The 133,545-nt window shown below is 36.3% G+C and overlaps 7 protein-coding genes across 22 annotated transcripts; 5 read left to right on the top strand and 2 right to left on the bottom strand.

Moving 5' to 3' along the window:
• Window positions 1–12,772: 12,772 nt before the first annotated feature.
• LOC125662762 (high mobility group protein 20A-like) lies at window positions 12,773–31,971 on the bottom strand. Of its 7 annotated transcripts, none has more exons than XR_008798104.1 (12): window positions 31,829–31,971; window positions 30,988–31,111; window positions 30,721–30,779; window positions 30,119–30,165; window positions 29,178–29,381; window positions 28,807–28,921; window positions 28,349–28,377; window positions 26,586–26,667; window positions 25,202–25,417; window positions 21,954–22,092; window positions 14,229–14,372; window positions 12,773–12,906 (listed from the first exon to the last, which is right to left on the bottom strand). XR_008798104.1 is itself a non-coding variant. In XM_048895110.2 (11 exons), exons 2-11 carry the CDS (start codon window positions 31,095–31,097, stop codon window positions 12,894–12,896), a joined length of 1,014 nt encoding a protein of 337 aa, XP_048751067.1. In that variant the 5' UTR covers window positions 31,098–31,111; window positions 31,829–31,971; the 3' UTR covers window positions 12,773–12,893. The 7 variants fall into 7 exon arrangements, 4 of the variants coding, with proteins under 4 accessions (XP_048751067.1, XP_048751068.1, XP_056003352.1 ...); XR_008798105.1 differs by having other exon boundaries at window positions 31,561–31,838; XR_008798106.1 differs by having other exon boundaries at window positions 31,476–31,833.
• Window positions 31,972–32,328: 357 nt separating this feature from the next.
• Window positions 32,329–56,664, top strand: LOC125662747 (uncharacterized). Of its 7 annotated transcripts, none has more exons than XM_048895078.2 (6): window positions 32,329–32,481; window positions 45,112–47,708; window positions 48,648–48,874; window positions 49,091–49,172; window positions 49,785–50,752; window positions 51,583–56,664. In XM_048895078.2, the coding sequence occupies exons 2-6, from the start codon at window positions 45,128–45,130 to the stop codon at window positions 52,435–52,437; spliced, it is 4,713 nt and encodes a 1,570-aa protein (XP_048751035.2). In that variant the 5' UTR covers window positions 32,329–32,481; window positions 45,112–45,127; the 3' UTR covers window positions 52,438–56,664. The 7 variants fall into 7 exon arrangements, with proteins under 7 accessions (XP_048751035.2, XP_048751040.2, XP_048751041.2 ...); XM_048895083.2 differs by lacking the exon at window positions 32,329–32,481 and adding an exon at window positions 35,998–37,139; XM_048895084.2 differs by lacking the exon at window positions 32,329–32,481 and adding an exon at window positions 35,998–37,257.
• Window positions 56,665–58,001: 1,337 nt separating this feature from the next.
• LOC125662766 (uncharacterized) lies at window positions 58,002–86,802 on the top strand. 2 transcript variants are annotated; one of them, XM_056147373.1, is made up of 3 exons: window positions 58,002–58,151; window positions 85,699–86,096; window positions 86,330–86,802. In XM_056147373.1, the coding sequence occupies exons 2-3, from the start codon at window positions 85,748–85,750 to the stop codon at window positions 86,755–86,757; spliced, it is 777 nt and encodes a 258-aa protein (XP_056003348.1). In that variant the 5' UTR covers window positions 58,002–58,151; window positions 85,699–85,747; the 3' UTR covers window positions 86,758–86,802. The 2 variants fall into 2 exon arrangements, with proteins under 2 accessions (XP_056003348.1, XP_048751076.1); XM_048895119.2 differs by lacking the exon at window positions 58,002–58,151 and having other exon boundaries at window positions 85,544–86,096.
• Window positions 58,082–59,797, top strand: LOC125662753 (uncharacterized). Its single transcript, XM_048895094.2, has 2 exons — window positions 58,082–59,018; window positions 59,236–59,797. Exons 1-2 carry the CDS (start codon window positions 58,082–58,084, stop codon window positions 59,661–59,663), a joined length of 1,365 nt encoding a protein of 454 aa, XP_048751051.2. The 3' UTR covers window positions 59,664–59,797.
• LOC130046563 (uncharacterized) lies at window positions 71,288–72,362 on the top strand. The gene is made up of 2 exons (XM_056147375.1): window positions 71,288–71,787; window positions 71,895–72,362. The coding sequence occupies exons 1-2, from the start codon at window positions 71,370–71,372 to the stop codon at window positions 72,320–72,322; spliced, it is 846 nt and encodes a 281-aa protein (XP_056003350.1). The 5' UTR covers window positions 71,288–71,369; the 3' UTR covers window positions 72,323–72,362.
• Window positions 81,596–91,588, top strand: LOC125662767 (complement C1q tumor necrosis factor-related protein 4-like). Of its 2 annotated transcripts, none has more exons than XM_056147374.1 (2): window positions 81,596–81,994; window positions 90,920–91,588. In XM_056147374.1, exons 1-2 carry the CDS (start codon window positions 81,661–81,663, stop codon window positions 91,342–91,344), a joined length of 759 nt encoding a protein of 252 aa, XP_056003349.1. In that variant the 5' UTR covers window positions 81,596–81,660; the 3' UTR covers window positions 91,345–91,588. The 2 variants fall into 2 exon arrangements, with proteins under 2 accessions (XP_056003349.1, XP_048751077.1); XM_048895120.1 differs by lacking the exon at window positions 81,596–81,994 and adding an exon at window positions 90,342–90,827.
• Window positions 91,589–100,186: 8,598 nt separating this feature from the next.
• Window positions 100,187–124,767, bottom strand: LOC125662761 (growth hormone secretagogue receptor type 1-like). 2 transcript variants are annotated; one of them, XM_048895108.2, is made up of 3 exons: window positions 123,447–124,767; window positions 101,868–101,935; window positions 100,187–101,762 (listed from the first exon to the last, which is right to left on the bottom strand). In XM_048895108.2, the coding sequence occupies exons 2-3, from the start codon at window positions 101,902–101,904 to the stop codon at window positions 100,759–100,761; spliced, it is 1,041 nt and encodes a 346-aa protein (XP_048751065.2). In that variant the 5' UTR covers window positions 101,905–101,935; window positions 123,447–124,767; the 3' UTR covers window positions 100,187–100,758. The 2 variants fall into 2 exon arrangements, with proteins under 2 accessions (XP_048751065.2, XP_048751066.2); XM_048895109.2 differs by having other exon boundaries at window positions 123,451–124,767.
• Between the last annotated feature and the right edge of the window lie 8,778 nt (window positions 124,768–133,545).

Here is a 133,545-nt window from a genome sequence, read left to right as displayed (position 1 = left end):
TTAAGATAGGAAAATAAAGAAGAAAATATTAATGACATTTCCTATTTTGTAAAAACAAACTTAATTTACCAATATGAGACTTATAAAACATTGAATTTCAACTTCAATTATAAATGGTTTTATGATATTTATATGACTTTGTGATGATAATAATAAAAAATAGTCAGACTATCTGAAGGAGTCTGTCCTTCAGTGAAGCTGCCTGAAGGGGAAAATATAGTATTATAAATATCGAATTTATGTATATGAATGTATAGCTATATGTATGCATATGTATGTGTCTTATATATTAATTTTCTTAAAAGTAATATAGTGTATGATTTAAATATATATATGTGTGTATATATATATATATGTATACGTATATATATATATATATATATATATATATGTATATATATATATATATATATATGTGTGTGTGTGTATGTATATATGTGTGTGTATATGTATGTATGTGTTTGTGTATATATACGTATGTAATTAAAAAAGAAATACATCCAATCCAATGGGCTCTTGGCACCATAGGTGAGGAATAAGTGGGAATATCCTAGGATATTTTATCCCAAACAAAATCGTATGCTTCCAAATAAAAAATATATATAGTAAAAAAAAAAGTTGTATTTAAAATAGTCTAACTCTTGCGCAAAAAAAAAGATAGAAAGGAAAGCGGGACGATAGACCAAACATATCTACGAAGAGACCGTTGGTGACGGAAATATCCCTGTCTTTAGTAGTTTCCGCGAGGTATATTAATTTATAAAACAACATGAGATATTAGTACCATATTGCCCGGGAATCAAAAGATTTTTGCAAGATCGGTAAGTATATTCAATATAGGCTAAACAAGCACAAGGCCAGGGCACGTGGTACTATCATTCCGCAGCTCAGGAATGACCAAAACTAGTCTAATTCGGAACCATTTACAGAAATTACCAAAAATGACAAAAATTACCGAGAGAGGAGCTGAAATGACCTCAGTAATACATTTGACATCTACTATCATCTAGTTACATTAAAAAAATTGGTCCCTCCATTGACGACTTCAATAATTTTTAATTTCGGTCATATCTTTGGTGTTTTCTGTGAACTGTTGTAATTTTGGACATTATATGTAAGGTGAAGATAACGAACAGTGATCAATCCTACTTTCATTCCACAATGAAGGCCAATGGACCTAGGTTTTTAATTTGATACACGTATAAACTTAACACTGCGCAAGTTACATCCCATGTCCGCCATCTCCCGGTTAAAAATCGTATTTCCCTATGTTGGCCTTTGTAATTTTCTTATCTATAGCTTTGACATCTGTTATTTTCTCATCAAGTGCAATCAACTACAATAATGTCACACATTGGGGCAGCCCATTAACTTGTATGAAAACTTCATAAATTAGCTAAAATTCAAAGTAACAACGTCTTGCATTTGGTAAGGTAAAGAAGGAAAAGGGAATTGAACTCTGGATCCCTGCATTACTAGTAAGGTGTTGAGTCACTGAGCTATTCAGGCAGATATCCTCGGTCTGTATAGTCCTAAATACAACATTACTCCCTCCTTTAATTTGTCTTCGCTCTCAAAGACACACAACCCAGATTCTTTTTGCCCCTGGCATGACAACCTATAGTGCAGGGGTGGTGAATGGCACGAAATGCAGTATAGGGGAGGAGAAAATATTTGGCTGGACCGGGAATCGAACCTAGGATCCCTGCATTACTAGTCAGGTGCTCTAACCATTGAGCTACCCAGGCCGATATCCATGGTCCGTGTAGCCCTAACTACTAAATTCCTCCCTCCTTTAATTTGTCTTTGCCGCCGAAGACACACAACCCAGATTCATTTCGCCCCTGGCAGGACAAGAGTGGTCACGGCACCAACTGGTATAGGAGAGGAGAAAATCTTGCACAGAGGTCCCCAGGTTCAATTCTCGATCCAGCCACAAATTTTCTCCGTGTATGTCTATCTGAGACTGAGTTGGAAAATTACAGGGTATCTTCATAGTGACAAACTAATGAAAATATTGATCAAATTTGACTGTTTGGTCAAGGGCTGTTAATATAAATTTTGAAACATTAGTCATTGTAATGATTAGGTTCATGTTATACTAAGCTTGTGTTTCAAAACAAGGCTGTCTTTGTTGGTGATGATACTGATGTATATATTTAGAAACAAATAATGCTTTGATTTTGATTACTGGTGTGGTCTTTAAGATAATTAATACATGGCAAGGTTGATAGTGAGACTAATAAATTCTTTCAGCAGAATTCAGCTAGACACAAAAAAAAGACAATCACTACAGCCTTCCAAGAAGATGGACTACCTCACAATAGTTTCCTTAAGGACTGTCGTGAAATATCCAGAGTTTAAGGTATGCATTTTGTACACCATGAAAATCAGCTTATAGTTTAGTTGTTATCTAAATTAGAGGGAATTTTCAATAGGGACTGGGTCTTTTCATTTACTGGACCCTTATGTAACAATGACACTGTTGATCTTCCACCCCTCTTAGATCCACTATAACTTTAAGGAAAATAATTGGATCATCCTGTCCCACCAATATACAAGCATTGCACAAAGTTTCAAGACTATCTGATAAGCCATATAGGAGAAGTGTTCACAAGATTTTGTGACAGACAGAAAGACGGACAAAGTACAAAAACGATATGTCTCCCCCTGGAAGAGGGGAGACATAATTAGATTTTTTTTAGACAGAAAGGAATGAGATCTCTGACACAGATGTTGCTATGAATATATATCATGTTTTGCCGAGTGAAAACATTTTCTTCTTTTTTATATACGTGTTTGCCCAACTATCTATTTTGTATTGCTTGTAGGAGTTATGAGATTGATCACTGTTCGTTATATTCACCTTGCATCTAAGCACAAGGTAATACTTTTCACATTTTTCCAATTTAAACATTTTAGGTGTCAATTTTCCCAATTCTACGGACTCTGGACCCAGTTTGAAAATGGTAGGAAAACCCCTGCGACGACTCAAATATGAAATCATTTTCAATTAGTATTGCATTGCTTGTAGGAGTTATCAGATTGATCACTGTTTGTTATCTTCACCTTGCATTAGAAGTTAAAAATTTTAGTGATGAAGAATTAATTACTGGAATTTATGAGGACTATTGAGACAAGTTAAAATGGTGTCATATTTGTCTTCAGATTCAAGAAACGGACTCTATCTGGAAACATAGGAAGACACTGTCTGCTCAATATCTTGCGAACTCTTTGCTTGACAGACATCAAACTTGGTACACTGGTACATCTCAGGAGTAGATTTGAGGTCACATGGTCAATAGTCAAAGGGTTAAACTGGAAATAGTAATATATCATCTCTTATATTTTAAAAATTATTTGCTTGATTGACACCAAACCTGGTACACTGGTACAGCATAAGGAGTAGATGACCCCTATTGATTTTAGGTCACTTGGTCAATCCATTGTTTGCTCAATATTTCGAATTGGTGATACTACTATCAATCAAATTATGCATGTGTATAACCCTTTTCAATTTTGCACCATGTGGGCTTTTGTTTTACAAACATCTCTTGTTTTATAGTTTGTGAAAGCTTGTTAGGGTCATAACTTTAGATTTTCTTATTATGGTACTTGCCCGTCAGAGACTGGACATATTATGGTATGGTGTTGTCTGTCCGGACCTTGTAAGATGGGATACAGACTGAACCGTAAGCTCCAGAATCTTACAACTTGGTATATTTGATCACCATAAAAGGAAGATGCTTATTGTTTTTTAAGGTCAAGGTTGTAGGTTCACTTATTAGGAAAACCTTGTTTGAGAAAATTACAGATTTTTGAACTGAGTATTTTGAGGAAATATTACAAAGAGAGTACATGATTTGTTGAATTTAGTATAGAGGAAACATTACATAGGAAGTACACGATTTGTCAAATTTCTCCTAGTATTCAACTGAGGACCTTATTCTGCAGAGTATAACTGTATTTATATGGGTATGGAGAATGTGTATGTGGCTATGATTTTGATTTTTGTTTAAATTTTTTTTATATACAAAATTACAGGTTTAGCCGAGTCAGTTTTTGAGGAAATATACATGTATTGAATAAATGACGGTTTGACCTTTTAAGTCCTCTCACAGTTTTGAAGCTAGGGTTTTTGTAAATAACTTTTGATTCTCAAATTTTGTTAAAATTTTCTTTGATGTTTTAGAATATTTACAGATTGTTGATCATGGTCAGTTTTGGGGAAATATTTTCCGCAGAGCTCTAGTTGTCTATCTACCGGCCTCCTGTCACTTCTAAGTTTAGGAGCTTTATTCATACCATGGAAAGAAAGTATGTGACAGCCTGATGATGGCTGATACTATTTAAAGCCTTTTTTCTAGAAATCATGGCATGAGAAAAACACCCTATGTAACCTTTTCTGCTTATATTCATTTATTTTTATTGGAAAACTTATTATTTGTTATCAGCTACTCTAAAACAATATTGAATTGTGCTATAATAAATTTGTAAACTTTACAAGTCTTTTCATTTCAAACAAGGTGTTGAACATCATCTGAGATTCACAACCAAACAGGTACAACATGGAAACAGTGTGCTCCATGATTTCTGTAGTGTAACAAGTCCAGCTGATCCCAAGTACACTGTACTATTGACAACGATTGTTTTTGATAAGGACAATAGACGTTCTACTTTGGGAGAAGCTATAATTATTTTAGTCCTAGCATACACTGCTTCCTGTTAGAGTTAGGGTGCTATATAACTTGGTACCTCTTTGAGATAAAATGCTTTATCATAAAATCATAAAGCATCTTCCCTAACAGATACCAGATTGTAAAGCACCCTCCCTCTAACAGGTACCAACTTATAGACATTCTCCCTCTAACAGGTACCAGATTATAAAGTATCCTCCATTTATAATCTGGTACTTGTTAGAGGGAGAATGCCTTATAAGTTGGTACCTGGTACAGGGAGAGTGCTTTATAATCTGGTACCTGTTAGAGGTAGTGTACTTTATAATCTGGTACCTGTTAGAGGGATGTTGCCTTACAAGTTGGTACCTGTTAGAGGGAGAGTGCTCTATTAGTTGGTACCTGTTAGAGGGAGAGTGCTTTATAATCTGGTACCTGTTAGAGCGAGAGTGCTTTATAATCTGGTACCTGTTAGAGGGAGAGTGCCTTACAAGTTGGTACCTGTTAGAGGGAGAGTGCCTTATAAGTTGGTACCTGTTAGAGGGATGTTGCCTTACAAGTTGGTACCTGTTAGAGGGAGAGTGCCTTATAAGTTGGTACCTGTTAGAGGGAGAGTGCTTTATAATCTGGTACCTGTTAGAGCGAGAGTGCTTTATAATCTGGTACCTGTTAGAGGGAGAGTGCTTTATAATCTGGTACCTGTTAGAGGGAGAGTGCTTTATAATCTGGTACCTGTTAGAGGGAGAGTGCCTTATAAGTTGGTACCTGTTAGAGGGAGAGTGCCTTATAAGTTGGTACCTGTTAGAGGGAGAGTGCTTTATAATATGGTACCTGTTAGAGGGAGAGTGCTTTATAATCTGGTGTCTGTTAGAGGGAGAGTGCTTTATAAGTTGGTACCTGTTAGAGGGAGAGTGCCTTATAAGTTGGTACCTGTTAGAGGGAGAGTGCTTTATAATCTGGTACCTGTTAGAGGGAGAGTGCCTTATAATCTGGTACCTGTTAGAGGGAGAGTGCCTTATAAGTTGATACCTGTTAGAGGGAGAGTGCTTTATAATATGGTACCTGTTAGAGGGAGGTTGCCTTATAAATTGGTACCTGTTAGAGGGAGAGTGCTTTATAAGTTGGTACCTGTCAGAGGGAGAGTGCTTTATAATCTGGTACCTGTTAGAGGGAGAGTGCCTTATAAGTTGGTACCTGTTAGAGGGAGAGTGCTTTATAATCTGGTACCTGTTAGAGGGAGAGGTCTTTATAATCTGGTACCTGTTAGAGGGAGGGTGCTTTAAGTTGGTACCTTTAGTATGTTACAACAGAGACCATAGCATATCTTTCGCATCTGACAAATTAAACGTTATAAACTACTATCATCAGTTAAATGGAAATTAGAAAGTTCAATACATTGATAAAATTGAAGTTCCGTACAGTTTTAGTTTCAATTAAAATAACTAGTACGAATAAATAACACTACTGCTATTATCGACAATGAAGTACAGAAGACATCAGGAATTAATTGAAAAGTGGAGCATATGATATGTATCGGTATACTGTCTGAGAGTGCACAAGATTTAAAAACAAAATCGATTGCTTTTAAATAGTCAATATTGACATTTATGGTCAGAAACTGGTGATTATACAATGTTTGTTACTCCCATCTCTTACTTCTGGGAAAGTTGGAAAAAAGTCATTATATTTTGCTGCTATTTTCTTGTGTATAAAGATCTACGTGACGCAGATTCTTGTGCATAGAAAATCGTCTTATTTAATGAGGACTTTTCTTAAACCTCGGGTTGTCTTTTACAAAAAATATCATTTTACATTTATTCATTTCATTTACGAAATGACACTACGCCGTTCTTAATGACATTATGATGTTCTAATAAATATTTCACAATTTCCTACGAATATGAAATAATCACCATTGCATTACTGAAATCAAGGTCGCCGCCCTGAATTTGTACCGCCCATATGATATGTACAGTGCACGTCCTCTTCGTTGTGACGTTAAATGGCTAGACAATCAAGACAACTGTATTTGTCCAAATTCCGTGGTCTTTGTTCGGAGAACAGGGATATCAGTTTTCAAACATAACAAATATGTAAAAGTCTTGATATCCTCTATGGAAAATAACATTTCAAGTTGATTTAAAATGTACACATTCTTAATTGTAATTAAGCGTATTTCATATCAATGTGCTGTCACAACATACCGTGAAATTATGAATACTACGACGTTCTAATGGTGTATCAAGATTTTAAAATATTCCACCCGAAATTTGTACATCAATGATTTAGAAATATCAGTCGAATACTTTGGGGAGGGTGTGATGCTAATACATCCATTATAATACACAGTACCTAATTAATATGCATTAAAAAAATTCTATGTTTATGCATAGAATTACCATTTTCCTCAATTCACCGCAACAGTGTATCATTCTTGTTAACAATGTAGATTATTAATATTTGTCGGGGTTCTTTTTTTCGTGGTGTGTGATACTTGCTTATGTAATATATGTCTCTTGATAAAGACGCGGGTTGTGTCGAAAATCTGAGTTTTAAATAATCAACAGTGTTGTGCTTATCATTTTTAGAGCTGATTGATTTATATGATTGAAAGTATTCATGTTTCCTACGTAATTGATAATAAATATATATGTGTTTGCCAACCACAATGGAGCTCCAACAGGACCTATTTTACCTAATATTGGTCTATCAAGAAATAAGTATAAAAGAATTGACACACGACGATTATTCATACGAATGAATGTGAATTATAAATTGGCACGAGGGATAACTCGTACCTACCTAAGATGAGATAACTCGTGGTCGTCACCCTGTAAGCGGTACCAGATAGCCTCGATCCTCAAAGACGGCTGTCAGTCGTAGCTACTCAGCTATTTCCGTAACCGCAAATGAACCTCGTATGTGGATCGACACCATCAGAGTATGTTGCCATGTTTACACAAATGTAACTATGACGCCACAGTCGTATGTTACAATATGAAATGAATCAAAGATATCATACATATCTAAAGTATTCTACCACTATCAATTTCCACTTATATAATAAGCATATTATATATTATATGTTTATGTATTAGAGTGAATAAGACGTTAATGATACCAAAACTGAACATGTGGTTTATCGTCATTATCGCCAATTAAATCATTGTTTAAATCCCGGGGTAGTGTTACTTTTCCATTTTCTATTAAGGTACATCCGTGATCTATTTATAACAGTCATGTAATGACGTCATCCGGAAGCGCATGTTTGTCATGTTGTTATAATACAAAATGTTCTTAAGTATACAGCCAAAATAGTTTTCAAGAGTTAGTAGCTCCCTCTCTGTGTGTAGGGCAGATTTTAAAAATCATGCAGTTTACTACCTGCGTGTTTTTTCTTCGGTAGAAGCAGGAACAAGCACGGCTGTCGGGTATGATCTGTTGTATTGGGAATAATCTCAAAACTCAAGTGATAGAAAAAGCGAATGGGATGATATAGAACATCTATTATTGCGTGATTTGATATTTGCTCTCTCCAACTCGTTGAAATGGTTATTTATTCGTTCGGCAAGCCGCGAATAAATGAGCATCTCTTTGGATAGAGGAAATATCAAATCACGGAATATTGATATGCAACATTTCGCGCAAGTTAGGTCCCTTGTCCTCCCTCTTGCGGATAAAATATCGTATTGCCCTTCGTTGACCTTTGAAATTCTCTGATCTGTGGCTTTGGCGTTTGTTTATCATTGCAATAGCAGTCAACTACAAAAATAACCCAGGGTGGAACAACCCATTACCTGTATGAATTATATTTCAAAGTAGTAACCTTTCATTTGGTAGTAAAGAAGGAAAACTTGACTTTTCACTGATTAACCTTTGACTGACCCCACAAAGGGACGTAACTCGCGGCGAAGTTTCAATACATGTAGTCGGGATTATTTGTCACTGAATTGTCCTCCATTGGGAATCTTCAAAACAAATATGTTCAAATCATAGAGTATGGGCATGGAAGAGTTCACTTCCCTTAACATCATTACCTAGATAATAAACAAAATATTAGAGTTCTGTAAAACTTTTCTGAAACGAAAAATATACCTGCAGTTCACAGTTTCTTTATCACAATAATGAAAATTAAAGGGTACCAATATACAAGGATTCCATTCAACTATACAACTCAAATTCATTCACCTTACTCCGTAAAATTAGAAAGAGAGTTGGTGGAGAAACTCGAGAAAAATAGGGAAAACACATCCTTCAACTCGCGTTTCAGCGATGTTCTAAATGACTCGGATTGGAGATTATCACCTCCCTACCACCACCAGCGCATGCGTAGAGCTACGTATATAATGTCACCGCCCACTATGAGGTGTAACGTTAGTTTCGTAGATTATGATGTCACAACTAGTAGAGCGACGACAACGTTATCTTGTGAAATCTCCTTACATAACATATTTCAATAAAGTGGTCGGTGCCCTGTCCATCCTTCTAAAGGCCGTTTCCATCTAGTTTCCGGAATCACTTTTACATTACTTATAAAAGAACACACCCTGTATTGAAGAACAATATGCCTACAATTCACGTTGTTTTGAAAACATCAGATCTAACAATCTGTGCAAAATATTTCCTGGAAATTCCTGCATTTCTTCAAATAAATAAAAGGCTGTGAAATATCGAAAAACTTGTTTTTTGTGTTGACATTCTGTTCATGAATTACCATTATTTGTTTGATTCTTGTTCCTTTAAAGATTCATTTGAGTCTACTCGCATACCAGGTTTCAGACTTTAGCTCTTTCTCTCTCTCACGCGGGCACACATTTCCGATGTTTTCGCCTTTGGTATCTTTACAAATTGCAATGATAGCCATTTCCTAATGAATGTGTCACGGGGTCTTACAACAAGAAGAACAGTTGTGATCAATGTGTATGGATCTTGATACATACATGTATAGTATGTTTATCTAAACGGCTAAGAATCCGACAGAAATTAAAGTAAAATGCAAATATAAGAAATAATTCCATTTTTTAGAATATATGAGAGTATTCTGGCGTGTCGAATAAAGGGTCTTAGCCGAAACTGTGACAAGAGGTAGACAGACAAAGCAAGAGTTGTGTGTAAAATACTTCCCAAAATTTGACCAAATTCAACAACATGTAAATATCTAAATCATCAAAGAAAATTAAAATTGTCGAGATTCTGAATCAAAATCCTTGCACGATGCACATCTTCAAGTTAGTTACAAAGACCCTAGTTTCTAAAGTGCGAGTGGAATTAAAAAGACAAACCATGCCCTTCATCTAATATATTTCCTCAAAAACAGACGAAGTTCAACAACCTGTAATTGTCTCAGAAATGGAAGAAAATCAAAATCCTTGCCATATGCACATGTTCCATATGCAAGGTGAAGATAACGAACAGCGATCAATCTCATAACTCCTATAAGCAATACCGAGGGACACCAACCGATCTGTAGGAGCCTGTGCCCCTTATAGACTCCACAAAGTGACACCTTTTAATACTGGGCGACGTGTCAGTCAGTATTGTTTCGTTATTGTGTACATGTATAATATTATTCATGAAGGAACATATATCGAGCGACAAGTATCCTCGGGGACAGACTGTCCACCAGCAGAGATACAAACTCGATGGTTAAATGCAAGGTGAAGATAACGAACAGCGATCAATATGTAAAACTTATACGGTACCAATTTTGATGCACCAGATGCGCATTTCGATAAATAATGTCTCTTCAGTGATACACAACCGAAATGTTGGAAATCTGAAATAACGATAAACTTGCTAGAGCTATTTTAGGGAAAAAACAGAGTGACAAAAAGTGGAGTCAAATCCTTGCTATATGCACATCTTCCATTTCCACACAAATAGATGCACTCTGTAGAGTCTCACTTGAAAACTGTGGAAGGTACAATAAAAGACAAATCACCTACTCTCTATGCAGTATTTCCTAAAAACTAAGTTCAACAGCCTGTAATTTTCTTAAACAAGAGGACCACAGGCCTTATTGGTCACCTGAGTACTAGTGGAAAAGTATCACTACTCCAAAGGGCTATGAAATTCAAATCTAGAAAAAATTTCCTGTTCTGAACATCTAAGCTAAATTCTAATGTTCCGCAACAGTGTAAAACAAGATATGTTCTTAAAACTTCGCTGCCCTCAAAAGTGCATACACTGATGAAAGGTTTTAAATAATAGCTGTATTAACATTAAAATATCAAAAGATATGACTAATTTGGACTCATCCTATAGTCACAACCCTGGGTTTTGAAATTCACTATTTTTTGTACATCCTTTTCTGCTATCTCTAAATATGCATTTAGATTTTATACAGTATCAGCAAACTTACACATACATACTATATACTAAGTTTGGCCCACCCTGGGGTCAGAACCCTTACTCTGGAGAAAATAAAATTTACAATTTTAGTAAAAGACTACCTGCTCCATTCATTTAGCACTATATACCAAGTATGTCCCCCTTGTTCAAAATATGATTCAAACCAAATATGAAAAGAATTGGAATGATAGTTATCAAGAAGAAGTTAAAAATGTCTATTGTTCACACCATTTTGGCCCCACCCTGATACCAAAACCCCTACTCCAGGGATCATCAAATTTACAATTTTGGTAAAGGACTACGTGCTCTTTTTAAATATCTATTTAGTGTCAATACAGTATCAACCACACTAAAGGAGATGGTACATGTATTTAAGTGTTTTACACATGAACACTATATACCAAGTTTGGCCCCGCCCTGGGGTCAGAACCCCTACCCCGGGGATCATGAAATTTACAATTTCGGTAGAGGCCTTCCTGCTCTCCATCACCATGCATTAGTTTTTCTTACATGCGCGGTTCTTAAGAAGAAGATTTTTGAAAATTGGTCAATTTTGGGCAGTTTTTGCCCTGCCCCTAAGGCCCCAGGGGTGCAAGAATCCTGAAATTTACAATTTATGTTCCCCTTGTCCAAATATGTTTTATCTTAAATTTGAATGTAATTGGAATTATAGTTATCAAGAAGTTAAAAATGTCTATTGTTTACACATTTAATAACTGACCATTTTGGCCCCACCCTGATAACAAAACTCCTGCCCCTGGGATCATCAAATTTACATTTTTGGTAAAGGACTACCTGTTCTTTTTCAATATATTATCAATAGCACTAAAAAAGATGTTATTTAAGTGTTTTACACATAAACACTATATACCAAGTTTGGCCCGCCTCACTGGGGTCAGAACCCCTAACCTGGGGATCATGAAATTTATAATTTTGTTAGAGGCCTTCCTGCTCTAATCACTATCTATTTAGTTTTTTCTTACACATGTGCGGTTCTTGAGAAAGACTTTTAAAAATTGGTCAATTTTGGGCAGTTTTTGCCCTGCCCCTAAAGCCCCAGGGATGCTGGATTCCTGAAATTTACAATTTATGTCCCCCTTGTCCCAATGATGCTTCATACCAAACTTGAAAAGAATTAGACAGGTAGTTATCAAGAAGAAGTTAAAATTGTTCAATTGTTAACGCACGATGGATGACAACCAATTGGAATAGGTGAGGTCACCTCAATTTACTCAGGTGTCAATAGCATCTCTTAACAGAAAAAAGCTCACTATCAATCTTAGACTTTCTTTTCACAATACATGTTCCTGTTTTGTGAGATGTGTCAGTTTCGTTGTCCAGCTGTTGATATTTCGAATTACCAGTTTATAAGGATTTTATAATCATATTTTGTCAGACATTCCACCCACACAAATACGTAACTTTAATTTCTAAATGTCAAAAATAAACCAATGTTGAAACATGACCTCATCCATTCTTTCATTTTATCATAGATTTCCAGTCTATACATGGCAATCAATGTAATTCTTGTAAATTACAATGAAAAGGTGGAGATGATGAACAGTGAGCAATCTCATAACTCCTATAAGGAATACAAAATTCAGGGTAAGGCAAACACGGACTCCTGGACACACCAGAGGTGGGATCATGTTCCTAGAAGGAGCAAGCATCCCCTGTTGACCAGTCACACCCACTATGAGCCCCATGTCTCATGTAGCACATAAAATTTAATAATCACGAAAATGTCCATCTTTCTCTGATTATTTAATAATTAACATGTAAATTACAACACATAAAAAGTATCCTTCTCAATAATCCTCTCCAGTTACCATAGATACCAGAATGGTTCCTATCTGGGCCGCTGCATCACAGCTTATCTCTACAACAAAGTAACAGAGAACTATCATGGAAAACAGTGAAAGCAAATACACAATGGTGGAATGTTGATGAGCGGTGGAATGTTGATGGGCGGTGTAATGTTGATGGGCGGTGGAATGTTGATGGGCGGTGGAATGTTGATGGGCGGTGGAATGTTGACGGGCAGTGTAATGTTGATGGGCGGTGGCGGTGTAATGTTGATGGGCGGTGGAATGTTGATGGGCGGTGGAATGTTGATGGGCGGTGTAATGTTGATGGGCAGTGTAATGTTGATGGGCGGTGGAATGTTGATGGGCGGTGTAATGTTGATGGGCGGTGGAATGTTGATGGGCGGTGTAATGTTGATGAGCGGTGTGTGAAACTCGCTGTAAAACTAGCTAGAGTAGGACAGTTGGGGCTCCCTGTTCGTAAAAATAACTAGAAAACTGACACGGTCAGCAAGGGCCCCGCTGAGGGTTATTGGAGGAAAGTGACATTTGATATAGCAATGTTTGGGGCTGGTATATATGTTAGAATTAATAATATATAAAGATACATTGGAATGCATGAAGCATATTTATGAGAGACTTATGCAATTTAAATTACTTCTGTTTGACACACACTCATCCACTCAAACACAACAGAGTGCAACAAAATTCCATTGTAATAGGGGATTCAAAATGGATAACTGGTACAAAATATGGTACATGCTATTCGAAAAGGATTATGAATTTGACATATTGATGTCTTGGAAAAGGAAATTCTGACATCAGGGCTCTAAGCGTTTTCAAACACATTGTCATTTGATAAAAGTGTTCTACATTTGTAACAAGAGCAACGCCAACGTGGCATAATACGCCCGTAGATTTTGCTCAAGGAAAACATATTTTAGTGGGATTCATATTTTAGTGAAGTTAGCACTGTCCTCTGTTAGCTAATTCATTATCATGGTGATCAAATATACCAAGTTATAATATCCAGGAGCTTACGGTTCGGTTTGTATCCTGCCCACAAGGTTTTCCTTATAAGTGACACTATGACCTTGATCTTTGACCTCTGACCTTGAAAAACAATAGGCACCTTCCTCTCATCATGATGATCAAATATACCAAGTTATAATATCCTGGAGCTTACGGTTCAGTTTGTATCCTGGCCACAAGGTTTTCCTAAAAAGTGATACTATGACCTTGACCTTTGACCTTGAAAAACACTACGCATCTTCCTCTCATCATGGTGATCAAATATACCAAGTTATAATATACTGGAGCTTATGGTTTGGTTTGTATCCTGCTCACAAGGTTTTCCTAATAAGTGATACTACGACCTTGACCTTTGACCTCTCACCTTGAAAAACAATAGGCATCTTCCTCTCATCATGGTAATCAAATGTACCAAGTTGTAAAGCCCTAGGGCTTATGGTTCAGTCTGTATCCTGCCCACAAGGTCCGGACAGATAGATGGACGACGCCATACCATAATACGTCCCGTCTTCGATGGGCGTATAAAAATAGAGATTAATATGTCTTTACATACATAGGTGAGAAAGTTTCCATTATTCCTAGCCGAGATATACCATGTATGCGCAAATATCAAAATACTCATGTAGAAAATGTGGACCTTACCGTCAACAAGCGCAGTGAAACACGCCATTTCGAGATTTTCGCCGACGATAGCTCAACAACAGTAATGAATAAGGTACACTCATTTTGTATCTATTTTGTGACTTTCTTTATTAAGAGGAACAGGTCTCTAATGTGTAATGTGCAATTACTACATAATTCAATAACTTGAAGCATGAAGCAGTTTCACTTTGCAACCGGATATAAGAAATTTTATTTCGTATTCCGATCCCGATCGAAAGTTGTTGACTGGGAATGACGTGTTTCAATATACATGTAACATCAAGCATTTTTTATATCACATTAGAAAAAAAACCAAATATATACACATACACAATGTTGTAGAGTTATTTCTTGTAAATTTCTATATATCAATACAATGCATATCATAATTCAAATTGAATTATCTCCCTTAGACAGTGGTAAATAAATACGGTCATAATAAGAAAGCTGATGACATTCAAACAGACAGACAAAGTGACATGACTCCAAAATTCATAGGTGTCTTCCTCTTATTGTAAAGTATTTCTGTACAAAATTTGAAAACTGTTTGAGTATCATGTCACAAAGAAAGTGTTCATAATAACAAAGATAATGACACACATACAGACAGACAAAGTGACATGACCCCAAAATCTATAGGTGTAAATTGTAAAGTATTTCTGTACAAAATTTGAAAACTGTACAATGAAAACTGTTTGAGTTACTGTGTCACAAAGAAAGTGCTCATAATAACAAAGATCATGCCATACAGACAGACAGACAGACAAAGTGAAATGACCCCAAAATATATAGGCTTTTTCCTCTTATTGTACATTATTTCTGTACAAAATTTGAAAACTGTACGATAAAAACTGTTTGAGTTATCGTGTCACAAAGAAAGTGTTGACGGACAGACGGACAATGTGATTACTATAGGGCTTCCCGCATTTCATGCGGGGCCCTAGTTAGCCCTGCCAAAGACCTACTAGCCCTGAACAAATAACAGCCTTTTTTTTCAAATTCTTGAAATTGCAGGCGCTAGAGCACTAACATTCTAACAATATCTTTCACTGTCTATAGCCAGGTACTCCTTTTACGCTTGGGTGGAGTTAGGAAATTCCTGTAAAGTGCCTTTCCCAAGGACACAACGTCAGGCTAACCTCTAGACCACTGACGCCACTATCATTGTGTTTAACTGTTAGAACTAGGATTATGCACAATATTATAAAAATGGTTTTATTTTTCTCTTTTGGATTAGATAGGGAGTGTATTGGGGGGTTCTGCGTATATACATGCTCAATAGTTGAATTTATCGATTTATCTAAAATTATCATTATATTGAAATGCGTTTTATGTTCCAAGGCAGTGCTGTTTCCACAGTTTTACAAAATTGAAAGGTTTAAGGTTTGGGCATTTCTATCATCAGGGTTCGAAATTAACTCATGTCCGTAAGTCCGAGACTAGTAAAAAACGTGTCGGACTAGTGAACTCTTTATAGTACTAGTCCGTACGGACTAGTGAAAATCCAGAAATCAATCTTGAATTGGTAAAGATTTTTAGCAAGATTTGTCTGAGTCTCTTAGATGTTTGAACTTATGGTTGATTACCTGCTTGGTCAAGTGTTTGCATGACTATGACAGCCTGATCTTCCTAACAATATGGAGTGTGTTCGAGACCGCCGTTCTTCGAACGTGCACATATTGTCAAATTCCTTTAGATTCCGAACGCCGAGTACACATCACGAGAACGTGTTCTAGGTGCAAGAATTGCAAGTAGTGTGGTTTGAGCATGCACGTTTGTGCGCACATTTTCTCGACATTCGTGACTCTAACACAGTAGTTCATAACACTATAGCTCATGACTTGGTCAATCGAGTGAATTTGTTTTACTTTATTGATAAAATTTCGTACTCTTGTGACTTTAAGATCTGAGCACCAAAACAACAGGGACGTCGATCTTGAACGCACTTATGGACATTTATAAAAGGATTAACTCGGAGGTTAATATTGTATGCTTCTGAAGATCTTGAATGCGAAATAAAATATGGTGGTCTCTTTTTCTTCTATAGGTGTCAGAAATTGAATTATTTGCAACTGTGATGTGTTTGATTTGATTAAATACTATTGAATAAAATGAAGATCATTTTATTATATACTGGACGGACTAGTGAAATGCTTTGCTGACTAGTGAACATCAACAGTTACTAGTCCGTACGGACTAGTGCTTGAAAAAGTTAATTTCGAACCCTGATCATAAATAAGTAACTTGAAAAGGTTGAGAGTAGAAAAAAGGAAAGTACAGGCAGTCGACTGCTGAGAGCATACAGTTCAGAACAAGTCGTGCATCAAAGGTTAAGCCAGTCACAGTGAAGGCAGCAGAAATAAAATGTATATATAACATAAAAATATTTCAATCACATTCATGTATACATGTTTTAATGATTTTTAATATAAAACCATGGGAGAGAACTAAAATGGGCTAGCTATTTCAGCTACCTAATTTCATTCATGTTATGAGAGTTTGGAAGATGGATATTGTGTAAATTGAACCTGATCAAAGCATGAACATTACGAAATATGTACATACATGAAGCTGTACTTGCTCAAACGGTAGCACCGTCAACATATTAATATTGTAATATAAACTCTATTCTTCAGAATTACTTTTTTTAAAACTTGAGAGTAAAATATTGTAGTTTGCTTGACAAATAATCTGTAATTAATCTCGTAGTACCATTTCCACCTATAGATTTTGTCTGAATCACAATAATACTTGGTATTATCTGAACTTTCTTTTATCCACAGATTTTCTTGAATAATTTAAATATTGCACTCCATGAAATACTGTAGATTCCTTATTTTACGTGGGTACTTAACATGGCGAAATGACCCGTATACGACAAATCGCGAGAACATGAATTCACGTGTCTTCTGTTAATCAAGAGTACTTACATGCATTTTAGCACCAGAAAATTAAATGCGAATAATTTTATTTCGTGAGTGATGCCTCTTGCGAAATTACAGGATCATAATAAATTTCTCACATATATTTAGGAATCTACAGCAGTCCCAAGTGACATTTGATCTTAACAGGCCCAATCTCTCACCAGAGGGCGTATTACGCTGCGCTACAACACCTCTGTCAACATCTGAATGTCAAGATTCTTGGCAAAACTTATTTCTACCTATTGCATTATAAAGTATGATTTTACAAGTTTTAGTGTTAAGCTTAAAATCTTACAGTATGTTCACAAAAACAACGAATTCCATGATTATTCTAGTATTATTGGATGAATGAATATTTATATATTTATATATAAATAGCAACAACCACGCTCGCTAGGTGGCGCGTCATGTTCTATTTTTATTTCTACAGGAAAAGTGGGACGAGGTTCCACCCTATTTTTTATGGGCTAGTATGGATAAACCTAGAGCCTACGAATGATGCGAAGTTGATCGTTTGGATCTAAAATACTTATATTTAGCGTATCTCACGTGATTAGGCATATTCCAGAAAATCCCTTTGAGATTGAAGCAATTAAGCAGAGCGAGTATATGTAAACATTTACTTAACGGTGAAATACGCAACAAAGAGTGACATATTAGTACATTTTATGCATGAATAAATTATACTGAGGTCAAACATGGACGATAATTGCCCATGTTCATATAGTATTTAATTGATTTAGATATCCAAGGAAAGATAACTCCCATTATTAACGTACTCACAACGTACCGGTGGTATACAATAATACAATGTTTATACATTTCTGAATGATGAGTGAATCTTTATTTTCATCAGAATCTTTTCCATCATACTCGCAGACCAGGTCCCCATACCCCTACCAGTGTTAATCTGTGACTGATAGCAGTGCGGTATTTAATTTGATATAGTCTAGAGGAAATTCGAAATATGGTAGTGACATTTCTTCCTCACTGAATTAGCTGGATTTTTAACGTTTAAAGAAAAGTGGGGTATGGACTGGGGGGTCAAAAATGCTATTTGCCAAATTTTCAACAATATTAATTACAAGGCAAGGCAAAAGGGGTCATAAGCTACAGATGATGCAATTTTCACTTGCAAGTTGCACTGCCACAAGTTACACTTAATTAGTGACTTACTTACAGATAAATAAAGTAACTTACAAATATTTAATTTATTTATTTATCTATCATTTCATTTCACTTTTTTTAATATCATGGTTTGTACTTGTAGAGTCATCGCAATAAAGGGACATTAATTATTAGTGTTACAAAAAAATCTGATCATGCAGTTTTTAAATTTCTGAATTTTGAAAAAAAAAAAAAAAGATTCTGATACCACTCAGTCCACCGACTGGCCAGATAGTTCTGCTTCTGTCAGTTCTGATGCAACTAGCTCAGCCCCCAGACTGGCCAGAGAGTCCACTGTTTCGGTAAATTTTGATAATGATGCAACTCAGCACTCCCCCCCCCCCCCCCCCCCCCCCCCCCCCCCCCCCCCCCCCCGACAGCTGTACCAGAAGTTCTCGGAAAAGACTTGCTGATGTTTAATAAATCAGTTTTCCTATTAATTTTACTTTTGCTCCTGATCATCAGTTCATTAGGCTATAGCCCAATCTGATTAAATTTAAGATCGTTGATCCGCTCCGTTTTCCTCTTCCTTTCCTGTATCTGTGAAGTCCAGAGGTGAGATATATTCTTTCCAAAACAACTAGGAATGTTCATGGAACAATTTAGTATTAATTGGTTTCCTTTTCTGTTGTATGCCTTATTTCAAGAAATAACTTTCAGGTCACTTTTTAATGTGAAATGGAACATTTTCAATTTTTGACAACCTGACGGTAGGGGTGTTTAAGGCCCTATACCTCATTTTCTGTAAGGAAGTGGCGTAAAAGGAATCCAGAATTGGATTCAGCATACTCAAAATTGGTAATTACACCTGCTTTTTATTGTTTTGGGTAATGGTGTTTCAAGAAATAAAGTTGGGTCACTTTTTGATGCGAAATGAAATATTTTCCGTTTTTGGCAACCTGACGGTAGGGGTGTTTGAGACACTATATCTCATTTTCTATAAGAAATTGGAGTAAAAGGAATCCAGATTTGAAATCAGCATACTCAAAATTGGTAATTACACCTGATTTTTATTGATTTGGGTAATTTTTAAAAAATGGGTGGTGGTTGCTAATATAAAACCTTTAAATTCGCTCAGGTGTCTTATATTTACCAGCTTCTGTGTTTATAAAATTCAGACAAGTGTTTGATTTGCTTAGATATGATCATTACAGTTTGGTATGCTAAGTTAGTTTTAGTACGGTTTGATATGATTTTTAGACCTTGACAGAGATATTAGTGGAGCATAGCAGGAACGATAACTCTGGGTAGAGATTGTAACAGGCCCTCACTGGTCATGCTGACAGTGATAATTTTTTTTTTTTATATACTCTTCCGAGACTGAGGTATGAACTTCCTGTATGTAACCCCACCCTGAACTTTGAACCTTCTATATAAAACCCTACCCTGAGGTCTAAACCTTCTATATATAACTCTATCATGAGGTCTAAGCCTCCTATATATAACTTTATCTTGAGCTCTGCCCTGAGGTTTGAATTATATATAACTCTATCCTGAGCTCTGCCCTGAGGTTTGAACTATATATATAACTATCCTGAGGTCTGAACTATATATAACTATCATGAGCTCTGCACAAATCCCCATCCTGAGATCTGAACCAATTATCATACATGTATACTAGATACGTAGATAAACTGCGAGAAAATGGTTCTATCGAAGCTACGCACTGTTACATATAGGCCTACGGCATATGCTTTCCGTTCTGCTCTCGAATTCAATACACACTCGCACCAACTGACCTTCACCTTGTAACAACATATAGGCAGAACTTTGCTTGCAGTGTCTACCAACTGGTAGTTTTAAAAAAGAGAAATTTAAAGATAAAAGATAATTGAACTTTCAATTATAAATAATAAAATATAATATTTCCCGACTTTGAATTGAATTATAATGCTTTCATTTTTTTTAAGGAACGCGTACGTGTTTACAACAACAGCACGCCGCGCTCCCACTTCCTAAGTAACAACGTGTTGATAACAAAAAATAATGATTAGGCCTAATAAAATTGATTTAATAAAATAATTTAAAAGTATTGTGATTTTCAAATTAAGTTTGATCATTATTATTTTTTTTTTTTCGAAATGCACCCGTGGCAGTAGGCCTAGTTGTCAATGATACATAATCGTATCATAATTTAGGCCTATCTAACTTCTCCAAAAATAAATTTAATAATAATTGCACTGTTTATTTCAGAAAAGCAACAACGCTAATTACAGTTGTTTACAGAAATGGCATTACCAAATTGTGTTTAGACAGTGATCCCATGTAAACATTATTTACTCGAAAATTTATGCAGATTTCATACTCGCTTTTCTCGCTACATTTGGGTCGCTATTTGTATGCACTGGTGGCTAAAAGATATAAGACTCGGGAAATTTGTCAACATCGAAATAAATGTTATCCATGGTAAATAAATTAGGCCCCTAAAACCCGAGTTTTTAAAAATATCTAACACTACTTTTACAACAAGTTGATCGACGAAGGTCGCATATGACGTCACTGTACCACGTGACTACCTATCTAATTAACTAGGCTTTTTGAAATCGGGGCTTAGATTTAAGTTCGTATTGTGGCTAATTATCGCAATACTTCAGCGAACGAACTATTACAATTAATTTCTATAAGCATAAGGAAGACAAAATGCATATAATTCTGTATACTTTGAAAACACGAGATGTGTCCTTTAAATCACATAATAATATGAAATATCAAATCATCGAGTTTAAGGAGATTCTAAACACTAAACAGTTGAAATACATATCTAACTCCCTGTAGATCACAAGATCTAAAGCACTCAGTGACACAGTCTATATATCTGTGGCTCCTTACCACTACCATAACAATTTCCTTTACTCACCACAGGGTCCTACAAACATAGACAAATACAAGTATAACAATAAAAACTGACATAAGGCAGTGCACACATATTTTTCAGACTAAAGTACAGGTAATTTCAATTATATATCTATCTATTTTCAAGTCTCTGTAATGATTCCAGTATGAATTCTCTGCACCTGAGTTTAATGCATTTTAATCTAATGGCCTTCTGGTGGCAGTGCAACTGCAATTGTGTCTGCCAGAAAATTAAAAGATGCAGAATCTTGATTCTTATGTAATTCAAGGGTATATCTAAAAACCTACTTGACTAAACATTCTATATTTAGAAGTAAAAAAAAACAACAACAAAACCCCCAAAATTTTGTAAGAAACAAAGGGCAAAATCAAAATGGTCTGGACTTCTGCATGACACCCACCCCCGTTCTTGAAAAAAGTGACTTGTCCATCTATATTTAGCTGCCTATGATGTCCCTCACCATGGCAATAAAACCCTCATGTTCTTGAGAAAAGTGACTTACCCATCTATGTTTAGCCGTCCTATGATGTCCCTCACCATGGCAATGAGTCCCTCGTGTTCCTGAGGAGAATCTAAGATCAGGTTGTGTAGTTTAGTCATGTAATTATCTATTGTATCCAATGTTGGCACTTCATTCGTTCCTACAATGTAATAAGAAACTTGACACGCAGACATCATATAAAATAGAATCACACATAATGAAAATCCCTACAGACAGCCAGACGGACAGAAATACGACGGCAAATGGAGGCACACAGTAAGAAACTGTGGAAGTTTTTCCTACAACATTCAATTCCTGCATACAATGTTGAATTTAAGAAATGTGTTTTCAAGACAATGCCTACAGAGAGCATGAAAAGCACTGGAAAGATCCATAATAAGAATAAGTAGTAGCAAGGTACTAAGGAAACATTATCACAACTGAAATCCTTTAGGAAGCCTTCCCTCCATCTTACTCCACAGGACAGACACACCGGTCATCTTTGGTCTCGCCTGGTAAAGGGTCTCTGATTTTACCTGGTAATGGGATGGAGTTGGACATCTTTTTTTTTTACCTGGTAACGGGATGGAGTTGATCATCTTTGATTTTACCTGGTAACCGGATGAAGTTGGGCCAAAATTAATAAAGTGCACCGCCACGGCACATGATACGCCCGTCACATATTGTTAACAGTATAGATTGTACCCATTAAATTTTTTTTTTTTATATCACCTTAATTAAAATGTCACAGTGACCTTAAAGTAGGATGCGACACCTTCTACCTAAGATGCATTAGTTGACCAATTTTGGTGATTCTAGGTCTAATAGTTTTCAAGTTATGAGCCAGACAAGTTGTTGCCATATATGGCCATATCTTCTTAATGACAAGTCACAGTGACCTGGTTTTAATGTGCGACACACCTTCTACCCAAGATGTATCTACAGACAAAGTTTGATGATTCTAGGCCTTGTAGTATTTAAGTTACGGGTCGGACACGAAAAAGTTAACAGACGGACGGACAGACGGATATCTTCTTAATGAAAAGTCACAGTGACCTGGTTTTAATGTGCGACACACCTTCTACCCAAGATGTATCTACAGACAAAGTTTGATGATTCTAGGCCTTGAAGTATTTAAGTTACGGGTCGGACACGAAAAAGCTAACAGATGGACGGACAGACAGATATCTTCTTAATGAAAAGTCACAGTGACCTGGTTTTAATGTGCGACACACCTTCTACCAAAGATGTATCTACAGACAAAGTTTGATGATTCTAGGCCTTGTAGTATTTAAGTTACGGGTTGGACACGAAAAAGCTAACAGACGGATGGACATGAACGCCATACCATAATACGTCCCGTCTTAAGACGGGCGTATAAAAAGGAGTTTGTTTGCCATCGCACGACCGACCCATTTTTAATCCCCCGACTGGAAAGTTTTTAATGACATAATTTCGGCCATGTTTTTTTTGCACTCGATTTTCCGACTTCTGGTTTTTTTTCAAGTTCCTATCCGCGTTTGGTTCATCTTCACAAGTCACCTGTGACTGATTCGTTACCTCGCACCATGCTCGCATCAGTCACCATTCAAAACACGGGTCTGGGACAGGGGATGACGCAATAAGCTAAAATCAAATCATCCAATGAGATTCCTCATTTAAGATGCAAGTTTGGAAAGAGCAAAGACAGAAAGTAAACAATGGTTTACGTGGGGTACTTTTCTTAACATCAAGAACATTGCGTGTTGTTTTTATTTTGTAACGAGGTAACTAATCAATAGCCCTTGACTTGTGAAGATGCGTTTGGTTTTGTTTTTAGTTTTGTTCTTTGCGACATTTTGTAAATCGCTGCAATTTAAAACCCTCAAATGATCGATTTGGCACATGGTATACTGGTAGAATTTTATCTATCCGATGAGGCATCATTCAATAATTATGGAAACAAACAACAACTGTGTCCGATGAAAATGTAAATGGGTACCCCGAATATTCGAAAATGCCCGCAATTTACCGAAATGCCCCCAGGAATTAGTTTTCTTAAAAACCACCTAAAAGTATCGAAATTCCCCTCTAATTATATACATTAATGCATATTAAGTTTATATATGTTAATCTTTTATGATAAAACATTTTTAAATTTGTGATTGTAAATTTAGGAAATTCGATTGTGTTCAATTCTCGCATTCACGATGTTTCAAAGAAAGATAACTCTAGCAAAATTTATACATGTATATCACCAATGATTTTTTCCCCTATACAATATCTGTTTGAATTGCAAAATATATATGAATGTTGATTTAGTTCAACTTAAGCAATGTATATATATAATGATTAGGAAATAATAGTTGAACACATTTTTCTTTTAAATGAAAGAAAAATAACATGAGTTACCTTCCTTAGATTAACACAAATTCTGATAAGAAGACTCTTTTTTGATTAAAAAATTTATGTTATTTTTTCTTCAGAGATGGTATTGTACACATTGAATCAATCCCTAATCTTTCAATTTAACTTTAAAAACTTAATTCGAAGGCGAATTTCGTTAGTTCTAATGGGCATTTCGGTATTTCTAGAGGCATTTCGGTAATTCGAGGTACCGCAGAGCACGGATTTAATGTATCAGAAATCGTTTGACCAACATCATTGAACATGAAATTGTGTTGAGTTTATACGAATAATGTTTTAGTTCAACAACAATTCTACCAAGTTTCTGTTGCATAATACATGCATGTTACATTGGCCATTGAGAGTAAAATCATGGCAACCAAGACTCTAGACAAATTTGAAGAAACAATGGACATATTCAAGACCTGGAAAACAAACACCCACAAAACAAGTAACATATCAGAATAACAAAATGATATATGAGCCATACACAAACTACTCCTGTCTATGAAGTTAAAACTACACTTTTTAGGTTTCTGACAGTTCTGCAAGTAATTCACTGTAATAGGGTTAATTCATCAAAAGAACACAAAATATAAAAACAGAATTTTGATATTCAATATATTTTCAGCCAAAAAAAAAAAATCCCTGCCGACCGACCCAATATTTTTATGACCCTCAGGCTATGGCAAACCAACATTTTTTTAAATGTGGCCTTGGTCATCTTTGATTTTACCTGGTAACCGGATGGAGTTGGTCATCTTTGATTTTACCTGTTCACGGGATGGAGTTCGTCATCTTTGATTTTACCTGGTAACGGGATGGGGTTGATCATCTTTGATTTTACTTGGTAACAGGATGGGGTTGGTCATCTTTGATTTTACCTGGTAACCGGATGGAGTGGAAGCTGTCGGTCAGCGTTGTGCGGAGGTTGTCTAGGTGACCTTGTAGCGCGATGTTGGTGCTCCGCTGCTGCACGGCTTCAATATCCAGCTTCTCAATGGCGTGCTTCATGCTCTCAATGTGTTTACTGAGAATCGCGTTCTGTTCCTCCAGCTCAGTAGTCTGTTTTCTTAGCTGTCTGAGTTCACCCTCCCTGCCTGGGGAAGAAAAATTAGTCTGTTACCTCCGTCAAACCGCCACAGGACTTTCATAGTAAGCGTGTAACATACATGGTTATTATAGTAAGCGTGTAACATACATGGTTATCATTGTAAGCGTGTATCATTCATGGTTATCTTAGTAAGCGTGTAACATACATGGTTATCTTAGTAAGCGTGTAACATTCATGGTTATCTTAGTAAGCGTGTAACATGCATGGTTATTATAGTAAGCGTGTAACATTCATTCATGGTTATCATTGTAAGCGTGTAACATGCATGATTATCTTAGTAAGCGTGTAACATTCATTCATGGTTATCTTAGTAAGCGTGTAACATACATGGTTATCTTAGTAAGCGTGTAACATGCATGGTTATTATAGTAAGCGTGTAACATACATGGTTATTATAGTAAGCGTGTAACATGCATGGTTATTATAGTAAGCGTGTAACATGCATGGTTATTATAGTAAGCGTGTAACATTCATGGTTATCTTAGTAAGCGTGTAACATGCATGGTTATCTTAGTAAGCGTGTAACATTCATTCATGGTTATCTTAGTAAGCGTGTAACATACATGGTTATTATAGTAAGCGTGTAACATACATGGTTATTATAGTAAGCGTGTAACATACATGGTTATTATAGTAAGCGTGTAACATGCATGGTTATTATAGTAAGCGTGTAACATGCATGGTTATCTTAGTAAGCGTGTAACATTAATTCATGGTTATCTTAGTAAGCGTGTAACATACATGGTTATTATAGTAAGCGTGTAACATACATGGTTATTATAGTAAGCGTGTAACATACATGGTTATTATAGTAAGCGTGTAACATACATGGTTATTATAGTAAGCGTGTAACATATTATAGTAAGCGTGTAACATTCATGGTTATTATAGTAAGCGTGTAACATTCATGATTATCTTAGTAAGCGTGTAACATACATGGTTATTATAGTAAGCGTGTAACATGCATGGTTATTATAGTAAGCGTGTAACATACATGGTTATTATAGTAAGCGTGTAACATTCATGGTTATTATAGTAAGCGTGTAACATGCATGGTTATCTTAGTAAGCGTGTAACATACATGGTTATCTTAGTAAGCGTGTAACATACATGGTTATCTTAGTAAGCGTGTCACATACATGGCTGTCACCTACCTTTGTTGTGATCCAGGAACTCTTCGGTGAAGATTGGAATGTCGAATGCTCCCTTTTCATCCTCATCTCTCTCTCCCATCAACTGTGTCAAACAAAACCTGAGAGTTACTGCTGGGGTTATCCTAACATGTACAGACACCCAGAAACAAAACCTGAGAGTTACTGCTGGGGGTGGGGGGTGGGGTGGTGGGGGTGGTGTGTGATATCCTAACATGTACAGACACCCAGAAACAAAACCTGACAGTTACTGCTGAGGGGTGGGGTTGGGGGGGGGGGGGGGGGTGGTGGTATCCTAAAATGGACAGACATCCCAGAAACAAAACTTCAATGGCTAATTAAAGACTCTGCTTGGCTGATCATTGAATTTTTGTGGTCTTTTTCAACCCACGGGAATTGATATACAACAAATACTGATGAAAGCAGTCAAGTATTTGCTGAATTAAGCAGTGCTGCCATATAGTGCTCTTTTATTTTATGTAGTTAAAATGTGGCCTCTGTTAAGGGCAAGATCAAAAGTTCAATGTTTGACAAAAAACTAAATTCACATAGTTTTCATGAAGACCCCACCCCCCGTTAAAACTGAATATGATAAATATTGAAATTAATCGGTTAACAAGTAAAAATACATGATTAGAAATAACACTCTGTATACCTTTTCTATTGTTTATTTATTCACAAATGAAAGTGTACATTAAAACTATTAGATGTTCATTCAAATGTAATATTATTATGTGGTTTTTGACAGTCGCTTGTCTTTTTTCTTTTTCCACTGAAGTGTAATCAATGTCGGATGACAGAAATTTACGGGAGATTTTATCGCTCCTTCCCCCAAACAATTTGAATTTAGATTTTTATCCAACATTGATCTTTCGATCTCACAATAACATACACTGATATACAAATTGAACATCAAGCAAACAATTACTACAAACAAATTCATTCAAACATTAAAGGTAAAGAACACATAAGCTTTTCTGATGGAAAACAACATGGGTGCTTATACTTCCTAAGTCAGAAACAGATCTTAAGATATCTACGGCAAACTTTTTTCACACACAAAATAATACAATTAAGTTTAGACAATTGAACTGAAACTAGTTCAGACAAGTTTTAACTGGATATGGAATAATCTCCGTGGTAATTACAAGACACGATTCTAAGCTCTAATGTTGACTCCTTCATCTAAATTCAGACCAGGTGAAATGTCACTATACTGAAAAAATGCTGTTAGCAGCATCTATCTTCTGTAATAACTTGTGTTCTTCGGTCCAACAGACAATTGCAGAAAAGCTGTTTATTCCATCAACAAATGTTGCAAATTAAAAACAATCTACTAAAGTTATTCCTGTAAAACCATATTATCCATTTCTAGTACCAGAGGTAATACCCTTTAACCCTAGAGAAAGAAAAAAAAGCTTTATATCAGACACCGGTGTCCAAATTCTTCTCACATTATAGCTAAGAAACCAAGCATCTGTCTTTAATTAGGGACCATGCATTTTGACCCTAAGGACAATTCAAGCTAAGCTTTTCATCAGACAAATCATTACATAAATATATGAGGCTGCCATCTCTTACTGTTCAAAAATCTAAGCCAAGATTGCAGTTGCCAGTAAAAAAACCAAACTATCTTTCATTCATATGCCACTGTGGTTAATTAAATATGTTTACTGACAGGAAGATCAAAAATTTCATTTATTAACCTCAGAGGCAGGATAATTTTTTTTTTTTAAAGTACTAGGTTTACTACAAACTAATCTCACCTCTAATGAGCTACCTTGAGCTTCCATTTCTGTAAATTAAAAAATACAAAAATAAATAGCAACATTGTACATCCCTCAGTTCCTGAACATAGGAAAGTAAATTTCCAGTAAAGTTTATTTTACCAATGTACTTTTAAAAAGAAATCAAATATTCTCTTTGCAGCAATACTAAGGTCACCTCCATTATGTAAAGGTAGTAAAAGTAACACTTCACAAACCCGTGTTTTTGGGACTCACCCGAAGGACCACCCCAGTTAGTTGCCTCCTATGACAAGCAAGGGGTACTAGGGACCTACAGTATTTCATCCCGTATACACAAGTGACATTTTGATGTCTAGGGAAGCCTAACTCTCTGTAACCTTTATATATAGGAAATCCTATCCTTTTATCTTTAACATGTATGTACATATGTAGCAGAGCCTAGCTTTTCTTTACTTTTAACAAAAAGGAAATCTTACCTCTCATTTTCTTTTCTTTCTGCGATTTAAACAGTTTATAGGCTTCCGTTTTCTGGTAGGCCTCCATCTCCCGATTATACCGCTCCTTGTCTTTTTCTGCTTCGTCTAGAAATCTCTGAAATCAATAAATCATGTTAAAGAAAAACTCAGTAACTTATGACAAGACACATACAACCTTAGGAAAATGCATTGCCTTAGGCTAAGATATTTCTAAAACTCTGCAATATTCCAAATCACAATCCCCCTTCCTACAAATTACAATGCCCCAACCCCATCCCTACAAATCACAATTTCTCCCCCACCACCCCTACAAATCAAAATGCCCCCCCCCCCACCCCCCACTTCCAAATCAGCAAAAGACTGGCACTGACCTGCTTCTCATGCTGGGGTAACTTGGTCCACTCTGCCCCCAGAACTCGTATCATCTCAGCAAAGGCCATGGTAGGGTTTTCACGACGCAAGATCTCCCTCCGTTCATTTAAGAAGTGCAGGTACCCGTTCAGCGCTGGTTTCGGTGCGTTGGAGTCTCGCATCTTCTTCCTCTTCTTGCCCTTGGGCCAACCTCCCTTTTTCTTCTGTACAATACAAAAGGTAACACACTTCATGATAAAAACTCAGATTCTTACACAACCTTGATTTTTCTTTTGTATACAAAAGGCGAGACACAACCTTGATTTTTTCTTCTGTATCATACAAAAGGCGAGATCAACACACTTCACGATCAATACTAAGACTTTTTTTTTTTTTTTTTTTTTTTTTTTTACATGATTGTATGAAACTGATAACAATGTAAAATATCGATCTGAAAGTATGGAAATGATGAACGATGTTTAAGGATGTTTGAAGTATGAACTGGACATAAGCCATAATAAAAAAAACAATACACCAAACCAAGAAGATGCAGTCCTACACATGGCTCATAACTGATTTTCCTTAAAATATCAAACGAAGCAAAATAAAGCCTTCGTAATAATCCAGGGTTTTCACTTCCTTTTCATTGAACAGCCCCCCCCCCCCCCCCCCATCTCATCGAAATAACCAGTACTATTAGCAAAAGTCACATGTCTTTCGAAAACATGACCTTAAAAACAGCAGTCTTGTATAGATCTCAGATGGCATTACCAAAATTTAGCTGTAATCGATTAAATTATGATTACAAGTAATTGAAAATACCTTCGATTACAGATTACTTGAAAAAAAAGTAATGATTACAATCGATTACGATTACTCAATTACGATCACCCCATGCCAATTTGGCAGTAGTTTTATTCTCGAGAAGAGTCATCTAAATCAAAAAGAGGCTGGACCTTACCTCTGCAGGGGCTACTGCATCCACATCCGGGGTCTGCTGCAACCCCACTGAAAGAAAATTGTCAGTGTAAGTATATGCATATACAGTAATTTTCCGTATAAGTATGAACAAAACACATGGACTGCTAATGGGGAAAAATTGTTAATTTCCGCATGGGGAAACCATTGAAATCAATATCAGCTGCATTTCAGTGCAAAAAATTTCACTGCACAAATCCTTGGCACCCATACTTACCCAATACAACTCACGTACTTAATCCCCAGGCTTGGATTTCTTGAAAAAATCTCAAACTTAAGTTTGAGTTTTCCTCTATTTGAGCAGTAAAAACTTAAGTAAAATCTAAGACTTAAGTTTTGACTTAAGTTCTTTTCCAGAAATCCAGGCCAGATTTACTCTATCTGAATAAAATTAGATACTTTGATCTGCTCAAGTAGTCCTTGTGGAGCAATCTACGTGAGCAGATCAAAGGATTCAATTTTAATCAGTCTGAGATCAAGATTTACCCCACACAACATATATGCATTTGCTATTTGATCCTGTAAAACACACAAACTTAATGCCCAGACAACACATGTACTAGTTACACAGATTTTGTTAGATACCTGTAGCTAGGTCTGACATCGTAGGCGGCATCACCAAACTGTTGTCTGCGGACGTAAACCTGAAACAGAGCAATATCATGTTATTCAGACGGATCATCAGTTAACATGGTTAAGAGAAGGTAACTTGTTCACTGTGCATAACACTATTCTCTAAATATCACATATAATTCTACAAAGCTGCTGGAGAATGTGATAAAAATCAAACCATCTACATGTGCAAGTGATATAAATTAAGTTTAATCCAGACTACAAAAAGGTAAATCTTACGATGATTCGACAGCAATGCCCTCTTTTGACGCATCATCATCGAATCCCTCTAGATTGAGTTTAACTAAAGTTACATTCGCATTATTGCTGTTGTTTCCCAGGTCCATCATCTTCACTCATGTATCTACAGAGAGAAAATGCAACTGGCACAATATCCTTCAGTCTCATTAAAACAAACCTCTCTCTTTGTTCCTACATAGGGACTGTCTGTATAACGAGAAGTTTGATTTGAATCAGACTGAATATCCTTGACACATCATACAAAAACATGAAACGTCTAGAATCTTTCTGAAGCAATTTAGTATAGCTTTGCAAGGTTTCCCATCTTAATGCATAGTAGGTCAATAGTGATGTCCACTTGGTGGCCGGGGGGAAGGGGTGTTGTTACATTGAATTTGTATGATGCCAGTTTTAAGTTCCTTATCAAATGATTTGAAACTTGAAAATGAGGACCTAGCTATCTAGCTATGCATTTACATTTAATGTACCTTTGAGTTTGATGCATATCCATTAAATTATCTATCATCATCGTGCCACATACAGAGTTGTCTAGAAAATGCTAGCTTCACTTACTCAAAAGTATAACAAACGGTGCTATCAGAATCCCGAGAATGACCTTAAATACACAGGCACAATTATAACGCTCTTGAAAATGTGAATTCTAAATTTAAGCGTTCCCACTGCACATATTTTATACCCCTCCCCCTTCAAAGCATAACGTTGATTTTGCTAGTTTCAATGTTCTTAAATTCCCCAGAATTAGATCATTCTTCATCAAAGTTTGCTTTCATTGCAAGACATGACTATGAAAGCCGAACATGTGCTTTTGTTGACATATTACCATTTGGCCCTAGAGGGGGTCTTCCACAATGGAGGGTTCTCCAGGGAAATATCTGATCGGAGCTCCTCGCGTAACTTCTACCTCGCCCATAGGAATTATCCGAGGAATGCTGGTTGGACAAAAATGCCGTACGCGGAGTAATAATTCAAGAATTGCTCAATTCCTTTTATACTGTATTGATTAATTGAATAATTTCTACAATATGTATTATACTTGGTTGTTTTGGAAAGCTTTACATTTCATTTCGAAAATATTTTTAAAACTTAGACTCGTGTATAGCGTATTATAGAGGGAAATTAGATCTTTTAACTGATGGATATATAGTGATGAAAACCATTTTTATCAGATCAAACATATTTGTTTCCATAATTATTTTTTTCTCATATTTTGTAATAGTATACGTTGTAGCTATAAAACTTTATTTCTCGTCATAGAAATACACATCACATTGCATTTGCTGCAAATATATGAGGTGTAAGAGTATTACATTTTTTTCAACTAATACGCACTATTTTCTTCCATTCACCGGAAGTTCAGAATGTCCCATGTGGTTTCTATTGACATAAACAATGACACATGTGGAAAGAAAAGTGACATAGACAAAGGAACTGAATCACGGTGCATCACCTGGACCCAAAACACTCCAATCACAGGTAAAAAGAAGGGTGGGTGAAATTATGATAGTAAGAAAAATCTGAACGATATAGATTTGTGCAGAAAATCTCGTTGAAAACAGAATGTCGTGTGCAATGATGCGAAAGTGACATATGAACAGCTGATGAAGAATATTTGACTGATTAATTTATCAGATTTTATGTTGATCAGAATAATATCGTCATAATTTGAAAATGTTGATTACTCTCTCTTATTGTGATCCAAATTTAAAAAAGATCTGTCATTTATATTTAAAGTTCACATCTTCACCCATAATTAATATTTAGTAAAGTCTAAAGAATCTGTTCATAGAGGCCTCTTATCTGTTCTCTATCACACGTATTTATTACTGTGCTCTTTGATAAAATCATGGGGATATTATGGGGGAAAAAAAACCCCAAAAACAGTTAAACACTTTTGTGAAGGCAATTCATAATCTATTCTTATAGTCAGTGTACGTACACATAATATAGTCCCCGCTTTTTAATGTGTCCAGCCTCCCAGAATATATAGTGCACACATAATAGATATATTCTTTTCTTAATGCTTCCAGCCTCCCCCAAATAGCTGCATAATAAATAGATACATAATGATAAACATAAAACCTGGCTTGGATCCTCACACAGGCTCTGTGGTACATCACAGGGGCTCGTCACGAAATATTTGTCTTATTAGAATTTCACATCGTCTATTCTATATTTACATGTAGAATATGTAAATATAGAATAGAGAGGGTCAATTCGTGACGAGCCCCTGTGGGTACATAGAATATCATCGAACATACATTTAGACGAACGAACACATACTGAGATGATTTTGGCCCCTTTATTGGTAATTTCGGTGTTTAGCGGTAATTTCGGTGATTCTTTGTATGCACCCCAGGCTCTGATAATCAAATTGGCTGAGATTCAGTTTAGATATTTGGAATGTCGCCTTTACCTAGCATAGTAGGGATTTAGTAATATGACCATTGTGGCACAAGCATGCAATGATCTACAGTCAGTTCTGTCTCAAGTTATGGGGTGCTAGGTCGACTCTTTAATTGCTGTATTAGACAAAAGGAAGCATTGTACTCCTTCTGTGCCCCATTACACAATGTATCTATAAGTGCATGTGAAGCAAACTTTCAATTTTCAAAGATGCCATAGTTTTAGCACTCCTGATACCAGGCACAATATAGCAATCCCACTGCAAACGTGTGGTATTCATTTCCGCTAAGTCCATGTTGCATAAAATCTGTGTAATTTCATACCAGCAGATTTCAAGTATGTGAGCTAATTTCATAAGTCACATACAACTCAGACCAAACCAAAACTGGTAATCCATAAAATTATGACTCTGTGGAGTTAAATATAATAATGGGGTAGTTTGTAGAAAAAATGGGACTCAAATTTTTGGTTCGTCATCCTGATAAACTGGATTTTTCAAATTCGAATTTTGGGCTTGGATTTCTGATACTTTAATCTTCAAATCCCAAGGAACAGAACAAATTGCCTGCCTAGAACATATTTCAATTAACTGCATCCAACACATCAGATTTCATTACATTTGAAGCAGACTAAATTATGATTATAATTTCTATTAGACTAAATAATGTAGTTACATGCATGTTATTTATTTATCATGTACAACTCCTGGAGAATGAGACTCACACACCTACCACCACCACCACACCCACCATGCACACCACACAACCACCACACACATATATCACCACCACCACACACATCACCAACACCACACAACCACCACCATCCACTTATCCACCACCACATCATCCTCCACCACCATGCACACCCACCACCACATGCACACACACACACCACTCATCAGGTGCTTGAATATTACACATACTTACATGCAGATCCACAACAATTCTATTGTATGATATTATTACAATCCCTACATGTTGTCACCTTGACAGCAATTAAGCTAGGTCAGTGAATATTCTGTATTGGAGCTCTGTCCTCAGTGAGGGCCGTGTGAGAGGATGATGTTCATTGTTTCTAACATTCTTTTTAAAGATCTAAACAACACTTTTAATCTAGATTTAGTCTCCCTCTTATAATGGCCTGTGACACAGTAATTGTTTTTCCTTCAATCATTATGATGTGTAGATGTATAGAGCTGTAAAACCATGCATAATATGTGATGTGTATTTTCAAATTAAGATATTTTTAAATAATCATAATCCTTTTTGTTTTTGAGGATGAAAAAATTAACACCACTGTACCCCCAATTTTTAAACATTTAGATAAAATTTGTTAACGATGGTGTGATTTCTAAAGTACTCTATAATGATTAAACTAGCTATAATTAATTAAATCATGCATTCAAAGGAATAGATTAACTAAAGATTTTGACATATTGATCAATATTAATAAGCTACAATTTTGACGTCTAATTGCATGTGAAACGAAATAGAAATTGTTTATTTTATCTTGATTTTTCTTTTAAAATTTTGTACCTGTTAATATACCTAAGTGCATAATTTTATATTGCATGTGGGTTGGTTCTTTAAGACACAAAATTTTAATTTTAGCCTACGTTTGAAATTCCATTTATGACATGCAATATAAAATGCATAACCTATCCTTGACTGTTGACATTTTTTTGATTTATATGTACCCCTGCAAAAGAACAAGTTCTAGACAATTTAGAACTGTCAACATTGTATGTGAATTATTTGAACTTTGAAGTGCCCATAAAATTTCATGGGGCGGTTACAATCAGAGGGCAATAAATTGTGGTATATTGCTTAAAATTTCAACATTACATGTCTCAATGGAACACATACACTAAGAGCATGCGACCATTAAATGAAAAATTATCTGGTGAAGGAATCTTTACAAAAATATTTAATATTTCAAGCATGAATTGAATTCATTTTCTCAGACTTTTGTTACATGTTATAGTCAGTTGAACTTGTTGATTCAGATCTACCCTGCAGTATTTGCTTTTAAAATTTGTAGTATATAGTTAGATATGTTTGTACTTTTATTTCTCTCTCTCCATCCATTTCTCCATCTGTCTATCCTGCTCTTGGGTCATTGGATTTTAAGAGGTATATAGCCGGACATAATCTTTCTGTATAGAATTGGGTATATTTTGTAGATGGGAAATGAGGTTTTTTAATTCCAATTACACCCAGAGGGTCTGAAAAAGGGTTCACTAAAAGGGGTCACTGAAAGGGTCAAATTCCTACAACTAGTGCCTGTCATTCCCAGAACCTCCTCTACATTTACTTCTAGGTTTAAGATCCTAGCACAATGTTTTTAAGCCTATAGATTGAGAATCTTTCACGGACTCATATGGAGACATCACCATTGCTGGTGAAGGGCTACAAAATTTAGGCCTATGCTCGGCGCTTATGGCCTTGGAGCAGGAAGGGATCTTTATCGTGTGACACCTACTGTGACACGGGTCCTCAGTTTTTGCGGTCTCATCCAAAGGATGGCCCCATTTATGCGCCTTTTACGACAAGCAAGGGGAGTACTGTCTGAGGATCTATTCTAACCCGGGATCCCCACGGGATTAAGCTTTTAGGCACATGATTAAGGCTTTCATTGCTACAACTGGCCAATATTTTCAATTAAGTGACCAAGTTAGATTTTCTTTAGGCATGCAGGTTCATACCATGTCCCTGTGCTCTAGTAAGGGACACAATAGGGGTTGATTTTTTGGGGGTATAGGAATGATTATAAGAATTTTTTTCCGAAAATTTTCTTTAAGTTTCAAAGATCCAGAAGGATGCACAATTAGTTTGATTCAAGTATCTATATAGTGTGTAGAATTATAGGTTTTAATTCAGTTCATTACGAGCTGCATGGAAGTGTCTGCATGTAGAATTACTGTATTATTCATTTGATATGTGGTTGCATGTAGTATTAGGTTGTAATTCATAATTTTCATGACCTGCATGGAGTACAACTGTATGGTATAGGGGTGCAGGCATAACTTAAAGTAGGCCAACAACCTTCAGATTGTGTTTGAGAAAGAGGCTTCAGGTGAGCCTTGTAATCAATGGGTCTCTTTGTTTTTTTTTTGGGGGGGGGAGGTTGGGTTTTTTTTGTTGTTGATAAATTTACAGGTCTTTTAGGAAAGATAACTTACAGTATAACAAGTATAGAAGCCCTGAAAATGAAAATAAAATGTCTATGTAGTTAAGAGAAGCTTTTCAAAATAGTTATATGGACCAAATTCAGGCGGGGGAAAATGTGGACCAGATTTATATATTTCCCTGTGATTTGTCTTATATCCTGAAGTTTTCTTGCAGTAAGCATTGCTGTTTATTATTGTGGTGCCTATAAGGACGCGAAACACCAGGAGTACACTTCCCTTACCATGTTAACAAGAGAAGCATTTTTATCTGATATGAGATATATGAAGGAAATTCCTTTCTATGTAGAACGGTGTGTAGTTACACCAGATATTACTAATGTAACGAGACATTTAAAGGACAAAGAAAATAATCGTTAAAAGGACCCTCGGTTCAGTCTTAATGTCATTAAGAACCACACTGGTCGTCCTTCAGTGGTTTTGGGTGAAGCGGTGAAGCGAGACAGGTATCAGTTTCTAAGTCGGAATTGGCTGAAATTTTTAAAGAATTATGTGACACAGATATTTAAATCAATAGAAATTATTCCGTGTCGTTGAGGTGAGGATAAGCTTAAGGAGAGGGCGTCAGTGGGTCAAGTGATTTGTTGTGATTTTTTTAGTGGAAGTTTTTTTTCGATTGGAACTTTAATGTTCAACTTCATTGTGTTCAGTATTATGTAAGTAATTAAATTGTATTCCTTAATCTGCATAACATTGCATGTAGTAAGTTCATTACCCGCTATTTTGATCGATTCTGAATTTGTGATAAACAATGGAACTCAGGGAGGTTTTTAAGATAATGTACCAAGATAATTCTTTATGCTTCATTGTATATATATATATATTCGATGTTAATCGATGCCAAGTTTAGAATTGAATTGAAGTAAAAATCATGAAAATATTATGTATGATGTGGTACTACAGGTGATGTGTTTATTTTTCTAGCTGTCAGTTTCTTTAATATTATTTGATATTGCTGCTGATTGATCTCTCTTCAATGACCCAATTTCCCTGCCCCTAGCTTCTCCTCAATAATTCAATCTCTCGATCTGCTCCTCAATAATTCAATCTCTCGATCTGTTCCTCAATAATTCAGTCTCTCGATCTGTTCCTCAATAATTCAATCTCTTGATCTGTTCCTCAATAATTCAGCCTCTCGATCTGTTCCTCAATAATTCAATCTCCCGATCTGTTCCTCAATAATTCAATCTCCCGATCTGTTCCTCAATAATTCAATCTCTGGAGACCTGCTGCTCCTCAATATAATTCAATATCTCTGCCCTCCTCATCAATAATTCATCCCTCTACTCTTCCTTCTCAATAACTCAAATTTCTCTGTCCCCCTTAATTAACTATTTCATTTCTCTGCTCTTCCTTAATCGCAATAATTCTATCTCTCTCTGCCCCCCCCCCCAACCCCTGACCCCCCTTTTCAAGTATCCAATCTCTCTGCCCTCCTCTTTATTGGTTCCTTCTCTCTGTCCTAAGCTTCCTGTTTGACAGCAGTGTATAAAGCAATCTGTCAGACTTGCTGCCCAACTAGTATATTTTTACCTATCTCAGAAACATTTTATTTAACTTCTGATTTCCTGCTAAATATATTGGTACCCAAAGGCTATAATGTGATACAAAATGTAGCTGACTGAATATGTTAAATGATATATAGAAAATAAAAATTGCAATCTGCAGTTTTATTTACCACAGAGTTAGGAGAAAAGTAAACTTGTGGTTTTCCTAGCATGCAGTATACTGATAAGATAAGTTTGAGTCAGGGGGTCTGATCCCCAATACCTTAGGTCAATCAATAGTTGTCAGGGCAGCTCAGTTACACAGGGTAACACTGCCATATGTATACAATTAATGTATCACATGGGGGGGGGGGGGGGGGGGGGGGGGCAACTCTTCAGCTTGATAAATGCTATATTGACAGACACACAAGCAACTTTTTTTGATTAATTAAATATATATATGTGTCTGTCAGTGGATCATTTTCATGTCCCCCTAAATAGAAGAGGTTTGTCATTTATATTTCCTTCAGGTTAAATAATTATATGTGTGTGTTCGATTTTTCTGACCTCAGCTTACATAGGTCCTTCTGGTGAGATAACCAGAACCTTGAAATCTCTCATGTTCTTCCTGTATTTTAGTTTTTATTATTCATTTATTTCCAATCACTAGAACATATCTCCTAATATATATATATATATATATATATATATATATATATATATATATATATATATATATAATGTATATACATTTACAAGTATATCCACAGTTCTTCAATATATAGCTATATTATAGCTTAAACATTGTTAACTGTAGTGAGTGTATAGAGAGAAGATATCAACTTTGAAGGACTTATTTGGAGGTCAAATTCAACTGAAATCTACAGGAAATAAATGTACAGACAACTTTTAAATGAATATATTAAAAAATAATGTAGTAATACCTCCCTTATCACAATGCATATATAGATATAAAATGAGAGAGAGAGAGAGAGAGAGAGAGAGAGAGAGAGAGAGAGAGAGAGAGAAGAGAGAGAGGGGGCTCACAGAGAGAGAGAGAGGATGGTCCACCAAGAGAGAAGGGACATTGAGAGAGAGAGGAGAGACTGGGGGCCCAGAGGGAGAGAGAGGGGGTAAATAGAGAGGAGGGAGAGGGGGAGAAGAGAGGGGGGCACAGAGAGAGGGGGGAGATTGGAGAGATAGGGGAAGGAGAGAGAGAGTGAGAAAGAGATAGGGGAAAAAGAGAGGAGAGAGAAAGGGAGGCACAGAGAGAGAGGGGGGGGGCATAGAAGGGGAGGGGCAGTGAGAAAAAGAGAGGGGGCAGAGAAAGAGAGAGAGAGAGAGAGAGAGATAAAGAAAGGGAATACAGAGAGGAAGTGAGGCACATAGAGCAGAGAGAGAGAAAGAGAGGGGACACACACACAGAAACAGAGAGAGAGAGAGTTGCAGTGAGCCAGCTGTTCCCTTTCTCTGCTTCACATTATGCAATAGTAACAGCATTGATTGCCCACTGAAGTGCTGAATGATGTGAATGAGGAAAAATGTCAGACAGAAAAATCCAATACAATCCCAGCCTGCCTCAGGCTGACTGTGTGAAAACATGGGAATAAACCCGGGAATTCAGGATCAATAATTAAAGATGGAGGAATCCTGTGTCTGATAGGAGAGAGATTCTGTGATAATCCTGTGATTGTGTGGTGGTAAGGATATTATTCTCCTGTGTTCTATGTGTGCATGGAATTTCTGGGATTATTTCTGCAGTGCAGTCTGTACACATGTAAGGAGTCCACGTTCTTGATTATATAGAAGCTCTCCATTGTCATTGAAGTATCATGTTTAATATTCCTGTTGGGGCTGTGTAACCTCTGTGTTTTGTTCTGTTCTCTGGGTGACTGTGTTCATTATACACTGTATATGTAGGAACTTAAAGGAGGGGGACTTGCATAGTACATTTAGAGTTATATTAGTACAGCTATACTTACATAGTACAGTTATATAGTACAGATATACTTACATAGTACAGTTATATAGTACAGATATACTTACATAGTACAGTTATATAGTACATATACAATTACATAGTGCAGATATACTTACATAGTACAGATATACTTACATAGTGCAGTTACATATTACAGATACACTTACATATAGTACAGTTTATATTATAAGTACAGATAGACTTACATAGTACAGTTTATATTATAAGTACAATTTGACAGTACAGATGGACTTACATAGTACAGTTATACTTAGGTAGTACAATTTATAAAGTGCGGAATGTGATAGACTTACATGTAGTACAATTATATACTGTACTACAGATAGACCTCTGTAGGTACAGTTAGATTAAGGTGACATATTTTTCATCATGTTACTGTAACAGTATTTTCAGCATCCCGCTTTTATATCCCACCAGCAAATTAACATTATATACATCGTAAGAGCTAGGGCTGAAACGATTCACCGAAATATCGATACTATTCAATATCTATACGCTCAGTTCAATATTCGATTCACTGCCTCGATTTTCAGTTCGATACGCTTATTACAAACGGGTTTAGTAAAATACATCAGTCTCGGCCAGTACATATTATTTCTACCTGCATAGGGACAACATAGCTTCAAATAATGTTCAAACTGTTGTTTGCCTTGAGGTTGACGAAAATAGTGATAAACTATATCGGTTTAAACTACAGCGAACAGGCATATATCTCACCGTTTGGCAGTTTTGCTTTTAAAATTATGATTTTGAATATTGATAATTAAATTTTTCTTCAATGAGTTATTTATTGGTGTCTTCTGTGAATTGCATTGTATTGAAAGTATTGAATCGTGGCATATAAGTATTGCAATATGTATCATATCATGAAGGGGGCGTATCGTTTCAATCCTAGTAAGAGCTATACACAGCAGAATAATGAAATCTTTCTTTGTATTCCAAGAATATATAGTAACTGCAATGCCCTAGCTGTTTAGAAACAGGGTTTGAAAGGACTCTTAAGATCAAGTGTTTGACAGATCAAGGCATGCAAGGATATTGTACTGTGAGGGTAATTATTTCAACAATAATGACTGGAGATGTGGTGTATGATTGGAGGGTGAGATAGATGTAGTTTGTGATTGGAGGGTGAGATAGATGGTAAGGCGATACTAGTGTAACATGGTATCACAAGTACTATACAGTCTGATCTAGGGAATTCATGTTAATTTCTGATAAGATCTCAACCCTCTGGCATTAATACATTTCTGCATGATCATAGTTTTCTAATGATACACTTGTAAATATAGTTAATGGGTGTGTATATTGCACTCCGATTTCTAGCTGATATGATATTGCATGTAAATTTTTATAAGCCATATGTAATTTCTGATATTACATGTAAATTTCTGATATATGTGTAAATTTCTGATATGTATGTAAATTTCTGATATATGTGCATGTAAATTTTTGGTGTAGACTGTGAAATTTGGGCATTATTAGACAGTATAATTTCCTTTCCACTGAATGACTCATGTAAACATAATTACTAAACCAAGCTAACTGTGTAATATTGGGCTAATTAAGATCTCTCTCTCTCTCTCTCTCTCTCTCTCTCTCTCTGTCTTTCTCTCTCCCTCCTCTTCTCTCTCTCTCTCTGGGCCCCCTTCTATCTCTCTCTATTCTCTCTCTCTATGTCTCTCTCTGTCTTAATTCTCTCTGTGTGTGTGTCTGTCTTAACTCTCTCTCTCTCTCTCTTAATTTTCTCTCTCTCTCTCTGTTGTATGTGTCTCTGTCTCTCCCCCTTCTCTCTTTATTCTCTCTCTATGTATGCCTCTCTATCTTTCTGTCTCTCTTAATTCTCTGTTTCTTTCGTTGTCTCTCTATCTTAATTCTCTGTTTCTTTCATTGTCTCTCTATCTCTTTCTCTCGCTCTCTCTGTCTATTAATTCTCTCTCTCTCTCTCTCTCTCTGCTATTCTATTGGTACATGTACATGTAAAATACTGCCTGATAAAAGTTTATTAAGATCATCGGCATGTAATACAGGTGCCTCTCTGCATTCCAATATCTTTATTGCTTTTCTACAAAATATAGCTTTAACTGATATTGTAGAATTTAGTGTTATATGCAGTCCTATTATTGCTGGAAGATAAAATGTGGGAAATAATTCAATATATTGGTTAATGAACGGATAATGATATTGCAAACAATTCAGGTGACCTTGAGAAAGACATCAGGCATGCAAGTAGTAAATTTCATAACCCAAAGTCTTCATTTATGTAATATTAATTATTTGTTATATAAGGACTCGTGCGGTAATTTTTTAAAAAATTTTGAATTTGAATTGGATTGAAATTTTACATAATATGTGTCATGTGTCTGCAATTTAAATGTGTTAATTTACATTCAGAATACTGAATTGTATAAATTCTTGATAAACAGTCCTGTGATTTACTGTGGTAGAAACATTTCTGTAAATTTATGTAAATATGCCAATTATAATTTAACAAAGATGATATAATTTCTTTGAATTAAGGAATCTGTAGGCTTTTTTCTTCCCAGATTGGACCCTGTCAGAAACATACAATTTTTTTTTAAAGGTATTTAGACTATAGAAAATGATTGTAAAACTGGGGCAGAGTTTAATTTTTGGCCATAGATTTAAAAACCAAATGGTCCATTCAGGAAGTCAATAATCAGTTCTGTGACGTACTTCTGTAGACTTACCAATAGAAACGCTGCCATCTGAAGTCCTGATAAGGCAGAGTAAACCACAAACTCCACTGACTGGGCTCATATTGCAATAAGACAACATAGAAAAGACTATTTCACACATTGTTGTTCATCATGCAGTTTCTAATCATGAATTTTTGGCCCGATTTTCTGATGGGACTTTATGTAAGGATGCATGATACATGGCAATGCACTAGCTGTGACAATTAACTCAATTTGTAAATAAATTTAAGTTTTCGATCATTGAATCGGTCATTGTTAGATGTGAGCTTATAAATGAAACTTTTAACGATGACATTGTACATGTTAATGACACATGTACAGTTTGTAGAAGGGTGACACTTCAATCTTAATTAAGACAATTTTCAAGGGATTTTCAAAGGAGTGTTAATAACAATTGTGAGTTAAATTTGAGTAACTTTTTGTACCATATGAATGGAGGTTTCAGTCCCTATAAATACATGTAGCTCACAGAATGATAAATGAATTTTGTATTTCATAAAAAAAATTCAACCAAGGTGAGAATTAACTGGAATTGCAGTCCTCTCCCCTCCCCCCTTTAGATCTGCTACTTGCATCCTGCGGTAAGGTAAACCCAATAGACAGCGTAACCATCGAGTTTTTCAGATCATTGAAGATATTAATATAAACGAATGTATTAGTCCTAGAAATGTGATTCCCTACAAAGAGAGGGCCATTCATCACTGGAAAAAGTAATTATATGAATGTGGGCTCTATACAGACAACATGTAATATATTCCTCTCTGCCCCCTGAAAATAAATTGTTGGAAAGTTAGGTGCACAACCCTCTCGTCTTAGTGGAATGCTATAAAAGTGTGTGTTGACAGAGCTAGCACGCTAAGGATTTCATGCAGACAAACGCACAGCTGCTGCTACTGTGAGAGATTTCATGTCAGTGCCTTAATGTTGTGTTTTTGTTGTTTTTCACTAAGTGGATGGTGTATTGATTGGACTTGCAGAGATTCCGTGTGAACTTATAAACCTGTGTGATATGATACAGTGTTTGATCTCAGCAGTGTGTGGTTCTTTGGAGGTTGTTGCATGCATGTCTAGACGTGGCAGTCAGGAAATAATTAGGCTGTTTCATTAAAATTCAGTCAGCTGAAACTCCGTACTAATTATGGTGGTTGATGCAGCTCTGAGATTTTATTTCGGATATGGTGTAAATTTGTTATATTTTGTCATGATAACATGAAAGATGGAACAAAATTAATGATCAACAGCAGAAAATGAAAACACATGGATATACATTTATTTAGAGCAATTTTGTTTTTAAACATTGATTAATTTTGGTGTCAGTGTTTTGATTAATCATATGTTAATGGTGGATTTCTACCAGGAGACTGAGTCGAGTTGAACTATGACCTCAGCCTCACTTTTAATAGGCAGCGAGAATCTGAGACTCTTTAGGAAAATCAATGAATGAAATTGATCAGCTAATTATAGCCAGGTGTAGATTATCAGAGCCATTGACTTGGAAAGTTTTAATGATTGACAGCTACCCTGGATGTGTTATTGGTTATATTTGTTTAGTCATGACACTTTCTGAATCGAATGTATAACGCATTATTAATTATTCTCACCAATCCATCCTTCCCTTAACTATAATTAACCCACCAACCCCAATCACTCCCAGTAATTCTAACTCACCCCCAATCACTCAGTCTGAGAATAATTTCAACTCACCCCTCAATCATTCAGTGAAATTCAATTTTCATGTTTCCTCTCTTAGACTCTTATAATCAGCATAATTCACAATGTAAATTATACGTTATTTCTGCTACATTTGAAATGAATATATAATTAATGAAACAAAAGGTGGAGGAAGTTGAATCTACAAGAATATTTCTTGTAAGTGTGTTATTGCATGTTTACTTCAAGAGAGAACAAGAAGACTTAGAGTCAGACTGACAGAGGAGGAAAACTGTATCTGTCTGTGAGTGTACTTTTAGACACCTAACGCGCCAGGCGTGTTTGTAACACCGAGTGATTCAGGGTTTGTTGATATTGGATTAACAAGCCCATTACTTATCACCTGACGGGTGCACACTAGTTCTCCAACACTGCAGTGACTGATTGTTAAGGGATGGTTGTCAATGATTCATACAAGTGCTGAAGTGCTAGATATACATATGTAGACACCTAAGTATTAACATGACTATATGGCTTATATTTAGTATGTTCTGACCTCTTTCATGGTTATATCATTTCAAAGTGTTTCTAACCAAGTGAAAAGTTTGATTTGGCAATTATACGCTAATTAAGTAAAATTGTTTTTTGTTTCAGGTCATGACCCCTCTCCATGGTCACTCAGAGCGTAATGTCCACTGCTTGTGCCGAATTCACGCAGAATGCTTGGAGAAAAGAACTCTGTAAAAACTGCCAAAAACCCAAAGCAGAGCACTGCATTGTGGGAGATTTCAGCCCAGAGTCTACAAGTTCACCTGTCCCCACAAAACGGACGTCGATCATCGCTGATGATGTCATACACCAGGCAAAACGCAACGCTTCGTTAATTTTGTCAGAGTTAGAGGGACGAAATGATGGACAAATTGAACCACGAAAACCACGGACTTCTAGGAGTTTATCCGTGGAAAAAGAAAAAATTCAAAAACCGGTGATATCACATCCAAAAGTGGCAGACGTTCATGTGAAAAGCATTCTAGTCAAAAGTGGTGAAACGCGGAAGAAAAGTCTTGATATAAAATTTCTAGAGAGAGAACCTTCTGTGATCGGTGATGATGGAGGATACGACAATCTATTTTTAGACCATGAGGAACCCCCTGCAGAAGAAGATTCTGGGGAGGATATCTCATTTACGGAAGAGGAACGAGAGTTTGTGCTTCAGGCTTTACAAAACACGATCTGGAATTCAGATTTGAAAAATCTTAATGGTGTTGACCGTCAAACAAATGAGAGGGACAAAAGTCATGAATTTGAGGATGTGAAACTTACATCCCTGTGGAAGAAAGACAGGTTCGCAACTTTACGAGACTGTGATAAAATATTTTCCCAGCGATTTGGAACATTTCCGACAAGGAAACCTCTAAGCTCAAAGTCAAAATTAGAGAGAATGTTTGACCGTGATAATAAACTAGAAAGATCGTCGTCAGATTGTGACCTTCATAAAATCGAGGAGGAAGGGGAGGGAGCTCACTACGAGACAAATTTCTCGCTGTTTGAAAAACGTCGTAGTCGGTCTGCCTCTGAAATGGAAAATGGGAACATCGGACAGAAAACTGAGGCACAACCATACATGGACGTAAATGTGGTACCACTAAGTGAATCTGGCGAGGAATTTAAGAATGGAGATGATGATGTGTTTGAGATGGATAAATTTGATGCTGAGAGTTTGTTTGAAAATTTCTCGACTGATTTTGACTTTGATTCGTCATCTGCTGGTATGGCTCTGGTGGATCATTTAAACGCTATCCTGGCTCGTTACAGCGACAATGTTTCAATCAAAGGGTTTGAAGACAATGACTTTCTGCCTGATTCAGCAGTCAATGATTCGTCGGAAAACTGCGAGAAAATTTTAGAAAGCCTAAGAATTCCAAAAGGGAGTATAAAGTCGAAAGAGTTAGAGGCAAAGATTGTGTCTCTGGCCACAGATATAAGAAAGAAGAAGCGCCCTGCCCCTAGGCCACCAGTGGCTCCTCCCCCTCAACCCACCACCAGAAGTAGTTCAAGTGTGATTAGTGACCAGTCATCAAAAAAATCATCACCCTCAAATTCACAGAACTTTTTCGAACCAAATTTTAAAATGGTACCCATTGGGAAATCTATCATTGGCAATAACCATGAGAAACCCCTTTCACCCAAACGCTCAGGTGATTTTCATGATGATTTAATTGATAATAAACCTAAGAGTGATAACAACAAAGGGAAAAAAGGGATCACTTCCTTTTTCAAAAGTTTCCTACGCAGAGGTAAAGATTCGCCAGAGAGTTCCACGGAGCAAATTCCCGAAGTCTCCACCCCTCAGAGAGCAAGTGCACCCATAACCCCAGTTATAGCCACTCCCGAAAAAGTTACAGCCACTCCCGAAAAAAGGAAAGAGTCATCACCTGTGGAAATAAAAGAGGAGAAAAAATCGCCACAGGTTAAAGCCAAAGTCCTTCCCGCTGTTTCATGTCGAAAGTCACGTACCAGTATTATCATGTCTGCATCAGAGACCTCAACCTTATTTAATGGACCACAAGGTAACCAACTAGAGGAGAAGGAAAATACTGAAAGCGAAAGTATGACCAGCAGTGTTATTGTAGATGAAAGTGAAACTAAAGGTGAAGGGAAGTCCATTGAATGTGCTCCAGTTGTGAAACCAAGTGTTCCCACACGACCCAAACCACCACCAAACCCAAAACGACCCACAGTTTCACCCCAGCATGAAGCCAAGGAGTCCCGGTCACACTCAACAGACGGACCGGAAAGAAGGGGATCGGAGACGGACAGCAGGACAGGAAGTTTGGAAAGGTCAGATAAAGGAAGTCTGGAAAGGGAGATAGCTAGAACTCTGTCTAAAGAAGACAGCCCTAAGAGAGACTTGGACGGTCAGCAGGTGGTCAGACGAAGAGCCAAGAGTCCGAAGCGAGTCTCCGCACCGCTGAAACCGTCCTCTTCTGCAAAAAGCTTAGATAGCAAAAATGTCATGTTTACCAAAGAACTGGAAATGAGACTTAGTAAGACCTTGGATTCCAAGGTCAGTGCCAGTCCTGCTGGTCAGAAACCGAGTGCAGATGCCAAGAAGTTGGCCCCACAACCTCCTGTCGCAAGTGTTAAAGCAGAAACCCTACCAGCTCAGACAACTGGGCGGGGGAACCAGACAACTGTTAAACAAGAGGCTTCACCAGCTCAGACAACAGGGCAGGTGAACCAGTCAACAGGTATGCAACTGTTGGATTTCTCTTCTTAAAATTCTTTGCAGTACTTAAGTAAGTAACCATAGAATGTGAAGTTGCCTTATTTTACAAATCAGCATGTACGTGTTATGTTCACATTTTGTACATCTACAAGTTCTCTCAGAATATGAGCCACATCGAAATTCTAAACAAAATTGGAAGGGGGGTTGTTGTTGTATTCTTTCAAAGAACTTAGTCTTTCTATGATATCTAGTTGTGCTTAGAAGTTTATTTCACTGAAAAATTCATGAAGTAATGAAGGTGAGGCTCATCAGTATTTGATGCATTGTGTGAGCTTTCCATCAGAATAACTTTTGAATTCAGGTCTTCACTTCATAACCTTATGAATGTTTTAGAATGAAATACTCTTAACCAGATATTATTTGTGACTAATTATTGTGTTTACATTTTTCGTCTTGGTTACAACTTCAATCGTCTGTCTACAGTGGAGTGGTTTGTAATAGTCATATCACATGTCATGAGTGACCTGTGTGTTTCACAGAGTTACTTTTATGATTTTAACATGACATGAATGAAGAGAATCCCCCTGCTCTAGATATCTATGAAACGAAATCTCTATTGGGGTTGGTTACGTATTTAAATTCTGCCGTGCCAGTTCAAGGTCTGGAAAGACTTTGGGTCACATTGCTAACTACATTTGATGCAACTAAATACTTATCTTGTTGCTCCATTCTGATGCGGCAAGTTAACTGTTTCAAGTTTGTGTCACATGACCTGATGTCTTTTATACAGAAATAAAAACATTATATATTTTAGTAACTTTATATACAAAAAAGAAACACTTGCTAAAATGCAATATTGGTCTATGAAATGATGTGAAATATTCTATAATTATATAATGTAATTAACATGAAAAAGTGAGAAGTTTCATATCCAAGCTTTAATTTTTTTTTTGTTTTACAGAATTAAAAGAGGAGAAGAAGGAGGAAGCAGACCTAGCTCCCGCAGAGAAAATTGAATTACCCAGGGCAGCCAGTCGCAAGAGTTTTCTGGGAAAACTGGGGAACAAAAAATCCAGAGCCCCTCCCCGGCCGCCAAGCTCTTCTGTAAAACGGACCAAATCAATCACCGAGAATGGCGGGGAGCTACAGGTCAAGAAAATCGACCCCTCTGATATATCGGGACCAGTGGTGAGTATGACGGCCTGCATCATTAGTCATAGTAGATTACGCCAAGAAACGTGTTTATAGTAAAAAAAATGTCAAGATACCTGTTTAGTAAAGAATGTCAAGAAACAAGTTTATAGTAGATTATGCCAAAACACATGTTTATAGTAAAGTATGCCAAGAAACATGCTTAATTAAGAGTTATAAATCAGGAATGATGTTTTGTTTGTTGTTTTCCAGCTGATAACTTCAATGACAGGGGGATCGTCGCTAAATCGCAGGAACACCATCGCTATTGGGGATGACCCCTCCATGGTATCCGGTAAGTGTCCTGGGGTGTCCGTCTTAATTGATGTAAACTTTGAAATTAATATGTTGTGGTGATTTACATGAAATATATGAAAGAGAACTTTAGTGTAGAAAGACCTTTAACATGATAAAAGGTGAAGATAACGAACGGTAATCACTCTCTTAGATTTTATACCGATTGTTAGGCCGTTCCTGGTTCACTGATTTTGACTTAAAATACCTGATCAAGATACAGAACTCTTGGCGGGTATGACTGGTCGACAGGGGATGCTTACTCCTCATTGGTACCTGATCCCACCTCTGGTATATCCAGGGGTCCGTGTTTGTCCAACTCTTTATTTTGCATTCCTTATAGGAGTAAGGAGATCAATCGCTGTTCGTTATCTTCACCTTTTCATAAAGAATACAAAATCGAGAACAGGGCAAACACGGACACCGTAGAACACTAGAGATGGTTTGTTTTATGTTCCATCATCGTTTTAGAATATATTGGCAACAAGTGTCAAGCTTTTACTACTAGTACATGTAATTAAGCAGAAGTATCCAGTTATGAATTATTTTCACTATTTTCTAAGAAATAAGCATCTGCTTACATTTAAATCTTGTGGGTGTTTTTTTTTCTTAGGAGAATCTACTTCTTCAGGATCGACAGCAGAAAAGTATGATGAGTGGCCCGAGTTATCTCCACTTGGTTCACTTGAAAATGTTTATGAACCAATCATCCCAAAGGAACCTCCTCCCCCACCCCCCTCAGGACCTCAGGGTGAGGGCGACCAGACAGCACCGCACAGCACAACGCTGTCTGTTCCTAAATCACCCAGCGAGGGATACCTGGAACCAGTCTCGAAGCGGTCAGTAGTGACCACAGCAACCAGTGACCAGAAACCTGAGGAGGCTCCCCAAGTTTCCATGGAGACGACAGAAGGGGAGGAAGTCGGTGTTAATAGTGTACAGACAAATCCACCGAAAACAGAGATTTCTGATGAGAGAGAGAGGATTTTGGCCTCCCAGCCTATTTATGAGGAAATTAATGGGTATGGAAAAGAACCTCCTAAACAGGTTCATAACATTATGGATATGCAAAGATCAGTGACAGATACCCTGTCCAAAGATATGCACAGGTCCATGAATGAGAGCTTGACTATCGATATGAACGAGTCTATGATTTCAATGGACTTTCCACCGGCTTCACCGTCCCAGATGGGAATGTCGTCTGGTTCTGAACCATCATCACAGTGCAGCACTCTTAGTCGACCCAAACCGTTACCTCGGAAACGATCCAAACGAGAGAGCAATTCTTTTGAGCAGCCTTACATTGCCATGAATCGACCGAGCATTACGTCAGCTCTCAATGAGAACCAGCTTAGAGACATGCTGAACCAGCTAACTTCCATGAACCTTCAGACCCTGCGGGACATTTATACTCAATACGAACGGATCTTTGTCAAGGAGCCCGTGTCGCTGGGAGTTCCCACTGCGGGTCCGCTGAAGTGGACAGATTTCGATATCTACGGGAAACCTGTTCACTCGTCGGAGCGCTGTGTTGTGTACAATGCCAAGCTGAGACTAAGCACTACAAACTGTCAACTCATGGTAAGACACACAGTTACTATGGTAACATGTACCTTTTAGTAAAACGGTAATGAAATGATGCTGTATACGGTGATATTGAAACAAATTGTGATAAGACATAACCTGAAGCTACTTTGATATTTTAAGAAAAGGCATCTTGTTTTAAGTATTGTGAAAGCCTTACTAGGGCTGTAACGGTTCCAAAAGTTTTCGGGTCGGGTCGGTTCTAAATTTTTTACTTTGGGTTCGGTAATTTCGGTTCGGGTCTATATAACTATTTTAAAAATCTAATATACAGTTAAAATCGAAAACCTTTATTGTATTTTGTCACAATAATTACTCGGGGACGTGGACTGAGGTTTAGACTCGACATCCATGGTACTACACTGTAGAAACAGCATTGTCACTTCTACTCGTTTCCAATGTTTTGTCATTGACGATGTTGATCCTGTAGCGTATTTTCAATGCGTCTGACATATCTTGAATATACTGTCATTATTCACAGTTTTGTCCACAATGCCATCATTTAACAATTGATCAAAATACCACCACCTTTGAGGATTTTGACGACATTTCATTTATACGGATTTCTAATAATGATTCTATTTTAAAAACTAAACCCGAACCGAAATATGGAAAAATGGAACCGAACCTGACCCGAACAACATGACCCATGGTTTTCGGTTATTTCGGGTACCCATTGCAGCCCTAATCTGTACTGAAAATAGCAATTCATAGTTTAAGCAAGATGAAGGAAGTGTAAAAGATTTGAAATCTTATTATCAATCTGATGTGCTATTTCACCATTACTGTTCACAGTATCACAACCCTAAATCCTTATCTTTTTCTAGCTCCAGCACACCAAGCCTGATCTGATGTCTTCCCATCATGCAACACTGCTGAAACCCACCGTAATTTTCTCCGATTCGGTACCTTACTCCTATCTCACGGAGGACTTCATCAAAACCAACCAGCTTCTTCTCAATCTCCATACCAACCAATCAAATTCTGCCAAGTGTTTTGTGGCGGTTGGACAATTTGACATCTCTGACAGTCTTTCCAATCACATGACCTCTATTCGTCATGGGAACAGTCAGGTGATGCTAACTGTAGAGGACATGATGGAAAACGTTCTGTTTTTTATGTTGCAGATTCTCAGTGCCATCTCTCATTGTCTTGACCAAGGATTCAGTCTCGGGGATGCTAACTTCCGAGATGTGTTTATGGTTTCCAATAGCAACTGTTCTCATGGTAACATTGTGGCATTCCTTCCCCATCAGCGGTCACATGATGGCTCCCATGTGGATACGGTGTTCGGTTTCCTGGATAAATATCTCATGGAAAACATGGCCAGTCTAAGTGAATATGAATTTGGAAAATTTGTCGGGGGTGTGCTCAGAGTGCAAAAAATGTTACAGAGTCGTAAGATAGAGATTTTATCGTTGATTCGCAGTTACGTGGAGTTTTTATTGTGGGGACCGAGTGAAACGTCCTGGCAGGGCGGACTAGAGAGGACCAGTAGCCTGGAACCTAAACTGTCCATGTGGCTAGAGAAAGAACGTGCAGGGATGGTGCATGGGTTTGCCCTGGTGTCCTCCGCGGAGACGAGGAAGTACTCCATTAAAGAATTCTACAGGATGAAGTTTCTACTGAAGTCTAGTGCTGTTAGTCTGTCTGAGTGTGTCAGGACACACATGTCATTCTGATATCACACACACACACACACACCTTAATGGTATAACACAAGTTTCTACTGAAGTCTAGTGCTGTTAGTCATTGTGATATCACACACACACCTTATTTCTTATCTCTGATTTAGGACAAGTCTGGTGTAACATGTGAAAATGTCCTAAATTTTGTATGATCATGATGATTTTAAAACAGTGCCGTTAGTGTATACATGTATTTGCAATTGCATGCAAAGGAAAAAGTCATTGAATACATGAATTTCTCATTAACTCTTTTGACACAATTATGACAATTTGAGAAAATTGCCCGATCAGTTCGTAAAGCTATACACTTGTACTGGCGATCTACTGCAATCACTATAAAATCACTACTTGTATAAAATCACTTTATAATCACTATAAAATCACTATGAAATTATGATAACAGCAATACACCTTTAGTGATTTAGTGGTCTTGTTCAATGTTTCACAAGATGTACTTGTGTCATATACAGATATAATTCTAAAAGTCAACATTGATGCATTGAACGAAATCTCAGAAAAGACTTGATATCTTGGATCCACCACTGTGTGTTAATTAGACTTGATATCTTGGATCCACTACTGTGTGTTAATTAGACTTGATATCTTGGATCCACCACTGTGTATATTAATTGTATCAATGTTCAGTAGACTTTGATAGTTGATAGTGCTATACATTTCAAAAAAATTTATTCTATTCACCTCTCCCTCCATTGATCAGGTCTGAGAGAGGGAAACCCAAAATCTGATTTTGATTTTTAAAAAAAATAGGTGTCTCAATCATTCTTTGTTCCCTGTGTGTAAGGTGTATACAACAGGTCTTTGAAGTTTATTTTCTCTTACAAAGTAATTTTATCTACAAACTGTCTCTAGATCTACTGTTGATGCATTATAAAATGGAATCTCCATATTATATATTTCTTTTCGCCTTTTTTCCCCAGTATTAAGGAACTTGAATTGTTTTGTTTTTTAATATTTGTTAAATCCTAAATAGATATTTCTGTATAGATATTTTAAATGTGTTATTTAGATATTTGTCTCGGGTTGTGCTGACATTCATTGCTATATCCATTACAGTCATGGATTTGATGGAGGAGAAAGAGAGAGTTGTAGATTCAATGCATTTGCTTGCAGCAGGTTGTATGCAATCATTCATGGAATTTGTAAAAATAGATCTCCATGCAGAGTAATCGGATATTCCTCAATGTAGATAAAAATTCTCTCAAAATGATTGATGAACTTTGTAGACATAAAATGTTTGGTTTAATGATGATGTCAATAATATTGTGTTAACTGATTTTGCTGCCTTAAAGTTAAATGGACAGAGTTGTAAAAGAATTTTATAAAATATGTAAATGTTGTGCTTCTGGCAGTATTTTGTGGAGAAGATTCAAAGAGTTATCTCTCTTTGATTGTTAATGATTTTTTAAAAACTATTTTACTTTGGTTAATTTATATAGAATGAAATTTAAAATACCTGTATGAATGCTGCTGATTTTAATAACTTTTTTTTAATTTTTGATTTGCTTTTGTCTTTTTTAATCCCAAATCTATTTGCAACTTCTGCCTAGCTTTATGCAGGGTTAGGGTTTTAGCTGTGCAATATGATACATTATTAATACTACAACTGTACTGAGAAAGGGTTACACAGCTAAGTGAGAATAGACTAATACATCAAATGAAGAAATGTTGACATAACTCAATCAGATTCTTATTACGGAGATTACATGTCAAATGGGATTAAATATTTAGGAGATTTTAAGAACATAATTAATGCAACGTTTCTGACATTTTCTCAAAAATAATTTTTTCCTCTCCTTGAGAAATCGGTTTAAATTTTATATAGTAGTAATATTACCATGCTTTGTTTATTAGTGTGAGTAGTTCAGTCGTTAGATCGTCTAACTAGTAATGCAAAGGTTTCGATCTTAATGGATTCGATCTCCGACTGCTTGAAAATGATATATTATTGACGTCACATATGTGCTTAAGATGCCACGGGTTAAATTGTTATTTTTCAGTTTAGCCTATTCTCATTTTGTTGTTATGGAGCTTGATTTGATTTGTTTTTATAATTTTTAGATCATATTAATTTATTTTCTGTAGTTCTAGTTTTTAATTAAATTTTTGAACTCGACCAAATCAAAAAATAAAGTATACCCCAGTCCCCTTGCCCTTGTAATTAAAAATATACTGGTATTTTATTTTACTGTATTATATTAGATCAAAAGATAGTTAATGTTGTAAATCTAATGATAAGCATTATACATGATGCATGCATATACAAACATTTCTCCAGTTTTATTAATGAGATACCTATATGTATACTATAATGTGTGATTGACATTACATGAATTTGCATAATTACTTAACACAAATATCCCCACCCCCTCTCTCCCTACACACATCACACACTTTTGTAAAAGCAGTGGGGTAGTTGTCCCACTTTCACAAACTTATAGATCCACTTCTGTGATTTCTGAGAGTAGTTTTCCATTTTCATTGTATGTTCTCTACAAAACAGTGCATCTTCTACAAAAAAAAAAAAAAAAAAAAATGAGAAACACATTTTTTATTGCGAAATGTGATAGAGTAAAAAAAAAATTCAAATGTGGGGGGATAGATAGGGGAAAATAGGAGGTATACATTTTTATTCTTGAACAATGCAATATGAAGAAGAGTTATGAAGTAGTGTTAGGGGTAGGAGGGTTTAGACAAGAGTAAGGATGGGAACCCCCACCCCTCCCTTGTAATACATACAAGCAGGGACCACAATTATGAAATTCATGTTGATCATTTTTATATCAAACTGGAGCTGTTGTATTTTCTAAGCTGCTTTTTTTTATATGTCAGTTATTATTTATCACCCAGGATGTGTACCATTATCGACAAAATCTGAAGTATGTGCAATATGTCTATGTCATTTTTTACTGTACAATTTTTCCTGTGCTAGTATGTTTGGAATACTTTCGTTTTTTTCGGTGATTTTATATATTTAATGTCTTATACATAGATATGTATATACAGACAATGCTTACATATATTCGTGAAGTGTGTTTAAAATATTTTTTACTCATATCAAACATATGACTAACTGACGCAATATCAATATTTATTAACTGTATATCTATTGATAAATACACAAGTACATTTCATTTAGAAACTTATTTTCATGCAATTAACATCGTATTTTTCAAAGTGATGTTAGGAATCAAGAAATATATATTAATTCAATCTAACTATCTACGGTATTAGAATCTCTGGGTCTCGCTTTAAATGAAAAAAAAAATCATTACAATCCACGTACTGCTCCTTTGCAGGGCGGTCACTCTCCTCAAAGTTATATCGCATATTTGACTCATTCCCAATGATTAAAAAGTGGTTCATTTTCCCAATTTTATAACCAAAATATATTATACAATATAAACTGACAGGCACATATTGAATGTTAAAAATGAATCGTTGTTCTATTATTCTTTTGTTTTAAACTTCATTTGGATGTGAAACTCAATTTTTCCTATTAAAAAAAATGACAATGCATTTCCCATTGTAAGGAGACGCAATTCCATACCACAATTCACTGTGACGTCCCTGCAGAACCAGAAAGTACCGTGACGGCCCTGTTTTGCAGGGGTTCGATAGATATGTCCAGGCAGATACTCTTTTGTAATGAAGTATTCTTGAATTTCAATTGGTGAGCTGTCTGCTTGGCTTTCAGAAGATGATAACCGTTTCATTCTGACACTGGTAGTACAATGTAATCGTGACAGATCCACTGACCATGTTATGAGAGAGATACATCATGCCTCTGTTGTAAGCGGACACCAATCATTTGGAGGAATTTATGTCATTGTGTATATTTTGTATCTATCGATGTTGTGTTGAAGAGTTACTGTTGGCTGATTTTATCAATTTCATTCTAACATTTGATGTAGCTTTCCCTGCCAACACAAACTTACCCATAAAGGTAGTCATGGTGAATGTAATTGAAAATGTCTGTACCTCTCCTCTCGGGTGTCAATTCGGTGAGAGTAACTATTGGCTTGCTATATTTTTGTTGCGACTCCATCCATTTATTATTATTTTATTTACGCCAGTATTGAGGTTGCTATGGTAACTGTGATTGATTTGTATGATATATACATCAAGTTTATATATAGAATGAGTGGAAGTTTTATTGTCTGTGAAACAGAATGCAATAAATGGATAATATTAAAACAAAAATGATTTTGTTGTTATAGATGAGAAGATTGTGATATTGTTATCATGATTAAGTATTTGAGTCATTTGGTCCATGATCTACTAGGCTTCAGTAAGAGACACGCGGGTAAGCTCATAGTGAAATCTCGGTTTTTGTCCATCGTGCATTAACAATAGAGACAGTTTCTATATCTTCTCAGATATGACTTCAACTCATCAGGCCAAAATGTTCAATGCAAGACCAAGCGTTTATATATTTTACCGCATCTAATAGGTGCATAGTCAATGAATTTTAACAGAGAGACATCCAGTTTGGTCGAGTGTTAGGGCTCGTTTAGTGATCATGGATACAAACTGCAAAATATCTGCCCTATATTTTCTTCTCAAAATCGCTATCGTCAAGGGTAGCAAAAACTCTGACCTCTGCTCTGTTTGAATTTTCTAGATGCTTTGAGGCATTCACTCACCAGCAGGATTTGCTTGTAAGTGCAGTCGAATTATTACTCGACCTTTTCCGTCAAGTCGAGAGAGAGAGAGACGTTATTTACACTGTGGGTGCCTGCGTAAAGAGTTGCACTTTAAGATGAATAACAAAATATGAGATTCAAACGCACATTCTACAAGTCCTTCCACTTAGCTAACATGACAAATGAATTTTAAAAAGTTTCACGTTTGGAAATAAAATATGTAATTCATCATGGCGAGTGTGACCGATCGACGGGGGATAATTACTTTTTCTAGGTACCTGATCGCACCTCTGGTATGTCAAAGGATATATGTTTGCCCAAATTTTAATAGTTTATTCTTATAGGAGTTGCGAACTTGATCACTGTTCGTTATCTTAACCTTTCCTTAAAACCATATTTCACCAAAATGCGCGTTACGCAAGAATTTAGATCTTATGTAACAACCCCCCCCCCCCCCCCCCCCCCCCACACACACACACACACACTTTTACCCATTGAAAATAAATATATATTCACCCAATGATGTATTCAAAATATGTGGTTTCCCAATCACATTCATAAGTTGTTCTGCATTTTCAGTTTCTGCTATATATAAGCATTTGTGATGACCACTGACTTTTGCTATACTAATCAATGTACATATATTACTTGTAGTTTACGTGTTTGGTGTATAGAAGTCATGTGATTGATCAGTTTTTTTTCAAGATTGATATGTTTACGGTTACTTTCACGAATTGGTTGGAATTTTTTTTTATAGAATCGCACTTTTTAAAAGAAATTTAATCCTGCTAAATGCTAAATCATACATAATTATATTCATTGCAAGTATTTTATATCGTTGATAAAGTAGTGATGACCCTAAAAGTACAGCTGTCTTATCAATAATGCCCGACAGAATGAATTTATAGACACTGGTACTGTGTAACTGTCTGTCATTCTCGTCTTGGAGTTTAAGAACATTCAATTAGAACACCATGACTCTGTCCGTACTGTGTGTTGTATTGTGTATCGTGGGTCCATTACTCAAAGTGTCTGCACTCCCCAGTACTGATTTAGAACGGAAGGTTGAGAATTTTGAGTCGACACTTGAGGCCATGTCTACCATTGTACTCCGACTGATGAAGGAAAACGAGAAACTAGAAACCATGACTGGCAATGTAGCGAGACTGATGAAGGAAAACGAGAAACTAGAAACCATGGCTGACAATGTAGCGAAACTGATGAAGGAAAACGAGAAACTAGAAACCATGGCTGACAATGTAGCGAGACTGATGAAGGAAAACGAGAAACTAGAAACCATGACTGACAATGTAACAAGACTGATGAAGGAAAACGAGAAACTAGAAACCATGACTGGCAATGTAGCGAGACTGATGAAGGAAAACGAGAAACTAGAAACCATGACTGACAATGTAGCGAGACTGATGAAGGAAAACGAGAAACTAGAAACCATGACTGACAATGTAGCAAGACTGATGAAGGAAAACGAGAAACTAGAAACCATGGCTGACAATGTAGCGAGACTGATGAAGGAAAACGAGAAACTAGAAACTATGGCTGACAATGTAGCGAGACTGATGAAGGGAAACGAGAAACTAGAAACCATGGCTGACAATGTAGCGAGACTGATGAAGGAAAACGAGAAACTACATGTAGAAACCATGACTGACAATGTAGCGAGACTGATTGAGGAAAACGAGCATCTGAAGATTAGAGTGAACCTGCTAGAGCAAATGGTGCGAGGGCCAAATGACGAAGGGCCGATTGTCACAGGTGGAATGGTTAATATGGACAGAACTAGGAAGCAGGAGAGTGGGATTATCAGAACCACAGACATGTCTGGAGTGCAGGATGAAGAAGGGGGTACAAAAGAATCATATCACAGAATTCAGCAAAACAGAAAGAGAATAGGTAACGTTCTAAACGTCAGCATCTTGAAACCTTTCATTTTTCTATTTCTTAAACATTTCCTTCACTATGTTTGATTTTCCTCATTAAGAGAATTGGTAACGAAACACGTTCTAACCGTCTTAATTTCCAAACGCTTCATTAACTAAGTTCATCGTTTCTTTCTTCTTTTTTTGGAAATTTTCTTCACAATATCTAATTATTTATTTATATTCAACAGTGCCATCAATGTCTTCTCCAACCGATCTCGTCGCTTTCCATGCCTATTTGTCAAAAGAAAACTTAGGTCCTCTTCCAGCTCACCACATTCTGAAGTTTGACAGTGTTTCCATAAACAAAGGACACGGATATAACGCTTACGACGGAATATTCGTTGCTCCAACTTCCGGAACTTATGTCTTCACCTGGTCAATTATGTCAGATGGGCATGGCAACGTGTTTAGTCAATTGATGAAAAATTCTGACATTGTTGGTAGTAGATTTGCCGACTCTTCAACTTCCAGTGAATGGGATTTCTCAACAGGAATTGTCGTCGTGGACGTAAATCAGGGTGACCACGTATACGTACGGTTAGGGGAAGCCTCTGTGGGAAATGTACTAAGCTTCATATATAGCAGAACGACGTTTTCTGGGTGGCTTTTAAACTGAGACACTGTCATACTAGAACACGATATTAAATCGATCGCAAGTGGTTGTTGTTGACTGTGCAATGTTTGTTTAAGCATTGTTCCACATGTACAAGTCTGCATCAAATTCACTCTGTAAGCTCCTTTTATGTCGAATTATGGAGCTTCACTGATGTTTTACGTCACTGCCTGTTTGTCTCTGTCTTGAACTTGATGTGAACCCGTGTATAATCTCTCTCTCTCTCTCTCTCTCTCTCTCTCTCTCTCTCTCTCTCTCTCTCTCCGCGGTGGTCTAGAGGTTAGAGCGTTCGCCCGCATGCGGAAGGCCGGGTTCGAATTCCGGCCGTGCCAGACCTAAGTCGTTAAAAAATAGTGACAGTTACATCTCCAAAAGTTCGGCATCAGGTGTGAATGTCACCGGTCCTCGGAAATGACCTTAAAAACTGATGTCACAGTAGGTGTGACAAGCTTAAGAGCCCTCACTGCTCAATGGCCGTAAGCACCGAGCAAAGGCCTAAATTTGAAGTCCTTCACACGTCCTGGTGACGTCTCCATATGAGTGAAAAAATCTCGAGCGAGACGTTAAACAAGATACAATCAATCAATCGATCTCTCAATGCCAAAATTAGATTAGCGATTATTTGAATATAGTTTTGTACATAGATCTGAAAGGAAAAACGATTCGATAGTTATGCAGAGAACGAAATACTTTATTAAAATTGTAAATTTCGAGATCCTTTTCAACTGGGTCCAGCCTCATGATCGGGACCATTTAGTTTTGAATAGCATAGTAAGGTATCAATTATCTAGCGATAATGTTTAAAAACTTTTATTTTTGCTAGTATTGAATGTAAAATGTATGCATATTTAGAAAGCGCTTAAATTTGACTGTCTACATTTTTCACGACTATCCATGGGACAGAATTTTATGTCATAGAATCTTCTTTAATACTAGTTTTCTTAATGTTAAATGAAAATTCATATCACTGTTAGAAGGAATATGAAGATATATTTTTTTTAAAAATCGTAGATTTCAAGATTTCAATATCAAAGTCAAGTTGTGGAGGAGAGTTTTAAAAGATTGATGGTTGAAATTTGTTTGCTTTTGTTTTGATAACTTAACGTTGAATATAAACGACATGCATTCTAATTGAAATTAATATGGGTATCTACAAGTTTTAGATTTCATTGCCCTTGGACTAAGTCGAATGTTCATGAGTGATCTTATTTTCTACTCGTGATAAGTAAAACACAAGATCAGCCCGTGTGGTAAGAGGTCATGGTCAGGTGGGGGAGGGGTAAGAGGTCATGGTCAGGTGGGGAAGGGACCTGTAATGGTTAAAATATTTCTTTTTTTTTGTATGAAATATGATTGAAATTAAATATATTTTAGAGATAGTACAAATATGCAGAAGCCAATCGATCCCAGGGTAAAGTGATTTAATTGTTGGTTGCCTCCTAAGTTATGTGGCTTTCGTCAGTTAATTTATCAGCCACTTATTATCTGACTACCGTTATTCAAATGACGTCTCTTGTTTCTTTTTTTTATTTCTCTTTATAATAATAATAATAATAATAATAATGTCCTTTATTTAAACAGGATAGCACAATTAGTATAAAACTAGTTTACATTGTGGTCCTGAAAACATATATACAGACAGCAATATTATACAAATACAATATAAAATAGTATATGAAGGTATGTTGTATACGTACATGTATGCTATTTACATATTTAAAACTGAAAATAAAACAAAATAAATAAATAAACAACTAAAAATAAAACTGAAAATAATCAAAAACAAATCTATATGGTTTTAATTTCCCGAATGAAAAAAATTTCTCCAAGTAGCAACCATCATTTGAAATAATGCTAGATGAGAAGTGGTGGTCGCCAAATAATAAGTGGCGGTATCTAGATAACAAGTGACTGCCGTCAATAAAATTAAGTTTTTGCCGCCATGAAATTTAATTGGCGCTCGCCAGTTAAATGAATAGGACTTCCAGATAATAAGTGCTTAAATTGATATTCTCTCCCCTTGCACCTACCCTCTTCACTGCAAAGATTTCAACTTCATATCGCACTCATGGACATCGTTCATATAAAAGACCAAGTATACATGCTTTTACGTTTGGATCACTTTTGCCTTACGTCAACAGACAATTCACTCTTCCACGCCCCGCCCACCGATGACAACGAACGTCACATGTTTTCAGACTCCGTCAACTTATGTAAACAACATGGCGGGCGATTTCGATCTTATACAGGATACCTTTTCAATCGCCTCGTTTACTCGTGAATTTTCATAGAACAGTCCGTCAAAGGGTTTGACATACTTCAGAGAAGGTTATGTTCACATAATTTCAGTGGGTAAAAACGCGGAAGAAACAGTAATTATAACTTATTTGTTAGCGCTAGATGCTTTCGCTGCATCGTCTAACCATCGAATTGCAGGATTCGGCTGCCATCGATGCTTACTGTTCATGCACAGCTGGGTTAATTACGAAACGTTTTCCGAGTTTTGAATAATTGTTTTGTTACTGAATTGACGATGTTTGTTGTTCAGTTGAAACTGAATAACTATATATCATATATGCTGCGTTGACCGGTTCAATAAAATGTTTCATCTGCTTGCTTGCTTTTATTTTACTATTATTTATGATTTACTTATGAAAAACAGTTAAATATTATCAAGAATTTACATTGCAGCTCAAATACCATCTGTGATCTCCATTAAATGTTCAACTTCAGTTATACTTGAATGGATATTGTAGATCTAGATATCTACATTGAGATATTTATAATTCCACGTCCACCCAAATATCTATTTCTATTAAAAAAAAAAAAACAACTTGCAAATCAACAGAAAGAATGTGTACAATGTTTGATAGACATCACCATTTTGACAGTAGTCAAGAATATGTTAAATGACACACAATAGAAAACTTGGAACAAGAATATTATAAAGACTCGGACCAAAAAACAATTTCCTGTTCGTAAAACATCTGTTTTAATTAGTTACCCAACCTCTTGTACTATAGTACATATTGTAATTACATAGGATCAGCAACACAATATAATACTTAGTTAAAGGAGTAGTTTATCATAAATAGGACAATAAATTAAGTACCAAATGTTTTTTTTTATTTTCAACAAATAATTCAAAACTATGGAATAATCATTGTTCTTTAAGAATAAATGGTTTACAATATCTGTCTATTTTAATTGTCAATGAATCAGCACAAATTCTTACATTTTCTTAGTTGTGAGCATTCACACATTTCGAAGAAAAATTTAAATAATCTACTAGTTTATATTCATCATGATGTAAGTTTTCCCAAAGTTAGACATAAATTTACTCTCTTATAAAATGTTTATGATTTTAAATAAATTCCTCACATTGTATACAAGTAGTACACAATGAATTCACATGCTCTACAATTTTCTCTTCAACACTGGGTTTTGCCCAGGAGTTAGTAGGGTGCAAACTATCCAACGTTATTGATGTCTCCATATATATACATATACTAACTGGTTGGAATACACCAACAGAGATACAGAGGTGCAGACATATTTCCCCTGATTCTTTGGATATCGTGAAACCTTTGTCTGACATAATGAATTCCCCTTCCAGAATAATTCAACCCACCATCAGTTAACAAAGGAGTTTGTAAAATCCACTATTCTCTGTAACAGCAACATCTGGCATAGATCTAGTAAATAATTCACTAACAAATATGATAATAATAATAGCCTTTATTTATCCAAGATAACACAAATTAGCATACAGCTAGTTTCCATTGTGTCCCCTAAAGGATCACAATCCACAAGTCCCCTTTAGGTTGTAGCTGATTTGTAGTCAGAATGTATAATTTGTAACTGTAGTTTTAAAGAAGATTGTTTCTGTGATTTCCTTTCTGCACAATCAATGATAGCGATGGTTGTTGGGAATTGAGCTTTTATTCAGTTGTCATGTTGTTAATATCATTCCTATAGGACTATATTGAAACACAACATAAGGTCAATTCAGGCACAGAATATATCACTGATACACTGTGTTGAAATACAAAATCTTGATGCCAAGTCTTTGATTTCAAAATTATGTCTCAGCCTCATCAGTGTTAATAACAACTGCGATTGTTTTGTCATATTTGTTATGTCCCTCCTTTTTTTACACACTGGGGAATTTGCTCAGATGTATAAAAAAAAAACTCTAACAAAGTACAAAATGTGGCATGTCTCAAATTGATATAATATAAAAACAACCCTGTTTTTTTCTCTCTTGCTGTAGAGTACTGTTAATGTCAAAAGGGGTGGCCTGTTGGTGGGGTTAATCTTGGGCTTCCATTGATAACTGGAGTTGTAGATGATGATTAAGTATGCTCTGTTGATGAAAGGCATTTTCTGCTGTTGTTAACTGGTCTTGTAAATTCTCTGACTTGTGCTGCCGTTACAAGTATATCCAATGAATCTATAAAGAAACAACAACATTTTTTTTTAGCATTTGGAAGTAAAACATAGATGCTGAGAGGGGCCATGGAATTTTAAAAGGTGACCTGACCTATAACATGAAAGATCCTATGCATACATTACACCCAACAATTTATTAGCTACTTATAAAATTTCAGTTTGCTCGAATTATTATGAAATCTAAATTCGAATTTAAAACCATTTATTACAAAATATATACATTGTATGGACATAAATTCTATTGATATTTAAAAACTTTGACCACGGAATTAGTCTGATTACTGAAACTTTAGAACTTTATCCCCTGGTATGATCTATTGTAGGAATCATGGAACGAAGACTTTGAATATGGCGCTCTTACAGTCATGTTATGATATGTATGGCTGAGCAGGGAAAATTTAAGACATAAGACCAGAAACTGCATATATATTGGTGTAAACATTAAATGAATTGACCCTAGATATGAAAATAGTTTAGATAGGGGATTCTTTTTAATAGATAATATTATAGTAAAAAAAAAAAAGTATTGTGTAGCTCTTAGCACAGGTGCTTGGGTTCATGACCCCCCCCCCTCCCTTGAATAACCTAGCTACACGAATTGTTATATTCAATGGGGGAAATTCTTAAAAAGAGCTATTTTGGGGTATGCATGACATTGTTGACATGCATTAGTAGGATTTTCAACAAGAAATAATTTAAATCAAGTCGTGCAGGTTATTCGGCCAATTCGGGAGAGGGGGGGGGGGTGGTCCTGAACCCAAGCACCTGTAGCTCTTAGTACATGTATACACATGACATGGGCATGTATTATTATCAGTCCCTGATTTAACTATTACTATTAACTAATACATAATTGTCTGCTAAGACTAACTTACTTTGTGTGCCGGTCCATTCTGCTCTTACTGTGGGGCCAACCGCACGCCTTTACGTAAACATTAATCTTTATGTGATTTTGGGTTTGGAAATGGGATAAACATTACTTCTAGTATCCTTTCTGGGTAACGTGAATCACTGTTGTATTTCCCCGATGCACACAATTCCACCAATTTTATGAGAACTCGAAGTAATCAGGCTAAAACATCTGTACCTCAAAACCTCCGTCATCATAAGTTTTGACGGAGGTAATGGCGGACAATTCTTCCGCGATTCTGATTGGCTGTGCGGAGATGATAACCGCACCTCCCCTGACGTCAGTGGAAGCGTGAATTAGATCCACGATATAGTCGCACAAAACTTTACTCTGTTCCATTGAGAGTTTTAATCACTTTATTTGAAGAAGCCAAAGCTAGTCTATACTTGGGTTTTTAATACCAGAATATAGACTGAATTCTATAATTATCGATGATGCCAGTCACAGGCTCTTTAAACCACCGCGTTTCATGGATGATATTCCTTCCGAATCATGCCGACAGTTTCTTAAGCATAAATTTACAAACAAAGGAACATTTGTCAACACCATAAGACATCTTCGTCATAATAAGACTTCAGTTTTGTATTCTATCATATTTAAAGTTGAAGTCTACACTCTGTATTTCCTACAAATATAACTGTACTATTGTATCAAAATTTTATGATTGTAAACAAATATTGTAGTGTCTAGATATTTACCATCTTATACATAATCCACCCACGTGTTGTTCCTCATCTTTCAACTATAGTCCAGCTGGACAAGCCATTACTGGAAATGTTGATACACTAGTAGATTTACAAACAAAGGAATAGTCAACATAGGCAACATTCTTCGTCATAAAAGGGTTCAGTCGTGTATTCCAACTTATTTCAAGTTCAAGTCTACACCCTGTATTTCCTACAGCTATACTTCTACAATGGCATCCAAACTTTTTAATTATAAACAAACTTTGCAGTGTCTACATATATACCATCTTATACGTAATCCACCAACGTGTTCTTCATCTTCTTTCAACTATAGTCCAGCTGGACATGTCATTACTGGTGATGTTGATATAGTTGAAAATGAGGACCTCAAATCACTTATTCTAAAAGGTCCTAGATACAGAGAACCTCGGTCTTTCAATTGGCTACAGAAAGTCATCTCTATTATGAATTCTGTCGAAGATTATATCGGACAATGGGCGAAGGAACTTGATACATTGTCAGAATTGATTAAAAGTATAAGAGGAATATCAAAATCCCGCATTAGACATATTAAAACAAAAGTACGTATTATATATTCTTCTGTGTTTAGTGAACAAGAAGTTAAAAAAAGAATTACATACGTTACAGGGGAAATATTCGTTACAGCTGACAAAGCTTGTAACAACATTTCTTTGTAGGGCTCACTATCATAACTGTATTTCAAACGAACTTGACATTAATTCCACGTTGGTGATCAGGTCTTCAACGGTCTGTGGGAATTCCCATGGACATAAATTGTATTCCTTTGTAAGGTGACTTGTTTTTATCTTCTTATGAAGTAGAATCTATTTAAAAAAATTCTACGTGAATAGGAAAAACTCTTTCTGCAGCCTTCAATTCCACATTTGAATATATCGACGACGTTTTATCTGTTAACAATAATGATTTTCATTCATACGTCGAATCGATATATTCCTGTGAATTCGAAATAAAAGACACCACAGAGTCGTTCACTTCTTCTTCATACTTAGATTTTCTATGGAATATATATACATATGTAGTAACAGCAAACTAACAACTCAACTTTATGACAAACAAGACAACTTCCCATATTCATATAGCAATATTCCATTATCACCTGCATAAGGCGTTTATACATCTCAACTGATTCGATGTGCAAGAGCTTGTTCTATGTATGATCAGTTCTTAAATCGAGACAGGCAACTGGCAAATTATAGTCAATTGTACAGAGGTTTCAACTAATTCGTTTAAAGTCAACATTTGGCAAATTCTATGGTTGTTATAACGATTGAGTTTGCCAATACAACCTATCATTGGGTCAAATGCTGTTTGAGGTGTTTCATACCGATTGTTAGGCCATTCTTGGCACACTGATTTTGACTACGAATAACTCCGTTTATCTTATCAAGATATAGGACTCATGGCGGATGTGACCGGTCGACAGGGGATGTTTACTCCTCCTAGACACCTGATCCAACCTCTGGTGTGTCCAGGGGTCTGTGTTTGCCCAAATAGCCATTTTGTATTGTTTATAGGAGTTATGAGATTGGACACTGTTCGTTATCTTCAACTTACGTACAATACGATTAAGTTTAGTAACATAGAATTTACAAGCGCAAGTACTGATGTCTCCACAAATTTTATTTAATAATAATCCCGAATTCGGGGTAAATTGGATGTGATGAAATCTGAAAGACTAGAGATGGTCGCACAATTATCTATAGAGAGTGGCGTGGTTACGCATAGTAAATTATTACACCGTTGAAGTCAACGATAAGGGTCCATTAGTTACAACAGCTAGGAAGTGTACAGTTTGATTTCAATCGGCAACCCTCGGATTACTCCGCCAGGAGCACGAATGTTTAGCGATAGTAGATGAGCGGATCTTAGGATCTAATGTTAATTAGATTGATGAACAGTGATCAATCTCATAACTCCTACAAGCAATACAAAATAGAGAGTTGGGCAAACACGGACCCCTGGACACAAAAGAGGTGGGATCAGATGCCTGGGAGGAGTAAGCATCCCCTGTCAACCGGTCACACAGGCCGTGAGCCCTATATCTTGATCAGACAAACGGAGTTATCCGTAATCAAGATCAAAGTGCCAAGATCGGTCTAACAAATACTTATAAATACTTGGTTCTGTAAACAGGGATCTGAAACCTTTATGTCCGTTATTACTTGTAAACAAATACTGCACGCTTTAGTTGTGGGCACAGTCGTTAAGATATCGGAAATCTGTTATTGTGACTGAGATTGAACAAAACAAATTATTGTCATTACAAAAATATTCATGAGAATCGAGGATTTTGCTGATCATGCAGCCACGGTTTGAGGTAAGGTAGGTACTGGCGGATTCTGTATCCGTGGCTAGCGACGATGGTGCTGTTGCAGCTTTGGTGTCATTACAGACTGCATAAGGTCGTCAATATACCGATGAGTAGTAAAATGTCCGTGCAAAACGACCAATTGGGAGAAAAATTTTGTGTTCATTTCCCCTAAAGGATGACGCTTCCTCCGCCAAATCTGTCTCGTTCAAGCACGCAGTTGTCTACTAAGCGATCATGCACACGTCCGTAAATTCGTATTCTGTCGTATACTGACAATGGATCTTGATTCTGGCGTTGATTTCTCCGTTTTAGGACCCACTGCACTCGATAACGTCGATCATTAGGCTCAAGTTGTAAACCTTTGTAACGTTTTCTGCATAGAATCCCATGACGTTTTAATATTCGAGGAACTGCTCTACGGTACTGTTCTACGGTGTAATGTCCTACCCTGGCGTCCATCTGTTTGCTTCGCCGTCGTTTCAGCGACCGTAAAACTATTCCGCATGTGACGTTGCCGTGTGCACGCCTGTTAACGTTGCGTTGTAGCAAATGGCCGATCAGGTTTTGTACTATCATTTACTGACCCTGTTTGGCGATGATGTCGCATCAAACGGCTCATCGTGCAAGGGTGAACGTTGAAACATCTAGCTACTTCCCGCTTCATTTCGCAAATCATTGCTTAAACATTAAGCATTGCTTAACTTTCTATTTTTGCTCTTTGTCATTTGTAAATGCTTTTGCCACCACCAACAGAGTTGTATCACGATGACAGAACTGGTTTTCACCTCTTCATTGCTTTTGAATACGTCTGGAAAATATTGCGCAATACTACCATGTAAACAGTTAGCACAGTCTGTTGGAATTCCCATGGGCACGGATTGTGCTCCTTTGTTAGCTGATCTGTGTTTATATTCATATGAAGCAGAATTTATTCAAAAACTTATACGTGAGAAGAAAAAATCTCTCGCTGTGACCTTCAATTCGACTTTTAGATATATCGATGGCGATTTGTCTATTAACAATGATAGCTTTCATTCATATGTCGATTTGATATATCCCTGTGGACACCACAGATTCGTTCACTTCTGCTTCATACTTAGATATTTTATTGAAAGTAGACATTAACGGCAAACTGACAACTCAACTGTATGACAAACGGGATGATTTCAGCTTCTCCATCGTCAACTTCCCATATTTGTGTAGCAATATTCCATTACCACCTGCATATGGTGTTTATATATCTCAACTGATTCGATATGCAAGAGCTTGTTCTGGGTATAGTCAGTTTTTAAATCGAGGTAAGCTACTGACAAAGAAGTTGATGGTAGAGGGATTTCATCAGTCTCGATTGAAGTCAGCATTTCGCAAATTCTATGGTCGTTATAACGATCAAGTTCGTCAATACAACCTCGCATTGGGTCAAATGCTGCCTGACGTGTTTCATACCGATTGTTAAGCCGTTCTTGGCACACTGATTTTGACTGCGGATAACTCCGCTTACCTGATCGGGATATGGGGCTCACGGCGGGTGTGACCAGTCAACAGGGGATGCTTACTCCTCCTAGGCACCTGATCCCACCTCTGGTGTGTCCAGGGGTCCGTGTTTACCCAACTATCTATTTTGTATTGCTTGTAGGAGTTATGATATTGATCACTGTTCGTTATCTTCACCTTGCATTGGTGATATCTTTAATTATCTTAGTTTATATTAATTTGGCGCTCCATGTGCATGATCGCTCCATAGACTTCAACAATTAGAGAAAATGAGGAAATACTGCGAGAAGTGTGGATATGAAAACAAAATGAAATATATACGTAGTCTGAGAGTTATTGCTAAATATGGAAAGAAAGAGAGAATGAAAGGTAGTAGTCAAGTCAACTCCGCGAGAAAGCGGATAGCGTTACGAAAACTTGAAAAGATTCCATACAGACGTACAAAAGGCAAGCACAAGACTTGGAAAGAAAAAGGTAACTTGTGTCAATTTAACTCCAACGAGAAGCATTAATATAATTTGTTGAATTTCTTTCTTAGTCATCGTAAAATAAATACAGTTCTTTAACTTTCACTTCCAAAAGTAATATTTCATATTTTCTAATATTTACAATGGATCAAAAACCACAAACAAATGAAGGGTGAATATAACAAACAGTGATCAATCTCATAACTCCTACAATCAATACAAAATAGATAGTTGGGCAAACACGGACCCCTGGACACACCAGAGGTGGGATCAGGTGCTTAGGAGGAGTAAGCATCTCCTGTCGACCGGTCACACCCACTGTGTGTGTGAATGCGTTCCATGCTTATCTATCCACTGATAGTCCCGGCCATCTATCTGCCCACAATATCCTCAAGTTTGATACGGTTTCACTAAACAGGGGAAACGGGTACAACGCATTCGATGGAATTTCCACCGTTCCTCTGTCAGGAACATATGTCTTCATTTGTCCGACCCGCGGGGTACAGTTGAGTTGAGGTTAAACTCGAAAGGAAAAGTATTTAGTGTTTCCCATAATAGAACCACTTCTTCCGGATGGTTTTTGAATTAATATCTAGCACTATGAAAGTAAATAATTTTTGTGTTGATAATGGTCTGTTTGTTGTATGATTACAGACAGAGTGAAATGTCTTGAAATGAAGGAGACTGATTATCATTTATCTTATACAAGGAATATTTAATTTGGACTTCCAATTCAAATGATTTCCTAATAATCAAGTTTTATTTATTGTATGAAAGGTGGAGGTAACGAATGGTGATCAATCTCATAATTCCTATAAGTAATACAAAATAGAGAGATGGGCAAACTCGGACCCCTGGATATACCAGAGATGGGATCAGGTGCCAAGGATGAGTAAGCATCCCCTGTCGACCGGTCACACCCACCATGAGCCCTATATCAATAAACATGAGTGACTAATGCACACAATTATTCAAAACTTATTATCAAATTCATTTAGGTTAAAGATATCAATCATTCAATTCATGTGAGCAACAATTCAAAAACTCATTGTAAAAGGTCTTTCTCTATGCTATTTATTCAAATGTGATATTCCCGCGCTTGCTCTGGATTTCATCAAATCGGTTAAAAAGGGTATGACATACAATCGCATATCTAAAAAGGAAACTAGTGTTGACAAATGCTAAATTGTATATAGTTATTTTCATTGTAATTATTTGAGATCGTTTGACCTAAAAGTACAGATTTCTTATCAATATTGTTATACAGAATGAATTTATAGCCACTGGTATCGTGTAACTGTCTGTCATTATCGTCTTGGAGTCTTAGGAACATTTATCTAGAACACCATGATTTTCTTTATATTGAGCGTTATGTTTTATATCGTGGGTCCATTACTCAAAGTGTCTGCACTCCCCAATACTGATTTAGAACGGAAGGTTGATAATTTGGAGTCGAAACTTGAGGCCATGTCTACCGTTGTACTCCGACTGATGAAGGAAAACGAGAAACTAGAAACCATGGCTGACAATGTACCGAGACTGATTAAGGAAAACGAGCAGCTGAAGATTAGAGTGAACCTGCTAGAGCAAATGGTACAAGGGCCAAGTGACGAAGGGCCGGATGCAACAGAAGGGATGGTTCAGAAGAACAAAGATAGGAAGGAGGAGAGCTGGGTTATGAGAATCACAGACAAGTCTGGAGAGCAGGATAATGAGGATTCAAAAGGATCGTATCACAGAGACCAGCAAAACAGAAAGAGAATAGGTAACGAAACACTTTTTGACGGTCTCATCTTCAAACGGTTCATTTTTTTTTAATTATTTCTGAAACACTTCTTTCGCTATGTTTAATTTATAATTTATTATCAACAGTACCAGCAACGTCTTCTCCGACTGGTCCAGTCGCTTTCCATGCCTATCTATCAATTGACAGCACAGGTCCTCTTCCAGCTCACCACATTCTGAAGTTTGACAGCGTTTCCTTAAACAAAGGACACGGATATAACGCTTACGACGGGATATTCGTTGCTCCTACTTCCGGAACTTATGTCTTCACCTGGTCTATAATGGCCGGTACACATGGCAACGTGTTCAGTCAATTGATGAAAAATTCTGACATTGTTGGTAGTAGAGTTGCCGACTCTACAACCTCCGGCGAATGGGATTTCTCAACAGGAATTGTCGTCGTGGACGTTAATCAGGGTGACCATGTATACGTGCAGTTAGGAATGGCCTCGAAGGGGAAAGTATTAAGTGTCGTTTACAGCAGAACGACATTTTCCGGGTGGGCCTTAAACTAATGTAGCCAAGAAGAAAATATTAAAAAATGTTTTAAAAAGTTAACGTTAATCATCATTGTTTGATAAATGTGTTCAAATTTGCCATGTGATGAATAGAATTCATGTCACAGCGTAAATGAAATTATTGAGGTTGAGCGTTATAGTGCATTGATGTTTTAAGTCCAAGCAAGTTTGTGAACTTCTAATCGAGGCAACAATTTACAGTCAGTTTTGTAGATATGTCATCACTGTACTGTTGGTTTCATCCTCTTAGTACACATTCTGATATGGATTTCTTTACAAGATATCTCTCCCAGAATGCTAACATTAGACTAACAATTATTTGAGAGTTGTCCGTCCTTTCAATCATGATGTAAAGCTGTAAACGGACGATGAGTAGAAAAGATGAGAAAAAGGTCTGAGCTTCCTCCGCTAAATTGTAAAAATTTACCTGTTTCAAAACAAAATGTAACAAAACTTTGATTTCTTATTACGCATCATATCTTGATGAACCTTTGACCGATTTCAAAATTCTATTATAACAATATTGAAATTTAAAGTGCGCAGCAGGGTTAAGGTGTCCCGAGTAAAGTTAAAACAAACATCATAAAATGTACCTCGGTGCACTTCATACTATATGACGTCACAATATGAAAGTACGTCACGACGTACAGGTCTATAGTTGTATCGCGGGGAAATTGTCGTAATATTTTCTCCCTATTTATTGCCGTTATCTAGTGTTCAAGCTGTATGTGTTTAAATCTGTTTGTCAGATGATTTTTTCCCCAGTTTTCTTCAATAATATATAAGTCTCATATTTTTATATATAGTATGTGCACGAAAGATTGTAAAGTAGTATTTACATCACTTTGTGACCTTGATATCGTCCCCGATGTGTATAGTCATTTGGAATAAAGAAAACCAACGCATGTACATATCGACTTCATACAGGTGAAAGATGACGATATTTTATTTCGATCAAGGCATATTCAGATAGGATTTTGATACGGAAGGTACAATATTTTGCCTCATTTAGATACGATTTGGATGTGAATGTGGAAAATGCCCAACATTTAATTTGAGATAATGGAAATTGCTATATTTGAGAGGATATTGTACCGATCCGTATCACTCTTTAAATTTACCATATCAATGTCGACATATCAAGCCCAAATTGCAAATGTACCGAATTGATAAACAACTAAAAGTCTAGCGGATAAAAATAGCTCTACGTCACTTGTATGACGACGTAATAGTTAAGCAAAGGATTTCCCCACGTGATACGATGTTTGTTTATGTATTGACAAACGATTTTTACTAAAAATATGCGACGCTTGAAAGAATTTTACTTTTATATGAATATGCTGTTATTACTTGTTATTTTACTCGGGACACCTTAACCCCGCTGTGTGGTTTTGAAATGCGAAATGCTTTTGACATATTTCGTAGAATCGACATTTATTGGCATTTCGACCTTTTATCATCTTTCATAAAAATCTTATTTATGTTGAACATCGATCAATCCAAGGTTACGTGATATTTTTGTAAGTTTTGGGATAATATCCCATGAATTCAAAATCTTAAATGTCTTAATACCAGATACGCAACGTTCTTTCAGAAGGGTAACATTTAGAACGCTAAACTTGCCAACGTTTTACCACGTTGAAAATCATAATGATTTTTAAAGTACTGTATTATTAGCAAATACACAATGTTGTTACAAAGTTGAAAATATCTTGAATCAAAGAGGAATAATACATCAGAGAAATCTGATGTTGATGGAAAATGGGTGATATGTATAATTATATTTTGCAAATTGAAAATTTCTCTGATTTAGTTGATGAAAATGCAGTTTTAGTAGAAATTAGTGGGAAAATCAAAGCCTCTGCTGGACTCGAACCCGCGATATACATACAGTTCAGCAGTGGACACGTAACTCTACTGAACTACTGCTCTACCGATCTAGGCGATTATTAGTTATTATGACGATGTATTATCCTTCTTAAAGCTCTGAATAACCACTTTCCATCCAATGCTAAAATGCTGATTCTGACTACATATTACTTTGTTTGCCTGATCAAGATACAGGACTCACGGCGGGTGTGACCGGTCGACAGGGGATGCTTACTCCTCATAGGCACCTGATGTCACCTGTTGTATACCAAGGGGTCCGTGTTTGCCGAAGTTTCTATTTTGTTTTGCTTACAGAAATTATGAGGTTGTTTTCACCTAATCATAGAGCAGATCTTGAGTTAATTTTAACGAAGATAGAATATTGAAAAGGGAACATCATTTCAACGTTGAACTCAACGGGTTTTCTAAAAACAATACACTAACGCAAAGCTGAACTCGTAAATGTGGAAACAAGGTCAGAAATGCGATATATTACGAACTGAATTATTGTACGTAGTACTTTTTCATTGGCTATTTTTAGCATCTAATGGCCTAATGAACACACACAGTACTTATCTTGTAATATTGAATGTAGAAATTTGTTTAATTTTAATTGAGATAAAAATTATGTTTAAAAAAGGATCATTAGGGACTGATCATGAAGTCAATAAATATACAGATAAGTACACAGAACCCGAGTTACACTTCTGGGTTATCTAATGGCCACTTACCGGTAATCACATCATCGAGGTGACATATTATAATTGGTACCAGTTAGCATTTGCACATTCTTGATCATTACTTGGCTAATTCTTTTCAAACTTTCATATAAATCTTCCTTGGGGTAAGAGAAATCTAATTATAAATTCTAATTTTTAAAACTTCATAGGTCATAGGGGCGGGACAAAACTTGCCAAATTATACTAAATTTCAAAAATCATCTTTTCTAGTTAACGTTAAGTTTATCCTCAAGTGAAAACTGAATGCTTAGTTCTGCATAGCAGGACGCCCCTTTTTAGAAATATAAATCCCATGACCCTCTCTGACTGAGTTCTTTCTCTAACGTGGGATCAAATAATGTTGATTGGTATGGTGCAATATGAATATCTGATGTTTAGAAATGTTCTTCTTTACCTTTACTTCTGCTGATATTGAATGTAAACTATAATTATATTAGAAAGACCATGAAACTGTCCACCAAAACTTTATATTTCATGACCTTCAGCGGGACAGAGGTTTTGGCCAAAATGGAAAACCATGACGTCATACAATTTTTTTTAATACTAGTTCTACGTATAATGTTGCATGAAATAATGATATCACGGTTAGACAGAGAATAAAAAGATGCCCCAAAAATTATATATTTCAGTAACAAGGTCAAGTTGTGGAAGGAAATCTTTATAGATAAATTCATAAAATTTGTTCTCTTTTGTATTGATGACATTGAAAGTAAACTAAGTGCATATTGAGAGGAATGATATACATGTAGTTGCCTACAATTTCTAAATTTCATAGCCCTTGAGATAAGAGGTCGGTCATGTGGGGTAATACGTAATGGTTTAACGTTTTCCTTTGTTTTCCGGAAATCTGATTGAATTGAAATGTATATTTAGAGATATTATAGTATAAATAACTGTATAGAGGTTTCTTTCATGGGTCTAGAATGTGACAATTTGCTGTCTCTGGGGTATGTTATTAATGTTAGCGGAATAAATTTTGGCCGACACGGAAGAGTTGTCTTTCGTTCAAATACTGAAGTCGCAATAGGGTGCATATTTGGCGAGTGAATGTTATGGCGGAAAGCTATCTAGCCGCTAAAATAAGCCAATTTGTTAACCCCGCAAAAAAAAAACCCCACTATACCGTATATGGATGCCGGTATATACCATGGTAAAGAAAGAAGATTTAAGCGGTGTCTATCCATTTTCTGTGGCCTCAGCCAGTTCATTCAAGTGGCAGTCGCCACTTATTGAACCGGCGGAAGTCAATTATTCAACTGCCCGTTGTCACTTATACCTTGTGACTGCCTGTTATTTACCTCGCGGGCGCTATTTATCTAACGTGAAACTGCCATTCTCTTTTCTTTTTCTTCAGTTTGCAGACGCTATGTAGATTAAGTAGCGGTTGTCATACGCTAGGAAATTAAACGGATGTTGGTGGTGATCGCCACAGAAGTGTCAACAGATAATAAGTGATTGTCGCCAGTTAGATTAAGTGTCAGACGCCAGATAATAACTGGCTGCTGTAAATAAAACTAAGTATTTGTCGTTACAAAAATTAAAATACGACAGTCAGTTAAATAAGTAGCGTGAGCGTTATAATAGGTAGTTACATTGGTATTAATTATCTATCCTGGCACCGTCCGGCTTCCGTACAAATATGTTCACATATCACTTGGGGAATAAACTTCTAGTCTTGATGGCACCAAAACATGTCACTGCTTTACATAATTCTAAGTAATATATAAGTAATTCTCTCTTTTTTTGGAAGGAGTTATATTCTGGATATAATCTACAAGCAGACAACATACTTTGATAACCGCCGCGGTGGCCGAGAGGTTAGAGCGTAGGCTCCGCATGCGGAAGTCCGGGGTTCGAATCCCGGCCGCGACAGACCTAAGTCGTTAAAACAGTTAGTGACAAATCCATCTCCAAACGCCCGGTATCAGGTGTGACTGTCACGGGTCCTCGGAGATGACCTTAAAAACGGATGATCCGTGTCACAGTAGGTGTGGCACGCTAAAGAAATCCCACTGCTCAATGGCCGTAAGCGCCAAGCTTAGGTCTAAATTTGAAGCCCTTCACCGGTCTTAGTGACATCTCCATATGAGTGAAAAATTCTCGAGCGAGACGTTAAGCAAAATGCAATCAATACTTTCAAAAATGTTGATCTAAATTTAAAAAAGTGGGCTAAGTACAGTCCCGGAGTACACCTGTATTAGCACTGTATTACGAAAGAATATACAAGTTTAATTATTTGAATGCAAGGTGAAGATAACGAACAGTGATCAATCTCATAACTATCCTATAGTTTGCCCGTACAACTCCCTTAAGCAATACAAAACAGATAGTTGGGCAAACACGGACCCCCGGACACACCAGAAGTGGGATCAGGTGCCTAGGAGGAGCAAGCATCCCCCGTCGAACAGATTTCCAGGAATTCCATACATTTTAATTTGTAATGTAGACCCTTGTGTCACAATTTATCAAGGCTTTTGATAAATCACAAAAAAATCATGCAATAGTTTTTCCCTCTTGAATGAAAAGATGATGGTAATGAACAGTGATCAATCTGATAACTCCCAAAGGGAATACGAAATAGAGAGTTGGGCAAACACGGAGCCCTGAATATCCCAGAAGTGGGATCAGGTGCCTAGGAGGAGTAAGCATCCCTTGTTTACCGGTCACACCCGCCATGAACCCTACATCCCGATGAGGTAATCGGAGTAATCCGTAGTTAAAATGAGTGTGTAAAAAACGGTCTAACTATTGGTATGAAACACGTCAGACAACATTTAACCCAATGACAGGTTGTACGGGCAGACTATATCCATAGGATTTGAAAATGCTGACTTTTACAATGGGGTTGTATGTTTCCAATGGTTGATGCATAGTAGAATGTCCAGGGAGAAATCCTGCTTGACACTTATCTATTAAGTAATTTGTACGAAATGATTTTAGACACGTTTAAATATAATTCTTTCAAATATTTTACCAACACAATTCGAAAGTGAAACTGATCTATACTTTGTAGTAATTGAAGGGCTTGCCATTTTCAAACAAAGGAAGTACGAGTAGAGTTTTCTAGTACTGTGGATACACTTTTAAACATAATGAATATGTTAAACAATTAATGCAAATGTTCAGAGATTGTTTCTTGCACGATTTTAGCATTTTGTAACTGATACGACCCGGTCCTATTGCTTTATTTTACTAGGGTATCAATAATTTCATTCTCCTAAATTATTACAGGAACGGCAAAGAGAATGAACAAAACATTATGCAACAGTGTCTTCCCTCTTCAATGAAAAGATGAAAGTAAGGAACAATGATCAATCTCATAACTCATGCAAGGAATACAGAATAAAAAGTTAAACAAACACCAACTCCTGGACACATCAGAGGTGGGATCAGGTGCTTAGAGGGAGTAAGCATTCTATGTCGACCGGTCACACCCAGCGTGACCCCCGTGTCTTGATCGGGTAAATGGAGTTATTCGTAGTCAAAATCAGTGTAATTACCACGTCAGACAGATTGTCTTTACATTTAGATCCCACATAAGGTGAATGTATATCAGGTCATTGATCTACGTCATTAATAAACGTAATTCAACTTTCTCTAGCTCTGAGAATACCAGGGATACATTGTCATTTTCATATTGTATTGAATAAGATGTGTTTCAGTCTTATGTTTGGCACGGGAGATATCGCTCAACAATGTTCAATGAAGTCACTCTCGATAAACCGCCGGTTTTTGTTCGTATGAATTTATGGCATTATAACGAATTTGGCGATTAATTGAATTTCCGTCATCATCTAGGAATAGAGCTACTATTCTTGTTCAGAGTTATCTTTCCTTTAATTACAATACTTATTTAATTACGATAATGAAAACATGTCTTGTAAAATTGTATTTCAAAATTATCTACCATGATTAAATTAGCTTTATTAATACAAAAAGCTTCATTTTAAAACAATACACCTACAATACAGACATACACAGTATGTTCCAAGTTCTTTAACACCCATATCCAGTGTCGGTATTTAACGCACTGAATGGCCGTTTCCTGGCAAGTGACCCGTCATTAATTGAACAAGAGGCCTATGGGCCACATCGATCACCTGAGTCACCTTCGTCCTTATCAGAAGACTTTCCATATATATTTGCATGAAAAACCGTAGTTCCTATTATGGTCGCAAACCTACCCCTGGAGGCCATGGTTTTTGCAAACTTGAATCTACACTATGTCAGAAAACTTTCATGTAAATGTGAACTTCTTTGGCCCAATGGTTCTTGAGAAGAAGATTTTTAAAGATTGTCCCTATATATTTGTATGTAAAACTTTGATCCCCTATTGTGGCCCCATCCTACCCCAGGGGGCCATGATTTTAACAAACCTGAATCTGCACTATATCAGAAAGCTTTCATATAAATCTCATCTTTTCTGGCTCAGTGGTTCTTGGGAAGATTTTTAAAGATTTTTCCTAAATATTTGTATATAAAACCTTTGGGAGCCATGATTTTAACAATTTAGAATCTGCACTATATCAGGAAGCTTTCATATAAATCTCAGCTTTTCTGGATCAGTGGTTCCTGAGAAGATTTTTTAATGAGCAAACTCTATTTTTACCTTTTCTTGATTATCTCCCCTTGGAAGGTGGTCTGGCCCTTTATTTTAACAATTTAGAATTTCCTTTACCTAAGGATGTTTTGTGCCAACTTTGGTTGAAATTGGCCCAGTGGTTTTTGAGAAGAAGTCAAAAATGTTAAAAGTTTACAGACGGACAGATGGACGGACGGATGGACGGACGGACGGACGGACAGACAGACGGACGCCGGAATACGGGTGATCAGAATAGCTCAGGTGATCTAAAAAGGGTCGACAAGAATTGTATACTTTGCAGTCACTTTCCTCCTTTATATGGAATTTTCCAATAGAACAGCGAAATGATTGGAGATTTTCTGTTCTGTACATTTTCGATGTTTTCTGTGGTACGTAATAATTTGCGTTTCTCCCTTCAAAATTCAACTGAAACCTCTTTCATGACGAAGCCATAGCTAAACTGAAATGTGTTGGTTATGCTGTAAAAAGAAAAAAATATTACAGGTCATATTAAGTAATTAATACAGTAATTACTGGGTTCTCCTGTCCAGGTGTATGCTGGTGATCGATATTGACCAATTTACCGTTTCACTTACCACATGCACCCAGGACAGTTTATCGAGATAATTCGCTCTTGAAAATAGACTTTTGTAATAAAACATTGTGGCAAATAGCGATAGCGCATTTGGTGTTTTAACAGGGAAATGGTGATGAATACGCCAGTTTCGAGATACGAACTTTTCTGTGTAGGAGGTGCATTTAGTGGAACTTTGAATGATTAAGTGGGACAGAGTGGACCTACAGTCAACGAGGAAGACGATGAAATGTAATAAAAGCGGCTTCTCTTTTGATATGTAAATGTGGAAAATACAAACTACTATTAAAAGAAATGATTTACTAAAGTGAAAACATAAAAACAATGTCGTATTTGCAAGTAATATCTTAGATATGGTATTTATGACCAACGAAATAACGTGATATGATAAGAATTCTATGTATTTAATTACTCCCTAAATACTTATAACTGACTTAGTTTGTGTATCAGTCGAATTCCGGTAATCTAACAGTGTATGAGAAACTTACTGAGTACATTCACTTACGCAGTTATGGATATTAGTCCCACTCCCGCGTGTAAACGTGTAAGATAGTTTTCCAAAGGGAAATAACTCGGTTGTATCTCGAAACCGGCGCATTGAGTGGTGAAAATTCGAGAATTAACTGTACAGTTTATTAATTCTCCTGGCAGCATCATTTATCGTTAATTATAGTTTGTTTCATATTGTTTACTTTATTTCTCAATTTCTTGAACATTAAAAACTCCGATTCTTTCCGTGTAACATGGGTCTTCTTTCTTAATCTATTACGTATATGTATGTGTTTTTTGTAATTATGAGTCCATACAGGAGAAATGGCATAATCTGTTGAGAGACCATGGCTGTTGTTGAATCAATACTTTCAGACACAGGTAAAGTTGTTTCCCAATTGTAAGTTTTCCTCGAATTTTAAGTTTATGAAAATCTGCATTTTTATAGACCCTAAATTGATGTCTCAGTGAAAAGGTCTTAAGCGCTAAGCATAAATGTTCACTTACAGCTGAAAAATGAAAGAGATGTGACACAAGGAAATAAAGAAACTGATTACCATAAAAGGAAGGGTTGATGAGGGAGTGTTTTAAGCAAGTAATAAAAAGCAGTGTACAATATTTCATAAGAAAAGAATTTATTAAGTACTGTAAGCGGGAATTTTCGCCTCATACTCTTTTCCCCATACAAAATCGATCAAAATTCATCTAGACGTGTTCCATATTCGTTCAGTTTTATAACAGTCCATTAGAATAAGGGCGAAGTGGGCGAACATATTCTAAGCGCAGTGGCGAGATTTACCTTGTATACAATATATTGCGTGCGTGCAATTTCATCCAAAATATCACAACGAATAATATATAAGCACAAGAGGTGTAATTCACACGTGTTGATCTACATTTCTTATCTGTGTTTTCTGACCATTGAATACATCTATCGATATACATGTATAACTGGTGAAGTCATTGCCGAAATTTCACCCGCAGAATGATTTTTTGTATTTTGTTTTGCTTATTGATTGCATGTCACGGAATTTATGGAAAGTCCACTGATGGTTTGCCAATGAAAGTAAACAATTTGGAGGTAAAATTGGAAATTCTGGAGGGCGTTGTGTTCCGGTTGATATCAGAAAATGACGACTTGAAAGGTAGATTTGAATATTTGGAGAATATTCTGGAAAACTGCGACAAGTGTGAAAATGAGAAAGTAAAGTCGTCAGATGATGAGGAATATAATCACACATTGTCTGAAATCGATAGAGTTGTTACTAAATCTGGGAAAGAAGAAACAGAAGTATTCACTTCAAACTCCGCCAGAAACGCGGAGAAGGTTACAAAAACTCGTAAAGATTCCACAAACACGTACAGAAGGGAAGCACAAGATTTCGAGAAAAGGGGTAAATGCATTAAACCTGGTACACATATTACTTATCAGCACTTCACCTCCCTGAATGATATTTCCTATCATTATATGTTTTGATATTAACAGTGGAACAAAGATCCCCCCCCCAGATGTGATAGCGTTCCATGCTTATATATCTACTAGAAGCCTCGGCCTCTACCCGCCCACCATATCCTCAAGTTTGATACGGTTTCCCTGAACAGGGGAAACGGGTACAACGCCTTCGATGGAATTTTTATCGTCCCTGCGTCGGGTACCTACGTCTTCACCTGGGCATTCATGTCCGAGCCGAGGGGTACAGTGAGTACACAATGAGGAACTCAGACATCCTTGGAACAAAATACGCTGACTCTCTCGACTCCGCTGTGTGGGACTTTTCCACCGGAATCGTCGTGGCGGATGTCGATCAAGGCGACCATATTTATGTTCAGTTGCGGGTAAACTCGGATGGAAATCTATTGAGTATCTCTGAAAGTAGAACCACTTTTTCAGGATGGCTTTTGAATTAATATCTAGCACTGTGAAAGTAAAATTCTACAAGTAAAGGATTTCTCGTATTGATAGTGGTCTGTTTACTGTATAACTATAGACAGTGAAAAATGTCTTGAAATTAAGGAGCGTCACTCTATTATGAAATTTCATAAGAATTTCATGAAATTTCATAAAGGTTTCCATTTAAAAGGCTCCGTTTTCTGTAAGGTGAAGATAACGAACAGTGATCAATCTCATAACTCCTACAAGCAATACAAAATAGATAGTTGGGCAAACACGGACCCCTGGACACACCAGAAGTGGGATCAGGTACCTAGGAGGAGTAAGCATCCCCTGTTGACCGGTCACACCCGCCGTGAACCCCATATCCTGATCTGTCTAATTAATACAAATCAGGATCAGTTTAGCTTTAGATGTATTATTTGCAGTATTGCATCCAAATACAAAATTTAATTTGGGGTATCAAACTTTTGCAAATCATCCACTCATAGCTAAATGACATGTTCATTAGTTCATGTTCATTGGCCTCTGCTGGAGGACTGTTAGTTCCCTAGGGGCTCTACAACCCAGTAGCTAAGTACTTCGTTACTAGCTTGAAAATACGGATGTATATTTAATTGCTGTGGTAAAATTTAGAAATTCATTTCAAAATTAAGGATTATCTCCCTCGTGCATAGCTCCTATCCTTAGACGAATTTGACTCCAGTTTTTTTGGTGTTTTTTTTCCCTAAAATAGCTCTTACAGGTTTATTGTTATCTTGAATTTAAAAAAATTCGGTTGAGCATCACTGAAGAGATATTTGTCGAAATGTGCATCTAGTGCATCAAAATTGGTACCGTATAAGTTTTACTTTTTAACGAATTTCTACTTTACGAAAAAATATTCATTTAAATTCGATGCAAACGTTACTGAAAATTTATTCACAACACAATTAATCAGAATCAGTTATATCTGAATGTTTGCAAATAAGGCCTATTATTTTGCGAATGATGTTCCTGGGGTTATGTAAAAAAAAAACAAAAAAACAAAAAAAAACATTTAGTCATGAATGGTGTAGATAACGAACAATGATCAATCTCATAACTCCTATAATCAATACAAAATAGAGAGTTGGGCAAACACGGATACAGGATATACCGGAGGTGGGATGAGGTGCCGAGAAGGAAAAAGCATCCCCTGTCAACAGGTTACACCCGCCGTGAGCCTTATATCTTGATCAGGTAAACGGAATTATCCGTAGCTAAAATCAGTGTGCCAAGAACGGCCTAACAATCTGTATGAAACACTTCAAACAGTATTTGATCCAATGATAGGTTGTATTGGGAAACTAGATCGTTATAAAACCATAGAATTTGCGAAATGCTGACTTCAATCGAGACTGTTGACATCCCTGTACCATCAACTTGTTTGTCAGTAGCCTTCTTCGATTTAAAAACTGACCATAAGCAAAACATCTTGCGTATCGAATCTGTTGAGATATATAAACACAATATGCAGGTAATAATGGAATATTGGTACATGAATATGGGAAGTTTAGGATGGAGAAGCTGAAATCATTCCGTTTTGTCATAAAGCTGAGTTGTTAATTTATCGTTAATATCTGCTTTCAATAAAATATCTAAGTTTGAAGCAGAAGTGGACGACTCTGTGGTGTCTTTTATTTCGAGTTCACTGGGATATATCGAATCGACATATGAATGAAAAGCATTATCGTCAATAGATAATACTTTTTTTATATATACATGTAAATGCCGAATTGAAGGTCACAGCAACAGATTTTCTCTTCTCACTTAGAAGTTGAGAAACACTGCCAATAACAACGGTCAGAAATTATCTGACCATCCGAATTAGTTATACGCCTTACCTTTACAGGTACCGTTTGTCCTAAAAATATTTGATTTTCTGCATACTATCTGAAATGTTGTTTAATCTACGCGTAGGAACATAAATAGCACCCTCTTCACAATTCAGCGTATCCACAGAGACATATTCATAATAATAACACAAACCGTCATCTAAATCCATCAAAATGGTATTCCCTTCGTTATGCCAATTCAAGGGCCTAGTAAGCATGGTAAAATTTTATGGTACAGACAAAACTGTAAACAAGACAAAACTGTAAACTATTGAAATGAAAATACCATCAAAATTCCAACAACAACAAATATTTTCGTATGGTCTGGGAAAATATCTATATGATGATATGAACCTGTGATTTCAAACTTAAACCATCATTTGATATAATTTACATATAACAAATCTGTTCTTATATCATCATACTGTATTGTGTTGATTAACTTCTGTTAAGTCTAGATTAAGTCTTCTTTTACCGTTAAAATTCACAGAAACAGAAAGAGGATTAGTATCCTCTGAGATCAAACCATTCTTTCATAGATCTCCGGGTCGGAATATGTTCTCAGTACCCCTTGCTTGTCGTAAGAGGCGAATAAATCGGACATAAAACTACATGCATCAACATTCTTACAAATTTGAAGCTTTTGAACGACGTCTTACACAAATGTGCCGTTGTATTTGTACCAAATTCTGAGATATCAAATAGACACTTTCCATAGAATACTTATCTTGTACCTTACATTAACAAGACCAAAGATTCTCAAATTGCGCGTTTGAATGTCATCGTTTGTTACTTCCCCGTGCAATTTCTTACAAAGACACTGGAAGTTTAGATTGCGTGTATAGATCTTATATACACATTTTAACCCAATACAAAATAGATAGAGAAATAATTCATCTGAAATATGTGGTTTTCCTGATCACCATCATTGCCTGCATTGTCCGTTTGTCAATATAAATACATTACTTGTACTTGATGTGCTTGGTTTATAGAAGTCATGTGATCAATAAGCATAACATTCTTCTCAAGATTGATATATCTGCGTTCATTTTTCACAAACTGGTTGCAAAAAGGTTATACAATGCACTTTTTAAACAAAAATGAGCAGTGCTACATGTATACCATATGTAATTATTTGACAATGTTGAAAAAGTAGAGATTGGATAAAAGTACAGATTTCTTATCGATGAAGTCCTACAGAATGAATTTATTGTCACTGGTATCGTAGAACTGTCTGTCATTATCGTCTTGGAGTTCAACGATCATTCATTTAGAACACCATGACTATGTTTGTACTGTGCGTTGTGTTGTGTATCGTGGGTCCATTACTCAAAGTGTCTGCACTCCCCAGTACTGATTTAAAAGGAAAGATTGAGAATTTGTATACGAAACTTGAGACCATGTCTACTGTTGTACTCCGACTTGTTAAGGAAAACGAGAAATTAGAAACCATGGTTGTCACTGTACCGAGACTGATTAAGAAAAACGAAAAACTAGAACTTATGGTTGACTCATTTATCAAGGGGAACAAATTATTGAAGAATAGAGTCAACCTTCTAGAGCAAATAGTGCAAAATGTCGTGGCTTGTAATGACGAACAGCCGAATGTCACAGATGGGGTAGCTAAGAAAGACAAAGCGAGGAAGCAGGGGAGTGGGATAATGGGAATCACAGACATGTCTGGAGAGCAGGATGAAGAGGATTCAAAAGAATCATACCACAGAGACCAGCAAACCAGAAAGAGAATAGGTAACGAAACACATTCTCAACCGCATCATCTCAAAACGTTTCATTTCTATACTTTTGGAACATTTTCCCCTATGTTTGATTTTCCATAGTAAGAGAATGCATGTACGTAACGAAGCACGTTCTAATCGGCTTAATCTCGAAACGCTTTATTAACTAAATTCATCTTTCTTTTTTCTCCTTCCTCGTTTTTGAACTTCCTTTACTATGTTTAATTTTCCATTTCTTATCAACAGTACCACCAACGTCTTTTCCGACTAGTCTAGTCGCTTTCCATGCCTATCTATCAAAAGACAGCACAGGCCCTCTTTCAGCTCACCATATTCTGAAGTTTGACAGCATTTCCTTAAACAAAGGACACGGATATAACGCTTACGATGGTATATTCATTGCTCCAACTTCCGGAACTTATGTTTTCACCTGGTCAATAATGTCAGATGTACAAGGCAACGTCTTTAGTCAACTGATGAAAAATTCCGACATTATTGGTACTAGATATGCCGACTCTGCAACTTCCACCGTGTGGGATTTTGCAACAGGAATTGTCGTTGTGGGCGTTAATCAGGGTGACCACGTATACGTGTGGCTAGGAAGAGAATCTGTGGGGAAAGTATTAAGTGTCCTCTACAGCAGAACGACATTTTCCGGGTGGATTTTAAACTAAATTGTCCAAGTAGAACACATTATAAAACAGAATCTTTTTTCGAAATTGAATTGATTTATTGTTTTGCTGTTTTCCGCCACACTCAACAGTTTTTCAGTTATCTGGTGGCGTTCAGTTTTTATTGGTGGTAGAGAGAACCCAGATACAATGTACCTGGGAAGAGACCATCAACCTTCCGCAAGAGTAAACTCGGAAACTTTCGAAATTGGACAATGTTTATTTAATCATTGTTTCTCAAATTTGCATCACAAAGGTAGAATCGAATTCACCACGTACGCTCCTTTGACTTTGAATTATGGAGCTTCAGTGATGTTTTGTGTCACTGCAAGTTGATTGTGTGGACCTTGTAGTTCATGCAGAAAATATATCAGCAAAGTTTGACTGGATGCTCTGAAGAAAATTCAGGTTACGCATATATACGCTGTGGTCCACGCAGAATGTAAATAGACAAAGTTTCAACGGATGCTATCAAGAAAATTCAGGTTATGCATACACAAGTGTACGTTTTCACCATAAGCCAATTGGAACATCGCTCAGCATTTTTCGTCGAGGAAAACTTCTCGGCGTGACGAAAAAGGCCGAGCGATGTTTCGATTGCACCGGAAGTTGATGTTATGACCTCTAATGTATAAATTCGACCTAAAACAGTAGCGAAAATACATATGCCATCTTGTTCATGGACAAGACATCTTTATCGGAATCAGCATGAATATGAATATGAAACATTAATACGAGAAATGTTAAAAAATGTTCTGTACGTTATAAAAAAAGATAAATGTTATGGAGTCTAATTGATTCATTTATTCAAAGTAACATTATACACCTATTCACTAGCTATGAGAACAATAGCAAGTTTATTGTCACAAAAGACAGCAACTACTTACCGAGTTTCTGTCGAGGGGGGCAATAAACTTGCTATTGTCCGAATAGTCAGTAAAGAGGTGTTTTATTATACCAAAGTAAACTTTATTTGTGTCAGAAATTGAATTTTACCCGTCTTCATTGTCGTTTGGTAAACTAAGTAGATTTATCGGACTCTGACGTCACATATTTGATAACACTAGAAATATTCCGGAAAAAAAAAATAACGCGGGAAAATATAGCATTCGGTAAATAGTTCCGGGACTATTTCCCTAGGACAGATAGTTCGAAACTATTTCACGGCTAGCGATGTCCAGAAGAAATAGCAAATTTATTCACCTAAAATGTATAGCAAAAACATAGTAAAAACCTTCTGAATCAGCTATGTTTCATCAATAAGATATTTTTTTTAAAATCTTCTGTATGGAAATATAAATGTTATGGAGTCTGATTCATTCATTTATACAAAGTAACAAAACAATATCTTCGCCTCAGCAACGCTCAACAAAGGAAGTAATATACTGTGTTCATATCTGAAAATGGACCTCATTTGTGACCTTGCACTGAGCTTTTGAAATAAAAAATGACATTCAACCTTATGAGCGTCAATACTATGTTGCCAGAAGTGTATCATTCTGTGGGAGATCCATGATATTTTAAGGGAGAGGGGTTACGACTCAATTTTGTACCTTTTCCGCCCATGAAAGAGAGGGAGGTGAAGACCACAAAATGGCAAAAATGACTCATTTCTAAAAAAAAAAAAAAAAAAAAAAAAAAGTAATATTCAACCACGGAAAAAGCGGTGTAACCCCCGTAAACCCGTCCACTAATATTTAGACCTGATTGCGTTCTCTGTTTAATTTGAACTTTAAGGACAAAATCAAATACATGGATGATTCTTAATTCTGAGGTTAAAAGTTAAAACTACAAATATTTCATATACATTACAACTGTAGCAATAAGACTTATAGTGGAATATTTGCATATTTTATGATTTTAAAAAAAAAATCATGAAACAATGTTTCGCATTATCAATACCATATACAACAATCTGGCATGTTTCCAATAGTTGATGCACAGTACAATGTCAAGGGAGAAATCATGTTTGATACTTGTAAAACAAGTCATTTCTATTAAAATGATTTAAACATGTTTAAACATAATTCGTTCAAATATTTTACCAACACAGCCCAGAAGTGACACTGGTCTATAATTTGAAGAAATTGAAGTATCATTCTTTTTAAACAAGGAATTAATATATGTTCAGTTTTCCAGTAACTTGGAAACCCTTTTAAACGTAAGGATTTGTTAAACAACATAGATAAAGGTTTAGAGTATGTTTCTTTGCATGCTTTTAGCCATTTGTTGCTGAAAAATCCGGTCATATTGCTTCCTTAACGGGGAGTACTGACAAATGATCAATAACTTCATTTTTCTCAATCAATACATCAGTAATTATAACATTTTCTTCTCATTTAGAATCTGCATAATTATTCTCAATTAATACATCAGTAGCACATTCTTCTCATTTATAATCAGTATAAGGTAAATCAGGTTGTTGATCTACGTCATCAGTGTAAAACTTATACGGAACCAATTTTGATGCACCAGATGCGCATTTCGACAAAAAATGTCTCTTCAGTGATGCTCGACCGAAATGTTTGAAATCCGAAATAACAATGAAGTTTTAGAGCTATTATAGCCAAAAACAGCGTGCCAATTGAAGTTTAATAAATTGCAAAGTAGCTCAATTTTCTCTAAATAAGAGAATACCATTATTATCCGTGTATTGAATGAGATGTGTTTCAATCTTGGGCTTGATATGGAAAATATCTTTCAAAAATTTCCAATACATTTTTTCATTATTCCTATATGCATGAATTAGATAGTATTAAAAGTTCTCATAATAATTTGAAATAGCATTTCTTCATATTGTTAATTTTCATTTCTGAATTGACTGAACAGTGCAAAATCTGATTTTTTCTGTTTAACTTGAGTCTTCTTTCTTAATATATTAAGAGTGCGTTTGTGCTTTCGTAATTGTGAGTTCATCCAGGTCTTAGTGGGATAACTGTTTCGGGTATACTTTCATTAATAAATAGCATGAACTGTTGAGTGAAAATTTCTGTTGTTGAATCAATACTTTCAGACATAGATAAAATCAATTTCCAATTGTAGGTTTTAATCGGATTGTTACGTTTATCAAAATCTGCAATCTTATAGAGCCAAATTTCACCTACAGCTGGTCATGTCTTAAAATGAGTAAAACAATTCTCCAAGGGACGTAAAAATAATAATAAACAAATGGATTACAATAAAAGGAAGGGGGGTCATATGGGGAAATGTATTCTTACGGCTTGATGGGGAGTTTCTGAACAAGAAATAAAAAGCAATGTAGGACATATCATAAGGAAAGATGAAAATAACAAAGTACTGCAAACACGAAAAATTTCGCCCCCCAATATACAATTGAAAATTATTTAGCCTAGATTTAGATTCGTCTAAACTTTCGTGCTACTTTAAAAGGATGAATAATTACATGTTCGTTCAGTTTTATAACAATTCATATTAGGATGAGGGCTAAATGGGAGTAAAGATTGCTAAATGGTATACTGCATACGTGCAAATTTCCTCCAAAATACAAGAGCAATAATATAAAGCACAGAATGTGTTATTCACACGCCCTAATCTACATTTCTTATCTGTGTTTCCCGACCATTGAATACAATTATAAATCTATAGCTGGTGCAGTCATTACCGAAAAGAACGTTTTTGACATTTTATTCGCAGAATGATTTGCAAATCATTATGCATTTTGCTTTGTTTATTGAATGCATTTCACGAAATTTATGGAAAATCCACCGATGGTTTGCCATTGAAAGTGGACAATTTGGAGGTAAAATTGGAAATTCTGGAGGACATTGTGTTCCGGTTGATATCAGAAAATGACGACTTGAAAGATAGAGTTCAATATTTGGAGAAGATGGTGAAAAACTGCGACAAGTGTGAAAATGAAAAAATAAAGTCGTCAGATGATGAGGGATATAATCATACGTTGCCTAAAATCGATGGAGGAATTGCTAAATCTGGAAAGGAGGAAATAGAAGAAATCAAGCCAAACTCCGTGAAGAAAGAGGATAGCATTCCGGAAAAGCGAAAAGAATTCATACAGCCGTTCCGAAGGCAAGCACAAGATTTGGAGAGAAAAGGTATGTGTGTTAAACGTGTTATATGTACACTAATCAGCACTTCATTGCCATTAACGGTATTTCATATCATTATCTTATTTTGATATTAACAGTGGAACAAAGATCGCAGTCGGATGTGATAGCATTCCATGCTTATCTATCCACTGACAGTTCTGGCCCTCTACCCGCCCACCATATCCTTAAGTTTGATACGGTTTCGTTGAACAGGGGAAACGGGTACAACGCCTTCGATGGGATTTTCATCGTGCCTGTGTCGGGTACCTACGTCTTTACCTGGGCATTCATGTCCGAGCCGAGGGGTACAGTGAGTACACAATTAATGAGGAACTCAGACATCCTTGGAACAAGATTCGCTGACTCTGCCACCTCCACGGTGTGGGACTTTGCTACCGGAATTGTCGTGGCGGATGTCGATCAAGGCGACCATATATATGTTCAGTTGCGGTTAAACTCGCATGGAAAAGTATTGAGTATACCCCATAGTAGAAACACTTTTTCAGGATGGCTTTTGAATTGATATTTAGCATTATGAAATTATAGTCCTAGAAGTAAAAAATTCTTTGCAGCGATAGTGTTCTATTTAATGTATGAATACAGAGTGAAATGTCTTGAATTTAAGGAGCGTAACTCTATTGTGAAATTTCAATTTAAAAGATCGACCCAGGTTTCTCTCTGATGAAGGCAAATCGGACTCTTTGTAGATGTCGATTTATTGTTTTGCAGCATTGGGTCAAAATGCAATAAATTTCTTCTTTTCTTTCTTTCTTTTTTTTTTTTATTGCGTATAAGAATTTTGCAAATTCATAATCAACCCGTAGATGAATGACATGTTTGCTATATTTTAAAGAATATCATATTTACGAAAAATATTTTCTAAAAATCAATAGACTTGCGAACTTCCCTGAAGATTTATTAATAACACAATTAATCAGATTTATGAATCAGGAAAAACTGAATGTTTGGAAATGAGGACTATCACTTTGCTAAGCATGACCTTGGTCTCCAATGAGTTGATGTATATATATCGATGACGTTTTGTCTATTAACAATGATAGCTTTCATTCATATGTCGATTTGATATATCCCTGTGAGCTCGAAATAAAGGACACCACAGAGTCGTCCACTTCTGCTTCATACTTAGATATTTTATTGAAAGTAGACATTAACGGCAAACTGACAACTCAACTATATGACAAACGGGATGATTTCAGCTTCTCCATCGTCAACTTCCCATATTTGTGTAGCAATATTCCATTATCACCTGCATATGGTGTTTATATATCTCAACTGATTCGATATGCAAGAGCTTGTTCTGAGTATAGTCAGTTTTTAAATCGAGGTAAGCTACTGACAAACAAGTTGATGGTACAGGGATTTCAACAGTCTCGATTGAAGTAAGCATTTCGCAAATTCTATGGTCGTTATAACGATCTAGTTCGTCAATACAACCTCGCATTGGGTCAAATGCTGTCTGACGTGTTTCATACTGATTGTTAAGCCGTTCTTGGCACACTGATTTTGACTGCGGATAACTCCGTTTACTTGATCAGGATATAGGACTCACGGCGGGTGTGACCGGTCAACAGGGGATGCTTACTCCTCCTAGGCACCTGATCCCACCACTGGTGTGTCCAGGGGTCCGTGTTTGCCCAACTATCTATTTTGTATTGCTTGTAGGAATTATGAGATTGATCACTGTTCGTTATCTTCACCTTGCATTTATAAACATACTGTATTTCAAGAATTCAAAGGCATTGAAGATGGGAACAGTGCAAATTTACTTAAAGAGGTATGAAATCTTTGCACAGACGATTATAATTTACAAGATGTCTGGTTGATTCTCACTGGTGTGAGGAATGTTCTATGCTGTTATCGACTTAGAAGTGTCAACTATCTTATAGAGCACGCCATTGTTTGTATACTGTTTTCGACTTAGAAGTGTCGTCTTTTCTATAGATAACGATATTGTTTGCAGAGTACGGTATTTGTATTGTAAACTGTGTTTAGAAAAGTGAATTATCTGGGTATTTCGATATCGATCCATGCAGGTCGCCTCAATCATTATAAAACTATAATAGGCGATAAATTGTTGTCGGGAGCCACGGACACAGGTATGGCATGTCAAACGTTGCAATATTTGATCTTTTCTATTTGTATTGAATAAGTTTCCATTTGTATTCTATATTTTCCATTTGTATTGTATAATTTTCCATATTTATTGTATAATTTTCCATTTGTATTCTATATTTTCCATTTACATTGTATATTTTTTCATTTGCATTGTATAATTTCCATTTGAATTGTATAATTTTCCATTCTATTTTATATTTTCCATTGGTATTGAATACTTTTCCCTTTGCATTCTATATTTTCCATTTGTATTTTATAAGTTTATCGTTTGCATTGTATAATTTTCATTTGCATTGCAAAATCTTTCATTTGTATTGCATCCGAGGGATTGTTTATTTTGATTTGTTACGAAGGATTTCATTAGTTTAGGTCCCACTTATATTTAGCCGTCACCAGCTGAAGGTGACGTACCACAAAGAGACTTACTATGCTCAGCGCACAGTGACGTAGCAGTGGGGATTCTTTAACGTGCCAACGTCTGTCGCAACACGGAATGTCTGCTTTTAAGGTCACATCATCCGAAAGACCCGTGATTCTCACTTTTAAATAGTCACGCGTATGGTGAAGTATTAGCTATATTTACGTCTAAGGTTTGATGCAGCCATGACACGAGTAGAACTCGAACATGCGACCTCACGGTTACGAACGAAAGGGTATATCACTGAACTACGGCGACCTGTTCCATATAGGACTAGTTGAACATACATGTAGCTAGCAATGACGAATCTTGTGCCGGGAGACCCCCCCCCCCTCCCTTCACAAATATGATATTTTGTATAGAAATGTCAGAACGCACTTGTTTAAGGGGATTTCGCCCTCCCCTGCAACCCCCACCCCCACCACCACCACCATGGCTTTGCCCTGGACTCACTAGGACCCCAGACATCCAGCAGTTTACTGCATCCTTTCGTTCAGAATTATCTAGATCAGCCAGTGGTTAAACACGTGACTAGTTTGAATATGCTGATCACATTAGGCGCATAAATTATTTGGGGGAGGGGGTTACGCCATTGCATTTAGCAAATACGGTACATTCCTGCGAAACTTGGCTCCTGAACTTGACCACTTCAAGATCTCGCGCATTACAAAATTCGATAAACGATAACTTAAGATTAATCCATTGAATAATTGTAACAAATCAAACTCGATGTTAACAATTGGTGGGGACCCATGGGCTGAAGTCCCCCGAATCTACTGAATTCTGACTAAATAAAATGTGCATGATCTATTAAAATAATTGATCATGGGGGGGGGGATTCGTCATTGCTAGAGCTAGCTATTTTTAAAAATAACTAGTCCTGCATGGACCTGGTCGCGGTAGCTCAGCGATATATTGCTTGAATTTGTGGGCAGGAGGTAACGAGTTCGAGAACTGCTCCTGTCATTGCCGCATCAAACCTAAGACATAAACGAAGGCAGTGATTGCTCCTTTGCTAAACACTCGGCATTTAAAAGTGAGAATCACGGGTCGTTCCGATATGACCTTGAAAAACAGATATTCCGTGTGGATGCAGGCGTTGGCACGATAAAGAACCGCCATTGCTACAGCCCTGTGCGCTAGGCACGTTTACATTTGTGGTACATCAAAGCAACATTAATTAATGAAATCCTTCGTAACAAATTAAAATAAACAATTATACAATATGAATGGAAAATATAGAATACAAATGAAAAATTATACAATACAAATGGAAATTATACAATACAAATGAAAAATTACGCAATACAAATAAAAATATAGAATACAAATGGAAAATTATACAATACAAATGGAAAATTATACAATGCAAATGGAAAAGATCAAATATTGCAACGTTTGACATGCCATACACAGGAGTGAAAGTCACGTGTCTTTTTCAGTCTTTTGGAAAAGAACCCTCACTGCTAGACATAAGTCCTTTTGCAAATGGGAGATAAAACATCAAACATCCACATCACATCATCAGGAGCATCTTCACAAGTCAAGGGTTATTGATTCGTTACCTCGCACTAACCCTTGACATCAGTCGCTATTTAAAAGTTGGGCTCGAGAAGAAGCAATATGATTGGTTTGCAGCCTGAAGCTGCAAACCAATCAGACAACGGCTTTTATAGTCGGTCGAAAACAAAACTAAACAGTAAACACGCATGGCGACGGCATTATGGTGTAGAATTTGTGGCCAATTAGTACAAGACAGATACCGTCGATTGATTTTCGGGAGTTCGTTTTGCTTGAAGAAACAATTAGACGAGGGTTCGGGGTATGAGCCGAATGAAAATGACGGATTGTCGAAGTACGTTTGTCGACTATGTTTTAATAAATTAAACAAATTGTCCAAAATAATGGAACAACTTCGTAAGATAGCGATTTACCACTGCCGGTTTTAGTCCCAATAAAAACATCTTTTCCTTCTCTGATACATGATATCGAAAGCTTTTGGTTTTCAGTCAAATGATCGAGTTGATATTTTTCACATATCTTTTCGTCAACGGACGCCATTTTTTACTTTCTGTTCATTCCCTTACCAAACTTTCATCTGAAACAAGAAATCCCATTGGCTGATTAATTTTAGCGTATTGCGTCATCCCTCTTCTCGAGCCCAACTTTTAAATAGCAACTGATGTCAAGGGTTAGTGCGAGGTAACGAATCAATAACCCTTGACTTGTGAAGATGCATCAGGAGCCTTTATTGATTTACTTAATATCATTGCATAATTCTGTACAACGGTATTGATGTTATAATGGACAAGTTGAAAGCACTTTAGAACAAAACAAACTTCGTCTTTATCAGGAAAAAAGCAGTGATCTATTACGTGTATATGGATTGAAAAACAATTTTGCATAATCTTGACCTTCACGCTCAAGGTCATATTATGGAGACAATCATTTCAATGGGTTGATTGATTGATTGATTGTATCTTGCTAAAGTCTCGCTCGAGAATTTTTCAACCATTTCAATAGGAGCAATCTGTATGATTTATTGTAATGTAAAAAAGAATGCAACAAAATTTCAATTGTGATGGAAAATTTATCACTACAATTTCGAACTAATTTTTGAATGTCGACGAAATTGTTACACAATTTCTGTTATTTTGATACTTCGTGATAACATTTTGTTTATGTTTACTTTTTCATTCTTGAAATACACATATTTTCTATAGTATTTAAAGTTAGTTCCCTTTAATGAATTGCACGATATTCCTAAGGTCTTCTGTCTGAGAGGACTTCAGAAGTGTATATATAGATGAGATTAATATGAAATTATGTGGGAACGTTCATATGGTGGTTCGTTTGTGATGTGGTCGGTTTTTTTTCCCTTACTTCGGGGTGAAATGACAACAGAACAAAAAGTCGAAGGAACGACAATCAATTTATGTTGTCGTCTTTTCGACCCCCTCACCCCCAAAAATTAACTGGACAAAAACGATAAACTACGAGGTCGCAAATTAGCGGGGCGAAAAGACGACATAATAAGCTTACAAGATTGAGAGATGAATTTGTCGTCTTTTCGTCAAAATTGTGCCGTCTGCTCTTTCTGTCATCCTGTAGTCTTTTCTTTAATGCGAGACAAAAAAAACACAAATTGCCGTTATATCGCCTTTTAGTTCTGTCGCCTTTTCTCTGCAATATAACGAAAAGACGACATGGCACAAACAAGCCACAAGACACTCCACGAGATATATTGATCTGGCGAGAAAACCCGAGACTTTGGAGAAGGAATTGGAGATAAATATATGTGGCATTGTAGTGCGACTAATTAGAGAAAACGAGCACCCTAGAAACGGAGTCAATGGTCAGGGGAAAATGGTGTATAATGATGTCGCTTGTAAGATGATAAACATGGTGCCCCCCAGAGAGGGTATAAAGGCATGATCAACAAGACCAGGCGAAAAAGGCAAGAATAGCCAGGGGAATGGAGAGTTACAGATACATGTATACATAAATTTACCAGCATCCCGTGAGAGATATCTGCAAACCATAGCCATACAGGAAATATGCGGGATCACCTCCTACCACACAATTAATTCTTTTTATGCCTAAAACTACTTTACATGTGTTTTTAATGAAATATGTTGGATAGTTTTCGAGTTTAAAAGCGATGGAATTCAAATCTTGCGATATGCATATTTACTTTGGCTATTTTACGCGCCATTATGTGTGACGTCATGTGCGACCTCGGGTTTGAAAACATTTATTAATCATTTTATAAACAGATTAGATCTAATCGACAAAAAACCAATTATCACGTTAACGGCTTGTAAATGAGATTGCATTAAGGTGTTTATGCAATGTAAGGGTGTAGTAGTTGTCGGTAGAAAGGATTTAGACTGAGTATTTTTCTATTTTTCAAAGGAAGGTATGAAAAAAATACGTGGATAAAATGTTTTATTGGAGCAAGAACTTTACTTTTAGAAAAACACCCTGCCACCTTTTCAAACACCGCTTGGACAGAGACCCAGATAAACTACGAGAAAATGGATATATCGGAGGAATAACTCACCTGAGAAATGTGAAGCCTGTTCAGCAGAGCTGGCGTTCGCTAGTGCTCGGCTCTAGCACCAAAGGACTATATGGGGAATGTTCGCGGATGCTCGCTCTGTTGAACAGGTTTCTGATCTGAATGGAACATGGAGGATATTACCATAAGATTTTGAAATTTAAAAGTTTCAAATTTATCTTATTCGGTTGAAAACAATGCAGTTTTTGTAGAAGTAATCTAGAATAAAATCAAAGTCCCTGCCGGACTCGAACGCACTAATTACTGATCATGCGACACGGTAACCTACAGAACTACCTAGTTACGTAATTACATTGAAAGGAATCTACATGTATTGCTGATATCTGTATTTTCATTCAAGTTTCAAATGGAAGTCAGTCATTGTAACGATGTATCATTCCTCCTCAATTAACTACGTGGATTCATTGTTGAATATAATTCTGCAAAAATCTTATGGGACAATATATCGCTATGCGTAGTTTTAAATTATTAACATATGTATGTAAAAACCTTACATGTGTTTGTCGTCGCACTGTATTATATAGGTCTTACAAAACCGCACATCTTTTTTCATTGTATATCAATACATGAATATGTCATTTAAAAAATTTAAAAGTAAAACCGGAAGTGGCTCAGTAGAGACAAGGGTGTTCTTGGTTTGATCCCTTCTCGTACTTTGAGCACCTTCAACTAAAACCGTAAAGAAATCGAGGCCCTGTGTCGCGGCAAGCGTTGGCAATATTAAGAACCCACAATGCTACGGCCCTGAAGGTCAAACCTTCACCTACAGTTGGTGACATCTCTCTATAACCGTGGAGTAGGGACGGAGGATCATATATATACATGAAATCTAAATCAATAACATCACTTTTACGCGTCGCTGAAGTTCGTACCCTCATATATTTTTTTAAAAAATTGATTCATTTCTTACATTACATTCTGCTTTCATTTCTGTTGGAATTCCCAGCCGTTACACGTAAAATAGAAACACTGTATTTATCAAGATGCATACGCGCTATGTTTACAATTGCATTGCATTCGTGATAAAAAGGCTATGTATACAATTGGTAAAAATATTGAAAGCAAAAACATTGGACATTCAAATATTGTATTATAACGCTAGATTGATGTGCACAGTTTCTCCTCGCGTGCTAACACGCGTTATTTTTCGATTTTAGCACCATTGATGTCAAAAATAATCATTTAAAGCTGAAAAAACCTATAAGCGAGTTTCGTGCAACTATCTGTTTCTAACGAAGATTCACAATAAGGGACCGTTAAACTCTCTCTGTCCTAGTAACCAAGATCCTCCGACAGCCGAGCCCTGCTGTGAAGAATTGATTATATATCTTAATGAACTAGCAGTGTATATTAAGCACATTCTAATCAGAAACATAATTACGTATTACATGCACTGCTCTTAATCAAGAAAATGTTTTCCCCTAGGATTTTAAGTCGTGATTTTGTGAAAATCTTAAAGTAAATCTTAACTCAATTAATATCTTGGTATTTGGGGTCAAAAGGTCACAGTCATTGTCCTTTCTATTTTATTCGCTTGCTTTTATTATAGCATCATTTTAGTGATTTTACTTCAAATTTTAACAGATTTTGATAATATCAAAATTTAATCAATGCGAAAATGTTATGTTGCAATTTAGGTGCAATACCGTAAGCCTATCATTATAGACATTTTCGACTTTAATCAATTATTATTTGATTTGATTTGATAGACATGAAAATGTACTTTGCAATGATTATTGACATTTCGTACTTAGAATTGAAATGGTATAATTACAACTATTTAATATACCCCGTCCTCTACATATCCTCATGTACTGAACGTTATAGATACAATATTACACATTGGACATTGATGGTATTGAACTTGGTTAAATCGGATTAAAGATTAACGAATGCTTGTAATCATTGGGGATATTAATTTTCCGGCTATTAATCATTTCTATTTCGGATTTTAGTGAGGTCAATACATCAAAAGAACGTGCTACAATTTCCGGTGAGGACATTACATCACGACATCAAAATCTTCTGAAGTCGTACCATGGAAATTCGTATTTGTTTAGTGATGTCCAACACATCATTTATAAAACTGATGGCTCCATTTTGTATATCCTTATTAAAATGTTGCTTATTAGTGGTATTCACTATGCAGTTGGAGCATAGTCTAATGGCTAATATTTAGTTTGTCGGTATAGCGCACCTGGATTTTTTACTCCGTGTAAATGACCATTATCTCTCTTGTGAGTCCCAGGGTTCACACCAGACAACGGTTTTCCTATTTGTACCTGCATCAGTTATGATCAGCCTTGATTATTATCGCCAATAGATATATCATACATCTGCCATTCTTAGTTTTGCATACTACAATAAATCTATAATATCTTAGGTTTGCACCCTATGAAACAGTAGTACAACAAATCTATAATAGTTTAGCTTTACACCCTATGTAAACAGTAGTACAATAACTCTATGATATTTTAGTTTTACACCCGATGTAAACAGTAGTACAATAAATCTATAATAGTTTAGTTTTACACCCTATGTAAACAGTAGTACAATAAATCTATAATATCTTAGTTTTACACCCGATGTAAACAGTAGTACAATAAATCTATAATAGTTTAGTTTTACACCCTATGTAAACAGTAGTACAATAAATCTATAATATCTTAGTTTTACACCCGATGTAAACAATATTTCGCCTTAATCACCCAATAACTAATGACTTGATAATATCCGTGTGGTAGATATATTTACATTGTCTTTATTATCAGATCCATGACATTACTTATGGCCAACAAATATCACAACCAAATAATTCTTCACATATTTCAAAACTTGGCAGGATGTTTCCCTTGAATCAGTCCTCATAACAGTGAGTTCAATACAACCGAGTTCTTTTAAATATATTAATGAAGTAGTTCATTGATTGACTTAAACTGCATCGTATCTCCTACCATATTCATTATTACAGTAATAATATAATTCTATCCTTGCTCTAACCATTTAAGTAATCATATCAGCTGGTCATCGCCTTCCTATGATATTCAATTTGCTTATTACTGCGTCATCACTTCCTTCGTTTAACTCTGCATTCGAACAAAACTTTCTTTTCACTAATCATTGTACTCATTTGATTTACTGTTTGATCTAATGAATCATTCAAAAATAAAACTTCCATGTTTTGTATATAAACTACATAGCATAATCTTTGTAATACGTCATAACCTGTAAACTAATCATTGATTGTAACACGTCACTTCCTTGTAACATATCAATATAAGTCGTCACTTCCGATTAAATGATCATTGTAACCGCATCACTTCCTCTTTGGTTCTAGTTCGCGTTCCCCCAAAGAAACTTCCCCGTCGTGTACGTGAAAACACACGTCGTAATTCCCGCCTAAACGATTTTCCACAAAGAACATATATGAAGAAATTGATGCAGTAGTTGGCATAACCTACTACAGCGAAGAGTTCGAAATACGGTCTCATATTCAACAACAGATACCGTCCTATATGCTGTCTGCTCTCCTCCGCGTAGTATAGAATAATGCTGGTACCCACAAATTGAGGAAACATGGTAATAACGAATACAAACCCGATCAACAGCAACATGGTGGTGGCTTTCCGCGTGTTATTTAATGATCGCGGCCGGTCATTTCCCGCCTCTTTTCTGATGACATAAATCTGGTAAATGACCGCGAGATTGCAGGACAGGACGATGATGCAGGGAAGCCCAAAGAGAAGAGCCAGGTGATACACGTATTGGTGGAGGTAAACGTAAAGGATCAAATGCTCTTCCGCTGCACTGCACCGTCCGTACACGTTTTCTATAAATAGAACTCGATAAATCTGGGTTAAGGAGAGGATGACTATCATTAGGACCACCAGAATGAACACGCTGTTTCTTCTGCGGATCAGCTTCTTCCTGAACGGGAAACACACGGCTTGCACTCGTTCCACGGAGAGACACACGACCAGCCATGACGACACGAGGAGAAAAACGTGTTTCAGGAAGTTGTATAATTTACATACACTGTTTTGAAAATTAATGAAGAAACTGCTTTCGAATCCTGACTTGTAGATGAGCATCTCATCGATCAGTTCTATTTGATTGATCACCAGGTTGAGGCTGTCGAATACAGCTAACATACACAGAAGCTGACTGTAGGACCGTTTACGCAATCTCTTAGAACATCCCATTACCAGGAAAGATAAAGTGTTTCCGGTTAAACCGACAACAGTAATGATAGGGGACGCAACTTGCTTTACCCAGAATCCCCAGATTGGTATTTCCGGTGGACTGACTGAAATAGAAAAACTAAATAATTTAATGTTAACTTTGGGGTTGGAAATGTCCATATAATTAGAGAAAGAAATTGTGTGGAAAATAAAATATCAATTGAACTTACATATGGCTGTGTCATTATCTGTTGTATTCCACGACATGGTGCCGATGATTCTTTTCTTATACGTTCAACTACAAAAAAAAGAATTTAAAGGTTAATATTTGATTTGCATCCAATAGGTGAGAATGTATAATTAAATCATACAATTAAAATGCACCCTGAAAACAAGAACACCCCATATGTTGTAATATATACGAAAAGGTATAAGGTCCACATTATAAATTTTTTTCTCGCAAATTGTCAACTTTAATCTTGGAATTTCCAACTTTGATCTTGGTTTTTCTAACTTTAATCTTGGAATTTCCAACTTTAATCTTGGTTTTTCCAACTTTAAAGGGACTGGTTCACGAGTTTTGAAAAAAAAAATAATTCAGTTTTGATGTTAAACATTAAGAATGTAACTCATTTAATGCTGACAGCCAAACTTTTGACCTCCTGAATGCAAGAATAAAAACAATATTTTATCCCTGAATCTGTGTTATGTAAACAAGGATTCGAGTCTTTTTATGTATACAAACAAACCAGTGACATGTTAATTTTGTAATATAAAGCATCTTAATTTTGCATAGTCACAAATATTAATTTTAGATGATACATTTTACACAAAGAATGCTTGAAATGTGAAAGATATAATAAACTTAGATCGATATCCATTTCTTTTGAAAATTTTGTAAACAATAGCATACCACAATCTTTGTTTACAAAAACAAAAAAATAAACTCTCTAAAATAAGCTTAGGTGATAATGTATAACCTTAATTTTGATGTGAAATCTTTTAAACACATTTCGGTTGAGCATCACTGAAGAGACATTATTTGTCGAAATGCGCATCTGGTGCATCAAAATTGGTACCGTACAAGTTTTACATTAGACAGTTGATTTTGATCTTTAAAAGTGAAAATAAAATTTTGGGGGGAAATTGTGAATCAGTCCCTTTAATCTTAGCTTTTGCAACTTTAATCTTGGCTTTTCCCATTTTAATCTTGGAATTTCCAACTTGGGAGTTTAATATAGAAAAGGCACAAAATATTGAGAATAGGACAAACATCATCAGTGAATTTACAGAGAAAGAACTGAACAAAGTGTACTATGATGAGTCTAAGATAAATAAGTGAAGATAATGAAGAGTGATCAATCTCATAAATCTTATAAAAAAATAAAATTGAGAGAAGGACAAACACAGCCATACCACAGGTGCGAACAGGTACCTAGGAGCCCTAATGACCGATCACATCCGCCGTGAGCCCTATATCTTAATCAAGTAAACGCAGTAATCGGTAGTCAAAATCAGTATGCAAAGAATACAGACCCAGATCAGGCAATAATGGAGCACAATTTTTGCCCATTAGAATCCCAACAGACTGTTGGAAGACCTTATCACCAACGATTACGTAAATGTTGCCAATGAGAAACTCCAGCATCTTTTTAATGTCAACTTCAGAGTATGTGTGCATAGAATCGGAGTAATCTTTAAAGAAGCAATATTTTGGATGACTGGGGATAAGATATGAAATAGGATACAAAGTACTGAGAGATCCTCGACTAGTACTATGGGGAGTTTAACGTGTAATAGGGTACAGAGTACCTCTGGGAACAAGACAACCGGTGGTCAAGAGAATGTTCTTGGCACACTGATTTGACTGCGGATAATTCCGTTTACCTGATCAGGATATGGGGCTCACGGCGGGAGTGACCGGTCAACAGGGGATGCTTACTCCTCCTAGGCACCTGATCCCACCTCTGGTGTGTCCAGGGGTCCGTGTTTGCCCAACTATCTATTTTGTATTGCTTGTAGGAGTTATGAGATTGATCACTGTTCGTTATCTTCACCTTGCATGTACATAGGGTACACGTAACCATAGGAGATAAAGAGCAAAGTTTGGGAATTAAGCACATAGCACTGATATAACACTGGGGGAGTTCATAATTGGAAGGTCAGAGAGTCGATGTCGTGACTCGGTGGTCAGAGAGTCGATGCCGTCACTCGAAAGTTCTAGTTCGAGTTATGTTCCTGTTTTTGCCGCGCTCGATCGATTGAAGATATCAAATCAGTTAGTAACTGGTCCTTCGCCAAACGCTCGGCAATTAGATGTGGAAACTCGGGGTCTTTCGGATGAGACCTAGAAAACCGAGGTAATGTGTTACGGTAGGCGTTGTCACGTTGAAGATCTCTCACTGCTATAACCTGATCTCTCACTGCTATAACCTGATCTCTCACTGCTATAACCTTTAGCACTATTCACATGTCGCATTTCATGGTACTTCACCTACAGTTACCACAGTTGATGGCGTGTTAATGAAAGGTAAAGATAACGAACAGTGATTAATCTCATAACACCTATATGCAATACAATATAGATAGTTGGGCAAACACGGACCCCTGGACACACCAGAGGTGGGATCAGGTGCCTATGAGGAGTAAACATCCCCTGTCGACCGGTCACACCCGCCGTGAGCCCTATATCCTGATCAGGTAAACGGAGTTATCCGTAGTCAAAACCAGTGTGAGCTATAAATTTAAGAAAACAAACGAAACAAAACATTTTGAATTTCGCAACATGTATTTGAATAATCAATTTTTCAACGAAAACTTTTAATTTTTGTTTTTAGAAATATGTGGTACAGTCTGCAGACCAAGGGCAAATATAATTTGACATAATGATTAGTTCTAAAACGGAAAACATAATATATTACACAAAACACGACCATCATTTGGTACCAAAGTTAATTTGACCCCTTGGTAAAATGTTTGACGTGTGCATACCAATTGTTAGGCCGGAGGTTTTCATTCTGATTTTTACTATGGTTTGCTCCGTTTATCTGTTCAAGAAAAAGAGTAATGTCGTCGGGTGCGACCGGTCGAGGAGATGCTCCGTCTAGTGTGTCCACGAGTCCTTGTTTGCCGTGATTTCGATTTTGTATTCTTTATAGTATTTGAGAGATTTATCACTGTTCCTTGTCCTCTCCCCTTTCCCACATTTTCACCAATGTTTGAAGTTTAAAAGAATGCAAAATGCACAAGGCATTTACACAGATTTTTACTACGGTTTACTCCGTTCACCTGGTCAAGATATAGGATTCAAGGCGGGTGTGACCGCTCGACAAGGGATGCTTACTCCGCCTATGCACCTGATCCCACCTCTGGTATATCCATTTGCCAAAGTCTTAATTTTTCAGTCCTTATTGGAGTTAGAGATTGATGACTGTTCATTATTTTCACCTCTTCACCTTAATGCACTCATTACTCTGTACAGTAACTTCAATTCTTCTCTAGATGTTCATTTGTCCCCAGTCTCGATATCAAATCTTTCCTGTCTAAACTTAATCGCCAATTAATTAGATCGACTCCAGACATCGTTACAAGGAGTCGCTACACGTTCTTACGAGCGTCCTCACAAGGCATCAGTGGGATGAAGCTTAATAACTGCTACAATGTCTTCAATACACGTGACACGTCATGTAAAGACACTCTAATTCCTCCCTAATTCGTCAGCAATTGACATGATGAATGTGTTTATTGGGAAAGCGAGCGACGAGATGAGTATCTCTTTCAAGATCTAACGAAGTGATGAACAAGTCCTCGTTGCAAGCCCTCAACGAATTGTCTTTCACATGAGACAACAGGCAGATTTTATTACCAATTAACTATAACCCTATTTGTGTCTGTACAAGTAATTTATCTGTCACTTCCGTGTAAGCCGATCTAATCATTACAAATCAACAGGAATTGTGGGTTTTACCTCGTATTGTCTGTCAGTGACTATACTAAACCACACAGCGCTACAGTATGGGATTCTGGGAAATGTCCACTTCCTTTTATGCCTTACGCTCCCCCGTTACTGACATCAGCTAATGCTGACAGGGATTCAATGAACAAGGAGAAATCTCAGGTTGTATCATGAAACGTAATGGCATCGGAAAGTCCAAATTTATTGTGCTTCTTATTTAGGGACGCGCCAAAGGGTGACGCCTTGGTCGTTGGACTTTCATATAACGTATATCTGATTAGTTTTGCTGTAGATAATTTTTGCTAATTTCGCGGGTTTATAAAATATGTCCCCCAAATTTATTTTGTGATACACCACACGCCTCTTGTTGTCAAAATGAATTTAGATTGACCGAATTGGTGTATAACGTGCGGCAGTTTTCGGGGTGTGTAAACCTTGATTAAAGACAAAGAGAATCTAATCTCAGAGGTTAATAGAACAAATGATGAATTTACCTATATTTCAAGACAAATTTTGCATTTATATTTATAAAAAAAAATTAGACACTAACAACTTTAAAGTTTCGAATACGCATTTCAATTTAAGCTTTCAAGTGACAATACATTGTGTAGCAACATTTACAGTCATTAGCAATAACAGGATTGATATCTCACTAATAAACACTGCAATGTAATTTTACGTTTCTACATTTAAATTTAACATTTCTACATTTACGGTAAACATTTCTGCATTTACGTTTACCATTTCTGCAACTACATATTACATTTCTACATACACATTGAACATTTCTGCATATACAGTTAACAGTTCTGCATTTAACATTTCTACATTTACATTTAACATTTCTATATTTATATTTAACATTTAACATTTCTATATTTATATTTAACATTTCTACATTAACATTTCTATATTTATCATTTCTACATTTACATTTATTTAAAATGTCTACATTTACCACTTTCTAAAAATACCTTTAACATTTCTACATTATCTTTTAACATTTCTACATTTACATTTCTACATTTACGTTTAACATTTCTATATTTACGTTTAACATTTCTATATTTACGTTTAACACTTTTACATTTACATATAAAAGTTCTACATTTACATTTAACATTTCTACAGTTACATAAAACATTTCTACATTTACATTTAACATTTCTAGAATTACCTTTAACATTTCTACAATTATATTTGACATTTCTGCATTTACATTTAACATTTCTATATTCATATCTAACATTTCTATATTCATATTTAACATTTCTATATTTACATTTAACATTTCTATATTCATATTTAACATTTCTATATTCACATTTAACATTTCTATATTTACATTTAACATTTCTATATTTACATTTAACATTTCCATATTTACATTTCTATATTTACATTTAACATTTCCATATTTACGATTAACATTTCTATATTTACATTTAACATTTCTATATTTACATTTCTATATTCATATTTAACATTTCTATATTCATATTTAACATTTCTACATTAACATTTAACATTTCTAGAATTACCTTTAACATTTCTACATTCACTTTTAACATTTCTACATTTAACATTTCTACATTTACATTTAACATTTCTACATTTACATTTCACATTTCTACATTTACATTTCACATTTCTACATTTACATTTAACATTTCTACATTTACATTTAACAATTCTACATTTACGTTTAACATTTCTACATTTACATTTAACAATTCTACATTTACATTTAACATTTCTATATTTACATTTAACATTTCCATATTTACGATTAACATTTCTACATTTACATTTAACAATTCTACATTTACGTTTAACATTTCTACATTTACATTTAACATTTCTACATTTACATTTAACATTTACGTTTAACATTTCTACATTTACATTTAACATTTCCATATTTACGATTAATATTTCTACATTTACAATTAACAATTCTACATTTACGTTTAACATTTCTACATTTACATTTAACATTTAACATTTCTACATTTACATTTCACATTTACATTTAACATTTCTACATTTACATTTAATATTTACGTTTAACATTTCTACATTTACATTTAACATTTTTATTGAACGACTGGCGCATTGGGTACTTACAAATACACAGATACAGGGACAGACGGTTGACCCCGTTGACTTTCCATTAACGATAGACAGTATTTGTCAACACGAGCATTATAATATAGCATTTGCATCTGATTTACCCTATGAAAATCCGTCTTTATAATACACACTGTGCAAATATCCATCAGGTTTCAATATCAAGAAAAGCTACATTATTTCATGCAACATAAAGGCTTTTATTATTGAAAGAGCATTTGGTTTTTTATAACGTAAATTAAAGGAATACTTTACAACATATGGGATGATAGTGATAATCAATATTTTGATTTTTGATTCGTAGTCGTTTTTACAGCTATTTTCTCCATCGCTTTACCAGTGTGACATTTTAATGGCGCCATATCCGATCTTGACCAATCAGAAGAGATTTGATGGTCTACTTTAATCCTCTGACGTCATCAGTAAAGCGCAGTAAAGATAAAAGCTATTGACAGAACGCGTCTGAATTCCCAGATATTGTTAGGGTTTAAAGAATGGATTTGTCAAATTTCAATCTCTATAAGAGAAATAAAAGGCATTACTTTGGGAGTTCTTAATGCATCTTAAGGAAGTCGTCTTTTTAAGACGTTCAATCACTAAAGAGCTTTTAGTTCTAAATATAGGATGTTAACAACTCTCAACGTGATAATACCATGTCCCTGATATTTACAAAATTAAAATTATTTGAAGGAAAATTTCGGGCTTTTAGAAAATGTGCAAGGTAGTACATCCTTAAAAAGATCAAATCTCACTGCAGATAAGAGGACGATGTACATATACCTGCTGTGTAACGTCCTATCAAATATCTGCTGTGTAACGTCCTATCAAATACCTGCTGTGTAACGTCCTATCAGATACCTGCTATGTAACCTCCTATCAAATATCTGCTGTGTAACGTCCTATCAAATACCTGCTGTGTAACGTCCTATCAGATATCTGCTGTGTAACGTCCTATCAAATACCTGCTGTGTAACGTCCTATCAAATTCCTGCTGTGTAACGTCCTATCAGATATCTGCTGTGTAACGTCCTATCAAATATCTGCTGTGTAACGTCCTATCAAATGTCTGCTGTGTAACGTCCTATCAAATATCTGCTGTGTAACGTCCTATCAAATATCTCCTGTGTAACGTCCTATCAAATATCTGCTGTGTAACGTCCTTTCAAATATCTGCTGTGTAACGTCCTATCAAATATCTGGTGTGTAACGTCCTATCAAATATTTCCTGTGTAACGTCCTATCAAATATCTGCTGTGTAACGTCCTATCAAATATCTGTTGTGTAACGTCCTATCAAATATCTGGTGTGTAACGTCCTATCAAATATCTGCTGTGTAATGTCCTATCAAATATCTGCTGTGTAACGTCCTATCAAATGTCTGTTGTGTAACGTCCTATCAAATATCTCCTGTGTAACGTCCTATCAAATATCTCCTGTGTAACGTCCTATCAAATATCTGCTGTGTAACGTCCTATCGAGACTATTTTCACTTTTATGAACAGTGCGATTAGCTCAGGTCATTGCAGTAAATGTTTTGTATTATTTAGGCACCTACGAGACCGCCATCTTGAAGCGCACGCACCTGTCTCCTTTAACATCGAAGATCTGGCGAAGAAACGACCACTACTTGTGAAGTCTCATTGTCCGACTTCGAATCCACAGCATTCACCTATCCATGTAGCTAACTTTTCATCGATTAACAGTTAGTATTTGTCCATTGTTCGAATCATGGATAATACTTTTACCGCATTATTTGACAGGTCATTCAGTAAAGGGTTTGCTTTGTGATTGGAAAGTCACGGGTTTTAACCACGACTGCGCAATTAGATCTGAGACGTAAAATAAATGGTGATTGTTAGGTCCCAACCGTCTGACTTCAGAGTCACTGGACATTCGGATGAGACCAAAATGCCCCTTCCTACAGGCAAACTTTTTCTCTCAAAATGATAAAATTGGATACTAGATTAATGATTATATACAAGAAAATTGAAGAAAAAGTTGTACCGCATGCACTTTCATTTTTGTCCAGAATTTGTCAATTATGTCCAATACTTTGAAAAATGTTGTTAAAGAATTATAAAGGGAGGAAAAATATATCATAATTTTTTAACATTAAAGGAAATATGCACACTTTCCTAATATTTCAGAAATAATTGTATTAATTACAACCGGATTAAGTCAAAAAATGATTTATCAACCCAGTCATCCATTTTTTGTCTGAAGCAAGCGTCTTTAACAACCGAGGTCCCGTTTGACATAAGGTCATCACACGATCAAGAACCCTCACTGCTGAATTGCCTCGAGCGTCTAGCATGGCTCAGAAGTTGTTGTACAACAATTACCGTGATGTCACAAGTGAAAGAGTCTCTAAAATACGCAATCGTGTATGGATGTTTTAAGTGCATCTATATACAGAAAATTGTCCAAGTCCTTTGGGGATCCGCGTTAGAATAATTCCTCGTGTTTGTCGTAAGAGGCGACTAAATGGGGTGGCCCTTCGGACGAGACAGCAAAAAACCAAGGCCCCGTGTCACAGCAGGTGTGGCACGATAAAGATCCCTCCCTGCTCATAGACCGTAAGTGCCGAGCATAGACCTAAATTTTGCAACCCTTCACCAGCAATGGTGACTTCTCCATATGAGTGACAAATTATCGAGTGGGACGTTAAACAATATTCAACCAAACAACCAAATATCAAAGAAACACTAAAAGCCTCCTTGTTTGATTAATAGCGTCATTCCAATCAAACATAAAACAACTGGCTTTCAAATTCATTTAGTGTCACTATTAAATCGTACACATGATATTCGGTTTCTGACAGGTCATTTGTGTTAAGTGGTAGACCCATCCCTTCCCATGGCGACAATGTCATTTCTTGTTTCTTCTTTAACCGCCTATGCAAAACGCTAGACCAATAACTGATTTTCATGTTAAGTATAAAGATAAATTGTAACTTTTAAATGATACAAGTCATTTTGTTCACCAGATGTATATATGACTACCGGCATAATAGTATACAGTCCCGATATTGGCAGCGGAAACGGTAAAAAAAAAAAAAAAAAAAAAGTTAATGCGAAACGAACAATTAATTTTCAAAAGATCGATTGATTGAATATTGTTTAACGTCCCTCTCGAGAATATTTCACTTATATGGAGACGTCCCATTGCCGGTGAAGGGCTGCAAAATTTAGACTTATACTTGGCACTGATGGCCTTTGAGCAGGGAGGGATATTTATCGTGTCCCACCTGATGTGACACGGGGTCTCGGTTTTTGCGGTCTCATCCGACGGACCGCCCCATTTAGTCGCCTCTTACGACACGTAAGGGGTACTGAGGACCTATTCTAACCCGAATCCCCACGGGACTTCAAACACATGCTGAAATACAAAACAAACCAGCTTAAAATAAAATCAACAGTTCGTTTTGCATTAACGCCTTCTTTACCCTTTCCGTCGCCATCCGGTGAACTCCATTCAAACATCCGATCATTGGCGCAGTCGTGACGGATTCGGGGTCCCTCATTAGGTACTATACGTTATTCCTACAGACGTACGCACTGCCTGGGTCGTGACGGACTCGGGTCCCTCATTAGGTACTGTGAGTTATTCCTACTGACACCTATACTGTCTGAGTCGTGACGAACTCGGGGTCCGTCATTAGGTACTATGAGTTATTCTTACTGATGCACACACTGCCTGAGTCGTGACGGACTCGGGGTCCGTCATTAGGTACTATGAGTTATTCCAACTGACGCCTATACTGTCTGAGTCGTGACGGACTCAGGGTCCCTCATTAGGTACTATGAGTTATTCCTACTAACGCCTATACTGCCTGAGTTGTGACGGACTCGGGTCCATCATTAGGTACTATGAGTTATTCCTATTGACGCCTATACTGACTGAGTCATGACGGACTCGGGGTCCGTCATTAGGTATGAGTTATTCCTACAGAAGCCTATACTGCATGAGTCGTGATGGACTCAGGGTCCCTTATTAGGTATGAGTTATTCCTACAGACGCCTATATTGTCTGAGTTGTTCCGGATTGTTTGGTTGTTTTACGTCCCTTGGAGACTATTTCTCTCATGTGCATATATATGTCACAAGCTGCAGGTAAAATGTCACAAATTTCAATCTATGCATGGCGGTCATGGTCGTCATAATTAGTGTTCCTTATCAAATTGTGTGTGTCATGGTACTCTGTATCTAAGATACCATCTATTAAAGACCCGCATCTCTCACTTTCATTCCCGTGGAGATCTGGGTTAGAATAGGTCTTCAGTACTCCATGCTTGTCGTAAAAGGCGACTAAATGGGGCGGTCCTTCGGATGAGACCGCAAAAACTAAGGTCCCGTGTCTATTGTTTCTGGATAGGGTCATTTGCAAAATCGTGACTGCGCGTTAGTCACAACACACCGTCACGCCAACAAGCAACGCGCCTTCGCGCTCTCACACCAACAAGCAACGCGCTTTCGCGCTCACACGCCAACAAGCAACGTGCCTTCGCGCAGACAAGCAACGCGCCTTCGCGCTCTCACGCCAACAAGCAACGCGTCTTCGCGCCAACAAGCAACACGGCGCAAAGGCGTGTTGCTTGTTGGCGTGAGAGCGCGTTGGCGTGACGGCGTGTTGTGACTAACGCGCAGTTACGCTTTTGCAAATGGCCCTATCCGGACACCATACGTGTCACATCAGATGTGGCACGATAAAGATCCCTCCCTGCCCAAAGGCCATAAGTGCCAAGCATAAGCGAAAATTTTGCAGCCCTTCACCGGCAATGATGATATCTCCATATGAGTGAAATATTCTCGAGGGGGACGTTAAACAATATTCAATCAATCAATCTCATATTCCTATACCGATTGGTGTGATTGGTGTCTTAAGTCCTTTTCACACAACTGAGAAATAAGATGTTTTTCATGGCGGACCCGTCATTTCTCCGTGCACTGTAGGATAATTATGCGAAAATGATAGGCAGTGATCCTCTATCAAATTAGAAAGCCAGGTAGACTTTGTCTCTGAGGTTAATCAAGTTATCCTTCATCGAAACCTCGTTCTGATAGCATTCTGCTATTTCTTCTAACATTTCTCTCGCGCGAATTATCCTCACATATGATCATGGTGGTAGTACGGTTCACGTGGAGGTTTTATTATTCACACATGTGTATTTATGCTCTCTCTCTCTCTCTCTCTCTCTCTCTCTCTCTCTCTCTCTCTCTCTCTCTCTCTCTCTGTGTGTGTTAAAGTTTGTTGGAATCAAAGTTTATATTGCTAAATAAATAATGAGTTTATCAAATATAAAAACCTTCAATTTTGCTAATTAGACAAACTCCTCGTATAAATACACCATTTCAACTCATATCAAATCAAATCAAGTAATATAGATATTATTATGTTTATAATTATATATATAATACAAAAAGAAAGAGTTGATATTACACAAATATAATATTTAAAATGCAAAATCAGGAAAATGTGCAGTTCCAAAATATCTCAAAAACACTAGCGCTTTCTGGGTGTTAACATCCCTTCTCGGGTGAATACAAATTGAATATAAAGTTGTTTATCATAGAATGGTCTCAAGAGTTTAGTGAAATTGGACTCGTCTCTGTCAACAAAAATGATGTGTGCATGACATTCGGCGAAAAAAGAATTAAACCTTTTGTTTGACACTCACATATGGAAGGTTTGTGACGGAGATAAAATGATTTTGACGTGAAGGGACAATGCGGGACATGCATGGCCCCGAATTCAGAAGTTTTGACATTAAGAATACCCTTAAGTGTTGGTTATCGAGACAATGCACAAAATTAAAGGTTTGCCTTTTGGCATTCTGCAAACGACATTTGGTGAGAAGAGACTGCCATTTCAACGAGCGCCATTTCATTGCGAATTATTGAATATTCGGAAGTTGTTGTTAGATTTAACACATTGTTCGATACCGGGAGTCCTCATGATGAGGTATGCTGATGATGGATTAGTCGTCTACTGAATAGAAGTCTGTTGTTCTGTCCGTCCGGCCGTCTGCCTGTTATATCTAACCCATCCATGCATTTCAGTTATACTCGTATACACGCAAATGCGTACTTGGGTTTGTTAATCAAATTTTAAATTGACATCGTCGCTGTCACGAGAGTAAACTCATTACAATATCTTACTCCCTCCACTGATTTCCCGTTCACCATTCTTTTAACCCCCCCCCCCCCTTTTTCCCCCATTAATTCGAATTACACTGCCGAGAACTACTTGGTGAGACAGAATTTCGATTAACAAGCCAATTGCTGCTACTATTGAAATCTTTAGTAACGAGTATAATTAGCTTGTATTATAGTCCCGTAACTACGGACCCACACACTTAAAGGTACTTTACTTTAAATCTTTTTGTCATCGTTTCTAATATCTATGATTAATGTCGGTGTCTGAAGTGTTAGATTTAGGGTACGTTAATTCCAAACGAACGATAACTTCACATTCCAACATTTTAACCCTACTCCTCGTCTTGATTAAATAAATAAAAGCTCATAGATTATGGTAGGCTAGTACTTTTTACCCGTAGTTCAATATTGACTTCGCGTTGTGAAATATTTCAAATTAAAATCCCAAGTGAGTCAACTTAGGAAAGACTTGAAATGAAATCATATTTTGAAAGTTTTATTGATTTTATTTTCTCTGTTGATTTAATATTCATAACGAAGGATGATAGTTGTAAGATGTGGTAGGATGGGTTCTAATTATTCCGAGAAACGCAGGGGCGTATCCAGAAATTTTCGGGGGGGGGGGGGGAGTTCTCCCATTAATTTGTTTTTCAGATGGGGTCCAGACTCAAAATGCGTTATGTTTACCATTCTTTAAGCTAAATTTTCTTACAAAGAGGGGGGGGGGGGGGGGATTCTCGGACCTCTATGGATCCGCCACTAGAACGTAACAAATAACTGTTGAATTTCTGAGATGAAAAACACTCAACCGTGGCTACTTCAAGTTACCTTGTTTCAAGACGAGGCGAAAAGTTCAGACACTAAACGTGTTCGGGTTGATATACTCGATAACACAACAGAAGAGTACAATTCGCTTGTTAATCCCTGATGGGATGTGAAATTAAGAACCAATAAGATTAAGATTATAATCAGTCTTTTAGAATGAAGTTGGATTTGAGAGAAAACTTTCTTCCTGTTAAAGATGAACATTGTGAGAAGTAAATATACGGAATGCTGTCGACACCATCAGTATCATATAAGTATAGCAACTGAATATAAATCTACTTCTTTATTAATACCTTAATTTGCAAGATTGCTGTAAATTCGATGTCATGAACATACACGAAAGAGAGAGGGGAGGGGGCGGGGCGAGGGGTCTAACGCACAGCATGGAATGCACCAGCAGAGAAAGTGCATTTCATAACATCAGGTTCATTGAAGAAGAAAAAATGTTACATGTAGCGGGTTTTCTCCGCGGATAGAAAATATGACTATTTGCTGGTTCAAAGGTTTGCTTATAATTTTAGCGGAATAAATTTTGGTGGACAAGGAAGAGTTATCTCTCTTGCAAACAATTAGGTGTATATTTGGCGAGCGATTTTTTTTTAGCGGAAAGCTACTAACCGCTAAAATAAACCAAATTTAACACCCCGCTGACCCCCCCCCCCCCCCCCCCCCTCGCTATATCGTACTTGTTTCTTATTTATTCTTGTCCAATGAAAAAGAATGATGAGTGAACAATATATATATATATATATATATATATAAACATAGTAATAATATCTACAATAGGCCATTCATAACTTGATAAATGTGTTCCTTTGGACTTCTGAACATGTTTTATTGCCGTTATTATCAATGTAAGAAGTATACAGTAATTGTGCGTAAAAGTCGTTATGTATACTCGTATAATATCAGAACTTACGTACGAACCTTATATTCAATTATCATCTGTTACAAGCGATCCCTCAGGCTACTAATACTACCTATATTGACCGGAACATTGCACAAGGTCGAGCTCTGATCCTCGGTATCGTATGGCCAGCATACACATGGGAAACATTGACCACAGTTAATTACATATCTTAATTAAATAAATTCTCCATAGGACAACGACCTGTGCTGCCCTGTCTTTAACCACAGTAGAAGTCTGTGTAAGGCTTTTGAAGATCTCGTTTGTTATTAGCGAGTCTTCCTATAATACCCATGTAATCTATGTACCACCGCACCTGACAGTCACTGTATACAATATCAAATAAGATACTAATTCTGTTTGTGTTGTTCTGTGCTAACTGGTACCAAAAATATAGAACCTGCTCTATAACCTTTGCAAAGTACCAACAGTTCAGTGTAACATAAAGGGTCATTTAAGTGGTTTTTAGTATTATTAGGTTTGCGATTTTTTTTTTAATTCGGGACCTTTACGCCTCACAGAAAATGTGCATGGTTGAGGCCTTATATCGATGTATATTTGCATCGCCGTCTGAAAATATTTAATGCAAAAAAAAATCTTAATATATTTTACCACTATACTTGTGTCCAAACATGCCTTCAAACTTTCGTCAAAGCCCCATGCGACATGAAAACTCGCAGCTTGAAATTACTTTGTTGACGTAGATTAAGTAACCCGTCAAATCGAATCCCGTTGATTTTTAGATCTAGTTAAATCCGATTCGAGGTATCCAATTCTTTTCATATTGATTTTACCTAGGATTACTCCGTTTACTTGATCAAGCGGGTGTGATCGGTCAACAGAGAATGTTTACTCCTCCTAGACACCTGATCCACCCTGTGGTATATCGAGTGGACCATGTTTGCTCTACTCTTAATCTTATATTCTTTGTAGGAGTCAGGACTTAGGAAATTGATCACTGTTCGTCAATTCCACATTTTCATCTTTATTTTGCGAAATAAAAGAATTATCGAATTTTTTTCTCTATATGATGATATGCAAATATTCAGCTAGCAAAGGATTATAATATGGACAAAACATTGTTGAATGTAATACTTCAACGATCAATGGGTTAAATACTCTATGAATTGGTGTGCTTACAAAATACTGTTTTCTCACCAACATGCTTCGCCTTTCATGAAATAATGTAGGTCAAACGATTATTCTTTGCAAATGTTGACTTTACAAAAGGTTTATAAAGTAGTTTGATTTAAGGATGAGTCGTGCTGATATTGACAGGGCGCGATGAGATTAGATATTTTGTACAGAGTATTATTTTGACACACAGATTCGTGGGTGTTGCGGTTCTTGTATTATTGTCAAGGTTAGTTCAAGGTTAGACTATATTTACATCAAAGGACCTTGAAATTCCATTAAAGCGGGCGTAAATTGTACATTCTAGTAATTTATTGCCCCCCCCCCCCCTAATTTGCAGCATAAACACGATAAATGACCATGTAAGTCTCTTTTTTGTAAACCAGACCTTTAAAAAAGAAAACGAAGAAAAATAACTAGCAAATTTTTTTGAGGCGTCATGACCGACCAAACTTAAGATTTGCGTACAATGACCGTTATTTCTGTCATACTTCAACTGATATATGAACGTTTCCCCCATGTAGTCGAACGTGTGCACTAAGGTGCATAATGACACAAGATAAAGTAGAAGTATCGGATAACATGAAAAAGAAAAAAGAACTTGATAGTTTTCTCCAAAAAAAAATAAAAAAATCAAAGGCATGATATTTAAAATGGACCCAAGAAGGGATGACAGTTCATGCTATATGCAAATTTACTAAACTCTGTTACAATCTTTGTCTATACATTTTGAAAATATATGATTTCATTCTACTAGCCCTAAAAGTTTGTACTACTAAATTTTTCAAATAGAGGGATAAATTGCTGTTAAACTACGCCATTGTTTTCACTAAAAATAAAGTCCCCAAATAATTCCATTCTTCTTCTAAGCATGAAAGGTTACAGGTGTAAGATATAAGTAATATGACGTCATGAACCACATGTTTTATACCTTAAGAAGAGACATGCACATAGGGCGTGTATCGTTTACTAGATCTGTCTAAATGACGACAGGAATTAACCCCGATAGAAACAAATGCTGTTCAATATAAAACTCCGCACCTCTTGTGTGATTATAGAACAACACGTGACAATCCGATTCCCCCTAACAAAGGACCAACACGTGACAATCCGATTCCCCCTAACAAAGTTCGTCGTCCTTTCTCTTCTCTTCATGAGTTCGCAAGTACTGCGGATTCCTGGTTTTATATGGGTACTAAATATTGCGAAATGACGTCAAATCGCAAGAAATTGAATTAGCGAATGCACTACCATTCAAAAGTTTTGAATGAAATACAGACCAGCAAAATAAAAATAAAAGACGTCAAATCGCGAGATAAGCATATCAGCAATATAAAATCAAAGAGAGAAATATTATTTCGCTAGATTGTTTCTCACTGAATTACGCGATAATAAATTATTCGAATATATCTAGAAATCTGTAGTAAAAGAAAACCCACCTCGAAATCAAGTCCCGACTTTCGCAGTTTGACGTGTTTTTACATAATGAACTAAGTAAAGATCTCCAAATCTGTGTACGTCAAGTTCCTATAATAGAATACTTAAGGAAAACTCTCTTCATCACAAATGCATAAACTATCTTTTTATATCTCGACTTGCCTCTCCCTCAGACATTTTTGTTCACACTGGTGAGATTATGATTTGTAATCAATTAAATGTTACAATCCAGACACAGGGAAAAGTGTATTTCTTATAAGCATGCATTAGTTATTGGCGGCCATTGACGCGGCTGTCACTTGAGTGAATTCTTCTTAAGAGACTTAAGGAGAGATGACACACCAGAGAAATCTGAGATGGAAAGTGGAGGATATACACAATGATATTCTAAAACTAAAAACTTTCAAATTTACTTTATCTAGTCATACATACAGTATTAGTAGAAAGCAATCTGGGTAAAATTCAAACCCCTGCTGCACTTGAACCCGCGATCTATAGATCAGCAGGCGACACGTTAACCTAATGAGCTATACAATTAGACAATCATTTAGAAGGAGTATACTAGTACTGCTGATATCGATATTTTCATTCAAGTTTCAACAGGAAGTCAATTTTGACGATGTAATACTCGTCCTTTAATCGAGAAAATAAACACATGTAACGAAATCAGTCACGTGATCAGACTGATGTGCATAGGGCAAAGTAATTCCTTCCAAGTAATTAAAAAACAACATTTGTATAATGCTTGCATTCAGTCGGACAACGTTGTCGAGTATAAGTCACCGACGCTTGTTTTAACACCAAGCGATAGTGAATGATGGCTAATTGTGAAGTCACGTGATTGTTAGGACCACATCTGTGTTGCATTCTACGTCAGCTGTTGTTGTGTTGGTGATTTTTACGTTCTTTGCGTAAAAGATAGAGGCGTGGACCAATTTGAAGACACACAAATGCGGTGGTCATCTCAACTCAAAATATGAATATTTTACATTGTAACCAGAGGTGGTTATTGTTTTAACATAAAAGAATGGTAGACCATAAAATAAGCATTTTTGGTTTGAAATGTCCAACTAAACGAGTTGCAACTTCTGTAACCCCCACCAACCCACCTCCCACCCCACCCCCAACAGATCCGCCACGGACAATAAACAGACATTAAAACTCTATTGAACATCAACATACCAATCATTTTACCTATATAGATAAACTAATACAAACAATAGCATTGAGTGAGCTGATAAGACAGTCTCTCGCCGTTCTTGAGGGACTCTGCTTTCAGTCCAAAATCACCGTAATCTTAACAGTATGTTCCGTAACTTACAAAGACGGGAACGATCGACATATCATCATATTTTTTCAAACAAACGTACGCTGCTGATGCCAATATAAAACCAGAAATATATACTCTTTGTCCTTGCAAACTTCGTCTCTCCTGATACGATCATTGGATTAGAAGGCGTAAAGATGGCAATATCATCATCAAAGGTTGAAAAGAAGAACAACATTCTTAATGATTTTTACACTCACACTACTCATGATAAACTCATATCACGGTTTTTTTTGTTGGTTTTTGTTTTGGTTGGGGGGGGGGGGGTTGGGGGGGGTTGGGGGGTTGGGGGGGTTTGTGTTGTTGTTTTTTTGTTTGTTTGTTTTTTTTTGTTTTTTTTGTTTTGTTTTTTTTTGGTTTTTTTTGTTTTTTGATTTTTTGCTACATAAGGCAAATCATTTTCATGTTTGTAACACCATAATTATTCTACATATACATATTTATGTTTCTATCAATAAAATAAATACAGTTTACCGTAATGGACCTAATTTATTCCAAAGATTTCGCCATTAACTCCAAAATTTATTATAGGATTAAACATTCTTTTTGAAGAATTTATCGATGTGTAAACTCTGAACATTTCACTCACAAACTGAATAAAAATGTAAAGCACTTTTATGTTAAGTACACATCAATAAATTCCTCAAAAAGAATGTTTGATTCTTATAATTCCAATTCGTTCCCTGTATTCTGATGTGTAAATTCTCATATAGCTTTATTTTTGTCCAATCAAAACTACACATACACCCTGTGTAATTAAAGTGTTTATTACTTTTAATGTATATTGAATAATTTGAAATTATCTTACGGGTTTTTTTTTTTTTTCAGATTGTAAATTTTGAATTTGATTTTATTCAGTTTATACACTTAGATTCCATTGAGATAGATAAATATGCTGTGAACATTCTTATACCCTTCTCCATCTTCTACAGACAGGAGTTATATATAAAATAGAAATCTAAAGAAAATGCCATACTAATTTTATTTCAAACATCGTCGTTTAATTTGATGCAAACAAATTGATAATGCAAAGTGAATGAGAATCGAAGTACCCACGACTAATCAAAAATTAAAAACAATAGTAGAAAGTGGAATGCGTGTCAACGGAAATTCACATTTAAATGAAGTCAGAATTAATAATTCACGTTAGCAACTCTATCTATCTCGGGCTCCACTCTAAAATTATACACAATTTCATATGGAAATATCAAGAGACTTTAGGTCATTTAAGTATACATTATTCAGTGTAAGTTTAATTGAAACTCCAAAGAAATAGTAGCTCTTTGCATATGCAGTTTTTAGTCGTAATGAAACATTAATCCTCGCTTAGTTACCTTGAACACGGGTGTAGAAGTTTTTGAGTAGGTCTGTAGAATTTTTGAGTAGATCTGTAGAAGTTTTTGAGTAGGTCTGTAGAATTTTTGAGTAGATCTGTAGAATTTTTTAGTAGGTCTGTAGAATTTTTTAGTAGATCTGTAGAAGTTTTTGAGTAGGTCTGTAGAATTTTTGAGTAGATCTGTAGAATTTTTTAGTAGGTCTGTAGAATTTTTAAAGTAGGGCAAGGATAATGAATTTAATACGTAAGGAATCCTCTGGATGGATAATTCTCACATTTTTGCGACAGATAATGAAAATAGGATGATAATTTAATTTTATCTTGCACTTAATAATCGTGAATTGCGATGCATTATGTATACATTATTAAGTATCTCTCTCTCTCCTCTCTCTCTCTCTCTCTCTCTCTCTCTCTCTCTCATATGATGGAATAAGCCCGTATCTACCGGTGGCTGAAAACCTGAGAAAAATAGAACTTTGTATTAACCTGCCTGTGACTTCGATATAACATTCCAACATCAGACCAAAATTAACTGTAGAATATCCGATTAATGAAAGGTGAAGATAACGAATAGTGATCAATATCATAACTCCTATAAGCAATACAAAATAGAGATTGGGCAAACACGGACCCCCTGGACACACCAGAGGTGGGGGTCAGGTGCCTGGGAGGAGTAAGCATCCCCTATTGACCGGTCACACGAATACAACTAATTAATATCACTCAATGAAAACCCGCGTCTAAACTCCCTTTGGCTATGTCAGGTAATGTTAGAGTGCCTTCGATCATACACTGGCGTTTACTCAACCTTCTGTGTTTAAACTTAAACTTCTGCAACTTTTCCTCAATAAGAAACAGAAAAACATTATCTAAAAAGTACAAAAACAATATGTCTCCCCCTGAAAGGGGAGACATAATATAGCTAGGTTTTTGATGAGGGCATTGAGCATAAGAAACTTTTAAAGATTTTATTTGTCCATCCTCCATATTTGTTCACATAAGTGTTTCTACATGATTACAATCACTACTGTACTGTTACTTAATTATCATTATATATTTGTATCATACCTATGAGATGTTTCTCAAGATTTCAATAAACTAAACTAAAAAGCACAAACTGGAGTAACACATGTTGAATAATACATCATACATGTGTATTACAATTAGTTACATCGAACCCAATCAAAATTAAGATGGCCGAACCGGTACGGTTTGGTAAATTCTAGTATCTACTTTCAATAGTTTGAAATCCTTTAATCATATCTTTTGACTAGTTTTTATATCTGTATACCAAATATTGTTTTATAGGCTCTAGCAGCCAGTTTCCACGATTTGAAGTATTCAATTACGTACAGCATATTATACTATAAAATCAATTATTGACATTTTTCCAATGGTTTACACATTTTCTAATTATAATATTCACAACGATCAGCGATCAACCCCGTCAATCCTACCAAGATCATAAATGAAGAAAGAAGGGCAAACACGGAGCCTCGGGATCAGGTGGCCCCTGTCGATCCGTCACACCCGCCAGTCGATCCGTCACACCCGCCGTGAGTCCGGTAAGATAAGTAACAATGCACAAAGGAAATTAGAACGAGTCATCACCCACTTAGGGACTTGGATGAGTGAGTAACACACGGTCAGAGACATCTGGTTTGGTTTGTCCGGCGTGGATTTTGGGGGTTACTGAAAGAAGAAATCTCCTGAACAAGGGTGTTTATGTCGACACGGTGATTGGGAATAGGAGGGATAGGAATCTAATTATTTGCATCCTATTTTTGAAAAGACACCTGCAAATTCATCAAAATTCTTACAAACAGTTCGTACGTCGTATGGTCTTGCAAAACATCAGTTTTGATAGAAGTTTGTACAGCGGGCGTGATTATGTTCACGTTTAGAATAGCGTAATGAACTCGCCCGTAGTGTGTACAGAACTATTTGTGTTCTATAGAAGTAAGATGCAAACTATATTTAATTCTGTTGATATAGTGTAACAATTTAACGCCTGTTTTGTTTTACGATTGGAGTCCGTCTGCCAAATGCATGTAACATTTCATGATTAGGAATTCATTCTGCTAGAAGTTAAAAAAAAAGAAAGAAAAAAAAAAAAGAAGATAAAAACATATTCCGAGGGATATCTGGTAGGTCATTGTGTTCGGTGTGCGGTTTATAACACGTCCTCGTTAAATAATTCTATGTCGATTTAACAGAATTATTGTGAAAATAAAAATGAATTTAAAATGAATTGAACAGATATTATGTTGCGGTCTCCTTATCGAGCGATCAGTGAATGTATTAGGACGTTCTAAGAATTCAAGTACATACTTTTAAAATCATTCCGCTTTTCTTTTTCTCTTTTTACATGACTATATATCATAATGACATAACACACAGCGACTTTTCTATCATATTATTTGTTTCTTAAACTACACACTTTTCCCGATATTAAGTTTATTAAGATTCGCATCTTTATATAAATACTTTTATTCTAATTTCCTGTCACTCAACAGCCTTTATACATCATACATCTAACCATTTCGTTCTTCAATTATTCCGTTAAATGAGAGGACAATATAATTAATTTACAAAATACCTACTCACGTTGTCCAGACTCCAGAACTATCCATCCCATGCTCTACATCCATACACTAAGGACAAGATCGGCCGCACTACAAATCCAACAAACTTTAAATCGATACAGCAGGTGCTTTCAAAAAAATATTAATGTAGTCTTTGTACCACTTCTGTACGAGATCAAAGGGCGGTTAACATCTGATTGTCCGGTAAAGTGTAAACTATCTATTTTCCCGCGCTCTGTGAATATACAACGCACGCGCCGGTGTTGTTAGTTTCAGAGACGTGGTGCGTTTCGATCCTTTCTTAACCGAAGTGCGGATTTAAAGAACTGTGACTATGTCACAGTCATACTCGACATCGGATGTGATTTGGATGGGGTTTATAGACTAACCAATAAAGTATTGTATAAGAGGCTCATAAAAAAAATTAGCGAGCGATCGTGTTTTAATGTAAACTGCTCTGATTGTGTTTTTATGATGAGCTTATCAATGTTTCTGGAAGGTTAAACACAGGACAAATACATTAAGATAAATACTAAAGTGTGCGGTGTAATGATTATTGTGTTGCATTGTGGGAAGATTTCAATCTGGTGTCCCAATAAGTGTTGAATTTCACAGTAAACAGAATTACGAGACCTATCCTTGTCTTGCTTAAAGAGGTGGTTGTAAAGAATTTTGATAAGAGTAAAACCATACATGTATGATTTGATATATAAATTTAATTCAGAGAATTAGAAATGATAAATAAAGCTCTTTTTAGTGATTTTTCTTCTTTTTTTTTAATTCCTATTCTCAAACTTCCCTTTCCTCGGTGTTTTTCATTATTATTATTATTATTCATTTATTTATTTTTCACGTGATTGTGTTTCGATTTATGAAATATTCCTATACTCGGTATCAAATATAACATTCTAACCCCCTTTCAGAATACCGGCCATGGCAGCTCAGAAGTGAGGGGGTTCGCTTTGAGCTACCCTCTATCCATGGACGTTGAAATGTGTGGTGCTTTTCCCCTCACCAAACGTTCGGCATTTAGAAGAGGTACCCATAAAGTGCGAAATCGAAACGAAATCTACCAAAACGAAATGAAACACCGAAACGAAACAGATTGTATAACCGAACTCATTTCATTATAATAATTAAAAATGGTATCCCAGGCCCTTGTGAAAGTTACCACACATAAATAAAATTCGCCTCCCCTTTCATGTAGGCTTTCGGCTTGACTGATACAGAGTTTTGAAAGTTGGAAAGGAGGAGGGGGAGTAATCACAAAGTATCATAAATTAATCTAATCAGAAATTAATCTACTGAAACAATAAAAAAAAAAAAAATGGATTTCTCATTTCCCTATGCGCACTTTCTTATTGATACAACCAGATTGAGATAGATCTGCCGCTTCTGTGACCGGTGATTATCTTCATTGTAAATGAACAAAATAAAATGTATACACTTAGCAATGTGCAGTAACATTTATGAGGTCTTAAAAGATGTATTATTTGTCTCCTCTTAGATGGCGAGAAAAGTTGGTACATGTAGAAAGTTTGGTGTTTAATCTCCGACGCCATCATTGAATATCCTCAAATATTTTTCCGGATATATCTATCCAAAATGTAGAGTACAAAATCGGATAAAACCGGACAGCACAAGTAATACACTTTCTCATTCTACTCTCGTCGGTTACTTTTCTTTTTTATATGCCTGGTCGAAAATTCCGCACGATGTTTTTACGACGGCACATGAAGAACTATCGTCACTCGACTGTGTCGGGATTTCAACAATGACCTATGATATGCGGTAACGATCATGTAAAATGCACCATGACTACCCGCTCTCCCCCTGCGCATACACAGTGTCCAGGGGCGGATCCAAGAATTGCTGTTACGGGGGGGGGGGGGGGGCGCCACTTTATGAGGTTGGGGGTCTGGGGGCGAAGCCCTGGTGGGGGCCCAGGGGACAAAGCCCCCGAATTTTACAGATTTTATAGGGCTTGAAATACATCTCCTATTTAGTCTTTTGTACTGTTTTCTATCATTTTTCATGAGGTGAAATTAATGATATGACGCAAATTTTAAAGGTTTTTTGGGGGAAAAAATAAGTTCTCCCAAGAAAGTAATTCAAGAAATCAATAGATTTTGTCATTTATTTCTCCGGGAGTGGAAGAAATTATTGCTTCTTAAATTGTTTAGTACATTTTTCTAAACAAGATACCACGATTTACCTTAAGTTTGAAAATGGGGGGGGGGGGGGGGGGGGACGCCGGCTGCGCCCGCCCCCCTTAAATTCGCCACTGGTGTCGGATGTAATATAGTTAAGAAATAAATTTCATTTTTGACAGTACACGACAGCAAGAGAGTTTGAACTGTAACGATTCACTCCAGCATACATTTTATGAAGCGCGTTCATACTCTAATGTATTTTCAAATAGGACATCTATTCTTTATAATTATTATTTAATAGCTCGTTAAAACACATCTTATGAAGTATGATTTCACCATCGAAAGTGTGACATAAGCTCTCAAATATTTTATATTAATTTTTGGGGATTTTCCCCCGAAATGATAAAAATGGTGTTTTGTTTGCAAATAAGAGATTCTAGAGTCCAAATGCTGTGATTTGGTGCATGATATGAATAACTGATAAAACATACATAAAAGTTTTAAAATAAAATATTCTGGATTTTTTTAGAAATAAATATTTAAGAAAATTGAAACGTTATTTGTTGATATATTTCAAATCTACAGATAAAATCTTCGAAAAACATGTCAGTTAGAAAAGAGGTATATCGAAGAAATATATTTTAAAAAGAAATTGAAACGAAATGACCAAATTTCAGATATGATCACTATATTCAATGAGAGAAAAAAGTATCGATCCCGATCAAAATTATAGAAAATACTAAAATAATCATATTCTTGTTAATGGCATGCACTTTTCATCAAGAAAGTAGTTTCCTTTATAAATTCATTTAATTTGTAAACCATTTTACATCAAAGGAATGTAGTTTTCTGATTACAATGTTCTCTATGACTATTTTACTAATTCCGATCGATCGGGCTTGGTTCAAATTTGAAAAATTGTAATATTTCTGAATTTTGAAAATTTCATTTCAATTTCTGTTTAAAATATATTTTTCTGATATATCTTGTTTCTAACTGACATGTTTTTTGAAGATTTTAACTGTAGATTTAAAAAACATATTAGCAAATAACGTTTTCAATTTTCATAAATCTTTTTTTATTCAGTAAAAAATTAGAACGTCTAGATTCGAGTCGTTTAGGCATGTTTTCTTAGATATTCTTATTATGCATCAAATCACAGCGAATTTTGGACCCCATAGTATCTTATTTGCAAACAAAGCACATTTTTCATTACTCTGAAATAAATCACAAAAAATTCATATAAAATACTTGAGAGCTTGCATCACTCTTTTAGTGGTGAAATCATACTGCGTACTTCATAAGAGGTGTTTTGACAAATCATTAAATAAAATTTTAGTGTAATGAGCTACCTTAAATTCTACTATCATTTCTGTCAGAATTTAAAGTGGTTAAAATTGACGTATTGTATTTACATGTATTCATACGCGCATTGTTTACCTCTGCATCGCATATATTCATGGCATTATTTGAGCAAATGGCTATCATTAACAAGGGCAATCGCCGCCCCAAAAATTTTGCATGAAAAAAAAAAGGAGGTATGCTACACCGGAGAAATTTGATGTGGATGAAAAATGGAGGATACATGTATGTACAATAATATTTTGAAAATTGAAAAGTTTCAAATTTATTTTATTAAGTTAAAAAATGCACTTTCAGTAGAAAGCAATCTGATTAAAGATTTAAAACCCCTGCTGGAGTCGTACCCGCAATGTATTGTTCAGTAGTGGACGTGCTAACCTACTGAGCTACTCAGCTAGATGATGAGTTTTTAAATGAATAGGCAAATCTTGCTGATATATATATTTTCATCCATGTTTTAAAAGGAAGTCAGCCATTATAACGATGTAGAGTACCTCCTTATAAACGAAATTAGAAAATTTGTAACGGCGATATCTCCTTGTAGTGGCGAGTATAATGGCGATCTATGGGACGCAATGGAGCAACAGAGTCGGAAAGCTACCACTTCATTATGTATTTGTTACACGGACGCAAAAATGGAAAGTGCATGTATGTCTATATTCCTGTACCTGGCGAGTGTATACACAGTTCATATTATGTATTAAAAGTATATGCTTCCTTGCTGTAAGTGCGAGTTTGCTATTATTTGTTCATTGTCTAAAGCGTTGACGATTCAATGTTGTACAGAAACAATTATCGAAAAACATCACAATACCTGAGCATATATATATATTAAAGGGAAATCCTGAAAAATAGTTTAAATCAAAGTCCAAAACAACTTGTTGAGAATTTTGTTTTACCTGTTTACTTTTTACCTGTACTTTAAGGTGGTACTTTATGACGTGGTAACTTAGGGTACCTATATCAAAATATTACATTTTATTTGTTACAGGTGAAAAAAAAACCAGACGCAAAAGTTTTGACTCTCTCCCTTTGGAGTGAACCTTGGATATGAAATTCTTCGTCACATAGACGATCTAACTCGGACGCTGTAGAAGACAGCAGATCTCTCAGCTGTCGAGGGTCAACACATAATAAAACTTCCCTTGTCATCACCCCGTGACAAGCGAAAGGAAGAGTCCTTCAACACATTTTGGGGAATCACTCAACAAAAAACGTGATGATCTAGATGTCAATGAGCCAGCTTTGGCAAGGCGAAGAAAAATGTCTACGCGATTTGAAACCGGACCGACCCCCCCCCCCCCCCCCCCCCCAACAACAACAACAATTCGCAGTATCAGAGAAAGACCTTTATCAGACAGGGGTACTTTGACGAGTTATATATAGTTGTTAACTGTGCCAAGGCTCGTTTTGATCAGCCAGGCTAACAGGTGTATCACCGCCATCTTCTTCTGAAGTCTGTGCGTGGCGACAATTAAAGCATACAAAGAATTTTGTGTTAAAAGTTTTATTTCCTGTTTGGCGAGGTCATTGTCTCAGTTTTCTCCAGATGCCTATCCTCTGAGATCGTGGCTCTCCTGGGACTTATTTTAGTGATACCAGCCACAAGTGAGAGGACATTCTCAGCGCCGAGTAAAAACCTGACTACATGTTACTATGACCCAGGGTGGCAGGGAACAGTTTTGGGAGTTTTGAAATATGTGAGTAGGGGTATACATCAATGTCAGATTACGACAGACTAATGCAAAACATATTATCCAGTACGCCTCCCCATTGTCAAATATTTGCTGACGCCCCTTTATTACAATTGTAGAGACACCAAAGTAAAAAAAAAAAAAATCACATTGGAAATGTAAACATATATACATACATACATACATACATACATACATACATACATAAATACAAGTTTCAATATCTTATACGTTCATATCTACTGCCTTCTCCCACTATAATTAAATAATTACATTGGACTACGATGCCGCTGTTTCTTTTATTCATTGATATGGCTAATATTACCAGAGGGAGGACGAGGCAGACAATTTAATCATAACACAATTACAAGAAGATAGAAATCAAAGAAACGAAATACCATTCCGGATTAATGATGCTAAAATTTGCTGAAGAAATATTAATCATATAAATGATGTTAGACGTAAACAATATTAGATTATAGGCTTTCAATACTGCATGTATTTATAGAATTGATGTCATTTATAGTTTAACGGGAAAACATTGAGCACTGTAGTCCTGTCATTTCAGCTGTCTCCGCGTGAACACAGTGGGTACCCGGTATGTGAAAAAAAAATTAACTTTGATCTAAAAAAAAAAAAAAAAATAATTTTTTACTAAAAATGGATGACCAATGTTGTTGTAATTTAAGCTGCATTGATCAGAAATATACACGTTACGACACTGACCTAACTTCTACAACGGTAGATATACACTTACTTTCAAATTTTACGCTAATTATTTCATTGAAAAATATCCTTCGTTTTCACAACTATTCAGATCTCATTTTTGCTCTGATTTTTATGAATTCTAAAAAAAATCATGCCCCTGAGTTCGAAGATCGGGGGGGGGGGGCATATTGTTTTTGTCCTGTCTGTCATTCTGTAATCCTGCCATTCTGTCTGAAACTCTAACATTGTTAATAACTTTTGAACAGTAAGTGCTAGAACTTTGATATTTCACATGAGTATTCCTTGTGACATGACCTTTCCGTGGGAACAAAAATGTATGACCCTGTGACCTTGACCCTGGAGCTTGACCTACTTTTAAAAAATTTGACATACGTCAAAACTTCTAAATGGTAAATTTATATTTCTTGTGACAAGATCTTTCTACTGGTATCAAGATATTTGTCCTTGTGACATTGACCATCTTTAGAATTGGCCATTATCGGGGGCATTTGTGTTTCACAAACACATCTTGTTATCATTACAAAATATCTGGATGTGATTTTTTTCCCCTACTAACTATTGCAGAAATATGACTAATGAAAATTTAACATAAAGTTTTATTATTCAATTTTGTTATATAATCCTTTGTAAAAGTGGAACGAAAACCTTTAGTGTGGTCAGAATCTGCTATATCTATGTTATTAATGGTGTAAGAATTACTATGATCTGAATCTTCATAGGTTTATGAAAATGACTTAGACATGTGGTTGTTTTCAATTAATCATAGAGAGAAATAAACAGAAATTGAATAATTTCTCGCACTAAGCTGTAGTATCAATGTGAGGGAATTTGCATGTACATGACAGGCAGCCCTATTGCCTTTATCCAATCAGTGTTTACTTATTTATACATGTATATGTTGAAATGTCACCATGTCTGACGGTTTGGTCACATGATCACGTGGTTTATGCTGCGGCTTAGTGGAACTCTCCAGTTACGAAGAACTATTTACTATGATCTCGTAGTATACGGGAAAAGAGTACCAATTCATTTCCCATACAGCCCAATACTAACCTTTGGTCCTCTCACTAATGAACTATACAGTTTTCAGACAAATGGCCATCAACATCTGTCCGTTTGATTCGAGAGCTAATGTAACTAGATGAGAGAGACCAGTCAGTCTAAATGTCTTAACAAAATTATTCCGTGAAAACCAAACAATGGATAACCGTAGCTAACCGTCAACGTCTGTTCCCTTCAAGGGTAGCCCCGATAGTGCCGGGCCCTGTGTTAGCAAAAGCGGGGAAGTGAGTGAGTATTAGAAACCGGTTAAACAAGTATAGGGAAGTCCAGTAGTCAGTTACATGTATATACAAATACACGTGATCTGTCACACTTGGGCGCTTATGATATTTCTTTTAATTCCAAATAATTTAAATCTTGGTTTTAGACAATCACGTAACACCCCGACATTTACGCCAATGCTGAATCTCGCGTAACCTACGTCCGGGTCACATATCTGGGGGTTTGGTACTCTTATTCCGTACTGGTTGCGCTCCAGTGTAAAATTCTAAGCCCCTGGAACTTTTTGACAACGTTCATTTAACCGTTATTTTTACATGCAAAGTTAGTTATTTTCACATGCAAAGTAAGATAAATATATTGGTTGACCAATGCAAGACCCATTCGGTCACTTTTTTGATAGCATTATTGAATAATAAGAATGTAACTATGATCTGATGAATATTGAGCCCATGAATTGGAGGACGAACACAATCGCCCAGTTTGGTTTTTTACTTGTCAAGAATTTTAGACATTTAGTATCAACTTCTCCCCCGGCTGACACCCCCCCCCCCCTGCGCTCCCCCTCCTTAAATCCGCCACTGATGTGGTACATGAGGAACAATAGATAAACATACATTTGAGTACGAATAAAATCAGAGTACAGTTGTATGTTTAAATACATGTACACATTAAGGAGGACAGACTTTAAAAATTCTTATTGAACTTGTAAAACAATTCTTCCTAACATTCATCAAGCAAACCTGATAGATATACACAGAAAGACACACCAGTTCGTTAACCACAAAGGTGCTTGGAATTTAGATCTCGGCCTAGCCTCCTCTCCCTCTCTTTCCGTAAATACAGTGCAACAAAGGTTCGACACATTTCTTATCTTCAAACAGCTGATATAATCAGCAAGCTGACAGTTACTTATTAGAATTAAAATGTCAGCATTTGTCTCGCGCGAAATCCTGGGATTATTTCAACTCGGTCATGCTTCTACTTGAACCCCGAGGTAATAACGTAACCTGCTGACACCATGTCACATCATTCAGTTATAAATTCCCGATCGCATATCATAGTGATATCATAGCATAGATCTCATATACCATAGTAAAGGGGCGGATCAAGAAAATTTTCAAAGGGGTTTGAGACCCAAGTTTATGCCTTTTCCGCCCCAAAGGTAAAAATGAATGAATGAATAAAAATGAAAATAGTACCTGTTTTGTTTTAAAATGTTTAACTAAAGAAGGATTGAAACCCCTCTAGATCCGCCACTTTAATGATGAATCGTATAATAGAGGTTGAGGCTTTGCATACATTATACGATAAGCACTGGTGTCTTTGGTACGTCAGCACTTGAACACGGATGTTCGATTTCTACAGTGGAGTACGGTATTTATAGGCTCAGAATCGTTAATTGACGGACATTTAATTATCGCCGGCAAATTTGATGACATCGTAACTAAACATTGCTCCAGTTCATGACCTATTATTACAATCCGCAAATCTATTACCTACACCCATGCTTTATGATTTATTTAAGACACTAGGATTTTTTTCAGGTTTTTCTTTTGAAATGCAGATCACGTGTTACATCTACATTTAAACGATTGCAATGAAAGTTTGATGAGTTTTTTTTTCATTCTTGAAATGCCGGTTGTTTGAATTAAACCAATTAACTAGCTCCTCTTTGATTTAAGAACATCGTGTGATAATATGAATTTCTTCTAGTTATCAGAACTGTACCGATACGGCATGTTTCTTAGCGAAGATGAGAGGGGACTACAGGTATTCCAGAAAAATACAGCGATTTCGCGACCTAAGGGTCAAGGGTCAATACATCAGGTTTTGTTGTACATTGTACACTGATTATCTATAGTGAAACTGGTTATCTAATCAAAGTACATGCATATTGACTTTTTTGTTTCATACAAACGAAAATAATGTTTCAAGAAAATTCACAACGTTGCGTTTAAAAATTATGCCAACATCGCAGGCTAGACAGTGTTCGATGAACTGCCATGTCGGCAATAATGGCGATTAATAACACCGCAGGTTTCTTGATAAGGGTTTTTGGATGTATTTAGTGTTACAAATTTATTATGATTTCTAAAATTTATTATTATTATTACTTTTTTTCCCCCTAGAAAGCAAGAAATAATAATTTGATTTCATTTGTAGCACGCAATTTGATTTGATTGGTTCAGAAATTGTTAAGTAACGCATTGTGAGGCAATTAACACGTGGCATTTTGGTGTATTTATCCTAAAGATAATAAAAAGCATATATATATATATATATATATATATATATATATCACGTTATGAATTAAATCATAAGGAAAAATTGATTGTTTGATTATTGTTTAACGTCCCTCTCGAGAAGTTCAGCAGTTCAGCAGTCGTCGGGCTAACCTACTGAGCTACTCAGCTAGATATTAATGCTGAACGGGATGTACAAATACATGTATTACTGATATCCATATTTTCATTCATGTTTTAAAACGAAGTCGGTCATTATAACGACATAGCATACCTCCTTAAAGAAGAAATGGTCAAATACTGGTCCAGAATTTTCATATTTTGATTCTGATGAAAGGGGGCGCACATAAATCGTTTCGTGTAAATCTGTGTACAACTTTAATCAGAATTACGATTGATTATCAGTAATCGTTCCTGTGGAAAATGTCACCTCAAGATGGACTAAGATTGATTATGGCGGACCTCTTAAACTTGCTTCATTAGATTCTAAATCTGTTTTTATTCTAAACCCGGGAACATTCTTCGGCATATCCCTCTCAACACAAAGAGAGCTGATTATCTTGTCGAGCAGATCCTACAACAGAAGCACTTCACAATGACGTCGTTTTCTCTGCTCCTTGTGGTCTTTGTAAATCACATGATTGCTTTATGA

This window comes from Ostrea edulis, chromosome 8 (assembly GCF_947568905.1).
Source record: "Ostrea edulis chromosome 8, xbOstEdul1.1, whole genome shotgun sequence".
NCBI classification, from domain to species: Eukaryota; Metazoa; Mollusca; class Bivalvia; order Ostreida; family Ostreidae; genus Ostrea; species Ostrea edulis.
Note: the sequence above shows the minus strand (reverse complement) of the source record. Positions and strands in the feature narration are given on the sequence as shown.

Bases quoted from the DNA above. Each gene is read 5' to 3' on its own strand.
- LOC125662766 (XM_048895119.2), top strand. From the start codon at position 85,628: ATGACTATGTTTGTACTGTGCGTTGTGTTGTGTATCGTGGGTCCATTA. The intron at 86,097-86,329 runs GTAACGAAACAC...TCTTATCAACAG, and splicing joins GCAAACCAGAAAGAGAATAG to TACCACCAACGTCTTTTCCG.
- LOC125662747 (XM_048895078.2), top strand. From the start codon at position 45,128: ATGGTCACTCAGAGCGTAATGTCCACTGCTTGTGCCGAATTCACGCAG. The intron at 48,875-49,090 runs GTGAGTATGACG...GTTGTTTTCCAG, and splicing joins CTGATATATCGGGACCAGTG to CTGATAACTTCAATGACAGG. The intron at 50,753-51,582 runs GTAAGACACACA...ATCTTTTTCTAG, and splicing joins CTACAAACTGTCAACTCATG to CTCCAGCACACCAAGCCTGA.
- LOC125662753 (XM_048895094.2), top strand. From the start codon at position 58,082: ATGACTCTGTCCGTACTGTGTGTTGTATTGTGTATCGTGGGTCCATTA. The intron at 59,019-59,235 runs GTAACGTTCTAA...TATATTCAACAG, and splicing joins GCAAAACAGAAAGAGAATAG to TGCCATCAATGTCTTCTCCA.
- LOC125662767 (XM_048895120.1), top strand. From the start codon at position 90,410: ATGATTTGCAAATCATTATGCATTTTGCTTTGTTTATTGAATGCATTT. The intron at 90,828-90,919 runs GTATGTGTGTTA...TGATATTAACAG, and splicing joins ACAAGATTTGGAGAGAAAAG to TGGAACAAAGATCGCAGTCG.
- LOC125662762 (XM_048895110.2), bottom strand. From the start codon at position 31,097: ATGATGGACCTGGGAAACAACAGCAATAATGCGAATGTAACTTTAGTT. The intron at 30,166-30,720 runs GTATCTAACAAA...ATTTTCTTTCAG, and splicing joins GATGTCAGACCTAGCTACAG to TGGGGTTGCAGCAGACCCCG. The intron at 22,093-25,201 runs GTAAAATCAAAG...ATTACATTGTAG, and splicing joins CCACTCCATCCGGTTACCAG to GAACGAATGAAGTGCCAACA.
- LOC130046563 (XM_056147375.1), top strand. From the start codon at position 71,370: ATGATTTTCTTTATATTGAGCGTTATGTTTTATATCGTGGGTCCATTA. The intron at 71,788-71,894 runs GTAACGAAACAC...TATTATCAACAG, and splicing joins GCAAAACAGAAAGAGAATAG to TACCAGCAACGTCTTCTCCG.
- LOC125662761 (XM_048895108.2), bottom strand. From the start codon at position 101,904: ATGTCGTGGAATACAACAGATAATGACACAGCCATAT. The intron at 101,763-101,867 runs GTAAGTTCAATT...TTTCTATTTCAG, and splicing joins AGATAATGACACAGCCATAT to TCAGTCCACCGGAAATACCA.